At 51.2% G+C, this 141,796-nt stretch overlaps 2 protein-coding genes and 1 long non-coding RNA gene across 4 annotated transcripts; 2 read left to right on the top strand and 1 right to left on the bottom strand.

Moving 5' to 3' along the window:
* The first annotated feature begins 26,360 nt into the window (after window positions 1-26,360).
* On the top strand, window positions 26,361-29,937 carry LOC124522640 (uncharacterized). Its single transcript, XR_006964819.1, has 2 exons — window positions 26,361-26,446; window positions 27,421-29,937. It is a non-coding gene; the product is annotated as an uncharacterized LOC124522640 (long non-coding RNA).
* Window positions 29,938-33,749: 3,812 nt separating this feature from the next.
* SRD5A1 (steroid 5 alpha-reductase 1) lies at window positions 33,750-58,815 on the bottom strand. 2 transcript variants are annotated; one of them, XM_047094188.1, is made up of 5 exons: window positions 58,406-58,815; window positions 46,796-46,962; window positions 43,067-43,168; window positions 41,447-41,597; window positions 33,750-35,656 (listed from the first exon to the last, which is right to left on the bottom strand). In XM_047094188.1, exons 1-5 carry the CDS (start codon window positions 58,684-58,686, stop codon window positions 35,590-35,592), a joined length of 768 nt encoding a protein of 255 aa, XP_046950144.1. In that variant the 5' UTR covers window positions 58,687-58,815; the 3' UTR covers window positions 33,750-35,589. The 2 variants fall into 2 exon arrangements, with proteins under 2 accessions (XP_046950144.1, XP_046950153.1); XM_047094197.1 differs by lacking the exon at window positions 33,750-35,656 and adding an exon at window positions 38,011-38,170.
* Window positions 58,816-59,177: 362 nt separating this feature from the next.
* NSUN2 (NOP2/Sun RNA methyltransferase 2) lies at window positions 59,178-87,992 on the top strand. Its single transcript, XM_047094218.1, has 19 exons — window positions 59,178-59,294; window positions 59,412-59,569; window positions 60,173-60,277; window positions 65,612-65,717; window positions 68,262-68,333; window positions 69,074-69,158; window positions 70,264-70,456; window positions 72,555-72,629; window positions 73,700-73,830; window positions 75,907-75,980; window positions 76,561-76,691; window positions 77,327-77,423; window positions 80,373-80,524; window positions 80,777-80,869; window positions 81,621-81,756; window positions 82,436-82,516; window positions 82,779-82,917; window positions 84,015-84,054; window positions 87,225-87,992. Exons 1-19 carry the CDS (start codon window positions 59,205-59,207, stop codon window positions 87,514-87,516), a joined length of 2,250 nt encoding a protein of 749 aa, XP_046950174.1. The 5' UTR covers window positions 59,178-59,204; the 3' UTR covers window positions 87,517-87,992.
* Window positions 87,993-141,796: the final 53,804 nt, after the last annotated feature.

Here is a 141,796-nt window from a genome sequence, read left to right on the forward strand (position 1 = left end):
TAGGGGGCGCTGCTGTCCCAATCCGGAGCCACGTTGGACCTACCAGGAAAAGGGTCGAAGAAGAGGGAGATGGGCTCCTATGATCACTGGTCTGATAGAAGGAATGAAAAAAAAAAAAAAAAGGATTCTTCAAACCTGTGAAATTCAACAAAATTCAGAAAGTCCTTTAAATTGCTGATCAAAATCCAGCTCTATTTCAGGGTCGCTTAACAGAAGCTGTCTGTAAATACCCAAACCTGGACCCAACTACACCTGAGGGGGTAACCATTTTAAGCATGCACTTTATAAATCAGTAGGCACCTTACATCTGGTGAAAATGAACTGAAATGGCTTTGGGCCCTCAAACTCCCACTCAACACCTCCTGGAGGTGACTACAGGAGTTTTTAATAATAGATACGTGCTATTAAAACAGGAAAAGAATCAGAGGGCTAAGTTACAGGGTAAGATACACGTCCGAGTATTGGCTGCCGCTGTTGTGGACTCTGTTTAACACCAGGCTAGCCAGGGGCCAGAGAAAGGGCCGGCTCCGCATTAGAAGTCACGTGAGAGCCCATGTTTCAGATGTGACCAGACTGGCATTGGAGCAGAGGATGTCCCTGGGCTTTGGAAGAGAGACTGTCCTCGTCTCCAGAGAGAGGGGGGGGGGGGGTCAGGCAATCACTTCCCCGCCTGAAAGCAGGAACTGGGGGATCTGGCGTGACGCGGCCCTGAGGCTGGTCTGACTTCCTTTGACATCAAGATGTCTGAGCCCCGGGTTACGCTGGATGTGGGAGGTAAGTTCATCAATTTCCTCTTCTTTTTTTTTTAAATATGAAATTTATTGTCAAATTGGTTTCCATACAACACCCAGAGCTCATCCCAACAGGTGCCCTCCTCAATGCTCATCACCCACCCTCCCCTCCCTCCCACCTCCCATCAACCCTCAGTTTATTCTCAGTTTTTAAGAGTCTCTTATGGTTTGCCTTCTCCCTCTCTAACTTTTTTTCCCCCTTCCCCTCTCCCACAGTCTTCTGTTAAGTTTCTCAGGATCCACATAAGAGTGAAAACATATGGTACCTATCTTTCTCCGGATGACTTATTTCACTTAGCATAACACTCTCCAGTTCCAGCCACGTTGCCACAGAAGCCCATATTTCATTCTTTCTCATTGCCACGTAGTATTCCATTGTGTATGTCAACCACAATTTCTTTATCAATTTTCTTACTGATACAGGAACGGTTAGTCTTTTCTTATTCTGCACTCCGGCATTTGTCTTTCTCACCATAAGACTGTTGGCATGGCGGGGGTGGGGGTACTAAAACGTGCCCTCAGACAATGCCTTTGACTTGTAAATACAGAAGTCAGTTGCTTACTCATGTTTTTCGAGTCCTTCCGTCTTGTCCCACTCCATTACTCGGATAAGAGTTAATGTACGGTCTAGGAAGCAGGTTTGCTGTTACTAAAGAAGGGCATGGCTTATTCCCTTTAACACCTGGAGAATTAAAACCTTACCCTGATATCCCTTCTAATATCTGGAAGGAAGTAAATCTGCACGTCTGGGATTGCAGGGTCCCAGGACAGGCTCTAAAAGCCCAACCAGTTCAAGTGACCTTAAAGGCCCCAACCACTATACCTCATAAGAGACAGTATCCCTTAAAACCAGAGGCAAAAGCTGGGTTCCAATCACTTATTGACAGGTTTCTCCAACTTGGTATTTTGAGGCCTCGTCAGTCTTCTTAGAACCCTGCCATTTTACCATTCCCAAATGGGGACTATCGAATGGTCCCAGATTTAAGAACCGTAAATGAAGCACCAGGGTCTCCCCATCCCACAGTGCCAAATCCATGTACCATTCTTACCCAGGTCCGTGGGGAGGCTAACTGGTTCACAGTACTTGATTTAAAAGATGCCTTCTTTTGCAGCCCTCTAAGTGAGAGAAGGCAGCCACTATTTGCCTTTGAATGGACCTCACCTTCAAGTCCACGGGCTGCTCAATGAACTTGGACAGTCTCGTGGCAGGGATTTAGACACAGTCTTCACTTATTCGGGGCTGCACTTAGTGAAGACCTCCGTGATGTCGCCTTGCCTCGAGCGACTATATAATTCAATTTGTGGATGATATTTTAATGTGTAGTCCCACAAAGGAAGCGTCTGGTAACAATTCTCTAACCTTACTTAATTTCTTGGCAGACAGAAGGTATCATGTCCCCCCCCCCCAAAAAAAAGCTCAAATATCTAAACAGAAAGTACAATATTTGGGATATAAACTAACACCAGGTCACCATAGTCTATCGACTAATCGGAAAAAAGCTATATTAGATCTTGAGCTCCCAACTACAAAGACACAACTCCGCACTTTCCTGGGCATGGCAGGCTTTTGCCGCCTGTGGATTTTTGGATTTGGGCTCTTAGCCAAGCCATTGTATGATTCAGTGAAAGGCCCTGATAAAGAGCCTTTATTCTGGACTAACGCCCAGCAGACAGCCTTCAAAACATTAAAAGCTAAGCTTTTATCAGCGCCAGATGTGGCCCTACCAAACTTAGAAAAAACCTTTTACTTTATATGTAGCAGACAAACAGGGTCAAGCTTTGGGAGTTCTTACCCAAAAATTAGGAAATGAAAAAAGACCAGCGGACTATTTCTCAAAGTCCCTTGACAGTGTAGCACAAGGGTGGCGGGCTTGTCTTAGCGCGGTGGCTGCCACAGCCCTCCTGAAAGAGGAAGCCTCGAAAGTGACCATGGGACGGTCCCTGACCGTGATGACGTCACGTCTGGTCCAAAGTGTTTTAGAAACTCAAGCCCACCGATGGATGACCCACGTGCTAAATGACCCACTGCTTTGCAGCAAGACTGTAAAAGAAGGCTGTGCTTTCAGACACACCCGAAGTGGTCCTCAAGACCTGTCAGGCTTTAAACCCGGCTTCCCTTATGCTGGGACCTGACCACAGTACGTCTACAGAACATAACTGTCCAGACGGTTTTGATCTTGTTTTATTCCAGCAGATCAGACCTGAAAAGATCCTCCTGTTGATGATGCAGATGACAATTGCTTTACTGATGGCAGCAGTTTCACGGTGAAGGGTAGGCTGTAGTCAGTCTAACCCAGACTATTGAGGTCAAAGCCCTCCCAGCAAATACGTCGGCCCAGAAAGCGGAGCGAATAGCCCTCGTTCGTGCTTTACAACTGGCAAAGGGCCTCAGGATTAATATCTCTACTGACTCTAAATATGCCTTCCTAGTCCTACACACACACGGGGCAATGTGGAAAGAGAGAGGGTTATTATCACGTCATAACTCTCCCATTAAATACGGACCCGAACTAATAGCCCTTTTAGAGGCGGTACACATGCCTAAGAAGGTGGCTGTAATTCACCTCAGGGGACATCATAAGGAAATGTCTATGGAATCTGGAGGAAATAACCAAGTAGACCGTGCAGCCAGGCAAGCCACACGAAGCCTAGAAGACCTCGAACTTCTCTTCAAACGACAAGAAAGGTTGCACTGGTCTTTCTCATTCTTTCCCCCCGTTTATACTGACGATTCCCTCTTACCATGGACACAACATTATGCCGAACTTCAAAGTCGAACGGCTGGCTAGATATGTGGAATTCTGCCTGCATCGAGCACATTCGGTCAGCCTTGGTGGGTCTCCTCATTACCGCACACAGATTGGCGTTCCTTGTACGCCTGTGTCTCAGATGTGACACGTGACTCAAGGACCACTGTATTTCGTGATAGCTCTATCACAAAACAAAATGTTGCCCTCTGGCCTACCGTCAGTACCACCTGGAATCTGCCAGGCCACAATCAGATCTCTTCATACCCTCAAACCCTTAAGGTTCTGACTGGCTTCACTTGTCCACAAATGAATGGGCACAAGAGGGTGCCTAAATTACAGACCCCAACTAATCGGTATACACAGGAAGGCATGTATCAAATCTGGGACAAATGCATATGGCTCACCCCCACAATTGGACAGTTAAGTCAAAAAGCAATTCTATGCTGGGAACAGAGAAACCATACTTATGATACATGGGCAAACAGCACGCGACGGTTAAGAAATATGTTCATAAATTATTATTCTTCAGGCCACTGATGGGTTTGCTACTGACTGGAGAAGGAGGCCCAGAATTAGGTGGCTGGTTCCTAATAGAACCCAATGGCTGTGCAGCTCTAAGCTATGGGCATGGCTTCTTCCAGGCTGCAGAGGTCACTGCACTCTGGGTTTTGTCTGAAAAAAATGGACACGCTGTTAAAACCATCCCAACCCAGCCAACCTTCCAAGTTCAAAACAACCGTGGACATGTTCTACGTTTCATTGGTATGACCACCTAACATGCATCTTTGATCCCTATTTAGGACTAGAAGATGTCATTTGGCACATGGAAATCCTTAGTAAGTGCACAGTCAGAGCCCTACATGACTCCCAACATAGCATGACCCTATTAGATACTGAAGTCACACACCTGCATAAAGAACTTCTATAAAACAGAACGCCACTGGAGGTTCTGACAGGAGCACAAGGAGGTATTTGCACCATTTATTTAAATTTTTTTTAACGTTTTATTTATTTTTGAGACAGAGAGAGACAGAGCATGAACGGGGGAGGGGCAGAGAGAGAGGGAGACACAGAATCGGAAACAGGCTCCAGGCTCCGAGCCATCAGCCCAGAGCCCGACGCGGGGCTCGAACTCCCGGACCGCGAGATCGTGACCTGAGCTGAAGTCGGACGCCCAACCGACGGAGCCCCCCAGGCGCCCCTGCACCATTTATTAAAATGGAATGTTGTGTATATATTCCAGATGATCGCAAGAATGTAACAGCATGGCAAAAAAATATATGAATACTCAAATTGGTGCTTGAAATGATCCCTTCCTCTTCTTAAAAAATTAAACTCCTGGACTGGATGGGGATTGTGATCATCAAAGATTTCTTATTCGGGCTTCCTTTTCTCAAAATGATTTTAATCACGTTTTGATCTTTTTTTCCGATGTCTCTCTCACTGCCGTGACTTGAAGCCGACAGATGATCCTTTCTACTCAAGGAGACTCATACATGTGGTCCGCCTTGGATTCGGCAGCCCCTGCCTTTCGAAATTCCTACATACTGACCAGTGTTGGCCTCTAGGAAGGGATGTCTCTACACCCCTCGTTCAAGACAAAGAAGTTACAGAAGATGAGACCTACCGCCCTCGGCAACCTTAAAGATTGAAGAGTCAAAAATGTTCAGGAGGGGAATGAGGAGGAGAACAAAAGCAAGGGAAATGTAACCAAAAAAAAAAAAAATCATCTTACACGTGGCTCACTGATGCACGTCTGAGACAGATAGAACATGGCATCCGTAGGCGGTCTCATGAGTAACGTTTTACTAGATAATAAAGGGTAACCTTATCTTGATGATAGCCAGCCCTCTAAGGTCCTGTAAACCTCACTTTCAGCAGACACAAATTCCTTAGAGACATGCTACCCCTGACCCCCACCGACTAAAAAGCATAGAATCAGCCAGTCCCGTGATCCCAGAGCAGCTCTTCCTGCCCAGGGTCCCATCCCCGTGCCGTAATAAAGACAGCTTTTTTTTTGCACCAAAAACGTCTCAAGAATTCTTTCTGGACCGTTTGCTCACCGACCCCACATGGATTAACATCTCTGTGCCCTGTCTGTGTGGCGGCCACACAGGCATCCGTGCTGTTCCTCTTGCTGAGTCCCCGAGTTTCATTCACGTATAAATTAAACTTCTGAGCACACATTCGTTTCTGCGCCCACTTTCCCCTCCAAGAATGCCACTGAATAGGGGCCACTGCGGGGAAGAAGGCCTTCAATAAAGAACTGTGGTGTATTAATGACTCATTAACTCCCCCTCAAGCGGAAAGGCTCACACCGTAAATGTACACTGGGATGTCCCCGTGGGTTTGTCAGTTTGCTGGGTCCTAAACTTGCCTTGATGGATCTTTCAAAGGCACTTGGCTAATTTAGGTGGCCTCCAACCTGCCTCACGCCCGTACTGGATTTTCAACTTTTTTGGAAAGGCTCGAGTTGCTTGTTGGGTTTTTAGTCATTTCCCCCCCAGCTTGCTGGGTTTTGAGCTGCCTTATAGATGGCGTGTAAATGAGTCTAAGTTGTCTTGAAGAGACTTTTATGAAATTCCCAGAGATAACTTCTGAGAACCCCGATTCAGATGCACGGGAAATAGGAGAAGAGTAGGCAGATGGGAGTTTGTGACACTCAGCTCAGACCGTTTATATAATTCACGTCACAGAGAAAGTCTGAAGTCTTTCCTAACATGTTGTATTTCCCCACCATCATTTGGAACCTTAACAAACGGCCTCAGGTTATTTGTTTTTACAAAAGGGCTAAAGGATTTTCAAGACTGCTGGGGGTCACCTCTTCCAGGAAGCCTTCCCTGACCTTCTCAAAATGTAGGAATGTCCCTCCCCCTTCCTCCCCTCCCCCCTCACCCCAAGCTCCCATGACCACCCACAGCTAACCTATCCCTCCCACAGTCAGCCTAGAGGCCACCCCCTTCTGACTTCCGGGTTTCTGGCTTCCTGGTCTCACATTCCAGGGCCAGCAGATACTCAATGAATATGAAGGTGGGAATAAATCCACTGTGAAAGGAAGGGTAAACATAGGTGGGGGAGGGGGGTTGAGGGCAAGAACCTGCCAGCCTGGGACCTCCCCAGGGATCTGACCCCAAGCACACGGGCAGGCGGGAGCCCAGGAAGGCCTGTGTGACTTCATGGCAGCCCTGGGGGCTGTGGGGTGATCCCAGAGCAGCAGGCTGTGTGCCTTCTGTACTTCCCTCTGCTTGAGGAGGCGTGCCTGCCTCCCCAGACAGCTTCCAACAGCCGAGGCCTCGACCTGCCCTGCAGCGTTATAAACTCTTACAGTGGATCCCTCTTTTTTTTTTAAGTTTATTTATTTGGGAGAGTGAGAGAGAGCAAGGAAGGGACAAAGAGGGAGAGAGAGAGAAAGAGAGAGAGAGAGAGAGAGAGAGAGAGAGAGAGAGAGAGAACCCCAAGCAAGCTCTGTGCTGTCAGCATGGAGCCCAGCTCGGGGCTTGATCTCACGAACCACGAGATCATGACCTGAGCTGAAATCAAGAGTCGGACACTTACTGGACTGTGCCACCCAGGCGCCCCTAGTGGGATCCCTCTTGATTAAAATTTAGGAATAGGCTATGGGCTTGTAAATGTTACTGGGATGGTTAGCTTTATGTGTTAACCTGGCTAGGCCACGGTGCCCGGTTGTTTGGGCAAACACTAATGCGGGCGTTCTTGTAAAGATATTTTGTAGGTATTATTAACATTTATAATCAACCGACTTTAAGTCAGAGAGAGCAAGTAATACCATGGGTGGGCCTCATCTAATCAGATGGAGACCTTACAGCAAACACTGGAGTCTCTCAGAGAATAAGGAATTCTGCCTCAAGTTGCAAACATCAACCTGCCTGCCTGTTGATGCAAACATCAACATCATCTCTAGCCTGCCTTCCTGCTGGTCTGCCCTACAGATTTTAGACTTGCCAGCTCCACAAAAATGCGAGCTAATTACTTGAAATAGATCCCTCTATTTCTATCTATTGATTGATCAATTGATCATCCATCCATCCATCCATTCAATTGGTTCCATTTCTCTAGAAAACTCTGATTCATAAGATACATATTAAAAGTGTTTTTGTTTCTGTTTTTTTTTTTTTTTAGAGAGATTGAACGTGTGTGTGAGAGAGAGAAAGAATCCCGAGAGAGAGAGAGAGAATGAACTTTGAGATCGTGACCTGAGCCGAAGTCTGACGTTTAACCAACTGAACCACCCAGGCGCCCCTGAAAAGGTACATATTTAAACGTAATGTAGGTATTGAAACAAGCGTGCCTGTATGTGTGTGATGTTCTGTTAAAGAAGGCACGCAGACCAGAGCTCATGTTCACTGAAGGCTGAATGAATACAGGAAGCAGACCTTGAACTGGGCTAAGAGCCAGCCTCGCCTGGGGTCCCCGTCTTGGGAGCTCAAACGCTGTCTTATTTAATCAGAGGAACTCTGCCAGGGAAATTCGATTGTTCCCACTTTGCAGACGGGCAAACTGAGGCTTAGAGCAGTTAGGGACATGAAGAATCACACGGTTGGTGAGGGGGGTGCTGGGGGCCCGTCCAGAGCTCCAGCTCTTTCTGGAGCACGGCGCAGGCCCCCAGGGGGAGGACAGGAGAGTGAGACAGGGATTCTAAGCTGGCCTGGAGGAGAGACCCTATACCTGGTGGCCGCCCCTCCCGAAGGGTCTTTGTCTCAGCCATCCTTGCCCACCACGCGGCCTGCTCCAGGACAGGGGTGGCCTGTGGCCATTTGGAGGGTAGCTGTACATGCGCCAGAGGGAGAAAGACAGGACCTGCATGCAACCAGGCACACAAGCACACACAGCGACTCAAGGGCCACGCAAGCCCGTCCCACTGATCGGGCCTCTCACTATCTTGAAGTGAATTAGCTACAATACTTCATCAGGTTAGAAATTTCCCCCGCCCCCACTTACCCCCCAATTACCCATATTGAAAATCCCGGTTTCTAGATCCCATGCAGTAAATTCAACACGGGCTATACATATTCAAGAAATTCAAAAGCAACTTCTTTCGGAAAACACAGAATCACTTACTCCCTGAGAACAATCACTGTTTAATTTATTGTGAGTATCCGCCATGCCAGTTTATCTCGTAACAAAATACATCTTCCACGTACTTTAAAATCCTTCTAGAAATGAAAAGTAAATGTAAGCTTTCCCTGTAAGGGCAGGTATGAAATAATTCATAGCAGATGGATGCCCTGGGCATATTATCAAGTCCCGAGTGGTTTTTAATATTCTCTGTGTGGTTACGGAGGGTCTGTGATGGTCGCTGATTCATCTTACTCATCATTAATTTCGTAGTCTGTCTCCCATAGATCACGGGTCGAAAACTATGGCCCTTGCCCGCTCTAGCCTTCTGTCTTTATAAGTAAAGTTTTATTGGGACACAGTCATGTCCGTTTGGCCCATATTGTTTCTGGCTGCTTTTGTGTTTTCACATTAGAGTTGACTCACTGTGACTGAGACGCTATGGCCCGCAAAGCCAAAAATATTTTCTGTCTTGCCGTTCAGATAAAGCTTGCCCAACCCTGCCACGGGCGGTCAGAGGGTTTGCCTTTTCCCTCTACTTTATCTTCCTCTTCCATCGTAATGACTCCAAACATCTCTTTTTATTTAATTTTCATAGAAAGCCCTCACTATTATTATGAATGACTCATCCTAAGATAGTCTTAATATTATGCATCATATTTTAATATTTAATTATCACATCTAAAACACAGTGTTCTCAGTTATATAAATATTGCTGAGTTTTGACTAGAGAAGAAAATTTACTTAAGGTGTCCGTTCTGGTAGGTTTCTGTGTTCAAAATATAGAGGCACGATGTTCAAGAACAAGCTGGAGGCAGACTTCCAAGCATAGCACACACGCCAGAGAGCGTATAAAACGCGGGGCAAACAGGAGGGCAAAAGAAAACTGGAGTCCGGCTTCTTTCTGGTGACTTCTCAATTGGGCTTAAAGGAGGAACATTGGACTTAAAATGCACGGGCTGTTTTGTCAGTGGTCTTCTTATACTCACCGAACAGGCAATATAATGGCAAGAATCTGCATTTTATTCCCGGGGGACTTTCATTTTTGGTCATGATGAATAGAAATGTGTGCTGCATGAACATTTGTACTTTTTCTGAATGATTCCCCTCGGGTGGGAGTGGGGGTTGTTTTCCGCTGCTTTATATCAATTTAAGGTATCGATTTGTTCTTTTCAAAAAATTGAAACAAGATAAAAAAAACTTCCTTAGTTATTTTCTTTTATGCGTAAAAGCGTCTGTCTTAGTGACCACTGACAAATGAAAACACCATCTGACCTTTGAAATAAAATCCTCGCAGCCGGAGATCTGGTGGTAGGAACCCACCGGAATGTTGCAAAGGTGGTAGGACTGCCGAGCGGGAGCTGGCAGGGCTGTGCACCTGCTGCCCCCGCCCTCCAGCCCGAAGACTCTCCAGTCCCCCGGCACTGCTCCCCCGGGGCTGGGTGCTCCGGGAGGGCTCTACGCAGGACACGAAGCCCCTGAGGTCCGTCACCGGATGGAAGCTTCCGAGATTCGTTCTCCCGGACTTCTGCGACACCTTGTGCCCTCCCGGCCCTGTCCGCAGTCTACGCCCCAGTAATGGGTGTGCTGCAGCTGGCGTGGGGGCCCGGATGCTGTGGAGCTCTCCCCGCTGTCTCGGCACCTGTCTGTGCTGGCCTCCTGACCCCTCCCCATCACACACACACACACACACACACACACACACACACACGTCATGTTCACATATGTGGACACACACATATGGGGTCAACCCTCATTACTCATGGATTCCATATCCATGAATTCACCTACTTGCTAACATTGATAGTCCCTCCCCGCCAACCACCTGCAGCACTGCCGCGGCCATTCACGGACATGCATAGAGCGAGGATAAAAAGAATCACCCAACGTGCACGTTTCCTGCCGAGAGAGAACAGAGCAGCACTCTGCCTTCTTGGTCTCCCTGCCCCCAACTGCACACTGCAAACGAAAGTCCTTTAGGTGGCGTATGTAAGACCCCGTTTTCCTCACTTTGGGGCCTTTTGTGGATTTCCCCGTGTAAAGTGGCCCCGGCACATGCTGCCGCGCCGTCTAGTGACCCTAAGGGCAAGAGGGCTGTGATGCACCTCACGGAGGAGATCTGCGCGTCCGATAACCTGGGTTCATGCATATGCTGGTGTACTATTGACAGTGAATCCAATGTGAAATGATCAATTATATGTATCAGGTAAGGCATCTTCAATAATTCATTAATTAATCAATAATGAAACAAAATATTGTTTTGATGGTCGGTGAAAATGTCATGACGGGAGGCTCACGGGACGCTAACCCTGCACCTTCTCAAGGAGCGGTGGCTCAGGATTTGCCAACTTGACATGGGGGGCAGCTTCGCAGGCATAAGGAAAGGGGGTGGCGGGAACCGGCTGTATCTAATGTCGCAGAAATACGACGCGCAGCATGGCCTAGGTGTCGTCAGCTGTGGTAGCCGTTCTCCCACGATAACTGAGGCCACTGCACAGCACCCCTGCTCACCTGAATCCCCAACCTCAATCCTCAGAGCCCAAAATGAAGAAGCTTACACATGTCTCCTTTTGTCTCGATTTTTTGTTTGTCCCAATTTGTCCCCGAAGTGCAGGCACATGTCAGGTCTCCAGCGCTTGTTTAATTGTGTTTTTACAATTTACAAGTGTCTCAAGGACATGGATTTTTGGGTCTGTGCAGTGTTTTTGAAATGTTTGAATTAGTTACATCTAAAAACTCCAGAGATTTCACGTAAAATTCTGAGAGAATCATGCACATACCTGCTCCTCCCCGTCTCCTTGTTACCAGTCTCCCAATCCTTCGCCTTTTGAGTCTCCGAGCGACCACACAGATCAGTAGTCCCGCATAAACGAGTGTAGATCTGTCCCGGTCGTTCTCGGTCCAGGCAAAGTGGACGAGTGGATGAACTGCTTCACGCCCCACCTTTTGGGGAGCTCCCCCTCCAGCATGGTCTTCCTGGGACTTTCCTGACTGGAAAGTCAGTTGACATGCTTCAGTAGACCGCTTCCAGTCGGCTCCTCCGCGTCGTGCAGGACCATCCATAACGCACGCAGGACGGCCTCCCCCGGTCAACTGGAATACAGAGCTCCCCAAGAGGAAAAGGAGGCAGCATAGCAGGGACAGGTGTCAGACCCTGAACCTCGTGATCATGCAACTCGCTGGGGCCTTCTGTACCTGCTGGAGGCCAGTTACGTGGACGCCAACACCCGCCTGATGATGAATGTTGCCACACTCAGCCCAGCCGGCTGGGTCAGGTAGCACCTAGTCCGTAATGGAAAGTTCGGGTTTCGCCGGTAGGATACCGAATCTTGACCATCTCTCAACCGGAGATAGGCTCTTGTTTTGGCTGGAGACGGCCTCTTTTCCCAACTCACCTCGCCGCTCTCCACGTCCAGGCTTACCCATGTCTCAGCTCCAAGGATAAATCTTGGCTGAACACAAAAAGGACTGCAGAAGTGCCTTTCCAATCTCTGAGACTGAGTCACCCTTGACATCCATTTGAGTCAGGACTCATGCCCCATCCACGTTCACGGGCAGCTGGGGTCCAAGTCTGAGGCCTTGACTGAATAACCTGTACGTGGCTTTGATGGCCAGAGGGTTCCACCTGCCCCTCTGTCCACCTTTGCTATCCTATCGGCCTTCCCACCCGTCCCCCCACCCACCTCTTGCCAGAGGCCTTTTTGACAGAATTCCTGAATACTTGCTCCCTTGTTCAATCTGATACCATGTCCTGCAATGTGTTTTTTAATTCTTCCACTTTGTCATGGGGTTAGATGAACACAGAGAAGTTGCAAAATGGTAGAGAATACCTACTACACCCTTCATGCAGTCATCACACCAGGAAATCAACACTAAATTGCAGGTCTCGTGACTTTTTTTTTTAAGTTTATTTATTTATTTTTAAGAGAGAGAGAGAGAGGGAGAGCATAAGCAGGGGAGAGGTGGGGGGAGGGGAGGGAGAATCCCAAGCAGGCTCTGCACTGACAGCAATGCTCGATCCCATGACCTTGGGGTCATGACCTGAGCCAAAACCAAGAGCCAGACGCTTAACCAACTAAGCCACCCACGTGCCCGAGGATCTTGTGAAATTTTACCAGAGATGTCCTTTCATTGCCCAGGATTCCACATCAGGTCTAATTTGTTGTGTCCTTAGTCTCTTCCAGCCTGTGACAGATCCTCAGGCTGTCCTTGTCTTTGGTGACGTCCATCCTGGTCCCCTCCAGTGAACTCACTTCAGCATCTGTCCTCACTGCAGCAGAAAGATGTGCAGAAGCATTTGTTGTTTCTTTAATTTTTTTTCTTTTTTAATGTTTATTTATTTTTGAGAGAGAGAGAGAGAGACAGAGTGTGAGCCGGGGAGGGGCAGAGAGAGAGGGAGACACAGAACCCGAAGCAGGCTCCAGGCTCCGAGCTGTCAGCATGGAGCCCGATGTGGGACTCGAACCCACAAACCGCAAGATCACGACCTGAGCCAAAATGGGACGTGTGAGCGACTGGAGCCACCCAGGCGCCCCTGTTGGTTATTTAAATTGCACAAGCCGACACAGGCTCGCATCATTTCTGCTCATCAGTTCTGGTCAGAACGAATCCTAGGTCATGCCCACAGGCAGGAGAAAGGGCAATGTCATTTACTGGATTCCAGGAGGAAAATGAAGCAGCCTAGTCAAGTGTAGCTAGAATCGTCTCTGCCGCTGGACCCATCGAGTCACCAAATTGCTTTCTTCTTCTTCTCACATAATAATACAACTTGCCCCCCTCTGCCCAAGGTGGAGAACGCGGACACCCATTCAGGACCTCTGAATGGATTCGGCCTCTCGGTGAAAAGCAGGAACAGCCCTGAGGTCCGGTCGCCTGTGACCTGAGAGATCACTGATCTGTCCCTGGCTTCCCTGATTTCCAATCAGCAGTGATGGATCAGGGCAGGGGACCTGCATGGCGGCCTCCCCGCTTGGAGAGAGGAAGTAGGGGCGTCTCCCCCCAGCACTAGCCCAGAGACGTGCTTCAGTCCTGCAGGACGGGTGTGCCGAAGTTCCTCTGCTCAGGATGCCGGGCCCCCCATGGTCCCGGCGCCCGACTTCACCCTCTGGGGGGCTCCTCGATGCTCCTTAGTCTCTGCAGGGCCACATGGACTTCGGGTGGTGTCCTCCCCTTGTCCCCTTGTGGCAATACAGCTTTGGGAGCTCGCCTCCTGCTTAAGAGAGGCTGGGGACTCAAAGGTTGTTTTCGAGTCCCAAACAATTGAAGGATTTTTTTCTTTTTCTTTTGGTCCAGATACACGTGGTCTTCTTGGCAGTGTGATCATCTCAAAAACGTAGTGACTTCTGATCTGTTTGTATCAATACCACAACTCCACGTCCTTTCTTGGATGTCCTTCTGGAATCGATTCCACTCCTCTGAATCTGTCCCTCAACACGACGGCAGCCTCTCTGAGGCCCCAGGGCTGAGCGGGACGTCCACGCGCTTACCCACACCTCTGCTCCGCGTCACTTCATGTAGCTGAGACGGTTCACCGGCACTCAATCAGTTCAAACTATTCTTCCTTCCCATACTTACCATTTGGGGACTAGAAGCAGCTTACCTTTGGCAACCCTACACGGCCAAGGATTTCCGGACCCCATCTATTACCTGTCATTTTCTGCTTAAAAACAGCCAGTTACTTCCTGAGCTCATCTCTTTCTGGCATTGCCTCTCCAAACAGAGCCAACTTCCAGTTAAAAGAGATTTCCAATGTTCCATTTTCCAGTGACTCCTCCCAGGAGCCTACAGTGATGGGTCTGCCTTCCAAGTCCCTGCGGACAACCGTTTTGCCGTGTTTTGTCAATAGGTACCACAGATGTCCAGCCCTCCAGCTTGCCTAGGTCTTCCTCACCTCTTGCCCAATTGCTAAGAAAATGGCCACATCTTTTTGTTTTAGCAGCAACCCCCTGCAAGATACCAGTCTCCATGCTATTAAATAAATCGTGCTAGTTGCTGGAAACAGCCCCCAAATTGCAGAGGCACAGCAAAATAAATGTGCTTCCTGTCTTCCCCATGTCCTTTGAAGATTTTCCAGTGAGGGCACCTCCTTCAGACAACGTCTCAGTGATCCAGGCTCTTTCTATCCTGGGATGCTGCCATTTCCAAAAAGTGGCTCCAATTTTGCCACAGGAGAAGGAGGGAAAGGATCGGGTGTACGAGGCAGTTTATGGGGCCGGACGTATCAGACGTCACATCTACCTGCACTCCATCAGTCGGACTTAGTTTTACGGCCCCATCAGGTACACGGGGGCTGGTAAATGTCATCCTCTGGGGTGCCCAGGAAGGTAATTAAATGGTTGACAATAATTAGAATTCTTTCTGCTGCAAAGACCAATCTGAAGAGTCACCTGATTTCTCTGCAGAATCAGGCAGTTCCCCTCCACGTATGCTGTGTCTCGTACGTAACTTGCATCATGGCAACAAATTATTTTATTGTCTGTAGACCCGCCGGGCAATGAGGGCCTTGGGGTTAGGAACTGTCCCGGACACGTCTCCTAGCCCGTGAGCTGGTGCTCTGGCCGGGCCTGGCACACGCGGGTGCTGAGAGAGCGTTTGTCAAGAGAAGGTCGAGACGGGAGGGAGGCCAGGCTAGGAGTAAATATTGAGAGGCTATCCTCTGTGTAGAGCAGGATGGGTTTTCTCCATCAGGAAGGGGGAAATCAAGGGTCGTTATCAGACATATTTTCTAATAAAAATGAAAGTAACGTCCTTCTCTCTTTAATTTATTCAAGTGGGCAAACTGTTTCCCCTTCTCATTCTTGGCATTTACTTGGTAATTTTGCATTTCCCAATGGATTAGTCTCCATGCAATGAAAGCTCTCAGTACAGGCTATTATTTCTATTTCTTTTTTTTTTTACTTTTTTTTAACGTTTATTTATTTTTGAGACAGAGAGAGACAGAGCATGAATGGGGGAGGGTCAGGAGAGAGGGAGACACAGAATCGGAAACAGGCTCCAGGCTCCGAGCTGTCAGCACAGAGCCCGACGCGGGGCTCGAACTCACGGACCGCGAGATGGTGACCTGAGCCGAAGTCAGCTGCTTAACCGACTGAGCCACCCAGGCGCCCCTCTATTTCTTTGAATAGTATCTCTTCTATATTAAATTGTTACGTATAATAGGAAAAAAAAAAAAAAAGCCCAAAGATGTGGGCATCGGACATTCTCAGGACCCAAGTTGCCACTTAGTACCAGAGGGAGATGTGTGGGGAGTCTGTCCCCTGGAGATTTAGGACTGTGTCCCAAGACTTCTCTATCCAAAGGACTCAAGATAGAAACCCTTTCTGGTCAGGCAGAACTGAGTCCAATCAACTGATTGAAATACGTAGACATGTGGGACAATAGCCCGTTTGTTTCCTACTAATCTAACAAACAAAGGACTCCTGATGAGGTTGCACAAAGGGATTCTGACCATCATCTGAAATGTCTCTGGGTCCTAAGCTGGGCGTGCGAGTATGGAGAAGGAAGCTTCTCTGGGTCCTGGTCTGTCGTCCAGGGAGTCCATCACGAGCTGGGGATGTGCCAGGAGCTGATGGGTGGTGGCTGAATTGGGGTACCACATCTCGGGGACGCCCTCAGAGGTGTGAACGGCACAGGTTTATGTTTCTCTAAGCAGTAATATAGGAGGACGGAAGGGTCTGGTTCTGAAATAATCAGAACATTGCAACAATTTTCTGACAGATAGATGTGAAGTGTCTTGAGGAAGGGCACCTTTTTATTTTTTGTAACTTTCTTTTTTTTTAATTTTTTTAATGTTTATTTATTTTTGAGAGAGAGAGACAGAGACGGAGCATGAGCAGGGGAGGGGCAGAGAGAGAGGGAGACACAGAATTCCAAGCAGGCTCCAGGCACCGAGCTGTCAGCACAGAGCCCAACACGGCGCTCGAAGCTCACCGACCCAGAGATCATGACCTGAGCCGAAGTCAGATGCTTAATCGACTGAGCCAGCCCGGTGCCCCAAGAAGGGCATCTTTTTATAACGTGCCCCAGAGTGCCACCTGAGATACAACCACGTGGGGCAGGCCCGTCCCACTTTAGCTGTCCCTCCAGATGGTCTGGTTTGCAGAAGGGACCAGCTGTGCCAGTGGGTCCTGGGATCGACTCCTGGGAGGGCAGCCCCTGTTGGGAGTTCACACACCTGCCTGTGAGAAATCCGTCCAGCACAAGGGCTCTGTGAAGCGGCTCAGAGTCAAGTGTCCATTTTCCTGGCCGCCTTGAGCAGGAGGGCGCTGGAGCAGAGCCCCGTGAAAATCCGAGCCTCAGAAATTGGGCGGGAAGAGGCGTTCCCGTTTACCGTTCTTACTGTGCTCTCCCTGGACACAGATTCCCTTGTTAGTGACATCGTCCGTTAGCGTGGCACATTTGTAACAGCTGGAGATATTAATAGTGTAGTGATAATTCAAATGGAGGAAAACACAAATAGCATTTAAACTTAATAACTAAAATAGATTAAAATTTAAGCGATAAACCTAACTATAATGAAATAACATTATGATAACAATCCATTATTAGGAACCGAAGTCCGTGGTCTCCGTTAGCGTGCCTCCTTGGTGCTGTCCACCCTGTGGGTTTGGACAAATGCATAATGGAGTGTGTCCATTGTTACAGTATCATACAGAGTAGTTTCACTGTCCTAACAATCCTCTGGGCTCTGTCGCGTCATCCCTCTCCCCACCCCCAACCCCTGGCAACCACTGGTCTTTTTATCGTCTCCGTGGTTCCGCCTCCTCCAGGATGTCATGTAGTTGGAGTCATACAGCATAAACTCTTTCCATATTGGCTTCTTTGACGCGGCAAATGGGTCAAATTTCTTCCTTGTCTGTTTGTGGCTTCGTAGCTCATTTCTTTTGATCTCTGTAAATACCACACTGTCTGGATGGACCAGTGTCTTTATCCACTCACCTATTGGAAGGCATCTAAGCTTTGACAATTGTAAGTAAAGCTGCTAGAAGCGTTCGTGTGTGGGGTTTGGGGTGGATGTAAATGTTCAGCTCATTTCAACCAGGTGAGTTGACACGCTGGATCACTTGGTAAGAATGGGGTCAGTTCTGTCTTCCGAAGTGGGTGCCCCAAGTTGCATTCCCGTCAGTGATGTACGAGAGTTCCTTGTGCTCCACACCCCATCAGCATTTGGGGTTGTCAGGGTTTTGGGTGTGGACTATTCTAATAGGCACGTAGTGGTACCTTGGGGTGGTTTTAATTTGATATTGAATGTTTGTTCATATGCCTGTTACCCAGATATTTTTTCTTCTTCTTCTTCTTCTTCGTGGGCCCAATGTAGATATTTCTTCTTGTAAGCAGAATAAGTTGGCTTATCATTATGAGAGAAATATGTTTCTAGACTAATTGGGCCAAACCTTCTCTTAACGCATCTTTCGAAAGTAACGGAGAGGGGCCCCTGGGTGGCTCAGTCAGTTACTCTTCTGACTCTTGATTGTCAGCTCAGGTCATGATCTCATGGTCTTGAGATCGAGCCCAGTGTCAAGCTCTACTCTGAGGGCGGAGGCAGCTTGCGATTCTCCCTCTCTCTCTGCCCCTCCCCCGCTCATACTCTTGCTCTCGTTCTCTCTCTCTCTCAAAATAAATAAGACCCCCTCCTTAGGGGGTCCCAGCTGGGAATGAAGTTTTCCCAGCCACGTGGAGCCTTTGAGAACAGATTTTGCCGCTTTGCCATGGAGCGAAAGCAACCAATCCAGACTGCTGACTACTTTGCAAAGAGTAAGACACTAAGAGATGTGAGGTATTTCCACAATCCTGCCTCTCACGTGTGTGTGTTAGGCCAGGCCAGCTGGATTTGAAGAGAGAAAGAAAATCATCATCTCACTGACGGAACCAGCTTGCTTTTAATTCTGTCAAACTGAAGAAGTTCAGTGTCTGTGCTTGCTCCAGAAAATTCTCCCTAAGCCACTACTTACTAGGACGGTAACACTGAGGACCACCGCGTCAGGTTCAGCGAGAGATGCACAGAGCGGTGGCTCTATCCTCACCACCATGGGCTGACAGTATTAATATACAGACATCAGCAGGGATAGCAAACATCTACTCATAAGAATGTGACAGCCCAGGACACCAGGGGGGCTCAGTCGCTTAAGCGTCAGACTCTTGGTTTCGGCTCAGGTCATGATCTCACAGTTCGTGAGTTCAAGCTCCACGTTGGGCTCTGTGTGGTTGGGATTCTCTCTCCCTCTCTCCCTGCCCCTCCCCAACTCTCGTTCTCTGTCTCAGTCTAAATAAATAAATTTTAAAAAATTAAAAAAAAAAAGAATATGATGGCCAGGACTTTCAGTGTCCAGTTTGACCATGACCCTTGAGCTGTTGCAATCTCCAGTTGGACGCTGTCTGCTCTCGGGTGCACCTCTGGAGGTGGGGCTGCATGACAGCTGGGTGGCTGTGGGCCACGACACTTAACGGGACCCTGCAACTGTCAGCGGGCGCGCAGCACTGGTCCTAGAGGCTTCGATGCTTTTTCTCCCTAAGCATTGGGAATTGATGAACGTTTCGCTTTCTGAAATGTCTCTTTAATTCATTGTTCCCGGGTATCCAGGCCAAACTCTTCCTAATCTCACCCACACTTGTGCAGCCTGACCACGAGCTTCCTACTGCTCGTTCCCGTCCTGGCCGCGCTCCGAGGAGCGTCGCTCTGAGCAAGATGGGAAGTGACGTGTCTTGTAACATCATCTGGGGTTTGTGGTCTGGGCCAAGGCCCCTTCACTGACTGTGGTTTTCAGTCGGCTCTGAGCATCACACAAAGCCTTCCCACATATTCTCTCCAGCACACAGAGTTTTAACAATCTCGGTCATTCTTTCTTCTTTTTTTTTTTTTTTTTAAATTTTTTAATGTTATTTATTTTTGAGAGACAGAAAGAGAGAGAAAGAGATGGAGTGTGATTGGAGGAGGGGCAGAGAGAGAGAGGGGGAGACACAGAGTCCAAAGCAGGCTCCAGGCTCTGAGCTGTCAGCACAGAGCCTGATGTGGGGCTCAAACCCACAAACCGCGAGATCATGACCTGAGCTGAAGTCGGACGCTTAACCGACTGAGCCACCCAGGCGGCCCTTGGTCATTCTTTCTTAATCAGCTCTTCTGTAGATGCTGAAGAACCCATCCTTCCAGTGTAATCCATAAAGCCACCTGGTTTCCAGCATCTTCTTAAAGGAAGTGTAAAGTTGGAGAGGTCCCCTGGCAAAGGGCCACTGTGGACAAGGCTGTCCTCCTACCAGGAGGCCAGCATCTGCCTTCTGGGGACATAAGCCTGCATCTGCCTTCCAGGGACATAAATTCCATGTTCCCTTCCCATTCAAGGCAGAAACAACGCTCATCACAGGACTAGCCGCACGAAAGGTGAAGACACCCAGTCCCTCTGAGACCCTCCCTCAACCATCTATGCTCCAGCCCAGGTCTTGTTTCCTGCTTAGTGGGAGAAAGAGGCCATCATTCTTCCAGAATGCAGGTCTAACCCCTCATGCTCCGCCCCACAGACAGACAACTGTCCGTTTGCCAGCAGATATCTAGACAGACCACTAAATGCGGAAGGATTTTTATGTTGCCTATCAGATAGCTATTCATTTTAAGTAAAAACTGATTGCCTTAGTGGAACCAGGCATTGAAGAAATGACAACGTAATAGTTCATTTGTATCATCTTTGACAGAGATGTGGGGTTTTTTTATAAATGACAGGTGAGCATTCTGAAATATTATCGTTGGATTCCGTTAGTCAGCAGTGACAGAAATGTGACTTTCCGGCCCCATTGTCTTCAGGGAAAGGGGAGAATGTCATTTAAAAAATAAAGCCCGGGAAAGCCGTCTCCTTCCAACAGTTTCCAAACTGGTTTTCAGTCGATTGGTAGTGTTACTTAGACCCCATTCCTCCACGGTGAGGTCCTGAAAGTCCAGGGAAACCGGTTTGCTTACCTAGCAGTTCTGTTTTTCTCTTCCTACGCTTTGGGTGTTGAAATGACCCAAAGCAGCCAGAACAGTATGACCAGAGCGTTCTACTGCCAGCGGGGTTGGGACAGACAGACAGACCAAAGGCCATCAAGGTCTGTTCTTTGCCAGGGAGAACTGATATCTTGACACATGGATATTCGTCTCAGCCATTTTGAGTTTCCCGTCCCTGGACAATTGTGGTTTTCAAAAAAAGCAAACCCTTATGCTCGTGGGCGTTGTAATCGTATTAGTTGTCTATCGTGGCATAATGATGGCACCACAAACGTAGAGGGGTCAAACCACACACATTCATGACCTCAGAGTATCTGAGGCTTGGGAGTCCAGGCACAGCTTAGCCGGGTCCTCTGCCCAGGGCCTCTCCAGGCTGTAGACAAGGTGTCAGTGGGGCTGGGGTCTCATCAGAGACTTGTCTGGGAAAGGATCTACTTCCAGGCCGGTGGCTGTGGGACTGAGGGCTTCTGTTTCCTGCTGGGAGTCTACTGGCCGTGTGGCCTTCTCTGGGGGGCAGCTTCCAAAGTGATTTTGAAGAAGCCAGCTGAGGGGGGGGCATCTCCTCACAAGATGGGTGTTACAGTCTTGTGTATCATAATCACATATGTGTAATTATAATCCTCCTAGCACCGCTGCATGAGGGGACGTAACGGTTAGTTCCCTGTTACCTTGACGAGGAGGACAGGGGTACCCAGATATTTGGTTCAGCTTGATTCTGGGCATGTTTGTGAAGGTGTGTCTGGATGAGACAGTATTTGCTTTGATAGACTGAGCAAAGCAGGCGGTCCTCCCCAGTGGGGGGGGGGGGCCTCATCCAGTCCCACGGAGGCCTGTGCAGAACAAAAGACAGAGTGAGAATGTCTTTCTCTCTGCCTTTTTCGAGCTGGGACATTGGCCCTCATGCTGTTGGCATTCCTGGTTCTTAGGCCTTTGGATTCAAGCTACTTGGAACCACACCCACCGCTGACTTTCCTGAGTCCCGGTCTGCGAGTGGCTGGTTGTGGGACTTCTCGGCCTTCATAATTGCGTAAGCCAGTTCCATATACTAAGTTCTATACATATGATCCTAGTCATCTGTGAGCCTAGCCTGGTCATATGAGCCTAGCAGGAGGGAGGGACCGCGGGACCGCTGTAGGTGCATCCTACAACCACACATCTTACAGAGCTATTAAATACTGTACTTCTGCAGGGAGAAATGTCACTTTCAGAGCACGAGACAAGGAGGTGAAGGTGCTCACGGTCCTAAGAAGGAATCGAGCTGAGACCAAGAGGCAGACAGTATCCTTCTCCTGAATGGGTGATTTCAACAGCATATGGGTGCAGAGTCGGAGGCTCCATATTGGTATTCTCCAACAATGCAGACGTTATTTTTTTAGTATTTATTAAATACGTCCATGTGCCCAACAGTGTCTGAGAGCTTTCCAAATGTTATTTTTTTTAAGTTTTTAATGTTTATTTACTTTTGAGAGAGAGAGAGAGAGAGCGAGCAGGGGAGGGGCAGAGAGAGAGAGAGGGAGACAGAATCCGAAGCAGGCTCCAGGCTCCGAGCTGTCAGCACAGAGGCTGACGCAGAGCTCGAACTCACGAACTGCGAGATCATGACCTGAGCTGAAGTCAGACGCTCAACCGACTGAGCCCCCCAGGCGCCCCTTTCCAAGTGTTATTTTACATAATGCTCACGCCTGTGCCAGGTGGCCAATGCTATTACCCTTTTTTGCAAACGAGGAAACGGAGGCACAGGATTTGGATGATTTGTTCAAGGTCACATGGGCAGGAGACCGTGGAGCCAGGGTTCAGCCCGGTGTTTTCAACTGCTCTGCGTGTCCTAACTGGTCTACACTAAGGTGGAGGTAGCCTGTGGCCCGGGGACACGTGTCCTCTAGTGAACAGGTTATCCGTGCCCCCTAAAACTCACACTCACGGGGCAGGTTGGGACATGATGGAAGGAAGAGGGAGGGATCCGGGGGAGGAAGAGGCCTGGTGTCGGGGCCGGGAGAGAGTCAGCTGAGCCTGAGTGAGGTCCTACCAGTGCTAGAAGCTGGGACGCACAGTGCACCGGGTGGCCCGAGACACCTGGACACAGGGTGGTGCATTCAGCGTGCGGCCTCGTGCTGCCTGCCTGGCACAGCGGGGGCAGCGACTCGTGGCCGTGGTGGGCTGGCCTGGCACCATCCCTTGTGGCGAATTTGGTGACGGTCTCCAAGGGGTGAGGCCTCAGACGGCCAGCACAGCGGGGTCCTCAAAGCAGCCACCACACGTCTCCAGAAAAGAAGCAAGATGTGACTTTACCTCTTGTGAATTCTCCATCTATTGGCATCGTATCTCATGTCTTTTTTCCCCCAACTGTTCTAAACGGTTTCTGAACAATGGATTTCTGAACAAGGGATTCGAATCTAAGTTTTGTAAAATCTTGATTCAAAGGAGGTGGGGTTTTTTTATGTTTATTTTTGAGAGAGACAAAGACAGACACGGAGTACAAGTGGGGAGGGGCAGAGAGAGAGAGACAAAGAATCCAAAGTAGGCTCCAGGCTCCAAGCTGACAGCACAGAGCCCAATGTGGGGATCGAACCCACAAACTGTGAGATCATGACCTGAGCCGGAAGTCAGACGCTTAACCACCCAGGCACCTTGACTCAAATGAGTTTTTTAGAGCTAAAGTGCTTTCCCTGACTCCCAGCAGCGACTGCAAATCTCAGAGCACAGGGTGCAAGTGTGCCTCGGGGGGGGGGGGGGCTTGGTCCACAGGACCCCCTCCCGCTCCCCTCCAGGCTGGCTAGGGGAGGGCGAGGCTTCCCCTCAGGAGCTGGCCCCTGACGTGCGGCCCCTCCTGCACTTCCCTTCCTGTAATGTAGGGTCCTACCCACCAGGATCAGCGATTCTCGAGGTGGAATCGTGGGACAGCGTCCCAGAACCCAGAGCAGTAGATGCCCCTGGGTGCAGTCAGCATGGAAGGACCTGGAAGGGTTTGAGGAAGAATGCACCGCGATGAAGCCTGTGCTTGCTACAAGCAGGCCACAGGGAAGTGTGTCCTCAGGAGGGCGACAGTGGGAGAGGGCTGGAGTGCACCGATCAGGGTTTGGCCACCACAATGGCCTGGGATGGACCGTGAGCCCCTCACTCGGCCTCGTGTTTATTTCTGTCACTTTTTCCTACCGGTCATTATTTTAGCTACTCACTAGTTTCCTGCGTTTCACGGCGCCTGGGCGGGGACTGCTTCAGCTGCCCATCCGTCGGAGCATCTCCGACGGCGCTTGGCTCGTAGTCTGTGTTCAGTAAATAGTGCTGAGTGCAGTCCTGGCCCTGGGGAAGCGTCCCGTGAGGAGGACACGGGTCCAATGAGTCCCCTGCCTCGTTGCGGTTCAACTTTAACCAACATGGCCAGTGGGTGAAGTCCTCCCTAGGTGGCAGCCCACGGCACGTCCCCAGAGAGCAGGTGACCGTGCCCAGCGGCCTTGCTGAGCGAGGAGCGAGGACACGTGGTTTGGGTGAAAAGCAGGTAAAAGGTGGGAGGGCGGTCCCCGCCAGATGCCGCAAAGCCCAGTGGGGAGAAGCTTCGCAACGGAGCCCTCAGGGCACTGGAGGCAGATGCTGCTGGTGACCGGAAGATGGTGACAACCTTGGGATGTCCTCCAACTCCCACCCCTTCCTGCCAGGCCAGTCCCTCCCTCCGCCCTGCAGCGCGTGCAACATCCCAACCGCAAGGCTGATGAAAGAGCACACCTGGGCCGGCCGACTAGTGACTGTGTCCCCGACGTGGCCGCAGAAAGACGTTCCCGCTCAAACCTCAGAACACGCCTCCTCCCCTTGAGTAACTTATGTTTTCTAAGAAAGCAGGCTACCGATTGATGCATTCTTCCGAAGTCTGAGGGGGGAGGAAGGGGAGTGTGAGAGGCGTGGAAAGCGTGAGTAGAAGAGGGAGGGCTTCTCTCAGGTGGGGGCCGGAGGCAGGAGCCCTCAACCCTGTCCAGGCTTGGAATGACCTGGGAGCATTTTACCCCTCCCCAAACCAATTCATCAGAGTCTCTGGGGATGGCGTTTGGTGCTAGGTATTTATATAGCACAGCAAGGCTGACAGCCAATGGCTCATAGGTGACCAGTGAGAAACATTCTGTATACACTGAGGCCAAACATGTTAGAGACCCTCAGACACGGTGGTTCTTAAACTTCAGGTGCATCAGAATCTCCTGGAAGACTTGTTCAAACACAGATTGCTGAGCCCTACCCCCGGAGTTTCTGATTCAGTAGGTCTGTGACCACCAGGCCCAACATTTGGATTTTTAACAAGTTCCAGGTGATGCTGATAATTGCTGATCTGGGACCACACTTTGGCAGCCAATCGGCTGAGGCCACGACCCTTCCCCAGCCCATTGGCTAAGGCCATGATCCCTGTAAAACCTTTGTGCTTTTGAAACTCGCTCTCTCTCTCTCCGGTATCTCACCGCTGCTGCTTCGGTGCAGGTAGGGGATTGAGCTCGAGCTAGCTCGAATGAAGGCTCTCTGCTTTTGCATCGGACTCGGCTCCCTGGTGGTTTTTGGGATCACGAATTCTGGGCATAACAGCTGATGTCATGGAGACGCTGGGTTGCAGAGGACAAGCAGGGGAACCTGCCTCCTCCAACCCCGGGGACACCGAAGGGTGGAAGGAGGGGCTCTCCAGACCTCGGCCGGAAGCAGGGAGAGGGGCAGAACAGGAGGGAAAGGGCTTTTGCCTCCGCCCCAGCCCCAGGTGCCGCCACAGCAGAGTAATTTTGGCAGAGGAAGGCAGGTGTGGGGACACAGGAGCTCAGAGGGGCCTCCAGGCTCGGGGGGGGGGGGGGCGTCTCCAAAGGGAGCAGAGCAGTGGGCGGGGCTCTTGGATGCACCCACTTCCCAGAGGGAGGCCTGGGGGCCACCACCCTGACAAGTAAGGCTGGGACACAGGTCCCTGAGGAGAGGCTGCAGCGCCAGCAGCAGGGCCGTCTTCCTATGGAGCAGCCTCCTGCCCAGCCGGCCCTGGGGGACAGGGCGCGGGGCCCACGGTGGGGTGGCGGACCTGTGTTCCCACACGGGAACTGACAAGGCAGTGGGTCCTCCCCGGGGGGAGTGGAAGGCCGCAGGGCCAGGAACCACTGAATCATACTTAGTACAGCTTCTAAAGCCATTTCTTTGGTGATCTTGGACTTCATTGTAGCCCAAGGAAACTGCAAATATCAGTCATCCTTGGCAAAGCCAGTTGGGGCTGAGTGAGGGCTTTGAGAAGGAGGTCAAGTAACAGGAGAGAGGCAGACGTAGGGGCTCAAACTGGCCTAGGGAGAGGCTTTAGCTTCTAGAAGTTGCTTCTGCCCCACAGGGCCCCCTGACGGGACACTCCCACAGCCACCCCCATAGGCATCCACGACTGTCATAGGTCTGAAAATACACAGGCAGTTGCGTGTGGCAGCAGACGTGAATGGCCTTTAGCCAGAGGCAGAGACCGGTACAGTGTTGCAGACTGTCCTCCTGAAAGCCACCAGCTCCCCGCGGGACGCTTCGGGACCCAGAGTCTCAGGCTTTGTTGCCGTGTCCCCGCTCTCCCTGAAGCGTGGAGCTATTCGACCTTGGCCTTCTCGTCCAGCTGAGAGGCAAAGTGGAAGTCGTTCTCTTCGTTTAACAATTTTCTGAGCCCGGACCATCATTCCAGGTTCCCTACCGGGTCTTCTCGTGGTCGGTGGCGGACAGTGGGTGTAACCGCGGAGGAGGCCGTGCAGTGCTCGCCTCGGATCCTTGGCGGCCGGCCTCCGGATCCAAGTGTCCAAGGGAACACTCTGGGTGGTCTACTGCTTAGGATGGCCGCTGGCACGCTCTTCAGGCAATAACTTGGGAAAATGCCAACGTTCGAGGTAAGTAATTAGCGTAGAACCAACCACTCAATATCTGGACAATTTAGCATGTTGACAATCGACCTATTGGTTCTGCTGAATGTGTGTCTGGCGGTCCATACACTCTCGTTACCGTCACATCTTCTGCAGATGCTGTGCTGTGTGTCAGAGGGTGACGGAGTGAGGGATTCTAAGGCACAGAGTGGAAACTAAGATAGGAAATTATTCAGGTCTCTTTCACTGTGTTTGGGCAAAGGCCCATCTTTATGGGATGAGGCCACTTCTGGACTAGTTTTTTTTTTTTCAATTTAAAAAAAGGCTTAAATTTTTGTTAATTAAAATTGATATTTTTAGTTAATAATATTTCCCTTTTTTTCTGGTCCGACCAGTGAAGGTTCACTTTGAGCAAACCTGTAGTTTTTAAACTATGTGATGTACATGTAAAAATATTTAACGAAGTATTGTAACTTAGTATAGCATATATAACTATAGTAAACACACAGAGTATAGTAGTATGACTTATAGTATATACACAGCATACATATGCTATATCCATAGTATAGTTTCTTATAGTATATGCATAGCATATATATGCTATATTCATAGTATACTAGTGTCTTATGGTATATACATAGTATATCGATGCTATATCCATAGTACAGTAGTATAAATTAAGTTATGACTTTTGAGTGTTACTGGGAAAATGTTCATATTTTGGTAACTGGCATATTTAGAATAAACTTTTATAGATTTCAACTCTTAATATCTGAGAGCTCTATGTAAAGCCAGCTACTGTAAGAGCCTGTGAACTCTTGGGTTATGACTCATCAAACATCTTCCCTGCTTGACCAGCTGCAAGTTTCTCGAAAGAGTGAAGTGGGGCAAGGGTGTGGTAATGGTTCTTGTGTGCACATTGCATTCTTTACAATGTCAGGCCTTTGAAAGTGAAATTAGTTTTATTTATCCAAATTGAAATTTTACTCTCTTAAATACAGAACTCGATACAGAACTCTAAGTCTCGATGATGTTTTGCCTGTCGACTTGAGCTGGAATATCTGACCGTATTAGTCTACACTCAGCATGTGACAAACCATTTCCAAATCCTCTAACAACAGGCTTCTAATTCAGTATGCCACGGGATAAATACTCCAGATCTTTGACACTGAAGGAGAAAGCTTTCAGCAATTTTAAGTCCAGGGATGATGAATGTCAGAAATGTAATTTCTAAACTTGGTAGTGGTGCTTTTACTAAATTCGATTCACACCGTGAATGTCCTTCAAAGAACATGCAAAAAAAATGTTTTTTAATTCAATTGTTTATGACTAAAACCTAAGTTTCAACAGAAATTCAGCTAAACTTGGAAACTCAGAGTTAAAAGATTAAGAAAATGTTCTGCTCTTGTGTATGGATAGATGATGATGTTGTAGACCAATAGCGTTTGCCGTTTGTGACCAAATAGTGGTAAAAAGTAAGACCATGAATTACTGGGCTTTTGATTAGCATTAAAATTCTGAAAATTAAAAAAAAAGTGAGAGGGAGAGAGAATGAAAAAATGAAAGGAAGGGAAAGAGAAAGAGAGAAGAGGAAAGAAGGGAAGGAAATCGGAATTTGGAAGTTCCCTCGAGTGGCCTCACTCTCTCACGTCCCCCCGTGATGCAGGGTGACGGTTTGGGCGGCTGGGGCCCCTCGCCAGCACTTGGCCCCTTCATTTCAGCCCTTCTGCCACCTGTGTGGTACGTGGTAACGGTTTTAACTTGAGTTTTCCTAGTGAGTAAAGAGGTTAAACATCGTTTCCGGTACTTCTCAGTCGCAGGTGTATCTTCTTTAGTGAAACGTCTGTTCGAATGTTACGCTCGTTTAAAAATACAGCCTTCAACCGCCAGCTCCCAAATGGGGTTCATATTCACCCCCTCCCACACTCTCTAGTTCCGATCCTCATTTTCTCTTATGGAGACTCCCTGCCCGTCTCCCAGCCACGGCCCCGCCACCTGCACTGCGCCCCCGCCACGCTACCAGAAGAAGCGCGTCCACGCGTGGGGCTCACGTCCTCCCGTGCAGGCATCGCCAGAGGGTGCCGAGCGACAGGGTCTTTCCACCGTCCTTCAGCTGCCACGTGGGCACCTTCTCGATCTGCTGCTCCCCTGTCCGTTTCACCCTGGCGCCCATCCCCTACCCCCCTTCTCACTTTATTTTCACCAACATCAGCCTAAATGCAGCCCTGGGAAAGCCTCCTTGGAAGAGCAGGGGCTCTCCCACACTTTCGGCCCCTACAGGTATGACTTCTGCCAAGACTGTTTCTCCTCGAGTCATATTGGAGCCACACTCTCTGAGCAGACTGGAGGTCCCTCTGCCCTCGTAATTTTCCATAACGCAAACATCCCATTGTATTCTCATGGTACGTCTGTCTCCACACTAGACCGCAGGTCTCCTGAGGACAAAACTGTGTTCTGCCTTTGACCTCTGTCATCTGATGCGAGCCTGACCACAGTGGGCCACGTATCGGGTGACCTGCCCCTGTGCTACTCCCCTGGGTACCAGGGCTTGGGGGATATAGTGTTGATCCTGTTAAACTGCCCCACCCAGTCTGCAGGAACTGTCATTGAACTGAACTCCCTAGGTGACCCCCAGCCCCAGAATAACAACTGATGACAGGAAAGAACAGGGTAAGACTCTCGGTCCTAAGGACACAGTGGCAGCCACAGGTGCCTGCGTGGGGCTCTCCAGGGCCCCACCCTGAGACACGTTTTCTCCCTTCCCATTTACATACTTTCCTCACAGTCTAGGCTCCACGGCCTTCTCTGTATTCTTTTCATTTTGGTTAAGAAATAAACAATACATAAAACTACAAAGTATAACATAACCACCCAGTATAAATAGTAACATCCAAAAAACCAGATCTGATCTATTTGCTTCAGATTTCTCAAACAAGAAGAAATGCCCATCACAGAATGTGACAATCACCTAGATTCCCTCTTCAGTCCCCTCATCTTCAAGGACAACCACAGTCATGGGCCTAATGAGTCTCCAATCCATATTTTCATACTTTTACGACACTCGCTCTCTGCATGTGGTGTTGGTAGTGTTGCTTTGGGTTTCCTCACGACTGCAAACCCTGTATTATTCTCCAGTGAACTGTTCTCCCTCTTGCTTCCTTCCTTCACCAGAAAGGTCTTCGGTTCTGGTGAGCCCGCCCTGTCTTGAGGGTCACCTCGAAGCAAACCTCTGATGAGCTCTTGTGGAGAGAAGTGTCCGAAATCACCCAGGCCAAAGAAATGCTGGGAAGGGTGCTGTTCTGTGACACCCACCGGTCTCATGTCGGGCTCCCACACCATCTCGTGTTTCTTGCTTCTTGGCCTTTTGTGATTATTTTCTAGGATGGACTTGATTTCACCTTCTATCTCTTCTACCACATTTTTGTTCTCTCATTTCCGAGAGTCACTGTCCTCAGATAATTTTGCTTTCATGGCGTCCTGTTGTTAATGCGGGTATAATAAACTTATATTTTTAAAAACAGCTTCATTGAGGTGTAATGGACATTCAATGAACCACATGTATTTATAAAGTGTATAACATGATGCTTACAGATGTGAAACCATCGCACAAGAAGATAAGGAGCACCAACCCCGAATGTGTCCTCTGGTCCTTTTGTAAAGCCCCCAGCCGAGCCCCCACCCGCAGGCAAACGCTTCCCATACCTAATACAGCATGCGTTCTTTTTTGTCTTGCCCCTTTCCGTCAGCATGGTGACGCTGAGACGTTATTTTCCTGCTACTGTTCATAGTTTCTTCCTCTCTTCCTGCACAGTATTCCATCATATGGATATACCACAATACAGTTAGTCATTCACCTGCCTACGGACAATTGGGTTGTTTCCAGTTTGGGGCTGTTGCAAATAAAGCTGCTATGATCATTCACGTAAATGCCTCTGTATACATTCTACGCTTTCATTTCTCTTGGGCAATTACCTAGGAGTGAAATACTTGGGTCATATAGCAAGTGTATGTCTAACTTTTAAAGAAACTGCCAGAGTGTTTTCACCATCTCACATTCCCACCAGCGAGTGTGTATGAGTTTCAGAGTCTCTGCTTCCTCACCAAGCCTTCGTTGGTCGTTTTCTTCGATTTCAGTTATTCTAAGAGACGGGAGTGTGGTGTGATTGGCGTTTCCCTAATGACTAGAGGTGGTAAGCGTCTTTGCACCTACTTACTGGCCTGCCGCCTGTATGCATTCTTTGATGAAGAGTCTGTTCAAATCTTTTGCCCGTGGTAAAGATTGTTCTGAAGTTTTTATTGTTGAAATTTGAGAGTTCTGTGTGGATTTGGATGCAGAACTCTTATCGGACACGCGATTTGTCAGTCACACCAGCAGTCCATTCCTGAACATTGCTGGGTCACATTCCAGGGCACCACGTCCCTCTGGCCACTCACCTGCCGAGGCCCAGCATCCCCTGATGTTACAATTTGTTTCTAAAACATTTCCCTTTTGCTTCTGGAATGATGTTTTCTTCAGAGGCATTTGCTTTTCTTCCACGATGTAACCTTTTCTAACTATCTGGCGATCCCTGACCTCAGTGCACATTTCTGAAAAAGTTCCAGAAGAGCTGAGTGGGAGCCTGTGATTGCGGGGACCACGCCTCCTGGGGCTCTCCTGCAACACGAGGCAGAAGGCGGCCGGCCACTACACTGGTGGGTCCCTAAGAACCAAAATGTGGATTTATTTTTTTCTGGGATGCCAACATCTGCTAACTCTGGCTGTACCCAGATAGCTGGTTTTTACTTAGCTCCTTCCCCGACCCTGCTCCCACTGCATTTTCCCCAGAAATGGGTGCAGAGCTCCTGGGGCTTATGTGCTGTTTGTGGGGAGCAAGAATGGAGAGGGCACTGTTGTCAGCTCTGAGTCCAGAGCCCAGGTGCACAGGTGCACGGCCTCACTTCCAGGGGCACATCTCACCTCCCCCTCTGTCCTGCCGTCTCAGCAGGGCACACCGTGGGCTCTCCAGCGCCACGGCCCCCTGCCCTGCTTTATCAGTCCCAGCCGTGGGCCCTTAGATTCCTTCACAGCGATTGTAACGGCTCAGGACCGGGAGGGGGAGGAAAGGCACGTGTTCAGTTCATCATTTTGAATTGAGAGAGTTTAAATGTACTCCTGAAAATATAAAAACCATTCCTAATGTTGCCTTTTTTAAAGTTTATTTGAGAGACAGAGAGAGAGAGAGAGAGAGAATGCACGTGCACACACAAGCAGGGGGAGGGGCAGAGAGTGAGGGAGAGAGACAGAATCCCAAGCAGGCTCAGAACTGTCAGCGTGGAGCCCGATGCGAGACTGGAACTTGTTAACCGTGAGATGGTGACCTGAGCCGAAATCAAGAGTCAGACACGGGTGCCCCTTTAAAGGAAATATTTCCCTAAGTCACCATAGAAAATTTTTTAAAAAAGGAAGTTACAAACACTAAAAATAGAAAACACGATAAAAGGACATTTCAATATCGCAGTTAATGAGAGAATCTGAGCCAGCTTATTCCACGGCCAAGTCTGTTTCTCGTGTTGTTAAAGAAAACGAAACAAATCTGAGTGCTTGGAAGGGCCGGGAAACGCCGGGTGAAAGTGCCAACGAAAGCCGTAGCATGGCAGTATTCGGAGCAAAGCCGGATCCCAGGAGAGCAGCACTCAGTGGGAAGATTATCTCACATCGATTACAGGGTGGGTGAAAAGTTTTGCAGAATGCCAGCAGCAAAACACAAAGCAAAAACTATTAGACACACAAGGGAAATCTGACCTGGAAGAGAAATAAGGTTGCAGACAAGTTTAACAGTGGGGTCAATATCTCTGAATTAACACACGACAGAACAAACAGCATCAGCTTTCGAGAATGGCCTTGTTATTAAGAGCTTGAGGCCACAGAAGGAAAACTCAAAATCTGCGCGGGAGAGATTTCACAGAAAATGATCTCTATAGTATCCACATGTGTGAAAAAGAAGAAAAACGTTTCAATGAAATCTCTCAAACGGTTGAGAAGAAAAAAAGCACCCTTTCAAACCAAAATGAATTTCCTAGAAATAGTGAGATTGAGACAAACCTAACAAGTACAGCTGGAGACTATTTAGGGTCATAATTATAGGAAGGTCATTGAACTCTAGGAAGTGCAGGGGCGCCTGGGGGCCTCAGTGGGTTAAGCAAACGACTTTGGCTCAAGTCATGATCTCATGTTTGTGAGTTCGGGCCCCGTCTCGGGCTCTGTACTGACAGCTCGGAACTTGGAGCCAGCTTCAGATTCTGTGTCTCTCTCTCTCTCTCAAAAGTAATTTAATGTGTTAAAAAAAAAAAAAGCCTGCAAAACCTTAGGAAGTGTCATGGAGCAGAAACACACAGCCTTAAAAGCTACGAATACACCTGCTAGGCAAACAGATGACTGAGGTGGTCCTCCCGAGCAGTTACGAGCACGATGAAAAGATTTCCCCTAAATTAGAACAGTGAAGATAAGCAAATAGGAAGTCAGGAGACACAGAGGGAATCACCATCATAAAGGACACGCAGAGAACATTTAATGAAGAAACCCCACAAGATCAGCGTCCCGTGTGGGTGTGTTCTCAGTTCGCCTTCCCCCTCTGCACCTGACGGAAAGCCCTGTTTCTCATTTCTGATGTGTATGCGGTCCCCTTGAAAATCTCAAGAGAAATATTGCAGATTTTTTTTAAAGCAAAGAAACAATTCCATTGGCTCCAGTAGAAAACAGACCAATGACCAAGTAAGAAAATAAAAGAAACGTTCCAAACCGTAATCTCACAGAAAGGCACTGCTGTTAAAATCGCACAAGAATCCTGACAATCCCCTTTATTATTCAGCATTGTTCTCGAATTTCTTGTTACTATAGGAAGCAAGCGACAGCAGAAACAACAGCCTCAAGTACCGCTAAACAAGAACGTGACAGGTTTGCGGATGGTGGGACGGTGACGCTCCAGAACCGGAGCTCAACCGGAGAGAATGGCAGGGATGCACAAAATGCCCCCAGAGGCTGGGCTGGCAGGACAAACACGTGAACACCGATGGTGCTCATTTACCCTCGTTACAAAACGTGCTTGGGGACGCACTGTCATCCACAATGAGCAAACCGTCAGATACCGAAGAACTACCTGAACAGGCAGGCACGGCATTTACAGAGTGTCCCTCAGCTCCGCCGAGGACCAGAGACGCGTCATCGTGTCTGACATGATGGAATGGGGACATCGAGGAGAAGCAGGTGTCCGGGCTCAGCACAACGATACGGCGTGAGTTTGTGGAGTGAAGACGTGCCGAGACACTGGAGTAACCCTGAACACAAAACGACTGGGCATGAAGTAATTTTATTAATCTCCTTGTTATGATTAACACGGTAATTGATGACAATTTGCTAAGTGGCAGTTTTTAGGAAATGGAGGGAGGGCGGAGAGACAAGATGGAAGATTTGTTCCTATCAATCGTCCACCCAGTGCGGGCGGGTGAAAGCATGAACCACACATCAAAGCCTGGGTCAACCCAAGCATTCCTTCGCTCGGGCCGTTCACAAAAGGAGAAAAACATCACAGCGAGCTTCTCCGGCTCTCAGACTAGCGTCCTTCTCCCGGCCACGTGCGCCTTCCAGAGCACAGCAGCCCAAATCCATCGTGACTTGCTTGGACTTTGGAGTTTTCCCGAGGAGATCCAAAATATTTATTGCTTCGTGTTCTCAAGTAATTGGGAAAGGCTCAGAAAAAGGAACGAAGTGCATTGAATACCAAAATTTCTCTTCAAAAACGTTCTGTCCCCAGTTACAATGAAGCATAGTTCCATCGGAGACGTTGGCTGCGTAATTCTGAAATCAAACGAAGACTCCACACATCACTAACACCGAGAACATGGCTCCTACATAAAACCTCGAGAGGGGCGAGACCGTGGCTGGGAAGGTCAGCCAGGAGAGGGGTCGGGGAGCCCATGGGGGGCTCTGGGGCCGCGCATGCTCTGGACGCCCCCAGCCACCCACCTAGCAGGTCAGCGGATCAGCGTGAACAGTCTCCTCCTTCCTCCCCTGCTCCTGCAGCTTCTGGCTCCACAGACGCGGTGGCGGCCACTGAGGCACTGCTGCCACAGCCAGGAGGGGACCTCCGCCACGTGTCCCATCAGAGCTTCACAGAGCGGCCCAGAGATTTAGTAGCCTTCTGTTAGATTTCTTTTACAGATTCTCAGCCTTCTAAGATATCTTTTACATATCAGGCAGTATGTGGTCCATTTTATTCCTATGATTTACCTCCGCGGACCTCGCAAGGGCATCTAGAGTAAGACATTCTGTTTCAAGATACTGTTTTGGGATACTGAGGGTACTGAGAAAAAAGTGCTTTAAAACTTGCTAGTTCTACCTGGAAGGAAGAAAAATCATCTTAAACCAGAGACTGCTGGTGCCTGTGGTGATCAGCACAAGGGGGCTCCCTGCTCCCACCAGGGCCTCCAAGAAGTCCTCTCGGTGGGGGACAGAGCGCCTTACCCCTTACATGAGTGCACACAGCCCCCTGCCCTGTAGTCTAGTCGCCCGGGGAGCCAGGACGCCGCAGGTGCCAGAGGCCTCTTGTCCAGGCCTCAGCTGGCCCCGTGTCTCCTCTCTCTGCCCCCGAGTTCTCTGCTGCACAGCACCCCAGTGAGAGCCTGGACGTTTCCCTGGGGCTGGGACCACTCTGGGTGCCCCCTGGCCTCGCTGACCCAGCGGGGTGAGCGGGACCATGGAGACAGTTCTGCCTTTATCAGGGGAGGGGGTGACATCACCTCCGGCCTTGAACTGATGGTTGGAATGGGTAGTACAGGGGCAGTGACATGTTTCAGTCCACGGAGGCCGTCAGAAATGGCTCGTAATCCTGGTCTTGTGCTCACTTAGCTGTATGCAGCCAAAAGAGGAGACTCCAAAATCCGAGAAGTGGTCAGCGGGAATGACCCAGAGCTGCAGATTCTCGAGCCGGCGTGCAACCCGCTACTCCAGCCTGCATTTCAGTCTCATTAGCTTGGTGTTAGGCAGCTTACGCACTTACTAGGAACACATTCCTAGAGCAAATCTTGAAACAGATGAAGGAACAGGAAAATGACAGAAAGCAATTCATTTACACGATCCCTAGAGAAACATCACTGAAACGTGGCAAGTCGGAGACCATCCACTGACAACAAATTTACAACAAAAACGGGATTATAATTTTCCTGAACTTTGGATAATCTTCAAATTTCTCAAGGTACCACCTAAAATCAGACACAAAAAAAAAAACACACTAAGAAAAGGAAATGATTTTGTCACTTTTCATTATGCAGGAGTACAGAGATTTTTAAAAGTAGTAATAAAAAGTTCAGCATTTCAGGTGCACAGTTTGATTCTGCCTGTGTCGCGAAAGCAGGATTCATGCTGGCCATGAAGGTTACTGGCGTGTGAGGGTGCCGATCAATGTAGCGGGGGGGGGGGGGGGGGCAAGGTCTGCAGACCCCAGGAGCATGCAGACTGGGGCAGAGGACCGGCACTTGTGGTGACTCAGATTCCCGCAGGAAGTCTCCCCAGGAGAGGACCGTGCCTCCAGACCGGGGTGGGGGAGATGTGCGCCCAGCCACGCGCCCGGGGGCTCTCAGACAAAGCTGGGAGAACGCAACGGGACCCTGCACTCGGAACAAACAGGTATTTTCAGTTTTGATATGAATGACACCAGCCAGGCTGACGCCCGTTGGTTCCGAGGTACTGGCTGGCTGGGGAGGGTGGCGGCTAAGTGGATGGAGTGAAAACCTCAAGTAACTTGAGGAGATGGAGAAATGGGCAGAAGAGAAGGAGTTTCCATAAGCACAACAGATAAACTCATGGTGGAAAGCGACTATTTGTTTACAGGGCAGAAACAGGTGGCAACAGCCAGCGGCCAGGGAATCGGCAAAATCTGCCGGTTTCAGGTAAGTTTCACACTCAGTCTGCAAACGGGGAGCCCCAGCGTGTCTGCCTGCTGGGTGCGCTTTCAACGGCCGGAAAGCCACCGAGGGGGAAGCTGGTGGGTGGACTCTGGAGCAAGCGTCACTTCTGTCGCGAGGCCACGGTCACAGCCCTTCTCTTCCACATCAGTGACCTGCCTGGAGACAAGGGCGCCTGCCCCTCAGCGTGGGACGCTCACGACTGCAACGCCAAGTACGGGAAAAGGTGCCGCATGCTCTCTGGTTACAGAGGTTCTTGCGGGCCTGTGCCACCGTTTGCACATGTCCCCCGCCCCCTCAAATTCATATGTTAAACACCTAGTGCCTGTTGTGGCAGTATTAGGGGGTGGGGCCTTTGGGAGGTGGAGCCTTCAGGAATGGGATCCTGTCCTCCGGTCCCCCCCACCCCCCACCCCCATCACGTGAGGGCACAGAGAGACGGTACCCTCCGCAACCCAGAGTGGCCTTCACCAGAACTCCACCATCCTGGCCCCTGACCCCAGACCTCTGGCCTCTAGATCTGCGAGAAATCTACGTTATTTAGAAGCCGAACGGACCAGGCCTGCTAGGACCCGGGAACTTCAGCAGCGCCACGCACTGCGCACGGGAGCAAAGGGCAGCTCAAAATCCGCCAAACCAGGGCAGCGAGGCCCACGCACGCCCACGGGATTGTCGCATGAACGGCTGAGCTCCGTATGACGTCGGACTGCGTCAGACTTTTCTCCCCCGATGAGGACGGGTTTGTCAAATGTGTTAAATTCATCTCACAGAAACCATCATATAGAAATAAAATTTACTTTGTTAAAATGATTCAGCTTCTCTCATTCGCGTACATCCCTGGGATCTTAAATCCACCTCGAGAGACTGTATCTTAAGATACATAGACGTGCGTATGTATCAGTCTTTTTAAAGGGAGGGAAGCACCATTTCTACTCTTTTTCTCCCTTGTTGTTCTGTCCCTAGAATCGAAGGTGTCGCTTAGGTGACACCGACATGAATTTTTTGTCTTGATTTTATTCTCGCTGAGCCCGAACTAGGGTGGAAAGTGAGATGCCCCTGATGAACAGATGCCCACTGCATCACATTTGGCGTCTACTAAGTTATTCTTTAAAGCATCGACTGTTTTTCCGGCTCACAAACAGCCAAAGTGTCCCCAAGCTCCTCTCGAACAAGTCTTCCCCTGGTGGACATAGGCCACTGACAAGACAGGGAGCGTCCTCCAAGTGCTCACAAGTCATGTCTTCTGTTAAAGTCTGGTGATGGGAGCTGGGAGAGAGGAAGTCTTTCATAAACATATTCTGGTGTGTCCTTATATGTTTAGGTCATTATGCCATCTGTCATAGTGTCTTGAAGACATGCTGACTTCGTTTTTCTAAGTGACATTAAGTTTAATGGGATGAGGGCACCTGGGCGGCTCAAAGTCCAACTTCGACTCAGGTCATGATTTCACAGCTCGTGGGTTTGAGCCCTGAGTTGGGCTCTGTGCTGACAGCTCGGAGCCTGGAGCCTGCTTTGGATTCTGTGCCTCCCTCTCTCTCTGTCCCTCCCCTGTTTGCAGTCTGTCTCTCTCTCTCTCTCTCTCTCAAAAATAAATAAACATTAAAAAAAAAAACTTATTGGGGAAACACTGCATATTTATTTTATTTCAACAGAGTCCCTTCTCCAAGGCTGCCCTCGACGGCTGGCCTCCAACTTGCAGGACTTTGGTGTGAACAAGCAAACATCTGCACACAGGCTAGCACACTTGGCAGGACGCGGCAGAAGCTTGGGCACCAAGAACGTCGCTCCACTAATGAGCACGGCTGCTAGGGGCTGGCGGGGAAGAGAACGGTATGAAAACAGCCGTCTTTCTAATTCCTTGACATTTTGCCCTCAAAACAGTTTGCTAGCAACTCGGCACAGCTGACCCGATGTTTCCGACCTAGAGCTTAATTATCGGTAAATTATCTGTGAATTTAAATCCCTCACATCTAATTATAGAAATAAATTCGTTTAGTAAAATACTGCTTTGAGAACATTATAATAAATCAAATACAGTGCTCGGAAGGGCCCCATGGATTGTTTTCTTTTAGTTTAATTAGCTGGGTTCATTGGATTATTAAAGGAAAAAAAAGGATAGCTTTTATTTTGTCCTCAGCTTATAAATCCAACATTTCTGAACATACTGCCACTAAGCTGAATTCATTAGTTTTTCAGCAATTAAAATCGGGTTTGCACTGACATCAATGTAAGTAGCGAATGAATGAAAAAGAGCCCTTTCAACTCATGAAGCTTTCCGCCAAGAAGACATTTGGGTTTTTAGTACCCTAGACTTTCATTTGGAAAATGAAATGATTTATTTCTGTTTCTATATGTTTCCTATTCAAATGTTGAAGAGAGATTTTCCTGTTTTCATTTGAGAAAACATCTTTACAACTGACTTGGCATGCTCTTTGTTCAATCTTCCTCTGATCCAATTTCTTAAAATATCAGTATTATCTCATGTGCTTCTACTATTAGAAACTAGCCAATATTTGCTTCTTACTGTCTAATGTAACAAACATTCAAGAATAGCATCTTCCTCCAGAGGTGATGCTGCTCATGAGAAGGTGGTCTCGGGCCCCTGCCAGGGGAGAAGGAGGGAGGGGAGGAGGGGGAGAAGGGGGGGAGGAGGAGGAAGGGAGGAGGAGCGGGAGGAGGAGGAGTGGGAGGAGGAGGAGGGGAAGGAGTGGAGGAGAAGGGGGAGCAGAGTGGGGAGGAGGGATAGGAGGAGGGGGGAGGAGGGAGGAGGAAGAGAAGGAGGGAGAGGAGGAGGAAGGGAAGAGGAGGAGGAAGGAGGAGGGGAGGGGGGAAGAGGAGGAACAAGGAGGGGAGGAGGGGAGGAGGGGAGGAGAGGTCCCCAGCAACACAGGACCATCAGGCTGGGCCAAGATCCACCGACTGTTGTGGTCACTGTTATTTTTCTACGAAATGCTTTCTACGAAAGACGCATTCTGCATCAGCACGAGATCTGAAGGCATCCTGGTGTGGCATCATGGGCAGAGGAGGAAGGAGGGCTTGAGAACTCACACGTGTTGCCTTCAGTTCTGGCCCAATTGATTTTAAATGGCTGAAAGGCTGGTGTCCCATTTCCTGGGGCTTCTGTAACAAAGGACCACACCCTGGGGGGCTTCAAGCAACAGGAATGCATTCTCTCCCGGGTCCGGAGGCCAGAGGTCTGAGGTGGAGCGGTGGGCAGGACTGTCCTCCCTCCCAAGCTCTGCCTCTTCCAGCTTCCGGCTTCTGGCAGCCTCAGTTCGTGGTGTCAGCGCATCCCCTGCCTGCACCCCCCCACGGCCGTCCACATGTCTTCACGTGACCTGTGTGCGTGTCCTGACTTCCCTCCTGGTAAAGTCACCAGTCCTACTCCAGTGTGACCTCCCCTTAATGAAGTACATCTGTGACGACCCCTATTGCCAAATAAGGTCACTCTCATGGGTCAGGATGGCAACCTATTTCGGGGAGGGGGACACACAACTCAAGCCATCATAGCAAATCATCCTGTTTTCGGCCACTTTTCACAGTGCGTCCCCCTCCTGAGCCCTCCACGGTGGGGGCTCTTCTCTGCCCCCGTCCTTCTCAGCAGCTCTGGATGAAGACGGGTCCTGGGCCCAGGTCCCTGCTGTCGGTATGGGGCACAACGGAGCACCTGGCCACGTGGGGTAGTGCTCCTACGATCTCAACTCGCATGCTTCTGGGGTAATGTCCACAAATATTAGCTAAACCGACAGTCCGGTTCTGCCCGTTCTCGTCAGTGTCTCCGGTAATAATCCTCTGCATCTTTAAATACGTGGTGAGCCTGGAAAGAAACCTGGGAATTCTGGCTCTAAAAAGTCTGTGTGTTTTCCACTATGCCATGATACCAATCTATTCTTCTGTTGGCTTTTTCCTTCTTCCTCATTCCCAAGCGGTGACAAACGCCATGAAGGAAGACAACATTGCATCTCTACGGATGACTGCCAGCATCAAAGGCCTCCAGGAAATGTTTTTGGGTGAATGAAGCCAGGGAAGCAGGGCAGCGCCCTGTCTAGCTCGGAGGGCACGAGCGATCGACGTGGGCACCAGGGTGAGTGCCTGTGCCATATTTCCATCATAGCTGTGGCATCAGGGGAAGGCCTGAAATCTCTCCCTTCTAATCTTTTGTTTTGTTTTGTTGAGAGAGAGAGCATGAACAGAGAAGAGGGGCAAAGGGGGGGGAGAGAGAGAGAGAGAGATTGAGAGAGGGAGAGAGAGAGAGGGAGAGAGAGAGAGAGAGAGAGAGAGAGAGAGAGAGAGAACCTCAAGCAGGCTCCACACTCAGTGCAGAGCCGGACATGGGGCTCAATCCCATGACCCTGGGATCCTGACCTGAAATCAAGAGTCGGATGCTCAACCAACTGAGCCAACCAGGCGCCCCCCGAGATGTCTCCCTTCCAAGAAGCCTGGGGCTTCGTTCACGGAGCCTCATCTCTTCACGTGTTGGATGGGCAAGGCGCTCCCTAAGTTCACGTCAGCTTTAACAGCCTTGGACTGTTTTATATGCATTCCTGTTGGTCAAATGGTGACAGGCCCTTCTGGGGACTGGATAGAGGTTATGGCCCTGCACTTTGGAAAACAACGTGATTTCGAGGGTGCACAGAGCCCGGGAGCCTGACAGGGACCGGGGGCTGCAGGGCACAGGACGCTTGCATGAAGGAGCCGGGTGCATGGCCAAGTCAGGCTTCCTGAGCACGGCACTCCTCTGCGCCCTGTCCCTGGCGGTCAGCATTCTCCACCGTAAACCGCGGGTTCCCAGTCAGACCACCGGTCCCCTGCCTGACATTTCACTTGACTATGAGGCCCAGCGGCAAAAATTCGAGGAGGCTCAGAGTAGGGGCGGAGCAAATAATGATGCCGACGTGTACCTGTCGGTCCCTCGGAACAGGTTATTCTTGGGACGTGTGCGTGGTTTCGCGCTTGGTCGGCTAACCCACGGTATACACTAGGCTTTGGCAATTCAAATGCACGTTAACATTACAAAGATGGAACTGAAAATTGTTAGAATGAGGCCCGAGAACAGACGCAATGTGCCAAGAGTGTTTTAGAACTTACTGGTGGTGCTGCTGTGCTCGGGAGACTAAAATACAGAAGGTAAAGGCCGCGAAGGCCCCGCCTTGAACGGACCAGCTGGCCAGGGCGTAGCCACACCACTCGACCACCTCCCCAAAGTAGTTGGCTGCTGTTACGTATTCAAATAAGCCTCCTGCAAAGACACACAGGCAAGTGGGGCGTTTCCGACAACGTGATACGTTACTGACCTACGAGGCAGCAGTGGATACGTACCTGGAGAACATAAATCCAACTCCGGGAAAAACAACTCAGAGAATTTGAGTGAATGAAACACCCAACATTACTAGTTTTACTGTCTCATACCACACTTTCTGGTGGCATAAACCTGTATGAATAGCTATGCATTTATCTGAATATAAAAAACTACCCTTTTAAAATCCCTTCACTAGTTCATGAATCACACTGGTAACACCCAAGTAAACACAGAGAACACAGGATAACAATTAACGAACCCGCTTAGGAAGACGGACCTGTACAGGGCCCTGGACCCAAAGTGGGAGAAAATAATAATTTTCAAGGGCAGACTCCTTCCTTCCGTCCTTCGTTCATTCCCTCCTCAATGTTCACAGACCCTTCAGTCTACATCACAGACCAGGCCCTGCTCTAGGCGCTCGGGGTGAACCGGGACAAGACCCTGCCTCCCGTTCTAGAACATTAAACCCCAACGTGATGCACAAGGAAAGCGTGGCATACAGCAGGAGGTGGGCCGTGAGGAGGACCAGAGCAGGTGAGAGGGGCCAGAAGTCAGACTGGGGGTGGAGACAGTCCTGGTCATGGGCCCTTGGCATTTTAGTTTTACCTCCTGAGTATTTAACGTTTTTCAGTTTCAGAAGCTGTCTTGCTTTCTGTCTTGTATCTACTTAGTTCTTTCTATCGTATATTACTCCTTTTCTCATAAGTTCAATCCCTCTTAGTTATTAAACAATTAGGTAATCACTTTATGATCTGTTTCTATTAACTCTAAGATCTTGTGGTAGCACATGTTCTCGTGGGTTCTGCCACTTTTGAGTGTGGCCCTTACTGTGTGGCATGTGGTCCATCGGGCTCCCTGAGGCCTGGGTTAAAGGCAGGTCCCCTCAGGGATCTGGGCTTGTACAGGCTACGTGCATGAGGCACCACCTCCCTAGGGTCACGTGGGTCCTAATTCACGGCTTGAGGTGCACGTTTGGGCCACAAACCTACATGGGGGCCGCTGGTGGTTATGGACTCTCACGAGACGTGCCCTGGCCTCCGACATTCACCCAGGTTTTGCCCTCTCGATGATTATTACTTCCTTTCTACCATCCTACCACGTGGATGCATTTTAAAAGATGAAAAAAAAAACACCTTTACCCAATGATTTTAATTGTTTCCAGAGAGAGGACTAGTTGTCTAGTCTATGCTGTCGCACAGATAGGACTAGTTTCCTTTTTCCTTAATAACCATTCAGTTAGCCAGAATCTGATAAAACAACGGTCACAGCGATTGCCATCAATAATTGTGACTCATGTCAAAAACCTGCGGCCAATACTATGCTTTAGTTATTGGATCACGACAAAACTGCAACAGCGAGGCATCGTGTGAAATGACTTGAGAATCAGTTCTCCATTTTTCAGTACGTACCCCTTGGTATCTTATATCCAGTCTCCCCTGGTTTCCGGAGATTCCTCAGGATATGGTCGGAATGGATGTTTATGAGCATGCCTATTAACCATAAGCAGAAACCTAAAGATAAGAAAATACACAAGAGTATTATGATCAATAAACTACGAAACTCACAAACCCAAGCCTGAATGAACGGTGTTACTATAATCTGTTCTATTCATTATTAGCAAACCACGTTAGCCACAAATGACAGTAAAAATCATTATAATTAATAGGATGTTTCATTTAGAAAAATAATTTATACAGCACTGCTGTTAGGTCTGCTAAATAGAGTTCTGTTTTTCATTAAAAAAATTTTTTTAACATTTATTTATGAGAGACAGAGAGAGAGCAAGAGTTGGGAAGGGGCAGAGAGAGAGGGAGACACAGAATCCGAAGCAGGCTCCAGGCTCCGAGCTGCCAGCACAGAGCCCGACGCGGGGCTCGAACTCACGAACCGCGAGATCATGACCTGAGCCGAGGTCGGACCCTCAACCGACGGAGCCACCCAGGTGCCCCTAGAGCTCTGTTTTTCTAATACCACTACTGTGTAATCGAACCTGCCCTAAACACGCGGACCTCGTGGCCCACGTCTAAGGGCTGGCATGCTTGGACATGACCTAGGACCCCGGCACAGGGCTCCTTTCCAGGGAGAGGTAGCGTCACCATCCGTGGGGCGGCCCACAAGATTCACTCAGTCCTCGCGGAAAACACGCGCGGTGTGGCCGGCCTCCTCGTGTGGCACACGCTGCCCCCGCCCCCGACGGGCTAGCTGCACACGGGCTCCCGGGGTGGTGGTACCTGGTAGCTCATTTCCAGCACTCCGCTTTTCTTTCTCTATAGCCCTGTTGGAACAGGTTCCTGCACATCCACGGCCTCGCCCGCCACCCACCTGCCCACTCGCCAGTCACACCCCCAGCTCCCCATAGCATCTTCTGCTGCTGGCTCCACGGCTCTCCCTGGACATCCAGTAGCATCCTGGATGTTTCCTCGCTGGCTCTGAGAAGGCTTCAGAGGTTGTTCATCACTTAAAAAGGAGATTCATTGGGGCGCCTGGGTGGCTCAGTCGGTTAGGCATCTGAGTTCGGCTCAGGTCACGATCTCGCGGTCCGTGGGTTCGAGCCCCACGTCGGGCTCCGTGCTGACAGCTCGGAGCCTGGAGCCTGCTGCAGATTCTGCGTCTCCCTCTCTCTCTCTCTGCCCTTCCCCCACTCCTGCTCTGTCTCTCTCTGTCTCTCGAAAATAAAAACATTAAAAACAATTTAAAAAAAAGGAGATTTATTAGTATCACGCGTCTTCATTCCAACAAGAAGAGGTAAAATGCCCAACAGTGTTTTAGAAAAGGAATAACTTGACTTAGTTTGATCACCCTCTGACACTAGAGAAATGCGAAGGTGGGACGGTGCTTATCGGTGGAGTTCAAGTCATTGTCAAGGAAACATACAACTGGAGTAGCCTGGTCAGTAATGAGTCCCCAGTCATCCCAGTGGCATGGAATCATCTGTCAGTTACAACAGGGACACGTGACACATTCTGGTCCACAGCCAGGACCAGAACATTTCTGGAATTTTCTGGAAAATGTCTTCCTTCCGATTTCACCAATTGTAGGCAGGTTTTTCTACAGAGTTCATACCAAACTTTGCAATATGTATTATAAGTCACTTACTAGATCCATAAATTTGTAGTCGATTCGATACCTGTCTTGCATTTCAGTATGTCACCTCCAGGTGACCTGTCCCGCAGTTTGTGGTTCCAGAAAGAATTATGTTCTCACAATTCCATGTTTGACTTTATTTCTCTTCTCAGAGATAAGCTCCCTTTATCACCCAGGTTGGTAAAGAAAGCTAGTATTTGCGCTCATCTAAGCTACACATTGAACTGTTTTTAGGAATCGTAAAGTCTTGGTATGTAATCTTTTACGTTAACCACTTTCACTGCTCTGAAAAACTTTTTGTTAGGATATTACTATTATTGCTATTTTTATTAGTTCTTCATGGTAAGAATCATAAATGCTGCTAAATATTCACGTCATTTCATGTTTATCTCCTTACAAAAACTATAAACTCTATGAAATAAATATAACACCAAAAAAGTAGCCCTGTTTGTTTCCCAACCGGTATATATATTTTTTTCATTTCTGATTCCTTCTGTTCAACGGTAGAGAAGCTGAGAGGTTTGCAGACAATTTAGTGGAGTCTTTAATTTTAGACCAGCTTCGGCGACACCTGCAGGTGACGGGGTCTGTCTGCCCTGCTATTGCAAACGACACTGAAATTCACATACCAAGAGGATTCTTTGCTTTGCCGTGGTTCATCGAAAGTAGCCAAACAACTCATCACAGAAATGATTTGCGGGAGAAACTCAAATAAACGTTTGAGTATCCCTTCGTTAAAACCTCCCTTCCCTTGTCCCTCACCGCCTGCTCTGGGGGCATCAGGACAGTGAAATGGTTGAACCCCGGGCTCCGCTATTTACTCAGTTTAGATCTTGAGCACGTGTTTAGCCATTGGATCGTCCCTGCGCATGTGAAAGGACCCTAATCTCTGCCCTTTCAGGAACGTGGGGCGGCGGGAAGCATGTGTGTGGCTCCTGGCAGAGAACAGGATCTTCTCCACAGGGCGACCACAGCGACCACAGCCCATTCTTCCTCCTTCTCTTGCTGGTTGGGCAGAAGGAAATCAGGTAGTCAAACGGTGGGTGAGGAAAGCAAGCATCTGGGGGCACTGCACCCACAAAATAACCTGGGTCTGGCATTTCGTGGAGGCACAGGCTTGTGGAGCTGCCGAGCCCCTTGGGGACTCTCTTGCCCATCCTTCATCTGGCGGGGTTGGGGGGAGGGGCACACGCCCACGGCCACGATGCCCAGGCATGATGAGCAAGAATTTCAACTCACAGAAAAAAATACGATTGAGAAACATAAACACGCCTCGTCATCAACAAAGCAGCGCCCCAGCGTGAGGCTCTCCGTGATCAGACATTCACGCAGACAGAGGCCAGCGGACAGGGGAAGGCCGTGTCACGGGGCTGGAGCCGGGAGCCACGGGGCGCTCTGAAACTTAGAAGCAATCTCCTTATACACAAGAGCCTCGAGAGGACGTATTCTTTCACACGCTTGCCAATCTTTTTGACTGCTGCTGTTTTATTTTCCTTTTGGCTCAGAACTTACGAGGTTATAATTAGGACTTGAAAATGTACGGTAATTTACATTCACCGATGAGGACGGTAAAAAACTGAAAACTTCACAAACCTAAGAGTTTATTCAAGTTAGTATAATCAGAAAACTCTTCCTGCCTCGTTGGAAGGCGACCCGGTCTGACTTCTTCTCGTGTTCTGGAGGAAACCGTGGGAGGCTTGATTTGACGACTCTGTTGGGTGACATGGCCAGTTAGCGTCCACGCCCCACAGTCGTAGTCTGCTGTTCTTTCTGCTGGAGCCTGTTGCCCGCTGCTATTTTCAGGCTCGCTTTAGGGACAGGTATCTGTGCTTTTAGTGCCGAGAGGGCGATGGTACCAGGCATTTGTGTCACATGCTGCTGCTGGGACCGCCTGACTCTCCCTCCGGCGCTCGGCCTCCCTGCCGCCAGGTCATGGACCGTCACAGACTTTTCTCTCACTCCACAAGCGTGGGCTTTCTATCTAGGAGCCACCGGGACGTTACAATCCGAGTTATGACTCGAACGACAGAATGCGTCACCGGGGCGACACTCACCTACTAGAAATCGGGGATCAGTGACCCAGTCATCCGCATACACCGCATACTGACTCAAATATCTGCTCTGCAAGTAGCCGTTATAGACACAGAACATGAACGCCAACGTACACGTGTACAGGGGCATCGGCTTTCCTCCTCGGATGAGAAACGGGAAAATCAAGGACCTTAGGAAACATGAAACAGAAACAAATTTAAATAAAACACAGACCGATGGTCCAGAACATCATTTCCGCAATTCTCTTTAAAGTCTTGGGTTTTTCATCTTGCTTCCTTCCTTGTACACAAGTCATCGTCAGTACTACTGGTCCTCATTTACTATGTTCAAAGCAGAATTCCTCAATCAAGAATTCACCATGTTCCAGTAATGCTCATCACGGTGCGCAAACTCAGGATTCTAATGATACAGAATGGGAAACAGACACGCTGAGAGAGAACCAAAGGCTTCCAGAGGCTCTCGGAATGTGCACGATCCTCCCTTGCTCTAGTCTGAGCAGTGGGATGTGGGGACACCATCATGTCATCAGTCAGCACAGTGGCTGTATTCACTGAGCACTCACCACCTCACTCACAGCACTCAGAGACACCCGCACAGGAAACACCATTACACCTTCTTGGTGGGGGTGGGGGGAGGGTAGGGAGATAGAACGGACTCACAGCGGTTAAGCAATTGGTCCGAGGTCACAGAGCTCAAGTGTAAACCCAGGTAACTCAAAGGCCACATTCCTCTGTTCCAGCACACTACTGAAAGTTTAGGGAGAGAAAACGTAAGGACAAGAAAGTGACCCTTGTGAAGAAAAGAGGAGGCGATACTGGAGTGTGAATTCCTTCTGTAACATCAATACATAATACACCGAAAGGGGCCGTCACTACACATCCCATGGGCCTTAAGAGGATAGTAAAGAACTATCATCTACAACTTTATGCCAATAAATGTGACAATCTGGACAGCATACACAAAATGCTTAAAAGACACAGGCGACCAAAGCTGACCCAAGGAGAAATCGACAGGCTGAATAGCCATCTCTTAAGGAAAGAAATGGAAGCAGACTTAGGAAGTTCTAACAGGCACAACTGGAGTCAGGGGAGGGGGATGGCTTCGGAAAGGCACAGGGACGTTGACGGGAACGCAGCCGTTCTGTATCTTGAACGTGGTGATGATTACACGCGGTCTACAATCCTCAAAATTGACCAAACCACAACACGGCCACGGTCACTTGCTTGGGTCCTGCCTGGGGCTGCTCACCAGCTAGGCCTGCAGACCCGGGAACGGGGGGAGGGGGTGGGGGGCACGCGGTCTGTGGTGCGGCGTCTCAAGCCTCACCTGTCCGTGTCCCTGCTCGGAGCGCCGCAAACCACCGTGTGGCAGCATTCTGAGTGCCGCCTGTGTCCCTGTACCGCGCACCTTATTCTCTTACCGGCGCACACGTGTCCCGCACAGACAGGAAGCGGGCTCTTCGTGCTCGGGAGGTATGGTGGAGTGTGGCTAAGTTTATTACTGCTCCGGACAGCAAAGCGGGTGTGGTTCCCAATGACGCCTGGGCTCCTCCGGGAGACCACGCCAGAGGTTGGCACGACGGGACTAAGAGGTCACCGCCGCGTTGTCCCCGACACACGGGAAAGCGATGGTCAGAAAAAAACGGAGAACTGGAAACAGAAACGCGTGACACAATTTTACAGAAGAAATGCAAATGAGGCCGCAAGCACCAAAGCTGCCCGGTGCCCCTTCGGTTAGCCGAGGAAAGCCGCGTGCCAGCCCCGAGCTCGCCGCCTGCGGCCAAGAAGCACGTTCAGATGGCAGAACGGCGTGCAGCGTGGGATCGCCCTTCGGTGAGGACGGCTGCTCCAGGAGTCTGGACGCCAGGAGTGAAGTTCAGCAAACCGTCCAAAATCAAAGCCAACGTTTGGGCGAGCCGTCTTCCTGGTCCCGGGTGTCGCCCGTACCGCTGAGCGGTGGGGGCCGAGGCCGAGTTGGCTCTAAATGGTCCTCGAGCAGCAACTGATGGTGACAGTGTCTCCGCCATTGAGGAAACACTGACTCGGTACAACCCGTGGTGGAATCTGCTAGGGTGTTGTAGCTGCTGGGGGTGGAAACGAACTTGGCAGACTTACACAGCCCGTGCCAATGTCAGGTGTTGAAAGCCACCCTCTGGATCAGCAGGTACTTTGCCCCCCCCCCCCCCCCCCCCCCGCCTCCCGGCAAACTCTATTGCGTGTGACTGAATTAACAGTGTCAGCAGTGAATCTGATGGTCCCTCCCTGGACCTAACCACCATTTTCAGTTCAGAGCCAAGACTGAACGTTTTCTTTATGAGAAAAATGGCCCTCGACCACTATTACTGCGTTTCGAAGGGCTCTGGAAATTAGCCTTTTTTGCTGCAGAGTTGATAGTGTTCCTCAGGGAATTCGACCTAAAATTACAAGGCAAAATATCACTTTTGTGCAAAACCTATGCTATGTTAGTCACTTCAGCAAAAACGGACGTTGTCTGAACCACAGGTCATGCCAGACTACTTTCTGTGCCGTTGAAATCAAAACCGGCAGCGAGATCTCCATTCTCACAGAAACTTGAAATGGATGTGATTTCTCAGCTCAAACCAGAGCTTAGAAATCCAGTGTGTTTTGAACATTTCAAAACCTATTTCACTGTATAATTGAGGAGCTTCCACCAGCCAAGTGGAAGAGACTCATCTACGATGTAATGACGCATGGAAGGACAAACCTCAGCAGAAGAATCTAGAATTCGGAAGGACAACCCTCGGCAGAAGAGTCTAGAATTCCAGAGATGTCTTTCGAGCAATCTGAATACGTTAAATTAAAATCAGAAACTTGTCGGGGTGCCTGGGTGGCTCAGTCAGGTAAGTGTTATTTCGCCTCTTGATTTTGTCTCAGGTCAGGATCTCATGGTCATGGGATCGAGTCCCGTGTCGGGCTCCATGCTGAGCGTGGAACCTGCTTAAGATTCTCCCCCTCCCTCTCTCTATGCCCCTCTCCCCCCTGCTCGTGTGCACTCACTCTCTAAATAAATAAAGTGAGAAACTTGTGGACTGAAATTAATATTTGGTAGAACCCACACACGTGAAGACATTTTCAAAGCTAAAGTCTCATTGCCCATCAGCAGTAAGGGGTGAATGCTTACTGTGGGTATTGGGAAGCATGCACACTGACTCTGAGGCCAAAAAAGGGAATGTGACCCCTCCCCCCCCACCAAATAAAGAATTCCATGCTTCCCATCACACCTGTGTTACAAAAATTACACTAAGGTAACAGAGCGTGAATTTTACAAGTATACGTCTTGTGAAATATCTCTTTCTCAATATCCCTTACTTTGTCCCTTGGTCCATAAAGCTTAGAAAAAGCACTATCTGGCCCTTTCTGAAAAAGCAGTTTTGACCTCCAACTGAAATGAAAATAGGAGTTACACTCTGGAAACGTCACTTTGCCTTCCTCAGAAAGCTCGCTTCCTCCACACCCCAGGACTCAGGTTGCAGGCAGCCAGCCCCTTGGGTCTGGGGTCCGTCTGGGCCACGAGGTGGGGACAGCACGCCTGTGTCCTCAGCTACGCATTGGGAGAGAGAGTCGCACTGATCTGCTCCAGAGAGTGTCCTGGGGGAGCCCAGAAAGGACGTGCGTAAAGGACCCAGGGAGAGGATTCACTTCTCTCTAGTCTCAAAGAAGGTGAATTTCAGAAAAGTGGCAAGGACTGGAAATAGGGCCTCAGAAAGGTCGACACAGACCTCTCCTGTTTCTCTTATCTCTGCCCTTGAGGGGACAGCAGTGACCTGGACGTCCACAGGCCTGGCCATAAAACCACCGAGGTCAGGAGAACACGTTGGCTCAGGCGATGCGGCCTATGCCTTCAGACCTCAAGTGGGGAGATAACATCTTCCTCCCCCCGCCGCCTTCCGAAAGGCTCCGTGCACCAGCGTGGGTCAAGTGCTCCTGGCCCTGAGGTCTTCAGATGCAACACACCTTCCCAGGCAAACCACTCTGCTCGATCTTGGTAGTTTTTGGATTGTCTTTCTCCTTTTAGGCTATTCCTTTCAGCTTTACTTCTTTTGCCTTGGAAGTCCATGCAGCATGTCAGGAAGGGTTTCCTTTGTTTTTGTTTTAAATAAATGTTTATTCATTTTTGAAATGGGGAGCAAAGGATCTGAAGCAGGCTCTGCACTGTCAGCACAGGGTCCGATGTAGGACTCGAACTCATGAACCTCGAGATCATGACCTGAGCCAAAGTCAGACGCTTAGCCGACTGAGCCGCCCAGGGGCCCCTAAAGGGTTTCTTTGAATTGGGCCCACTAGGAACCAAAATGGTGGGAGGGCGCGGGGGCTTCTGGGCATGAATTTTATCCGAACCTTCATCTAGTCTCTAGACGGACAAGGGCAAACCAAGGGTTGCAGTGGACCCCAGGTGGCTTATCATGGCGTAGGATCTCTTTAAGATGCGGGGCCGGGCTCAGTGAGGAAGGTGGACACGTGTGGAGCCACACGGCACTTGTCGCGAGCCGGTGCTCTGGAGCCCAGGCCACCTCGGTGATGACAGGCCCGCGTGTCAACAGCCCTCACGTGGTGTCTCATCTGCGTGCCCAAGCACCCTTCCGCAGGAACCGTGGGGAATGAACACTACCCCTCTTCGAGAAGAGGTATGAAGTCAGAAATTGAAAATCCCTGAACACCGAAATCATCTGCAAGACAAACTGTGGCGTGCTCAGACTTAAAAATACTTTATTTCGGTGATGTGTTACACAAATCCACGTTCGGTTCTGACAATGAGCTAAAGGATATGAAACGGTAAGGTCCCAGGGAGCTACAAAGAGATTCTGTTTTCCAACTCGTCAGATGGAGTGTGGGACTGAATCTGATGCTTTGTTCTCCACCATGTAACAATATCCTATTTATTTTCTTTCTTTCTGTCCCGCGTAAAGAAACAGTACTTACTTTCCATCAACTTGTGTTTAGCCCCGGAAACGTGCACATCTCTGTGGCTGTCGGGCCACCAGGGCTGTGGGACACATCTGACGAGGGGGCTGGACAGGGAGCTTTCAGAATCTCTATGGGGCTCCTGACTGTCCCCCACTTGGGCGAGTTTACAGGCTTGGGCACAGAGCATGATGTACGTGTTTCTCACTGTTCCCGGTGAAATGTTGCTAATAACTCCTAATCCTATACAACATGCTTTTTTTTTTTTTTTTTTTAACACTTCAAACCTATTACTATTACCCTATTTAACAGATCGGGACCCCGGGGGCTCAGAGGAGCACGGTGACTTCGGTGACAGACCCACTCAGGCAATGTCACCTTCCCAGGTGTTCTATCTACTGCATCCACAGGACACACTGAGAAGCAGGACTGGGGTGCCAGGGCCGTCCTTGCCTGGCCACCCCGCGGCACATGACATGGTCGTTTTTGTTAAGTGTTTCTACTGAGCCAGAAGGACACTGCCGTTATTATAGTGATTGACAAAGGGAGGGGGTAACAAGATTGTGTGTTTATGCCTGTATACATCCTTACTGCTTTGAAAAGACAACCCCAAACCTCCTAAAGACAATGGCAGACGGGGGAAAAGGATACACTAGAATTCTGTCAGCGTTTTAAGTGATGCAATTTCAAGTGGTTTTTAATTGCTTCCTTCGATTCTAAGTCTTCTACAAGGAGCACATACTTCGACTGCAGGTTTATTTGCATGTGATACCAGCATGGATTGCAAGTCCTGGCCCCTCATACGTTTGGAACAGACCAGAGGAGTCAGAGGGAGAGAAATGAGGCTTCCCAGGCTGAAGGTCTGTGATCGCCATCGGAAGAGCTCAGGGAGGATCGGGCAAAATTAACTACAAGTAGACACGCAGAGTGTCTGTAGGTAAGTTCCCGGATGTTAAGGAAAACAGAAAGTATTCTGTAAACACCTGGGAAGGGAAATGGATTACCAACAAGAACAAAGGTCACCAAAGCTAGCCTGTGTCACTGTGCTTGGTGCACAGTGGTGACCAGAGCTCTGAGCCCTGTGCTGCATGGAGTGTTTTCTTGGGCTACAAGCCAGAGAGACTGATGCCGTACGAAACCCAACTCACTGGTCAGTAACTCCACGCCCGTGTGCTAGGCGTGGTCTGCTGGGAGGGAGAAATACCTGAGGGAAAGCATCCCCATCAGACGTCAACACTTGGGCAACAACTTGGAATCACGATCCTTTAAACTTTTAAGGTACGATTTTCAGGTTTCTAAAATGTTAAATGTTTCTTTTCAGACATAGTTATTTACTATTTTAATAGTTTTAAAGTTTTATTGATTTGTTCATTTGTAGAGAGAGAGAATCCCAAGCAGACTCCGTGCTGCCAGCCGGGAGCCCGACGGGGGTCTCGAACCCACAAAACTTGAGATCATGACCCGAGCCAAAATCAAGAGTCAGATGCTTAACCGATGGAGCCACCGGGGCGCCCCGATTTTCAGGTTTCCGAATCCAGATATGAGCTGTGGGACCACGTAATTCACAAACTGAACTATGAGAATTATCTCCTGAAATGTTTTCCCAGCAAACTAGAATAACAACATGTAGTTATTTTTGCAAAGAGAAACAGCATGTTCATCCAGCAAGTGATTTGACTCTCGAAATAAAAGCAATTGGACATCATGTCCCAGGTACAATAAAACACCCCTTTTGGTGATTTGGCAGCCATTTAGGTAACGGTCGACTTAATCATTTTAGATGTTTAAAACTGAGAATGGTTGTTAATTTTAATAACAGGCTGTCACCACTTTTTTTTCTCAACAATTCGACGTCACTGAATTCTACAGCACCTCCAAGATGTGGATCAGTTCCTGTTTGGGTTTTTCTTTTTTTTTCCCCTCTGTAACACTCTTTTGCAACGAACTGCACAGATCCCTATAAGGCCACATACTTAATTAAGCTCTGTGCACTTTTAAGGCAAGGTTACAGACACGATGAATATTTCACTACCTGTAATTCTATACTTTTGTATAAAAGGTTTTTTTCTCTCAAATTATTTGCGTCCACAAGGCAAGGGCCAGGGGTTCGGTGTATCCCCCACCTCCAGTGTTTCCTGACATCTTCTAACATCACACACGCCATATGCCACTTTTATTTACTTATTTTTTAAATGTGTATTTATTTTTGAGAAAGAAAGAGAGACAGAGTGCCAGCTGGGGAGGGCAGGGAGAGAGAGGGAGACACAGAATCTGAAGCAGGCTCCAGGCTCTGAGCTGTCAGCACAGAGCCCGATGCGGGGCTCGAACCCACAAACCATAAGATCATGACCTGAGCCAAAGCTGGATGCTTAACCGACTGAATCACCCAGGCGCCCCAGCATATGCCACATTTAAAAGTGAGGCTAGGGGCGCCTGGGTGGCGCAGTCGGTTAAGCGTCCGACTTCAGCCAGGTCACGATCTCGCGGTCCGTGAGTTCGAGCCCCGCGTCAGGCTCTGGGCTGATGGCTCGGAGCCTGGAGCCTGTTTCCGATTCTGTGTCTCCCTCTCTCTCTGCCCCTCCCCCGTTCATGCTCTGTCTCTCTCTGTCCCAAAAATAAATAAACGTTGAAAAAAAAAAAATTTAAAAGTGAGGCTAGGGCCTGGCTCTCCCCAGGGGGCCACCAGCAGAACAGAACAGGAGAAAGGATGAGTCGATGTAGGGGAGATTCTTTGGGGATCACAATCAGGGGTTAACAACAGAATCGAGGTCCTGCAAGGTCACAGATCTGGCTGGGCACAGACCTTGGGGGAGGGTGTTAGGATGACGAGGGCCTTGTGGGCATCTGAAAGTCTGCCCTCCGGGGTCCATCCAGCTCTCTCCCTCTGCCTCAGGGTAAAGGTGGTCACTGGGGCCTCGGCGGTAACCAGAGCCATGTGCTCAAGTGGGACTTCCTGACAACGGTTAAACGGGCAAGCGAATGAATAAATCCAGCAACTCCCTCATTCACTAACTCACTGCCTCGTGGGAAGCAGAAGTTCATGAGCAAGGGCAGCCTTGGCTCAGTGAATACTGAAAAAACCTGCTTGGCAGGAGAGAGAGCAGCAGAACAGGCCAGTCTAGGGAGCCGTACCGAGGGACTCTGCAGACGCACGGATGCTTGGTGAGTGCCCGCAGGGAACCACTGCCAATGGCCAGCGCGCGCTTGCCTGCAGGACCCCAGGCACCGCTCCACGCACAGCAAAACCAAGGGTGGTGTGAGAAGATACCACCCGAGCCCTCAAGGACCCAGAAGCCCTGTGATCAGCGTGGGAGCTCAGTGCAGACGGGATTCAGGTGCACACTGTAACCGCTGTCTGCCATGGATTAAAAATGCGCCTACAAATGTCCTTTCCTGCCCATGGGGGAAGTGCTCAGGGCCCCGGGACGTTGTTTCCCACACCTATCCCCTCTTCCCCTCCTTCTCTGACTCTTCTGCCAAGAAGATCCTGTAGATTCTTCTGTCTTGCGTTCCTGCACTCCTTAAGGAAGTCTCTCGTCTCTACATCCCCAGTAACGAGTATAGTGCCAGGTATGTTAATCAATCTTCAGAAACGTGTGCCGAATAAATGCATGAAGACACATGGGCTGCCCCTCTCCTGTAAGCAAACACCCCCTTTCCCATTGACGGTGGGAAGGCCTCTGCACCTGCCTTTGGTTCTCCCCACTCCTTCAGGTGGCTAAAACTTCCCTGGGGCAGGGCCCTGCCTCACTCCTGGGTGATCTCAGAGCTCAGCATAGGGCCTCCGCAGCTCACAGTGTCTGGTCTTCCTCAGTCCTGTGTCCTGGGCAGGGCCCCGTGCAAATGGCGGGGTTGCACAAATGCTGGCTGGGTTGGCCGGATGCTTTACAACAAGTGCTAAATGCTGTTTGCGTTTCTGTTCCGAGCTCTCGCTTAGGTCAAATGACCGCTTAATAAATTAGTTGCTTGAGTAGAATGGAAAATGTTGATCTTCCCTATTTGAAAACAAATGTCCCAAAACCCACAGGCTATAGATGTACTATAACATGTAGGACTTGAAAATATGGGCTCTGTGCTGACAGCTCAGAGCCTGGAGCCTGCTTCAGATTCTGTGTCTCCCTCTCTCTGCCCTTCCCTGGCTCGTGCTCGCTCCCTCTCTCTCTCTTTCTCTCTCTCAAATAAACATAAAAACAAAGTCGGGGGGTGGGGGGGGTCGGGGTGTGCCCAGGAGGCTCAGTCAGTTAAGCATCTGACTTCAGCTCAGGTCATGATCTCACTGCTCATGAGTTCGAGTCCCGCATCGGGCTCTGTACTGACAGCTCAGAGCCTGGAGCCTGCTTAGGATTCTGTGTTTCCTTCTCTCTCTGCCCCTCCCCTGTTCATGCTCTGTCTGTCTCTTTCTCTCAAAAATAAATGAACTTTAGAAAGAAAAGAAAAAAAGAAAAAGAAATAGCCCAGCCGGTTAAAAACCCATGCCTGACCTAGCAAATTCTCTGGAGTCGTTTTTAAAACCACTGTTTTTGGAATCAGGGCTTAGTCTCAACACCCTCTTGTCCAATAGCCTCTGGTAAAACACCCAAATTCTGAGTCTCAGTGGCCTCCCCTATGTGAATGGTCTAGTCAAGCTCTGTCATGCTCAAGGTGACTCTGGCCCCGGGGGGACGCTGCATTCAACCAGTTTCCCACTACAGTGAGTTCAGAAACAATTAAACATAATGTTTTAAGTTAAAAAGCTCAACACAGGCTTTCAAAGTTTTGTAAAGTGTTCCCTTTACACATTTTCAGTGTCACGTCTTCAGAAACTTCTTGTTGGTACTTGAGACTGGCCACAGGCATCCACGAACAATATCTGGAGTACATGTGCCCATCTGCACAGTCATATGGAATGGGGTTGCTAACTGTCTACTGAGCATTTAGATTTGCCAGCACTGTGCAGGCATTTTATGGAGTTGTCTTTATTTAAATGCATGCCGGTCCCGCGGGCTGGCACCATCACTGTGCCCATTTCATTGATGGGAAACCTGGTGCAGAACAGCTTTGTAACTTAACCCATGTCCCCCGGTGATGTGGTTGGGATCTGACCCGACCACATAGCAGTCTGACCCCAGAACTTGCTTTTGGCCATTAGAAAAATGGACGGACACGTGTTCCAGCATGTTTATGGAGAAACGTAGGCAGACATGAGAACTGTACCGACGTTCAAATTGCAATAATGCTCAAACATGTTACAAAAGAAAACTAGCAGTCGGACAACAATTCTGCTTATGGGAATAATCGTGGAGAGTCAGGAACACAGGACTCAGAAAGCCTCTGTTGAACATTTGACTCTGCCTGTTTAAAGCACCTGCATAAACGTAGATGGGGAACACACTGAACCAAGGACTCCTGAAGCGAGAACAGTCCGGAAGATGGGCACACATGGATGCTTCCTTTTTCCTATTTATCAAGTAGGTGTTGTGAGGTGGGACCCAAAATGAGAGAGGTCAAGTCAACTGCCCCCAGTTACAGAGTAAGTGAACCCAGCTCTCTCAGATGCCGAAAACGTCCTTTTAAACTATGCAGCTGTTTGAACTCTGAATGAAAATTAAAAAAAAAAAAATAATGTTTATTTTGGAGGGATATCGCGAGATCTTGAGTAGGGGACGGATAGGGAGAGGGGGAGACACGGAATCCGAAGCAGGCTCCAGGCTCTGAGCTGTCAGCACAGACACCAATGTGGGGCTCGAACTCATGGACCGTGATCATGACCTGAGCCGAAGTTGGACGCTCAACCGAGACACCCAGGTGCCCCTGAATGAAAAATTTTAAATTTTGAGTTGAAACTTTTGTTCAGCCATTTGTTTTAGCTGTGTAAAAGTCAACACTTAAGAGCTGGAGAGAGCCCCAACTTACTGGGAGACCTGAAGATTTCAGGCACAGCCATTTTAAATTACCAAAACATTTGGAAATCTCCTTACAGATTTTAATGTCTTTAAGGTCATTGGCTGGAAAGCTACTCCCACAGTCTTGGGACCCCTTGCACAATGTAGGGGTGAAGGTCTCTGCACATGATGCCTTTAAGTGCATGCAGTCCATGTATGGTAAAGGGGGTATCACCAAGCATGCAGTTCTAGAAAACTAGGCTTCCATCTTGCAGGTGATCACTTGGCTAGATAAAAACAGCTCCACCCACTACAATGAGACCAAAATGGAAAAAGCACAAAAAGGAGCCAAAAACCATTGCCTAAGATAATTTGAGGTCATCTGCATTCACCTTTGGGTCAGAGAATCTCGTCTTCACAGAAGAGAACACGGACCAGTCTTACCGTGTAACACACCCATTTCTCGACCAGTTTTGCAAAACCAAAAAAGCCCTTCTCTTCTTTCCAGTCCTCTTCCCTTTCCAGTCCTCTCTACCCGTCTCCCCCACTCTCCCAGACTAACAGCGCTAAAGGAACCGTCCGCACGCACCGGGGAAGGAGCTGCAAGATGCGGGGTAGAGGGCGAGGGCAGCAGGGACGGAGAGGGGGTCCAGGCGCCCGAGAGGACACCAGGGAGGGGACAGCAGGGAGACAGCACGGGAGGGCGAGCGGAGAGGTGCGGCAGGGAGGGTCGGGGAAGGAGGCACCGGGCGGAGGAAGGAAGGGACGGGGACCAGTGAGGAGGGGACCCCGGGAGAGGGCGCCGGGGCGCGGGCCGGCCCGCGGTTACCGTTGCGCGTAGTGGACGAGGAACATGGCCAGGAGGACGCGGTTGGGCGCGTGGCGGAGGCGCTCGGCAGCCGTGCGGGCGCACACCCAGAGCGGCACGGCCAGCGAGGGCAGCTCCTGCAGCGCCCAGGCGGCCCGCGCCGGCACGCGGCAGGCGGGGCGCGGAGACGCGTAGCGCCCGTAGGCCGAGCGCACCAGCTTCAGCAGCACGGAGCCCAGCAAGCCCATCGCGCACTCCAGGTAGGCGAGCGCGTCCAGGTGGGAGCCCTCGGCCGGCTCCATCGCGGGGGACAACGGGCGCGCCCCATGGCCCGGCGTCCGCGCCGGTCAACTTATAGGGCGGCGGCGAGGGGGCGGGAGGTGCGGCTACCTGAGGCCGGCGCGGGCCGCAGACGCCGGGCGCCGAGCCCCACCTCCGCCCCCCGCGGCCCCGAGGGCAGGCGCCCGGCTCGGGCGGGTGGGACTCGACGCGCCGCGCCGCGCCCGACGGGCCCCGCCCCCGCGGCCGGCTCCCCGCCCCTCGCCGCTCTGCGCACGCGCGACCGCGGGCTGTCCGCGGAGCTGCCGGAGCCGGGACTGGCACCCTGGGGACTGCGGTTCGGAGGCGCCTCCCCCTCCCCCTCGCTCGCGGCTCTCCGGGAACCCGGGGCCCGGCGCTTTGCGCTTCGGCCCCGCAGGCCCCCGCAGGCCCGGGGGCGGCGCAGGCGCGGAGCCGGGGTCCTCGCGCCCCAGCCCGGAAGTCCGCGCGGCCGACGGTGGCGGGGCGCTGTGTGCGGGCGGCGTGCGCGGCCGCGTGGGCCATGGGGCGGCGGGCGCGGGGCCGGCGGCTCCAGCAGCGGCCGCAGGGAGCGGAGGACGGCGCCGAGGGCGGCGGGAAGCGCCGTGAGGCGGTAGGAGTCGGGGCGAGGGCGGGCCGGGTCCCCCGTCCGCCGCCCGGCCCCCGAGGCCTGCGGGACGGCGCGGGGCGGCTCCTCCGGCCCTGGGTAGACCCCTCTTTCGTTCCTCAGGGCTGGGAAGGCGGGTACCCCGAGATCGTCAAGGAGAACAAGCTCTTCGAGCACTACTACCAGGAGCTCAAGATCGTGCCCGAGGGAGAGTGGGACCAGTTCATGGAAGCGCTCAGGGAGCCCCTCCCCGCCACCCTACGAATTACTGGCTACAAGAGGTAAGGGGCCGCGCCCAGCCTTCCTGTGCCGGGGGAGTTGGGGCTGGTTAGAGACGCGGGCGCCCCCGTCACCCCGATAAGTGCTGCGGTGCTGGAGAGCTGCTGCTCGTCGGCGCTGTGGACTCGAGGGTCTGCAAACATAGCACGGAGGAGGGAGCACGAGGGTCGGAGGGAGCAGGCCGAGGAGGTGTTGCAAGGTGGGAGGCTAGGATCAGACGTGAAAGTGCGGTCCGAGAGGGAATCGTGAGCTGAGGACGCCTCCCCCTTTGCAAGGCGTGAACGTTAGTGGCTTCCAGAGTTTCCTGTGAAACTCCGCGTCTCTGTCCGTTGCATCTTTCCGAGAGGAGTTGCAAGCAAATGAGAACCTGTGGGAATGTTTAGGAGGGAAGGAATGCAGGTAGTAGTCCCTTTAGCTTATCGGTTAGCCAAGGAGCAGCTCGGATTGTTTAAACTCTGAAGGAAGAGGAAAAGGCCAGGATGCAAGAATGTCTTCGTTCGGCGCTAAGATGGTTTTTGTTTTAAAACACTCGTCATCTTAGATTCATTCATAGTAGTCTTTCCGATGGGTTTGAAACTTACTTTTTTTTTTTTTTTTTTAAATAGCCATGCAAAAGAGATTCTCCATTGCTTAAAGAACAAGTATTTCAAGGAACTGGAGGACCTGGAGGTGGACGGTCAGAAAGTTGAAGTTCCCCAGCCCCTGAGTTGGTAGGTAAAACAAGTCTTCAGCCTGTCGGATGTTTCTTTGGGATTTTAGTCTTTGTCGTTTGGCAGCGTGTTTTCTGGGCAACGTGTTTGTTAGGAGCGTGCGAGAATCTGAATGTATTTTATAGACACCCTCGTGTTCTTTTTACGCGGTACTTTTTATCTGTGTTACTTTATACTGGAGTATATAGTTTTTCACGCGTGATTTGCAGCTGTCCCGGAGTCATTCAGTTCAGTTAATTTTTCCGAGTGCATCAGCCTCTGTCCTTCCATGATGGACACTTACTTCTACCTATTTTCACCTGCACCCCTTGTTTTCTCACGTCAGAACTGCTGCTGTGTGGTTTCTACCTTCAGCAGAAGGATACAGTCCACCTGACCAGGGTCGCCACGGACCAGTCCAGCTGATTGTGGATTTCCACTGTGTCCGGCGCTGGTGGGGACTCCTGCCCTCCGTGCTGACCCTTTCTTTACTTGCCCTGGAAGTATCCTGTGGATTATTTGCTCCTCATGGCCTAGTTCAGGTCTCAGTGAAGTGAAGGCAGTCCCAAAAGTCTTGGAAGGCGCCTGGAGTATTCATGCACAGACTCCAGAGGCGCCAAGCCCAGGGTAATCTGTAAACATAAAAGTCATTGAATTGTTAGAGTTCCACATTTCGGATTATCAACTTTGAGGCATTGTGAGTCCTCCCAAAGCGATGATTTTAAATGATTGCTGTAAAAAGCTGAATTTTCTCTTCCAGGGGTCATACGGGTTTTCCAGTGGCCATATCACAGATGTGTGCAGCACACACAGTTGGAGTGAATGCAGACTGGCCAAACGTTTAAGTCTGCATTCAGCCAAGCTCAAGAGCAGATACACCATTATAGAATGCACTTCTTGGATATGAAAATAAATCTACAGTTTTAAGCCAAAAAAATACCATGATGGATTTTGTACGAAGATTTTAAAAGCTCAAATGTTCTAATGCAGGAAATGACTTGAGTGGTTACTAGATGCATGGACCCCTGTACTGAGGTCATTAGAAAAGGAATGTTTTTCCAACTGCTGTACCTGTGACATTGCTAGGTCACCTTGCCTTCACATAATCCAGCTTCCTCTGCTGTCTTAGTAACCAGGTTACAGACTTAACTCCCCCCAGTGCCTTGGTTTGGAGGTTGGACTGATGTTACTGGTGTTTGTAGCAGGGGCCATCTGATATTTTCAGAAGTGGGTTTAAGGTTTTGTTTGTGTACGTTTCTAATAGTTTTGCATGTGTTGACTGCTTCACATAATCACCTGAAAACATTTGTTCCTTCAGCCTTATATTTAGAAATGAAGTTTTTTGGAAGAGCAAGTCTGGCCCATAGGAGGAGCTGAAAAGCGTGCATCCTGTAAGGGAAGAAGTGCTTCTGGGTGGGTCATTGTGGGACTTCTCTTCTGCAGGTTCCAAAAGATCTATGAGAATTAGTCTTGCTGTTTTTATTGTTCACTGGAAACTACAGTTAAAATTTTGTTTGATTAGCCCTTTTAACATTTTTTTTTTTTAACGCGTATTCATTTTTGAGAGACAGAGTGCAAACAGAAGTGGAGCAGAGAGAGAGGGAGACACAGAATCCAAAACAGGATCCCAGGTTCTGATTCTCTGAACACATGCGAGGCTCGAACTCAGACCATGAGATCGTGTCCTGAGCCACCCCAGTCGCCCTGCCCTTTTAACATTTGACAGACACTTTTCCATCTTGATTGTTGAAGAATGGCGATGGGTACCTGAAAAGGCAGTTCTCCAACATCTGAGAAAGGCCCTGTGGGTTGTTTGGTTGAAGGATGAATGGGAGTGATTCTAGTAACTACCAGTCATTCTCCACTTTCATCTGAGCACACAGCTAAAGGGTGTAAACAACTCAAATACTGCCCTATGTGGGTTCCTAATGGTCAGCTTTTCCATGATCTGTGACAGTTACATGACAAGTTGTACTGTACAAACGTTCAGTCACAGTCACTCGTCAGGTGTAGGCTACCCATAGATCTCTCAGCAAGCAAGCAAAGAAGACACTTCTGGTGGTTTTCTGTATGGTTCGAAAAACAAATAAGTCGTAAAATAGTCTAAATTTTTTGGTATATGGTAGAATTAAATTTAGGAAAGCATTTTGGGGAGTCATGATATTTTATTTTTTATTTTTTTTACTAAAAAAATTTTTTAATGTTTATTTTTGAGAGAAAGAGTGAGACAGAGTGAGCAGGGGAGGGTCAGAGAGAGGGAGACACAGAGTCGGAAGCAGGCTCCAGGCTCTGAGCTGTCAGCACAGAGCCCAATGCAGGGCTCGAAGTCATGGACCACGAGATCATGACCTGAGCTGAAGTTGGACGCCTGACCAACTGAGCCACCCAGGTGCCCCGGGGAGCCATGATATTTTAAATGATTTATTAACAAATTTATTTGAGAGAGAAAGAGACACAGGACGGTCAGAGAGAGGGAGGGAGAGAATCCCAAGCAGGCTCCACACGGTCAGCGCAGAGCCCAACTTAGGGTTTGGACTCACAAACCATGAGATCGTGACCTGAGCCGAAACCCAAGAGTCGGGACGCTTGACCAACTGAACCACCAGGCACCCCAAGGGAGCCATGTTTTTCTTGAAGGAATATTAAGTATAGGACGCATAGCTCGGACTGATTTCTTTTTTACCTTTTTGTAGACTCAGAACTGTAAGGAATTATCCCAAAGTATTTTTATAAAAGCCTCTTTTTGATGATCAGTTGTTGAGAATACACCTTATTGTCATTCTGTTTGTGTCCTTTTCAGTGTCTGGATTGAAAATGACTTTTCGTAAATGTTACTTTTCCCCTGTAAGAATTCACGAGGCATAAAGATGACAGTGGTGCTTTTACTTTATCCTCAGAAGACACAACAAATTTCCAAATAGGACTTTAAAGACTGAGGAGTTACAGTCAAATTGCGTTAACTAAAAACTAATTAGTTCTTTAGAGATATTTTATTTGATGTTAAAATCTACAGAGGTTTTTTTTTTTTTTTTTTTTTGATGGTTTTATTTGTTTTTGATAGCGTGCGGGAGAGGTTGCAGAGAGAGAGGGAGACAGAATCCGAAGCAGCTCCAGGGTCCAGACTGTCAGCACAGAGCCGGATGCAGGGCTTGGACCCATGAACTGTGAGATCATGACCTGAGCTGAAGTCAGACGCTTAACCGACTGAGCCACCCTGGTGCCCCTTATGTATTTTTTTTGTGACATTAGTAGCTTTCACGACCTTAACCACTTGGAGAAGAATTTTGACCTTAGTAAACTTAACGTTTTTTAACTATTGGAAATTCAGTCTAAAAGGCACGTAAGGAAATGTTTGCTCTGGCTATATCTGGACTGTTGACCTATATTTGAAAATGAAAATTCAGCTATTGACGAATAATTATGGCGTGTGGCATTCAAATTTATGATGTGTTGGTGATTTACTACGGCGGTCCCTTGCAAAATTCACTGTCTCTGATAGCAGGCAGTTCAGGGTTGCAAGAAATTATATAAAACGAAGTGTCTGGCTTTCCAGTCTTGGAAGGGTTGCGTTGAAACAGCAGATTTTGCAGACCCTGCAGGGGAAGGCACATTTGAATGTGTTCCGCGCTTCACCTCCAAGGAGGCCAAAGGGAAGAGTTCAGACTAAATGCTTTAATTGCCGAGTAAGTATGATTGTGTTTTGGTTTTAGATTTTTGAAGCAGGTTAAATACTGAAGAAGGAAGCAGGCATAGGAAATAGAGACAAGGTGCTGAGACATTTGGGGGGTGGCCACAGAGAGATTCAGCCAGTTTAATCTTTATTACCTGGTGGAAAGTACTTCTCAAGACACGTCCCGTAGTCTGACGGTTGGGTCGTGTCTTAAAATCTCAAGGCCTGAGTTTCTTTCAAGTAATCACTCTGCTTCATGGGAGTCAGATGTATTGTTTTGCCAGTGTTCTCATTTCAATTTCATGGCTGTCACCTTAGCTGCAACTGACATGTGGAAATATTGTCATCCTGCATTGTTAAATTGAGCTGGTTGTTCCCTTGAGACTGAGCTGTAAGTACTAAGACCGCAGTGAGACCACCGAGTACCATGTTGTGCATAGCTTGGGCCTGGGTCCTTGGAGCAAGGCTCTGTGTCACAGCAGTGTGCCTCCCAGAGCCGCTGGAGCTCAGTGATCAGGGCTGAGCCACGTTTGAAGAGGTCTGTGTCCTGGGGCGCCTGGATGGCCCAGTCGGTTAAGCGTCTGACTGCGGCTCAGGTCGTGATCTCGCAGTTCGTGGGTTCAAGCCCCGCGTTGGGCTCTGTGCTGACAGCTCAGAGCTTGGAGTCTGCTTTGGATTCTATATCTCCTTTTCTCTGTCCCTCCCTCGATTGCATGCATGCACACGGTGTCTCCCTCTCTCTCGCGCGCGCGCGCGCTAAAAAATAAACGTTAAAAAAGAGACCTAATGGGGCGCCTGGGTGGCGCAGTCGGTTAAGCGTCCGACTTCAGCCAGGTCACGATCTCACGGTCTGTGAGTTCGAGCCCCGCATCAGGCTCTGGGCTGATGGCTCGGAGCCTGGAGCCTGTTTCCGATTCTGTGTCTCCCTCTCTCTCTGCCCCTCCCCCGTTCATGCTCTGTCTCTGTCTGTCCCAAAAATTAAAAAAAAAAAAAAAAAAAAAAAAAAAAAAATTAAAAAAAAAAAAAGAGACCTATTAATCAGCGATGTCATCATCACAGAAAGTTTAAACGCGTGTACGGAAACAGCAGGAGAAGTTTCTTCATTCTCGGGTGTGTGTAAATAACAGCCTGGCCGTGCTAGTCAACACGGTGGTGCTAAGGTTTTCTGGCGTGTAAGACAGTTGAGTACGTTATCGGGCTGTTTTGTTTTAGACGTGGTGAGAGATACAGCGGGAAAGGTTGCAATTACATGTTCGCCAGGCCTTCTGATGGGTCCTCGACTGCATTCTTTGACGGTGTGATGTGCGTTTCTTCAATTCGTTACGTGTCTTCCGACGGCCTCTCTACTGTCGTTAACATCGGTGGTGGAGAGCAGAGCAGCTCTTTGTCATTTCCTCTTGCACGTTCTTCATCGTGGGTCCATGGTGATGTTGTACACATCTCTCTCAAAACCGTCAGCTCTGCTGTTCCTGCCTGGGCCATGATAAGGTTACAGCCGGGCTCCCTGTGGCCTAGGGGGCCCCGTGCCGTGCTCGCTGGCGGCCTGCGAAGACCACCGAAGCGAGGAACCGAGCAGAATTGGGTGTCTCTGGTTGCAGGATCTGTGTGAGCAAGGGGTTGTCAAGAGAGCACTTTGATAGATTTAAGCCGTAAACGCTTGCTTTTCCTTCTTTTTGTTTGGTCAGGTATCCAGAAGAACTGGCCTGGCACACAAACTTAAGTCGAAAAATCTTGAGAAAGTCTCCACAGTTGGAAAAGTTTCACCAGTTCCTGGTTAGCGAAACCGAATCTGTGAGTAGATTTCTTTACATCTGTTGGTTTCTTTAAAGCCTTAGCCGCACGTGACTGTCACGGGTATGTTTTCTCAGCACGCGTTCCTGGGAGCGATGAGGTAGATGGGGCACACGGAGAAGCGTGTGTGTTGCTGTTCGTTTCCAGTGATCCACACAGCTGCTCCCGGTGGAACGTAGGGAGGACGTTAGGGAGGACGTCAGGGACGCTTGTCCGCTGGGCGTCCTGTCTTCCTGCCTCTCTGGGGTTTTGGCTGCCACCCAAGCGGACGGAGCTCGGCCCTCCGCGCAGTAAGGTGTCCTTCTGGAGACAGCTGTCAGTCTGCTCTCGGTGTATCATCTCTGTTCCTTCCTTGCTCCTGTCTGTACCCCACCTTTGCCCAAAAAAACAGGACCTGAATTTGACGACTCAGGTTCTCCTCTGTGATACCGTGCCCTCGCCCGGTCTCTTTGCCATCCCGAGTCCCTCGATTGTGGGTCAGTGTGTGGACTCACCCTCAGCATCTAGCTGTGCCCCTCCTGCCCCACATGATTAAACAGACACCCCTGGGTTTGGCTGTTGTAAGACGAGCTGCTTCCATCTTGGTTTTTGGGAATCGTTACTCTCCTGTTTGAAACCAGGGTTCCCCCTTCCTGTCCTCTAGTCTGCTTTCTCTAGCCAAGGAACCCTCTGTGTTTCCCCACATGACGTTTAGTTTTGTTCACTCTGAGCTTCTGGGAACACTGGCAGGACCCCTGTGCTTCCCACGTGTCTCCCCTTGAAGCCGTGATCAGTCTAGAAGCTCTTCACCTTGCCCAGTCCTGACCTCTGCTCCACCTGCAGCTCTTAACTGCCACCCTGGCACTCTGTCCGAGGAGGAAACCCGCTGCCCAGGCTTGTGTTGGCCAGGCTTTCCCCCCACCCCCGTAAGGGAAGAAAACAGGTGCTGCCACATTCTTGGCACTTTCCTTGCGTGGGTACAAGCAGGGACCTTCTGGCTCTACTTTCGACCTAGGTGGAATGTCAGGTGAGCAGAAACTCAGAACAGTTCCAGTGTGAACGTCAGCAGAGCGGAGGGTTTGTGGGGAGGTGGGTGTCGAGCGTGGGTGGCGTATACGGACCGTAGGGACCCAGTATGGATTTTGGGCCGGGAGTCCGTAGGGTGAGATTGTGCTGGGGTATTCAGAGCTGCCCGCAAACCGCTTCCAAACGTGTATGGAAGAAGTGAGTGACTGCCAGGCTGTCTGGTCGGGGACTGCGTGTCCCCATACTACTCAGATGCTTTGAACGAAGACTTGGATGAGGACAGGGCAGGCTTATCAGTATCGTACATATAACCTGGAGCCGGGAGTCCGCGTGCCTTGCGAGTCAAAGGGGAGTCAGATCGTCTTCAGAGACCCCTTGCTGGCCAGAAGATCGGGTTTGGATGTGAGTCTGTATTTAGGTTCGGACAGATGCTAAGTGTGGGGTAAGTGAAGGCTGCCTGGATGGCTGTTCCGGTACAGAAGACCCAGGTTGTAATGGAGCCGAAGTCTCCCGGCAGCCGAAGTTTCACTGCTTCTTAAAGTACTGCTATCTGCGAGGCGTTCAGTCTTCAGGCTGTTAAAATAGAGTGGTGATTGGGGCGCCTGGGTGGCGCAGTCGGTTAAGCGTCCGACTTCAGCCAGGTCACGATCTCATGGTCCGTGAGTTCGAGCCCCGCGTCGGGCTCTGGGCTGATGGCTCAGAGCCTGGAGCCTGTTTCCGATTCTGTGTCTCCTTCTCTCTCTGCCCCTCCCCCGTTCATGCTCTGTCTCTCTCTGTCCCAAAAATAAATAAACGTTAAAAAAAAAAAAAAAAATTAAAAAAAAAAAAAAATAGAGTGGTGATTGAGGCGAGTGCTGGACTCCATCGTGAACGTTTGTCCGAACGTGGAGGGGTCGTCACAGGTCCCCTGAGCCACCAGCAAAGACCTAGAGGACCGTTGGCGTCGGGAGAATGGTAGATCCCGTGTATCTTCGAGGCGGGGAGATGGGAGCGCCGGTCGGTGTGTCCATCTTTTTGAGGGGCATTTCTCAGGAGTAGAAGGCAGACACGGGCTGTTCCTAAAACCAGATGAGGACTAAAATGGAAGGTACAGGTTTAGCTGAGAGGGAAGGCCCTGCTGGGTGGCTCTCTGTCCTGTGCTCGCAGGGATCGCTCTCTCTGTTGCTGCGGGCGCCTTAGGGCCATTGTCCACCTTTGAGAGTTGCTACCCCCAGCTTCCATTCTTGATGGCGCGTTGGGACCATGTCAGCTTAAATCCTCATTCTTTATAAAATTGAGTATTACACCTGCCTTTCTGATGTCCTAACGGTAAGTTTTGCCATAAACAGCCCTTCTTTGGCCTTGAAATAGCAACCATTTACCCACTAGTATGAAAATATGTCCTAATTATATCATGTGCTGTGTGATAGTATTAGCTGTTTTGTTTCACGTATGGTGAGTAAATGGTCTTATTCTGTTACGTATGAGATAATGCCCAATATTGAAATTTTTCTGCCTTTTTAAACATTCTGATTTTTGGCTTTTTTTTAATTTTCTAAGGGAAATATCAGTCGTCAAGAAGCCGTTAGCATGATTCCACCGTTGTTACTTAATGCTCACCCTCACCATAAGGTATTGTGGATTAGATAGAAAGCGCCTTTGTTTATTGACGCTTTTTTTTTCTTCATATAATCTTTGGATTTTTCCCGTTTACTTTTGATAGAGAATGCTGTGTATTTTGTTTCAGGTTCTGTTTTTGCATTTTTGTCATATTTAAAATTTACAACCCATAACTTTTCTTCTGTTTTAAGATTTGCTCCCTCATTTACTTACTGCACTGTTTATCTTCAGTGGCCTTGACTGAGTCCATCAGCTTGAAGATCGTGATGGGCACATACTGAGAACTTGTTACAGGCGAAGCGCTGCTCTGCGCTCTTCTTGTGGATTAATTCATTTTGTTATCTGCACGTCCCTGTGAGGGTAGATGCTGTCACTGTCCTGTTTTTCCAGATGAGGGGAAGGAGGCAAAGGAAAACCGAAGCAATTAGCTCAGGGTCCTGGGGCCAGAAGGGGCCAGGCAGAGATTTGAGGCCGGGTAGTTCTGTCCCTTAGCAGGCTGGCAACAGAAGTGCTGCTTGCACTTTGTGGCCTTGTCCGTTCACCCCTGAATTTGTTGCTCCCACTGGTTTCTAGTGCCGTTCTGTGCCTGTGATCCCCGGAGGTTCAGTATATCACATTGTAGATTCATTCTATAAAGAAACGTATTTAGATCTTAGAAATTAAAATACTAGAATGACTCATAAGATTGTTTTAAAATGAGTGTAGAGTATTTGATATCTTAAAGACATCAGCCATTTCTTGCTTTTTCATAGATCTTAGATATGTGTGCAGCGCCGGGATCAAAGACCACACAGCTCATTGAGATGTTACACGCCGACATGAACGTCCCTTTCCCAGGTACGCGCTGGGCTGCCCCAGAGGGTCATTGTGCTCCTGTGCTAGGGTAGGTGAGGTAGAGTGGTGACGTCACTTGTGGGTGGGGTCCTGAAGCCTCCTGTGACAAGCTGATGGCTTTCTGTCTCTGAAACTTTTTGCACGCCGCTGTGACCAGTTCCCAAGCCACCGTGCTCATATGTGGGGGTGGGACGGTGGCTTCACTTGAGAATTCTGTGTGTCCTCTGTGAAAGCAGGTGGCGTTTCTCCATTAACTCAGTAGTAGGTAGATTGCAGTTTGAGTTTCCGGTGGTAACATTATCACGTTGGGTTTTTGTTTCGGTGGGTTTTGTGATGACTCCCCGGCTGCACGAGAGGCTGTAGAGCGTAGTTAGGAGCTGCTATCAGCTGCCTGAGCCCCCCCCCCCCCCCCCCCCCGCGGCATAGGTGACAGTGTTAGCCCTCACGCGTCACGTGGGCGTCAGGCCCGGACTCGTGGCTGTTCTGAGCCCTCGGAGTGCTCAGGCCATTGTAGCGTTGCTGGGGCTCCTTCGCCGTGGCTGAAGAATGCTGTCGTTACTCTCGTGCCGTTTTACGTCCCTCCCTCCCAGCCTTCCCCCTTTCGTGCAAGCCCCCTGCTCCCGCTCTGTTCTCGTGGGCCTGCTTGCTTAGCTTTGTCCTAGGCGTTCTCTTCTCTGACTAATCGCTTTGCTAAAAGGGCTTCCGATTCACAGGGTCTGGAGTGGGGACCCAGCATACAGGTGCAGTATTTCGAACACTTGTCGGGTGATTCTTTTGTTTTCTACAGCTTTGTCTCTCCCCTCAGCCTCCATTTTAGTTGTTAGTGAAGATAATGGAAAAGATGCTTTTGGCATGATAACTGGTACAAAATGAATAGTTGTTGAATAATCGGAAAAATAAATCTTGCGGTTTGGGAATCCTAGGTGACTGTAAAAATCTACGCTGAGCCACCGTTTTGGACTGCTCAGATAATTCTGGCAAATCTTAAGCTTGGGTGTTACGTTTTGGTGGATTGCTGCTTCTCACCGGCCAACCAGGAGGTTGGTATTGTAGAAAATTATCCTGCGGGTGCTACGTTTCGCCTGACGCTATCATTTCATGTTCTCAGAGGGGTTTGTCATTGCGAATGATGTGGACAACAAGCGTTGCTATCTGCTCGTGCATCAGGCCAAAAGGCTGAGCAGCCCCTGCATCATGGTGGTGAACCACGACGCGTCCAGCATACCTCGGCTCACGATAGATGTGAACGGGAAGAAAGAGATTCTCTTCTATGATCGCATTCTGTGTGATGTCCCTTGCAGGTATTTGTGTTATTAAGAGGCCAGAAAGCCAGAAATCCGCTAAGGAGATCACATGAGGTGTGGCCTAGATTAACTTGGACACGCGTGCACACACACACACAATTGTAGGCGCCGTTCTCAGGGCAGCTGGGAGGAGGACAGAGACTCTGTGGCCCTGGACCGTATCCTCACGGTTTTAGTGATGGACAGCACAGCAGAGATAGGGTCCCAAACAAGGAGGTACAAGGCGGGACGGTTGTACAGTCTTCGCAAGAGTTAAACTCCCCAAGAGAATGACAGCAGTGACTCTCGCCGTGGTGGATGTCAGGAATGATTTGTTTGACCCCGTCACTCCTCTTCGCCCGAGCGGTGACTATGTAAAGCAGTTCGTTGAGGAGCCATACCTAATCAGGTTGGGTTTTTGTGGCAAGTCTTACGTCCTTCGGCACGCTGCAGTTCAGGAGTTGACGCCTTGGAGAAACTTACTGTAATTGCGTGTGTACAGTTGTGTTTGTGCACCGAAGCCATCTTTTAAGTTCCCAGAGGCAGTGACGTAGGTGTTTAAGACTCTGAACACGTGGATTTGTCTGTCGGAAAACCCCGTCGGCCCAGAACACAGTGTCTTGAGTACAATGGCCGATCTCAAACTCTCTCCTTTAAACCGCGGCAGACTGCCTGCCTGTGGCAGAGCTCGTTGTGAAAGCTGTGCTTGGGCATACTGAGTGTGAGTGCGCTTTCAAATCCCGGAAAGGATGCCCCTGTGAAGGGAAATTTAACATGGGTCACGAGCCACAGTTGTCTGATTTTCCTTTGGGTCCGTGTTTTCCCATCCCTGTGCTCTTCTGATCAGACACCTAGAATTCCTTGGGGCACCTGGGTGGCTCAGTCAGTTGAGCGTCTGACTTCGGCTCAGGTCATGATCTTGCGGTCTGTGAGTTCGAGCCCCGTGTCGGGCTCTGTGCTGACAGCATGGAGCCTGGAGCCTGCTTCGGATTCTTTGTCTCCCTCTCTCTCTGCCCCTCCCCTGTTCACTCTCTGTTTGTTAATAATAAATAAACATTAAAAAAAGAGAGAAAGAAAAGAAACCTAGAATTCCTGTCTCGTGTCATCTTAGGAGAATGTGGTAACCTGAGCACTGAGGCGTAAGTTGAAGAAATCTCTAAACATTACGGCAGAATTTGAAGCCACCACTGTGCAGGAGGGGATGTCATTTGAAAGCCATTAGATCTCTCGGGATGTTTTCTCCCCGCAGCCCCTTCCCCTCAAGTCAGATACCTAGATGTCCAAGGGAGATTCAACTTTACACAGAAAGCCAGCAGCTCCAGGAATTACCCTGGGAAAAAATGGGTAGATAAAGTTAGATGTGGACAGAAAGATTAATTCATCAGGTCTGTATTGTAAAGTTAACATAGAAGTAATTTCCATTAAATAAAAGTAGAAAATCAAAAATATTTAACTGCTACGCAGAAAGCTCTTGATAAAGAAGTTCCATTGGCATAATTGAATCCACTGTGGAAAATCCCTGTGAGTGTAAGTTTGTTGTTATTCATGTAAATCTGATTAAAATGCCACCGTTGATTCACCGAATTGTTAAGTAACAGGATCCACACGTCTTCTGTATATTCACGGTTCCATGTCCTGGTCTCAAAATTAGTTTTGCTAGTATTTCTGTCACATGGAAACGTATGTTTACCTCTTTAAGTTTTGAATGAGGTTTTCTGTTCAAATCTGTTATTTCCTTACTTAATTGCAAATTCAAGTATAACTTAAAAGTTTAATGTATTTCGAGTGGCCCTGAAAGCAGAAATAGAAAGTTGATTGTAGTCTGTGAGAGTTTAGCTGTTCTGTTGGTGTTTATAATAACTGTTTATTACTTAGCTATTATTTTATATATATATATACACACACACATATATATACGTGTACATATATATACACATATATACATATACATATATATACAGTTATATATATAATAACTGTATATTATTTAGCTGTTCTGTCGGTGTTTGTAATAACAATAACCTGTTTTGTAATTTAGCTGGAATAGGACATAATTGATAAATTCGAATCGTCTACCTGAACAGAGCTGTAAGTTCTTAAATACCTTCCTTTCCAGTGGGGATGGCACTATGAGAAAAAACATTGATGTTTGGAAAAAGTGGACGACCTTGAACAGCTTGCAGCTGCACGGGTGAGTCTGGCGTCCCACAGGCAGGGTCGGGAAGGGTTATCGCCCAGTTTCGTAACTCGGTGTGCGGATCTTGAGTTCACCGGACTCTAAGGGCCAATTAACGGTCGTCTTTGAGAGAGTTTGCTTACGTATCAGAAGCGGTTGTTTTTGGAACATTTTCGGAGTAGTAAACTGAAGATCATATGCATTTCAGGTACACATTTGTTTAAAATGCTTTTTGGGACCATTTCCTGTAACATTTCAAACCTCTGTTTTCCACAAAATAACCTTTTACCTTAGTGTCTCACTCATCTTCTCTCTGCTTTCTGTTCTTTTGTGTTGAATTATTTTGCTTAACATTTTGATCTCAGATGTTTATTGACTGTCTTTAAAGAAAATTTGGAAAATCCTTAAAAGTAGAAGGAAAAAGAACATCTCATAAGTCAAAGATAACTTCTGTAATGTCTAACGCCTTTCAGTGGTTTTTTTGTGCGTAGGGATGTTAGCCACACCAGTTTGGATTATATTGTCTACAGGACTATGTCTTTTTTTCCTTTTAACGTTAAAATTACACATTCGTAATTGTAGACTTGTGGGCGGTCTGCAGTGTCCTAATGAGTATTCACCATAAATGATGCCGGCGGGAGATGTTTTTCTCTGTTAAATACTTTATCGCTTTTGTGAAGTAGGTATTAGGATTAGAAAGTGCTAGGGGATATGAGTTGTTCATAGAAAGAAAAGTTGCATATCTGCACAGGTACGGAGGCCTCTTCATAGTGAAACACCCGTAATACGTTGCTTTCAGTCATTAGCTTCGTGCTTTGCTCGTTGGCGTGTTGGGAAAGGCTAACAGAATAGCAAACGTTTTGTTTATACGGACACATGCTGATTTGGTGAACATGAACCACCTCCTGTGGGTTTACTCTAACTTCATTTGCAGCCTTCAATAGTTCTTTTCCTGGGGGTTGTTTCGTAATTTGTCGTAAGTCTGTCATGACAACGTGTAACGAACACGTGGTATGACAGGTGCCTGTGCTCTGTGGGCCGCACGGACACGTTCGGTCCCAGGGTGACCTGGTGTCCACCCTTAGCTTACAGCTGCGGATCGCCACGCGCGGTGCTGAGCAGCTGGTGGAGGGCGGTCGCATGGTGTACTCCACGTGCTCGCTGAACCCCATCGAAGACGAGGCGGTCATAGCGTCTTTGCTGGAGAAAAGTGAAGGTAAGAGTCTATATTCTCGTGGACCTTTCCCTGGGCATTTGCTAAATTAGACTCTAAACCCTACGGTGAGGTGCCCTGACTTAAAAACACGCTTATGTGGCGGATGTGTCGTAGTTAATGAATTTCGAGGATTATCTGTTCCACATGTTTCGTTATCTCTCGAGTTTGAAAGACGATGTCCGTCCTTACCACGGTGGTTTTTTTGAAAGAATTGTAGTTGTGGTAAAACACTCGCAACTTGAAGTTTTACCACCTTAACTGTTTTAAAGCCTACGTTTCCGTCACGTTAGGAACACGTTGTCGCGTAGCCGGTCTCCAGAGCTCTTGGTCTTGCAAAACTGGAATTATGGACCCGTGAAACCAGTCCCCACTTTCCTGTTTGCTGTCTCGAGTCTGTCTAGGGATCGCTAGGGATCTCCCTGTGGGATCATGCTGTATCTGTGACGCGTATCTCACCCAGCACACTGTCCTCGGGGTTCATCCACGCTGTAGCAGGTGACAGAATTCCCTTCCTTCAGCCTTCAAGGCTGAACATCTCCCACGTCAGGCCTACACCACATTTTGTTGACCCCATTCATCTGTCCATGGACGCGAGTTGCTTCCTCGGTTTAGCTGTTGGGAATAGTGCGTCTGTGACCCCAGCTGTACATGCAGCTCAGGACCCTGCTTTCAGTTTTCTTGGTGAGTATCTTCTGGAATTGCTGCATGATGATGATTCACTGCTCACTTTGGAGGGCATTCCCGCCGACGGTGCACAGATCCTGACTTCCCCACGTCCTCACCAGCCCTTGTTATTTTCCATGTTCGTGGCGGCAGGCGTCCTAACGGGTGTGAGGTCTTACCACACTGCTGGATACGGACAAACTGGATGGGTGCCTAAAATGTTTTTAAACCAGTTTTCACAATGTTTTGTCGTAAAATATTTCTTCCTTTGTGTCAGCTTTTACTGAAATGTTAGCTTTTCCCGTCATCTTGTCCTTAAAGGAAATAACGAGGAGTTTCAAACTAACTACGATCCAGAATAAGACACTTCCAAACTTACCACATGCACGTGTATGAAGTAGCTTGAAACCTGACCGAAAGCCAACTGTCTAGGCTTCCAGTTACCTTGTTCTCAGTGCCTGGTTGACCCGTGCCGTGGGGTCTGCCCTTAGTTGTTCACCCCTTCGGAGTCCTCTCGATTGGAATTTTGTGTGTTATGTTTGGTCTCCTCAAACCTGCACTAGAATTTGGTGTTTGCTTTTAACAAAGTAAGAATATTCAGATAGCATAGTAGAAGTCAGGGCCGTGCTTTTGTGGGGGGTTTCGTACCGTTCCACCTCGGCCTTGAGGATTCTTTTGCTTCGTTTTTACGATCGTGTGCGTTTTCACAGCTCCCGTGGAGCTTTGTTGGACGTTCCCTTTCTGTGAGGCTGTCCAATCTGTATCCACGATCTGTGGATGGAGGTTTATTTGAAAGGATCCCCGGAATGGCCCCATCTTACAACCTCTTGTAATGTTACCGTAGACACGATGTCCTCAAAGCTGGGCCGATGCCCTGCTGGGCATTTTTAGGAAACTGGCTTGGGCCTGACACAGAACGTTTACAGATGTTCACAGTTCCCTTTATATGTTGCTTTCTGGTTCTGGGGTGTGTGTTAGACACGAGGGCACGAAGACCGTGTCCTCTAACTGGCGTGTGTGTGTCTAGAAGCCGGGGGTGGAGCGGGCACGGTTGCCGTGGGCTCCCCTGGGACACGGGCGGGACCTTGCCACCGCCTCGTTTCTGAAGCTCCGTTTTGCTGTGATGCACACGCCTCAGCGTCCCCCGTTGTAAGGGTACGACTAGTGACCTCACACGCGCATAGTCCTCCCTGCAGTCCGGTCCCCGGCCGTCTCGGTCCCCTGCCCCCCCCCCCACGGAGAGCTGCCCGCGTGTGGTCACTGCCTATGCGGCCTGCACCCCCGACCCACTGAGGTGCTGTGTGTATGGAATTGCCCTCCCTGGGCATTTTGTAGAAATAAATCACGGTGTGTGATCTCGTGCGTCCGGCTTCTTTGGGTATAAGGTGAAAAGGTTTTATTTTTGGTCCCCAGGTGCCTTGGAGCTCGCTGACGTGTCTTCCGAGCTGCCAGGACTGAAATGGATGCCTGGAATCACACAGTGGAAGGTGATGTTTCTGGGAGGAGCCTGGTTGTGGGAGCACGTACCGCTGAGCAAGCAGGCGCTTTGAGAGCGTCCGTATTTGGGTGACTTCCATAAACGCTGCTTTTAGTTACGCGGTCAGTTTTGATGTAGAATTAACTTCAAAACTAGATATAATGACAAATGGTACACGATTATACAAGTATTTTTCTTTGGCAGTGGAAAAGTTTCCCTGTCTTTATTCTGCAGTTAGAAATCAGCTATTTATTCTTATCCCTGTAAGTGTAGCTGTGCTTTATTTTTATTATTGGCTGGGGTTCAAGCTTCATTTCCAATATGAAACAATTCACTTTTCAGTTTTAAACCAGAAACACTCTGAGGCTTGTTAAAAAAAAAAAATCTACACGGAAAATGCTGTTTTATAAAATGATCATCGTGTTTTACGGAACACGAGATTATCGCATTTTTACGTGCACACACAGTCTCAGCTTCGGAGAGAAATGAGACTCGCCATTTATCGTGTGGACAGCATTTACATTAGCACCGTGTGATTTCTTACTGTTGGATAGTGCTGGTAATGCAGAATTCCGCCATCGTGTTCATAGGTGATGACAAAAGATGGACAGTGGTTTTCAGAGTGGGAGGCTGTTCCTCACGGCAGACACACGCAGATCCGGCCCACCATGTTCCCACCAAAGGACCCGGAGCGGTTACAGGCGATGCATCTGGAGCGGTGGTGGGTTTGTGGGGCTCTCAGAGGCTTGGGGAGGTGGGGACTTCGGGCCCCCGGCATTCCTGCGAGGCCTGGGCTATGCCCGTGGCTGACCCCAGGCATGTGAACTTCCCAGCAAGAAAGAAGTTCTCATTTCCTATTGGCTGCCGGCATTGAGCATTTATAAATAACGGAAGCGGAAAGAACTTACACGGCTGTGCTCCGCAAACCGCACGAACTTTCTACACGTTACACGCTGGCCGTTCCACATGTGAGGGGGGTGTGAATATTTGCAGGGAGACGTGACTTCTCTGTCACAGATCACCTTTGCAGCTTTTGTCTTAGTACTAGAAGAATGTATTTTCTTTTTTTAATTTTTTTTTTTTTAACATTTATTCATCTTTGAGAGACAGAGCGTGAGTGGGGGAGGAGCAGAGAGAGAGGGAGACAAAGAATCTGCAGCAGGCTTCAGGCTCCGAGCTGTCAGCACAGAGCCAGATGTGGGGCTCGAACTCACAAACTGTGAGATCGTGACTTGAGCCGAAGTCGGACGCTCAACCGACTGAGCCACCCAGGTGCCCCTAAGAGAATGTATTTTCAGTTAAAAAGTTTGCACTGTGTTTTTTGTTGTTTTTTTTTTTTTTTTTTTTTTTTTTTAGTCTTAGAATATTACCACATCATCAGAATACCGGCGGGTTCTTTGTGGCAGTATTGGTGAAAAAATCTTCAATGCCATGGAATAAGCGTCCACCAAAGGTAAGTGTCCTCTGAGGTGACACAGCATATTACGAGCTCTTTTCGTGTGTTCAAGGCAGACGCTGACCATGGTCACTGGGATAGTTTTTGGGTGTGGAGAGCAGCTGTCCATGAGCGTGTGTGTGGCAGGGGCAGGGATTCATCTAAGTTTTTACTTTGCAGAAAAGCGGCAGCGTCATAAAGGGATAGGTCCCTGGAGGAGGCAGAGTTGGGCGAATACGCTCCTTCTGCATCTCAAATGCAGATCGAAAAGACACCATGACTGCTCTGTGGTTCAGAGTGCGAGCCCCCCGAGCTGGCTGCGGTGCTGTGTCCCCCGAGGATCCGAGCCCCCCGAGCTGGCTGCGGTGCAGTGTCCCCCGAGAATCCGAGCCCCCCGAGCTGGCTGCGGTGCAGTGTCCCCCGAGAATCCGAGCCCCCCGAGCTGGCTGCGGTGCAGTGTCCCCCGAGAATCCGAGCCCCCCGAGCTGGCTGCGGTGCAGTGTCCCCCGAGAATCCGAGCCCCCCGAGCTGGCTGCGGTGCAGTGTCCCCCGAGAATCCGAGCCCCCCGAGCTGGCTGCGGTGCAGTGTCCCCCGAGAATCCGAGCCCCCCGAGCTGGCTGCGGTGCAGTGTCCCCCGAGGATCCGAGCCCCCCGAGCTGGCTGCGGTGCTGTGTCCCCCGAGGATCCGAGCCCCCCGAGCTGGCTGCGGTGCAGTGTCCCCCGAGAATCCGAGCCCCCCGAGCTGGCTGCGGTGCTGTGTCCCCCGAGAATCCGAGCCCCCCGAGCTGGCTGCGGTGCAGTGTCCCCCGAGAATCCGAGCCCCCCGAGCTGGCTGCGGTGCAGTGTCCCCAGAGGTTGCTTCCGTTCAGCCTGTTGCAGGTTGACAGAGCTCTGCCAGCCTCAAGCCGGCCTGTCTTCAACGGTGGCCGTGAGACTTTGTCCAGGCCTGGCTGAAAAGGAGATCGAGTAGGCCCGGCCTGTCTTCCTGAGTCCCCTGCCTCCTGGATGCTGTAGGAGGCCCCGAAGCAGGGAGGTCGGTGAGAGGGCGGCCTTTCGAGTCTTGCCGCGTGGTGTCCGCTCTTCTCTGTGTCGACATGACCTCTCTCCGTTAGTGCGTACCTCAGCCTGCGTCGTGTCAGAACGTGGCGGGAATCACAGTCCGAAGGTCAGCATTTCCTTCAGATCAGAGCTTACAGACGTGGACGAATGATGCTTAGCCTTCGGAGAAGCAGAGAGGAGACCGACCGTCCCTGGGTCGTGGCTGATCCAGATGACCGTGTGCACGTAGAGCCCGGCACGGGGGGGAGCCCGCACCTCTGGGCACCACTGTGCTGCCCGAGTTAGGGGCTCGAGGGCAATGCTCGTGGAGCTCGTCTTCTGGACTCCAGGCCCCCCGAGTCCCGGGGCGGGAGCTCTGAGCACTGCCCTCTCAGACCTGGAGCGCCAGCTACACGTGTAACTTCCACATTCCTGCAGCCGCTTTGAGACGTGCAAAAACCAAAGCGAAAGTAATTTTAGTAATATTTTATTTATCCCAGCATAAAGGTTTACTCTGTGGTAATCGTACAACAAACTATGAATGAGTTATTTTACATGCTTTTGTGCGGTTTTTAAAACCGTGTGAACTTACACTCTGAGATGCCTCTTCCCTGCCCTGGTCACCTCTGAAGTGGTGAGAAAGTGAGCGTGGCCCACGGCCGCGGCGCTGTGCAGGTGCAGGGCCTGTCGTGTGACACGGTACATCGCCTCACCACGTGCCGCATGGACACTCTTGTCCCGGCGCAGCCTACGTGGATGGGCGTCGAACTTGCCTCCAGTCCGCCTGCTCCGGCGTGGCGTCTTGTCGTTTAGAACAGCGTGGCGTCATTTGCTCATTTAGCGTTACTGCTGTTTTCCTTTTCTGTTGTTTTTTCAGTTCCTTTTTCCTTTTCATTGAGTCGCTGTGTTTCGGTCACCTGCCCTGCACACGAGCACAGCTCAGCGCTGCTGGGGCCGTGCTGAGGACTCCGGTGCCTCGTCCTCAGGACGCCCTGGTGTAGAAGTGAGGCCCGTAAACACGGCTGGAATCCCAGCCAGGGCAGGTGTGCTGGCCAAGTGAGGCTCGACTCGAGCGTTGACAGTATGCAGAGGTGGCCCGTGGGGAAGGGCACTTGAGACAGGCTGTGAAGGGCAGGGCCGCATTTCCAGGAGCCCAACAGGGGTGGGCAGGGCATAGGCAGCCTGGGCAGGGGGTTTCGGTGGCAGTTTTTTTACTTTTTTTATTTTTTATTTTTTTTAACGTTTATTTATTTTTGACAGAGCGAGACAGAGCATGAGTGGGGGAGGGGCAGAGAGAGAGGGAGACACAGAATCCGAAGCAGGCTCCAGGCTCCGAGCAGTCAGCACAGAGCCCGACGCGGGGTTTGAACCCACGAACTGTGAGATAATGACCTGAGCTGAAGTCAGATGCTTAACCGACTGAGCTATCTGGGCGCCCTTGTTTTTTACTTTTAAATTGAACATTTTCTGGGAGGCAGTGTTGCACAGCATGAGTCCCACCAGCTCGTCTGCTTTAGAGCTTCGTGAATTTGGGGGGCATGCTTTTTAAATTATTTTTTTTAATGTTTTTGTTTATTTTTGAGAGACAGCAAGAGAGAGTGCGAGCAGAGGAGGGACAGAGAGAGGGAGACACAATCCGAAGCAGGCTCCAGGCTCCCCACTGTCAGCATAGAGCCTGATGCAGGGTTTGAACCCACAAACCATGAGATCACAACCTGAGCCCAAGTCAGAACTTCGAAGGAAACCATGCCCGTGAATTCTGTTCATCATAGCAAATAGATTTCAGATAGTTGCAAACATTCTCTTGTCTTTTACATATAAAATGCTGTAGAAAAACAGGATGGACCTCGGGTGCCGAGTGTTAATTTTCCTGTGGCAGTGCAGAGTGGCTTGCTCTCGGAGCGTAAACACACTTGTTCCCGTTGCAGCTACAGGGCGAGCCCAGAGAGCCTGTGCGGTCGGGCCCCACGGACCCCGCCGAGCTGGAGAGTAAACCGGTTGGTGGAATTGACGACACAGAGATCACGGAAAGAGCTGAGAACGTAGAGAACAACGGAAGTAAGAAAGACGGAGTGTGTGGGTAAGAAGAGGGCATCCATCTGGTCCCTGACGTCCTCGTGTCTTCCCGGCCCCTTGGCTCACGTGGCCTCCTGGCGGTGGTGCAGTGTGGGCTCCGCTGTGCTGGACGGGGTGCGGTCCCTGCAGAGCCTGTGTGCGGGGGGCCCGTGCTGCGCAGGCCGAGGAGGAGGGCTGGGTGGGGGGTGGAGAGTGGGCTGCTGGCGTCCGAAGCTCCCCTCCGACCTGGCGGTGTTTCTCCTGCCTCTGTCTTCAGCCCTCCTCCATCCAAGAAGATGAAGTTGTTTGGGTTTAAAGAAGACCCGTTCGTGTTTATTCCTGAAGACGACCCGTTATTTCCACCGATCCAGTAAGAATTAATTCAGGCTTCTAAATTCTCATCATAAATGTGTAACTGATCGCATTTCATCGTGCCTTGTATTTAGTCGTGTGTAGTATCTCCTTCCACGTAACTGCACGCTAGAGCCGGGTGAAATCCTAGGGAGTGTTCACGCACTTCAGTGTAAGCGGCCAGCGACCGAGAAGTGCCTGGGGCCGGGCGGTGGGGGGCACTGTGGCCCCAAATGTCCGTGACCCAGCTGAGCTTCCAGATCGGGGGGCTGCCTGCCTGGGCCCCCGTGTGGGAAGGGGAGAAGAGTGGGTCTGGGTGGGAGGTTGGGGACCCTGATTGGAAACCTCCAAGTGGAACAGAGAGGAAAGGTTGAGGGTAAACAGCTCCCGCCGTTCATCTTCCCGTCAGTATACATTTCCCACGGTGGGCACTTGTGCTGCATGAGGGTGACTGGTCCTTCTCTCGGGTCTGCCCCTTAGGGCGTTTCTCAAGTAGCAGAGGTGTTCTCTCAGGTCCTGGTCACTGGAGCAGCAGGTGACGGAGAGGCCTCGCACTTGTCTGCCCACGTCCCTGGTCTAGTTGTGCCGCAAGTAAAACTTGCCTGGGGTTTTGGGTGAACTCGATCGAGCTTAGGAGACGGGACCGCACAGCAGAGCGAGTGCCGTAAGCCACAGTCTTGAAACCGGATTCTGTCGGGGAAGAGCGTCCTGCTTGGAGACCGTCTGTCACACTTGAACCGAGCTCGTCAGCAGCTCTGTCTTGTGCGTAGGAAGTTTTACGCATTGGATCCTTCGTTCCCAAAGATGAATTTGTTGACTCGAACCACAGAAGGGAAGAAAAGGCAACTCTACATGGTCTCCAAGGAGCTGAGGAACGTCCTGCTGAATAACAGCGAGAGGGTGAAGGTACGCCGTGCGTGGGACTGCCGGACGGCCCGGCTGGGTGCGCTTCCGGGGTGGCGCGCACAGGGGCCCTGAGCCCCGCCCAGCAGGTGCGGGCTGCGCTCGGCGGGCGTGTCCGGGAGGACGGAACGGGGCGTCCACAGCTCCGGCGGCTGCTCCTGGACGCTCTTGCTGTTTCGGGCCCTTCTGTTCCCCTTCGTGTCTCTGCCCCTAGGCCCTGCCTTCATTGCTCTGCTCTTTTCCCACCTCCTTCCTCCCTGGCAGATCTCCAGGTGTGGTCTGGAGGTGCACGACATCTAATTGTTTCCGAACCGATGCTGAGACCTCATTTCCGCCCCTTCTGCTCTGCTCGCTTGGGTGTCCCCTGGTGTTTTCCAGGGCGACGGCCTCCTTGCTCTTGACGGCCCATGGAATGTGCGTGTCGTGTCCCTGCGTTTTCAGAGCTTTCCTGGTTTTAACGTCTGTTGTGGTGATTGTTAGTCGATCTAAGCCACCTAAAACCAACGCCATTTGAGAGCGTCAGGCTAGGAGAACCTCTGCTCCGATCCCACGACTTCCACAGCTTTGCCGTCTCTTCTCTGTCAGCACGTCCTCGCGGCTCTGCCTTGTGGTGGAAGGGAGTATTTTAATCGACTGTTTGCCTTTTGGTCATACGTGTTTCGTCTTGTGTCTTCACCGACAGGTTATAAACACTGGGATAAAAGTCTGGTGTCGGAATAACAGTGGCGAAGAGTTTGATTGTGCTTTTCGGTTAGCGCAGGAGGTAATTTGGGAAAGAGACTTGGGGTAGCAGCAGCCGTGAGCTGACCTGCTGTGCTCTGCGGCAGACGGCTGTTGCTGAGCTAGTCCGATGGGTCCGGGCGAATAGAGCCCTGCCGGCTTCTTTGACTCCCCTGGGCGCGTTCGCTTACACATTCTCCAGGGGCTGTGGTGAGGGGAGGGTTGGGCGTGGCATGTGGAAAGGCCCTGGGGACAGTGGGTGATTGTTACCGTTCATAATGGTGGCGTCTCTTTATTCCCCGCAGGGAATATACACGTTGTATCCATTTATTAATTCAAGAATTATCACTGTGTCAATGGAAGATGTTAAAATTCTGTTAACCCAGGAAAACCCATTTTTTAGAAAACTTAGCAGTGAGACCTACAGCCAAGCCAAGGACTTGGGTAAGCAGTTTAACTTGCATAGAAGCATAATTTGCTCTTACAAAGACAGTGAGGATGTCGGTGTTCAGGCTGCTTAGATCTTCTTCCGTCTTACGTTTAATACAGTGTGGCTTTCTTTTTACTGTCATTTTCCAGAGGGCTTCGTGGAAATGGGATTGGTGTCTTAGCACGCTGAGGGTCAGAGGCATCCGTTACATTGCCCTGCTTCCCCAGGCCTTCGTGGGGGGAGGGGGGGTGCTCTGTGGGTGCTGGGGCCTGGCCGTCCTGTGCGGAGGCACAGGGCACTCACCAGCACAGGCCGTCAGGTTCGTTTGGCATTGAATCAGCCAGCTTGAAGCAGGCTGCTTTCCTAGCCCGCCAAAAAAGGTTGTTGGTCATGTTGTTTGGGTATTTCATAAACTTTCCACTTCAAGTTATTCTGGTGATGTTTTCACCTAAGAATAAAAATAATCCCACCAGAGGTGCTAAGTTTTCTTTTCATTCTTGTTGTTTATTACGTGTTCACTGTTTCTGGCTCAATTTGCACACACACACTGCACCCACGAAGTTACTGTGGTTCTGTGGTTCTGTGTTTTCTGTTCGGAACGGAAGGGCGTAAAACGTGCTGGGTGGACGCGGTGTCCCGTGGTCTCGGGTAGGAGCCGCACCTGAAGTAGACGCGATCGCAGGGACGAGGGCACCGTCTTGTTTTCTTCTTCGTCTTCATCCTGCAGGGGGGTGGTGGCAGTCTCGTTGTTGACGGTTTTCACGTGTGTGTCATGCTGTTTCTGGAAGTTGGAGCAGTTGCGTGTTTTGTCTCAAATTTTGAGGATTCACCCATAGTTTTCCCCATCCCCCTGCTGCTGAGAGTGACGGAGAGGCTTCCCAGAAATGCCTGAGGGTCCCACCCGTCCTCCGCCAGGCTGCGTGGACCCCCCACTCGGTGCCGGGCTTGCCAGAGGCTCTGCGTGTCCGGGTACAAAGAGTCCCCATCTCCGCACGGAGGTCCTCGAGGCCAGGAGTGCAGGCTGTGTGTTGCTGGCCGTCCACAGTGCCGGACACGCAGACGGCGTCCGTTGACCGGCAGCCTGGCCCACGCTTGTCTGTCTCTTTTCCAGCCAAGGGGAGCATCGTCCTGAAGTACGAGCCGGACCCCACGTAAGTGCGGGCGCTCCTGCCAGCGGAGGGTGGGGGGGTCTGTGGGTGGCCGTGGGGCCTGCCGGGAACGTGCTCCTGAAGACGGCCTTGTGGGAACTTGAGGACAAGCGTTCCGGTACGTCATCTTCTCCTAGAACGTTCAGCTTCTACCTAGAGAATTAAACGTATAGAACTTTCTCCCTGTGCCTGGGAAATCTAGCTCTGATTTCTGTCTCCCACAGAAGGAGCATACAGGTTGAACAGTCAGGAGACGTGGAGTCCTGTCTCTACCGAGGGGTCGGCCAGTGTCCGTGGGCTTCTTGTCATGCGTCAGGCAGCGTTGTTCGAAGGCAGGGTGTGGGGTTTCGCTGAAGCAGACAGCTCACTCACTGACCGCTGTTCCTTGGTGGCCCTCGCGTGCCCGTGGACACTAGGTCCCATGGGCAGCACTTGCTGGAAGTGGGGCGAGGAGCCCAGGGGGCGTGGCCAGTGCACCCCGCTAGGTAGAGGGGAGTGAGGATTTGCACCCAGGGCCGCTTTCTCAAGTAAAACCCCTCTTCCAGGAGGAGGAAGAACACGGGGCTGGAGAGGGGTTTGCAGGAGAGCTTAGGTGGGGCCGCGGGGCCGCGTTCGGGGAGGTGTGTTTGGCCTGACTCTGGGTGGTGACGAGGAAGCTGAGAAGCACCCGTCCGGGGGATGGAACGGGCTGGAAGGCAGCCTGGGTGGAGCTTGCGGAGGTGGGGCAGGCCCCAGCACCCTGCACGGTCTCCACGGCCTCCGGCTGCTGTGAAGACGGTGGCCCAAGCTGTGCGGCATCGGGCAGCAGGGGAGTGGGAGGCGGGAGACGGGGACCAAGGGTTGGTGCGTCTGGGGCTGGTGCAGATAAGGTGGGTTGTGGGGGCGAAGGCACGGGAGCTAATGGGTCGGCTTCTGGCTTTTGACTGGGCAGGTGTCGTCTGATGAAGGGGGAAGTGAGGGCAGAGCTCACCTGCTGGGTCGGAACGTGCTGGAGACGCTGGCAGGCCGCCGCTCACACGCTTTGGGAAGCGAGGGGACTCGGAGTCCCAGGTGTGGACCTTCGGGGCCCGAGCGTGTTGATGCCGCGTCCGCCACAAGCACGGTGCCGGAGCTCCGGAGGGCGGTGTAGACAGGAACCAGGGTTCGCGGGCTCTTGGGCCAGCATCCGAGGTCCGCATCTGTGAAACGGGCACAAAAGGGAGGGGCACAAAGCAGGACAGAGGAGACCCAGGCACATGCCGAGCCGCGGAGCGCCTGTGTCGACCTGACTTGCCAGGTGTCTTCTGTGTACGACGGAGACGGGCTTTCCTGGCGCAGCCGGGCCAGGAGGTGGTTTAGGTGGGAGACGCCTCGCCCGCTCCCAGACCCCCGGAAGGTCCACGGAAAGGAAAAAGGAAGGGCCAGTGGTGTCGGGAACAGGGGGCGGTTTCGCAGAACTGCTCAGACAAGGACCCGGATGTGGTCTTTAGCAATAGTGATGCCAGGTGCTTCTCCCGTGCTGACCTGTTATATGAGCGGAAAGACAGCTGCAGGGATTACTGGGGAGAAAGCGCAGAAGAAGCAAGTGGGAGTTTGGGAATTCCGGTCGATTCCTCTCATCCTTCTTACCAACGTGCTGTCCACGTTTCCCCACCCCCCACCCCCCCCCCCCCCCCCCCGCCACCCCCTGGAGAGACAGACACGGGTGTCCTTCCCTCTCTTGGTAGTGGCTTGTTTCTCGTGTTGGTTCAGCCCCTTTTTCTGTTTGTTTGTTTTTATTTATTTTTCATTGTTAATTTTTGAGAGAGCACGAGCAGGGGAGGGGCAGAGAGGGAGGGAGACACAGAATCCGAAGCAGGCTCCAGGCTCTGAGCTGTCAGCGCAGAGCCTGATGTGGGGCTCGAACCTACGAGCAGTGAGACCATGACCTGAGCTGAAGTCAGATGCTTAACTGGCTGAGCCACCCAGGCGCCCCTAAAATTTTTTTGTTTTAATGTTTATTTAGTCTTTGAGAGAGAAAGAGAGAGCACAAGCAGGGGAGGGGCAGAGAGAGAGGGAGACACAGAATCCGAAGCAGGCTCCAGGCCCCGAGCTGTCCGCACAGAGCCCGACGCGGGGCTCAAACTCACGGACCGTGAGATCATGACCTGAGCTGAAGTCGGATGCTTAATCGACTAAGCCACCCAGGCGCCCAATATTTATTTTTGAGAGAGAGAGAGAGTGAGCGAGCAGGGGAGGGGCAGAGAGGGAGGGAGACACAGAATCCGAAACAGGCTCCAGGCTCTGAGCTGTCAGCCCAGAACCCGACGCGGGGTTTGAACTCACGGACCGCGAGATCATGACCTGAGCCCAAGTTGGACGCTCAACGGATCGAGCCACCCGGGAGCCTCCCTGTTTGCTTTTTTAACCTAGAGTGTGTTCCTCTCTCCGCCCACATCACTGATGCCTGGCGTCGCACGGCGGTGGGACGTGGGGTTAATGGAGCGGGGCTTTAGGAGCCCCAAAACCAGACCAGAGTCTCGTTTGAAAGGCAGTGATGATTGTGTAGTGCTCGTCAGGGACACGGGGGCGGGACAGTCACTGCCACGTCAGCCGAGGAAAGGCCAGCGGGTGGGCAGGGGTCTGAGGCGGATCCCCGGACTGCGGGAGGCGGTGACCCAGCGGGCTGGAAAAAGTGAGCACGGTGCGTGGGGGCCCCGTGCTGCTCTGCGGGGTGGGGGGGGGCCAAGGAGACTCGGGGTCACCTGGACCGAGGTAGGGGAAGCACTGAGGGTGGCGAGGAAGGGCTGTGTGGCTCCAGGCCCGGCTCTGCAACCTGCAAGGAGCCTCGTCTCCGACGATGGGCGGGGAGGCCCCGGGCAGCCGCGCCTGTCGGTGGTGTGAGGTGTGACCCGTGTTCACATTTGAGCAGCTGGAAGAATCTAGATTCTGGCATCGGAAGTGTGTGTGAACTCTGGATTTGGGGCTTATTCCACTGGGAGCTTGCAGAAAGAAAAACCGGCCAACGCGAGGATGTCGAGGATATTTAGGACGTGAGGAAGTTGCTGATCGGCCTTTGAGAAAACCTTCCGTAGGATCACAGACTAAAATGCGCCCCCGGGGTTTGGGCATGTTGTTTCTGGAGAGGTTGCGTGTTCCCCTCTCTAGATGAAGGGAGGACGCTTAACGCTCACGCACAGCCATCTTGTTCGTAGGAAACCGGACACCCTCCAGTGTCCCATCGTGTTATGTGGATGGCGGGGAAAGGCCTCCATTCGGACTTTCGTGCCCAAGAACGAACGGCTTCATTATCTCAGGATGATGGGGCTGGAGGTGCTGGCGGAGAAGAAGAAGGAAGGGGCCGTCCTGGCGCCTGAGAGCGAGGGCGGCTCGGGGCCGCCGGAGGCCGAGGAGGCGGGGGCCGAACACGGCGTGGAGCCGGCCGCCAGCGCCAGCGTGGACGCGGCCCCGGGCCCCGACCCGGCCGAGGGCGCCCTGCCCCGGTGAGGAGGCCTCCACCTTGGTGCCCAGAGCCAAACCCGGAGCTTCTGACCCACAAAGTGCATATTTTTGAAAACTGGTGGAAATGATAGAACAGTCTGTAAATGACCTCAGTGCTGCTTTCACGATACTTTTTTAGCCCGTTTACGGTTTCTTTGGCAAAGCTGGTCCATGGTGCGTGTTTCAGGCAGTCGTAGACTCTCACCGTTAAGGTCTTAAACTTCCATCGAGAAACAAAACTGCCCTTGAAGGAATTTTCAGGTCCCTTTTGTTACGCCTCTGTTGGGCTTAATTATTGTTTTAACTATTATTTATAGAAAGAATCTAACTCCTGAATCGTCGGAAGACCGTTTTGTAAACCTTAATAGCTGTGAAGTTGCACGTTAACAGTGTGACGTTCACATGCGGTGGGCTAATATCTGAAGCCTCAGATGACTTGTGTGCCTTCGTAATAAAAGTCAAATAAACTTTTCTTAGAGGAAGAGCTGTCTCGTGGGCTGTGGTACTAACTCTGAGAGTTTTGTGTGCTTTTATTGAATGGGGGATGTTGTGGGTTTAGTCTTTAAATGGGGTTGGGATCCTTGGAACGTTTAAATAAATTGTTGATGACGATGTGTATGTGCGAATGACCCGTTTCGGTCTTCAGGAGGCGGAAGGACTAAACTTCCTTTTGGGCAAATGGAAATGGTAGAATTCACGCATTCTTAGCTGGTCAAAGGACTTTTAGTGTGAAGGTGTCACAAAGCGTTCCTGTGGGTCCAGTCGGTCGGCTCACAGGAGGTGTGGGCTTGGCTGGGGGCTCACCTGGGCCCCTGGGGCACCGTGGTTCCCAGCCTGCAGGTGATACACTTCAGGCAGGCGCTGCAGGGGGCCCTTTCCCTCAATTGCTTCCTGAGTTCCTGCCACGTGCCAGGCAAGGTCCTGGGGCTGGTGGCGAGGGTTTTCCAGAAGTGTGATGGTTGTGAGAAAGGAGAGTGCGGTGTGGAGAACCGTCAGGCCCCTGCCCCCTCGCTGGCCCAGTTGTTACCATCTTAGTATATCAGAGCGCCCGCTGATTCCCCTCCCCCACCCACCTCTTTGAATCACAACTCCAAGATGAGGACCTTTTTTCTCTGTGGCAAATGACCCCACATCCTCCTGCGGCACCTGGTAGGTGGTTGCAGCATAAATGTTAGCGTTGACGTTGACGTCAGATGACCCTCAGTCCTGGGCCCCCATCCCGCCTGTTGGCCCGGTCCAGCTGTCCCGCCTTTCGAGTCCCTTCCGATGCGGAGCGGCTGTCTGCCCTCCCTGATCGTGACATCTTCGGGGGTCACAGGTCAGTTGCCTTGTGGACTGCTTCGGTTTTGGTCTGTGTCCTGTGTTCAGCAAGAATACCGCAGAGGAGCTCTGCTCGCTCACTGGGACGTGGGACGAGGCCCTCGTGGACTTGTCCGCCTCCTGGTAGGTTGCCCGTGGTTTCCCGTGGTTCGCGTGGCGTGTGCTGGCCTCGTGTCCCCACGAGAAGGTCCCGCACTCTGCCGGGAGACGCCACAGGACTGCGTGCACCTGTTCCGTACCAGGCTTCCCACTGCAGCGTCTTCGGGCGGTCTGTCCCCCACCGCTCTGCCACGTTACTGGTTTGTCCTCAACGTTCCTTGTTCCTCCTCCTCCTCCTCCGGTCACTTCACGTTCATTTATGTATATCCCTGATGTTGTTGCCCACCTTGTCCCTGAAATGGCTGCTGGGAGCCGCTTCCACTTGGTCCCCCTGGCCTTGCACACGCACCCGTCATGCTGCTTTCTCATACGGTGAGATGCCAGGTCCTGGAGTCACCCCTGGGGAGCCCCCGCTTTCACGGAGCACGGTGGTTGGAAACCAAGATCTGGAGGTAGGTGTGCCCATAGCTACTGAGACGTCATTTCTTTTTTATTTAAAAAAAATTTTTTTTTTTTTAATGTTTACTTGTTTTTGAGAGAGAGACAGAGAGCGAGGGGGAGAGGAGCAGAGAGAGGGGAAGACGGAATCCGAAGCAGCCTCCAGGTTCTGAGCCGTCAGCACCGAGCCTGATGTGGGGCTTGAACTCACAGACTGTGACCTGAGCCGGAGTCAGATGCTCAACTGATGGAGAGCCTCCCAGGCGCCCCACGAGGGGTCGTTTCTCACGAACCACACAGAACTAGGAATTAAATGTGTCTGTGGACACACGCCCTGCACGCATACAAACGCACACACGTCACACCAGTACAGCAGATGTCAGCCCCACCCCCCGGGCTTCTGTCTGAGTGCCTCGCTCCCAGTGGAGTAGCCCGGGGACCCAGGGCACCACAGCCCAGAGACACAAGGCCAGCTTCCTGCGGTGTCTCTCTGGTGCCCCCTACAGACCCAGTGCAGCGCGGGGCCAGCATTTCAAGGGCACAGACCTTTGGATGGAGGGCAGTGACTGGCGTAGAGCCCGGAGACCCAAAGTGATTACTAATTCGTGCCTCATTTAATCCAACAACCTAACAGAGGTGGAGGGGTGTGACTAACCTTACTTACAGGTAAGAAAACTGAAGCAGTAATGTCACAGGAGAAGTGACAAAAGACAGGAGTGCAGTTTTTAAAGAAGTCTTGACCAGCAGAAGTAGAGCCAGTTGGGTCTGTACGTGGGGGCCTCTGCCTTGAATTACATCCCTTTTAACGGGCTGTCCGCAGTGCAGCAGCCACGCTGTCGTGACTTTCAAGATTTTAGCCTCTTTTTGAAATTGCCAGAAATGAAGGAATCTGCAGAGGGACAGGTGTCGTATTTATATACGTATGGTTTTGTTTTGTTTTTTAATTAAGGCTATTTAAAATCTAAGTTTTTTTTGGTCGCATGTAAACTTCACTTTCATCAAAGCACAGAATAATTAGGGTCTGTCTGGGTTGAGATGTGAATTGAATCCACACGTATAATTTTGCTGCTTCCCAAACCTGAGGACAACTACACGAACAGAATTAAACGCAGGGAAGGGGAGTGCGGCACGGTGTGGTTCGGGAAGCTGGCAAGCAGATGGGCAGGCGGTTCCGCAGAAGCAAGGGCAGAGCCCCAGAGAGGCGGTCCTGCATCCCACAGAGTTCTAAGTGTCAGACCCGGCCGGGTTTGCGAGCGGCCGGTTCCGGGGGGTCCCTCCTCCGCACTGCTGGCCAGGGGGCGAGCGGCTGTCTGCACGCCCCTCTTCCCTCGACTCCCGGCATGCTTCGGGCAGCCAGAACCTCGCTTTCCCAGCTGACATCATTGGAAGACGCTGTTCTGGAACCTGTCCAGCTCCAGAGAAAAGACCTAAAGATAGTGGCCTCCCTGCCGCATCTCTCAAGGTACAGCCTGTCACGTCCCCGCAGAGAGGACGGGTTGTTCCAACTCAGTGCTGCTCATCCCGGATGGCACGGAGCCCCCCTCTTCATCAGGGGCAGACGGCTGGGATCGGGGACACCTGGCAGCAGCTGCTGGCACCGAATATGGGGATCAGAGCAAACAGGGAAAAGCAGCTAGGAAGAGGCACAGACGTGCAGGGAGCAGGAACGTTTTTAAAAATCCCTGTTACTTAGGGGCGCCTGGGTGGCTCAGTCGGTTAAGCATCCGTCTTCAGCTCAGGTTACGATCTCGTGGTTCATGAGTTCAAGCCCTGCATCAGGCTCTGTGCTGACAGCTCGGAGCGTGGAGCCTGCAGCTTGCTCTGAATTCTGTGTCTCCCTCTCTCTCTGCCCCTCCCCTGCTCATTCTCTCTCTCTCTCTCTCTCTCTCTCTCTCTTTCTCTCTCTCTAAAATAAATAAACATTAAAAACATTTTTTTTTTAATTTAAAATCCCCGTTACTGAAAAATAAGCTGGACGAAGCCTGATGAGACCCTTTAAAAAAAAAGGTGTTGCTGACATGAACAATTACACTGAAGGTTTTTCCTGCAATTTTAATTGACAGCGTGGCAGCACGGCTTCTCCCGAAGAAGGCATTGCAGGTGGCAGATGGGGCTGAAGAAGGGCTCCCATCCCTGGACCGCCAGGTTGCGCAGGCCTGGGACGCCTCTGGATGGACCCACGGGCCAGGGGATCGCTTTTCTTGCAGGTGGGCTGGAGGGCAGATTTTTCTCTGAAGACCTTCTGTGCCCTTTGAACTTTGGAATCCCTATTGAGACGAATAAAAGAAATTTCCTAAAAAAGGACGGCAAATGTGCAACATGCGACCCCAGTGCCATTTGCTGCGACATCGTTTATGGTAGCAGAAAACCAGGAAGACCCTGGATTCCACGAGGGGCTCTGGTGAAATGAGCATGGCGTCGCCACCACTGGGCACGTGCTAGAAATGAAGGGGTCGCCAAGAAACGGAAGAGACGAAGGCAGGGTGCGCGAAGTGTGTTTACTCCGCCGCCCTTTGTGTGAGCAGGAAGAAACACACGCTTACACACGCTCGAACTTCGGAAAGTGCGTCAGCGGACTCAGGAAGGGTACAGAAGAAGTTGACCATTCTGGTTGCCTTGTGGGAGGGGATCTAGGTGGGCCGAGGCCCAAGGTCAGGATGGGGATTTTGAACACTGAACCATGGGAGTGTTGGACACATTCAGAAAATGAATTTAAGGGGGTGAGTGGGTGGCTCAGTTAAGTGAGCGTCTGACTTCGGCTCAGGTCATGAGCTCACAGTTTGTCGGTTCGAGCCCCATGTCGGGCTCTGTGCTGACAGCTCAGAGCCTGAAGCCTGCTTCGGATTCTGTGTCCCCCTCTCTCGCTGCCCCTTCCCTGCTCTCTCGCTCTTTCAAGAATAAACACTTAAAAATGTTTTTTTGTCAATAAATTTAAGTGACGCAGAAAGGGTGCCGTGCCTATGAGTCCAGAGGGCGCCTGTGACCCATGGGTCGTGTTTCACACCAGAAAATCCAATTCCGTCCTCAGCACTTCTCAGGAAACAGATCTCCAGCTGCCCTTCTGGGTATCTGTGGTACGTGGTGAGTGGTGTGGCGTGGAGGGTGGGCCCCTAGAGGCAGTCGTTCACGTTGAATCCTGTCTCCGCTGCCCACCCCCGGGGGTAACTGCTTCCCAGACTGCCTCCCGTGATCCCGCCCCCAGCACCCCCTCTGTGTGCTCAGGCTGGACCTGATGAGTGGCTTCCAAGTCAGGACGGATGGCACACGGACTTCTAACATAAGGTTTTAGAGGTGGTGGCTTCTGTCCTCCTAGAACTCTCCCTGGCGGAGTCCAGAGTCCCAAGACCATTCTTAGGTTCCATGGTTCCCCAGGACTCAGACTGTGGTTGGGCTCCCAGCCCCGATTCGTACCGGGAAGGAGTGCAGACTCAGAGGGAAGGGGGTGCGGGGTGACCTCCAGGAGAAACCAGGCCCCACGGTGCAAGAGCCCCGGCCCAGGGGAGTCGCGCAGCACACGCTTGGCTCACCCAGCAGGACGGGACGGCGTGTGTGAAATGTCTACCGGGGAAGCTCACGAGAGACTCCACACTGGGGCCGCACAGGCACGTGGAAAGCTCCAGAGCTCCACCAGGAAAGCAGGTGCCCTGTGTATCTTTAGCATGAGCGGTTTGGGCACAGCGAACCCTCCTTATCCGTTAGGGTGGGGAGACACTCCCCAAATCCACATTTCCAGATGCTGACCAACGGCCGGCCTCGTACCGGCGCCTTCCGAGGATGGCGGTTTCGGCCCTGCTGTGCCGACCCTTCCCCGCACTGGCTCAGTCACCGATGGAGTGAGTGCCACGTGGAGAACAGGAACCGATGAAGGCCCTTCCGTCCCTCAAGCCCTGTGCGCCTGAATCCTGCCAACAGCCGTGTACGTGAGCTTGGAAGTGGGTCCTTCCCGAGCAGAGTCTTTGTTTTTTGTAGTTTTTAAAAAAACGTGAGTACAGTTGACACGCAATTCTCCATTAGTTTCAGGTGTATGACGTAGTGACGTGACAAGTTTATTTGTCATGCGATGCTCCCCGCAAGCGTGGCCGCCGTCTGTGCCCCTCCTTGAGAGGACCGCAGCCTCGGGAGAGGCCTTGAAGTTGAAGACCCACCCACCCACCCACCCACCCCCCCCCCCGCGAGCCACACCCAGATTCCTGACCCACAGAATCTGAGACGAGATGGTCCAAGCCCCCAGATTCTGGGGTGACCATCGTGCGGCCGTACATGACAGACACAGTAGGTTACTGACTGTGTGACCCTGGGCAAGTTTCTTAATGTCACCAGACCTCCATTTCCTCATCTGTGAAATGAGCATAGCGATGGCACCCTCCCGATCGGGGGTGCTGAGCGCTGACTTTGTGACCGTGTGAGACATGCTGAGTGTAAACAGCCCTGGACCAGCAAGCCTTTCAAGGTGGAGGCTGGGCTTTTGGGCTCAGGCCTTGGTTCCTTTTGGGATTGAGTAAAACCTTTTGATCAAGGGAGACCGGTCATGCGGGTGAAGTGTGCAGCGGCTGAAATTGTGGGTTTTGCCCCCTCGGTCTGCTCCTGGGACGGTGCTGAATCTCGGTGGTGTGATCGGTCCCGACGGTGGGGCCCTTAAAACCGAGCGTCCGTGCGTGGTTCCTGTGCTCTCGTTCTCCTTCCTTCGGTTTGGGGATGGGGCGTTCAGGATGCATCTCCTAAGCGGCCAGGGGCGCACAGCCCAGGAGCTGGCCGCAGCAGCAAATACGGCCCCAGTCCCTGTCCCTCCCGCCCTCAGAGCCAAACTGCAGTAGTGAAGATTGCTTTAAACTCGTGGTGGATGAAAAACTAACAGAAACTGGTAAACGTTGGCCTCGCATTAAAAGTATCCAACCACCTGGGAAATAACGCAAATTTGTGTCCCGATTGGATTTTTTGTAAGATTGTTGTTGGCGTCTGGAGAAAGATTGCACTTAAAAAAAAAACCTTTTTATGTTTATGTTTGAAGGGGGTGGGCAGACAGCGCATGAGCAGGGGAGGGGCAGAGAGAGAGGGAGACACAGAATCTGAAGCAGGCTCCAGGCTCTGAGCTGTCGGCAATGAGCCCGACACGGGGCTCGAACTCACGGACCGCGAGGTCATGACCTGAGCCGAAATCAGACGCTCAACCGACTGAGCCACCCAGGCGCCCCTGGACTGCACTTTTTAAAGTAAAATGGTGATAAAGGTTCTAAGTAGTTCCACCGGTTTTAAACAATGACAACCACAAGAGTCCAGAGCGCACAGCAAAGGGGTCTGTTTAGTACCCGTGGACGGCTACGCTTTTTAATAATCAGTCATCTCTCACTGATAGCATTGGATCCATTTACGTTTTGGGGCGGGGGGCTCTTCGAACTGTTAGACAAGCCACCCGTGCAGAAGAGTCACACAGTACCTACAATGCGTAACCGTGCAGGCTTTTGCTCCCAGTGCTTTTGCTCCGGGACATCAAGTCTGGGTGGGTGAGGGAAGGCCAAGGTGAGCCAGACCGGCCTGCCTGGGAGGGAGGCCGGAGTTTGCATTAAGGCTGATTCAGCAGCGTTTTTGTTTCCGCAGGTTCCCCGGGAGACTGACCGTGGGCTGGAGAGTTGCATGCGGGAGGTTTGGCTCCGTCCCCTGGGGTTGGGTCACACACACGCAGGTGCAGGCTCACATCTGCTCCGCCAGTGAGACCCGCTTGCCAACGTGGCAGGAAGACCGAGAGAGGCACTGTGCCTTCCCAAGGGCGGGAGGAAAGAGTCACAAAATTGTATCAGTCCAACCAAGGACGGGGGGGGAGGGGAAGAAGTTAGAGATGAGGAAACATAATAAACAGAAAACGCAAATAGCTCAAAATAACGGAAACAGGACTGACTATACTAATGGGAGGTGCGGGTGGGTTTTTTTGTTTTTTTGTGTGTGTGTTTTGAAGAGGTCGACGTGCAGAGGGCTCAGTATTTGAGGGGTTCCAGTCAATGGGCCGCCTCCAGCCCTATCCTCCTCCCCGAGGCCACCAGCGGGAAGACTGTCCTCCCAGGGAGGTGTCCCACACAGCAGACACGGGTCGATGTTCCCCCATTAGATGCTGACATCTGTACAGAACGTTCAGCTGCCAGCTGTTTTCATTTGATAATAGAGCTCGGAGATTACTTCCTATCAGTACATCAGGAGCTCCAATCATTGTTTAAAACTTATTTTTCTATTTTCTAAAGTTTATTTTGAGAGAGAGAGAAAGAGAGTGGGGGAGGAGAAGAGAGAGAGACCGAAAGAATACTCAGCAGGCTCCACGGTCAGCACAGAGTTCGCCACGGGGCTTGAACCCAGGACCCGGGGATCATGACCTGAGCCAAAATGAAGAGTTGGACGCTCTACCTGCTGAGCCATTCAGATGCCCCAGGAGCTCCAATTCCTTCACCAGGTGCAGAGGGTCCTTTTAACCAGACCCTGTGAACAGACACTTGGGGTGGCTCCAGTGTTTTGCTACTACCCAAAAATCTGTAGTGAATAACCGTACGTCTCATTTCAAATGTTGCACATGCGTGTGGATTAGGATAATTCCTGGAAGTACTACTTGTTGGTCAAGGAGGATGTGCGTTTTTAATTATAATAGGTATTACGTGTATCAATATTAATATCAAATAAAATGGAGTTTGTAGCAAGACACATTAAATGGGAAAAACACGAATGTAGGTTTTATACCAATGAATTGTAGAACATATTTTGTAAGAACATACAGCAGACTTTAACCTTAAAGCAAAATACTGAAAACAAAGAAATGTTACCAACAGAAGAAATTGGCAAGTCTACATTTATATTAAGAAATTTTGGAGAAAAAAATTTGGGGGGCGACTGGGTGGTTCATTCGGTTAAGCATCCGACTTTGGCTCAGGTCATGATCTCACGGTTGGTGGGTTCGAGCCCCGTGTCAGGCTCTGTGCTGACAGCTCAGAGCCTGGAGCCTGCTTCCGATTCTGTCTCCCTCTCTCTGCCCCTCCCCTGCTCACTCTCTGTCTCTCTCTTTCTCAAAAATAAACATTAACAAATTTTTTTTAAAAAGAAATTTTAACAGCATCAATCGGAAATTGACAGAGTAGGATAAAGGGACGTGGGTATCAGTTAACAAATGCGAGTGAACACAAAGCAATGAAATAGAAAATATATTTAGGGTGCTCAATAACTCGGAAGCTTTTGAAAAGACCAATAAAATAGACAAATCTCAGGTACCTACTCAAGAAAGAAAAAGACCATTACACCTCTGGAGAGACTCTCAAGCTTCCAAGAACACCATGTTGCCTTTCGTGCCAACAGTTTGAAAACAGCTGAAATAAAAACACCCAGGAAAGCATAAGTTACCAGCATTATTTCAAGAAGAGGAGAAAAATGTCGGCAGGAATAACAACCATAGAAAGAAGAAACAGTCAGCTGGAGATGTGCCCACATCCACATCACCCCCAACGTGGACACCGGGCCCAGGGAGATTTTTGAGGTCAGCTTTGCCACATTTCCAGGAAAACACCTCTTTCCTATGTTAAATTCATTTTATAGAGAAAGTCAGAACGTTTCCCCCATTATTCCATGCTGGCATACCCGGGAAGCCCCCATGCACAAGGGTCCATACAGAAAAGGAAACGTTGTTGCGAAACCGCTCATGTAAGACTATCTAAGTGAATAATACGACGCCCTTATTCCATATATCGTAGATAGTATTTATTATATATCCATATTGTAAAATGCATCAGCTATGAACTTACATGGTTTAACACAACTATATAGGAATTGTAAATATTAAGAGGATAAAGGAGAACAATTAAAACCTCGGTTTGATAAAATTCAAGACTCATCCCTTATTTTGAAAAACAACAGCTAAGAATGGAAGGGAAACCTGTTTAACTCGACGAAGGATATTTGTCAGAAATCCTGTGTCACACAACCTACTGAATAGTAAAATATTAGCGACAGACAGGAACCGGGTAACGCATACTGCTCACTTCACCTCAGCTAGTCCACACTGAAATCCCCGTCATTGCAAGAGGACCACAAGAAGAGATCAGGTGTAGCAGGGAGAGAGTGGAGACTAATGCTGCCCTTCTGTCCATGGGGGGAAACCCCAGAGAATAAACAGGAAAGGTATACAAGCTCATACTAGTTTAGCAATTGTATAAAGATGAAAGACCAAGGTTTTTAACAAATTGACACATGGGGAGAAAATATTCACCACCTAGGTATATACATGTAGTAGATGACACATTGTGTCCATATGTAAATAGCCTCCACAAATCAATAAGATGAGCAGTTTGCAAGCAAAGGATATGAAGAGGTAATTTGCAGAAGACCTACAGTAGACAGCCCTGCGCGTAGATTCCACTTTTCACTCATCAGAGTGACAAAAGTTTAAGGAGTAGTAATATCCGGTGATGATGATGGTGTGAGAAAGTGGGCGGCTTCATTCATCGCCATCTGTTTGGAAGGTGGGCTTTCCCCGTGCTCCTGGCTTCACTTCAGGGGAGGTGCCGTTTCTGATGCTACCGTCGTGCCGTCGGGTTAAGTGAACGTCTGAGCACGTGGGTCACTGTTGCTGTCTCTGGGGTTTGGGTCCCAGCAGCTGCCGAAAGCCAGGAGTCGGATGGATGGGGAGCCTCCTCCCCGCAGCTCGTCCCTCTCACGGTGCCCAACGGCGGCCGAGCTCGTCTGTGGGCATTTAGTTTCCGTCCTGCTGGCTGTGACACCTCTGAAGGTGACAGTCCCAGTGGAGTCCTTCACTAGCGTGAGACACACAAAGGGTCAAAGCAGAAGCCGTATGGCTGTTCTTCAGTGTCGCCCGAAAGTCGGAGAGCGGAGAGGTCCCCACGCTCTTTGACCAGCTGAACTCCTGAGGCCGCACCCGCTCACTGCAGACCCACACGAGCAGCATTGCACCTGTTCGTCGACATGCTGTCCATCGGCTAGTTCGTTTTGCTTCCCGTCAGCCCCCCTCCCTCCAGACAGCCAGCCCCACGAAGACAGTGCCTGGTGCCAGTGCCTGGTGCCCAGGGCGCAGTCTGTGAGCCTCTGTTGAGCGAACGTTGGTGAATGAATACCCAGCGGCAGGTGCCCTGTGCGACGGCGGCCTCTCGTGGGGGACACTGAGTTCTCTGTCCTGGTGACAGGTGAGGTGTCTCAGCCTCAGGGGTACAGTTTGGAAGGGAGGAAGTGGGGGGAGTCTCTGCTTCGCCTGCCTCCTGTCACGAGACTCAGGGAGGGGGCGGAGCTTGTCTCAGGCCACCAGGCCACCTGCCCCGGGCCACCAGGTCCTCCTCCACTGCAGGAGCTGGCCCTGAATCAGGCAGTGCTTTGTGAACCTTGTACCTGGCCAGTGATTCCCCACCTGGATCCCCTGCTCGTCTCCTTAGCCAGCAAGTGCCGAGTGCCCATCACCTCATTTCAACAGAGAAACGTGCTCGGAGGTGGGCCCCGTTACTTGGCACGGTTCAGGATGAGGAAGCTCCCCGGGGGCGTGGTCTCCTGCCTCCCGAGGGCAGCAGTGGGAACAGACACTCCTTTTGGAGACCTTTGGGCATGTAGTTGAAAAAAACCTATTTATTCAGCTTACGAATATGAATTGTACATTTGGAAGATGACACCCAAATGTTAAAAAAAACCAAACATTAGTTGCAGGAAATGAAGCTCATTACAATCCTCTTGGCTTGTGTACAAGACTTCCCCTTGCACCGAAAACCGTAAAATACCTAGGAATAAATCTCACCAAAGAGGTGAAAAATCTATACACTGAAAACTAGAGAAAGCTGATGAAAGAAACTGAAGAAGACACAAAAAAAATGGAAAAAGATTCCATGCTCCTGGATAGGAAGAACAAATATTGTTAGAATGTCGATACTACCCAAAGCAATCTACATATTCTAATGCAATCCCTATCAAAGTAACACCAGCATTCTTCACAGAGCTAGAACCATCCAAAAATTTGTGTGGAACCAGAAAAGACTCCGAATAGCCAAAGCAATCTTGGAAAAGAAAACCAAAGCTGGAGGCATCACAATCCCGGGCTTTAAGCTATACTACAAAGCTGTAATCATCAAGACAGTATGATAGTGGCACAAGAACAGACACTCAGATCAATGGAACAGAGTAGAGAACCCAGAAATGGACCCACAAACATATGGCCAACTCATCTTTGACAAAGCAGGAAAGAATCTCCAATGGAATAAAGACAGTCTCTTCAGCAAGTGGTGCTGGGAAAACTGGACAGCGACATGCAGAAGAATGAACCTGGACCACTTTCTTACACCATCCACAAAAAGAAACTGAAAATGGATGACAGACCTAAATGTGAGACAGGAAATCATCAAAATCTTCAAGGAGAAAGCAGGCAAAAACCTTTTTGATCTTGGCTGCAGCAACTTCTTACTCAACATGTCTCCGGAGGCAAGGGAAACAAAAGCAAAAATGAACTACTGGGACCTCATCAAAATAAAAATCTGCACAGCGAAGGAAACAATCAGCAAAACTAAAAGGCAACCGACAGAATGGGAGAAGATATCTGCAAATGACATATCAGATAAAGGCTTAGTATCCAAAACCTATAAAGAACTTATCAAACTCAACACCCCAAAAACAAACAATCCAGTGAAGAAATGGGCAAAAGACACGAATAGACACTTCTCCAAAGAAGACATCCAGATGGCCAACTGACACATGAAAAACTGCTCAACATCACTCATCATCAGGCAAATACAAATCAAAACCACACTGAGACTCCACCTCACACCTGTCAGAACGTCTAACACTAACAACTCAGGCAACAACAGATGTTGGCGAGGATGCGGAGAAAGAGGATCTCTTTTGCGTTGTTGGTGGCAATGCAAGCTGGTGCAGCCACTCTGGAAAACAGGATGGAGGGTCCTCAAAGAACTAAAAATAGAACTACCCTACAACCCAGCAATTGCACTACTAGGCATTTATCCACAGGATACAGGTGTGCTGTTTCGAAGGGACACATGCACCCCCATGTTTATAGCAGCACTATCGACAGTAGCCCAAGTATGGAAAGAGCCCAAATGTCCATCGATGGATGAATGGATAAAGATGTGGCATATATATTCAATGGAGTATTGCTCAGCAATCAAAAAGAATGAAATCTTGCCATTTGCAACTACCTATGTGGATGGAACTGGAGGGTATTATGCTAGGTGAAATTAGAGAAAGACAAAAATCATATGACTTCACTCATATGAGGACTTTAAGAGACAAAACAGATGAACATAAGGGAAGGGAAACAAAAATAATATAAAAACAGGGAGGGGGACAAAACAGAAGAGACTCATAAACATGGAGAACAAACTGAGGGTTACTGGAAGGGGTGTGGGAGGGGGGAGGGGCTAAAAGGGTAAGGGGCTTTAAGGAATCTACTCCTGAATCATTGTTGCACTATATACTAACTTGGATGTAAATTAAAAAATAAATTATTAAAAGAAAACCGCTGCAAATCTAGCAGACAGGGAGCACCCTGAGAGAGTTCCCGGTAATGCCACAAAGAAGAAGGAGGGGGAGGGGGAGGAGGAGGAGATGGAGATGATTCCCCTTCCACCCCCGGGCGGCTCCCCTCCAAACCTCAGGGGCCAAACCTCCAGGGCTGGGGCAGGGGACACAGGCCAGGCCTCCTCTGAAAGGGACAGTAGGGGTTCCCGGAGCCAGACGGCGGGGCCGGGCTGGGCCTGGGGTGGGGGGCTCCTGCACCCACGCCTGTCTCACGCTTTGTCATCTGGAGGGGGCACTGCGGCCACCGGCGTCTGAGTCCCGTGGAGCGGTCTGGGGTGTGGCTGGGGCTGCCACCTTCACTGGCCTACCCTCAGTCGGGGTGCGTGTGCAGCGGGACCAGAGACCCCCAATATCAGGAAGAAACGCACCGATACCAGCGGCTGCGGAAGGAAGTGTAGACTGCAGACCATCTGCGCCCCTGGACCCCGTGCCGGGACTTCAGGCTGGCTCTGGTCCCCATGTGTGCGGCCCTTAGGCTGTCAGCTGAGGGACGGCAGGGTGGCTGGGTGGGCTGCGGCAGAGGAAGGACTCACCTTCCAGGTGACCCTCGGCTGGCCCAGGACAGAGGGGGTGGTGGGAGCCGGCCGGGTCCCTGTGCCGTGGGATCGTGGTGCATTCCGTGGCTTCTTCCCGATGACCGGGCGGGATGAGTCTCCGGAGCCTGGAGCGTGGGCTCCGCTCACAGGGACACCCCGGGGAAGGCCTGGGCGCTGGGGATGGGGGGCTGGTAGGGGCCAGCTCGGCCCTAGGAGGCCACACGGGTACGTGGCCTTTCCACATGTTCTTGTGCGGGGCCTGCACCGCAGGCCATGTGGCCCCTGATCAACGTGAATACGAAGATCAGACCAACGGGGGGTGACGATGCCCCTGACCGTCCGCCTTCCCCGCGTGCCCCCCACCCCCTCACCTCCAGCCTTCCTTCCCATTTTCAACTCTGCCTGGTGGGAACAGCACCAGGGATGCGCTGAGCAGGCTTCCCTCCGTCGCCTGACGTCCCCTGACCTGGCTCATAGCAACCAGCTCCGCGTGTGTGGGGTGGTTTGCTGCCTTAACCAGAGGGGGGCCCTGGGCCCACCCTCTAGTCCTGGCCCCAGTGAGTTACAGGGTGGAGCAGAAGGTCACACGGATCTATTTGAGGGCAGGTAGCAGAGGCTTCGACAGCATTGCTGTGATGTAGGGGCACTGGGAAGAGAATGGTCGCCATGGGATGCACAACGAATGACTCCGTCTTACAGACAAAGGCAGGTCGCACATCAGCCACCCGCCTCCCCCGGGGGTTTCTCATGGACCAAATTAGGTGGCCGGTGGTCTGGATTCCACTCAGCTGCAAACGAGCACCAGTTAATCCTCACGAGCCAAAAAGAGCTGCGGTGCCTCCATTCTGCGCACCCCCTCTCCCCCCGAGGGCTGCGGGTGGGGGTGCAAGGTGTGCCCCCTCCTTCCCGAGCTCTCCGTCCTGTACCATTACGTGTCTCACTCTTCCAGGGAGAGCCACGGCCAGAACCAGCTTTCGGGAATGTGTTTTTCTAGTCCCCTGGAGTCACCGATGGCAGAGAGCTCCCAGGCTGACCCCGTTGGCCGCGGTGGCCGCTCTAGCACCCAGGTGGCCAGGAGAGACGAGGCACAACCACCACACGCATTTTGCTGCAGCGTCTTTCTAGAAACTGCTTTGGAAGGCAGGCAGCATTTTCCCAAAGGAATAACATACGGCAGGAAATGGTTGGGGGCTGCCTGTTGTACCGAAGACCCGGCACCAAATCAGCCATAGCTGAAACCAAAACACGTGTCATGAACACAGAAGCGAGGCGACAGTAAACGTCAGTGATGAAGGGAATGAACATCCGTATCCACGAAGACCCAGAATTTCGGAGCTCCGCTTCACCCTCCGTCCCTGCCTGTAGGTAAGGAAACGGTGTTCCCGATAGACAAGGGCTCTCATCCAAAGTCACAGAGCCGGACGCAGCAGGGCAGGGGCCCGGGGACATGCGGGCGTCCTCCCCCAGAAACGGCACTTTCCACGCAGCACTGCCTTCCGAGTGAGGGGGTGCTGCGCCCAAGGTCAGGGGGCCCACAGGCGACCAGCCGGTGCACCCCACACATGGAAACGTCGCCCCTAGGATCACACATCCCCACCTGCCTGAGACCTATATCCCGGCTCCGCGAAACGAGGAACCCTTCGCTGATCGTATTTCTTACACTTGGGTGTGGACGGGATTTGCGGTGGGGGAGGCGGGGAATTGCCTGGGCAGCCCTGTCTCCTCCGCATCATCCAGAATGAGGAGGAACTGACGGCGTGTGAGGTCCCCGTTACTCCTTCGCTAGGATCGCGTCCAGTCCTGTATCCGTGCGCCCCGGACAGTCATACAGGCTGGCTCTCGGCCTCAGTTTCTCACCTGTAACAGCAGGGCTCGCACGGCGCTACGGGGGCTGAGAGCTGAAAGCTTCCGGTGACTTCTCGCCCAGTGGTCTCGCACTTAGGGCGGGAGGCTGGAAGACGGGGCTCTTGCCCCCACACGTTCAGAGGGTGACTGAGGGCCCGCTGTGTGTGTCTGCGGTGCAGGGGGCAGCTTGCACCCCAGCTCTCCTGATGCTAGGCAGCTCGCGAAGGCGGGAATGATGTCTGCTCTGCTGGGAACGTCAATTTGTGTTTGCGATGGGCAGTTTCACGTGACACCCTGGCCAAGGGACCACACCAAATCTAGGTATTGCCATGGCGCTGTTTTGTAATCCAGGAGGTTACCCTCCATGGTGTGGGTGGGTCTCATCCAATCAGTTGAAGGCCTTACGAGCAGAACTGAGGTCTCCCTGAGAAAGAAGAGAGTCTATCTCAAGACTGCTGCATCTGCCCCTGCCGAGGGTCTCCAGCCCGCCCTTCCTGCCGGCCTGCCCCACGGCTTCCACACGTGTCAGCCCCACGACCGACCGCAGGAGCCGTTCCTTTAAATTTCTCTCCCGGCCCCTCCCCTCCCTCTGCCCCTCTGTCGATGTTCTGCTGGTTTTCTTCCCCTGTCTGTCTGCAGGAAGCCTGGGTGACAGGCTGCCCTCCCAAACCCTGACCATTCAATTTTCATTTGTAATGCAGCGTCCATCCTGTTTATTTCTGATGGGTTTTCCCCTCCAGATTGCTTTTGGAATCCCTTCAGAGGTGAGAAGTAGGGGGAAGGGGAATGTTTTTCCTTTTCACGGTTCTGTGAATCTGAAGCAGATTGAGGAGCAACTGAATGGAGAGAAAGAAACCGACAGGAGACCCTTGAAGGCCAAGGGGGCGAAAGAGATTAGTTTGAGAAGACGCTTTCTTTTCTAACGTCCGATGGCTGAGATCTATGAAAAAACAGTGCCTTTTGGGGTTGGCACTGGGCTCTTCATTTTGACTAATGCTTGTGAGGAACAACATAACTCTGCTTTGGGGAGGTTTGAAACAGCCTCTCCCCGTAGCTGAGGCTTAGGGCCCCCGGTCCACCTGCCTCGTTGTTCGGGGAGGGAGTGGGGGATGGCTTGTCCCCAGGGAGACATAATACTGATCCCAGGAGAGCCCTGGCCCCTCTGCTTTCCAGACCAGGAGGCAGCACCACACCGGGAGCACAGGTCAGGAAGCACAGGTTCCTAATCAGCCTGCGGGGGGTGGGGGGGGGCACTCAGTCTGGAAACCACGGTGGACAAGCTTCTGGTTAGGTGCCAGCTTGCAGGCTCCGTCGGCCACCACTTGCCCGTGCCCCTGCCCCAGCACGCTTTTTCTGTTGTTTTTTTTAATGTTTATTTTTTGAGAGGGAGAGAGAGAGAGAGAGCGAGCACGAGCAGGGGAGAGGCAGAGAGAGAGAGAGAGAGAGGGAGAGAGGATCCGAAGCAGGCTCCGTGCTGACAGCAGAGAGCACATTCGGCTTTCTCTGGCTGGTCCTAAGTAGGAAACAGCAAAAAGAAAAAGAAAAAGAAAAAAAGAAAAAGAAAAAGAAAAAGAAAAAGAAAAAGAAAAAGAAAAAGAAAAAGAAAGAAAAAGAGAGAAAAAGAAAGAAGGAAAAAAGAAAAAAAAAGAAAAAGCCAAACCTAATGGAAGCTGTCAGTTATTACCCAAGTGCTGTCCATTAGCTTCCTGGGTTGTCACTAGGGACACAGGCTGGCTCCCCGAAGGTCTGACCTAGAGAGCCGGGAGGGGCAGGGCTCCCAGCCCCGCGTGGCGACTGCACATTTGCATCAAGTAATGATGCGCGTGGTTTAAAAATCCCATGTTGCCGAGGGCCTTGTCCCCAGCACTCATCGTCTGCCCCCCTCTGAACTCAGCTTTTGCTTTTTCATTTACCTGGAAATTTTAATTGATACGTTGGTCTTTTGTCTCTTGATTCACCAATTTTTGTTGACTTTTTGTGATGGAAAATTTCGAGCATACATACGCGGGGAGGACGGTACCGTGAACCCCACCCCCACCCCCCCACGCAACAATCCAACAAGCGACATTTCGTCTCATCGTGTTATGTCCGCACACAGACCCTCCTTCCTGAGACGAACACACACCTGCCCCAGGTGATTTTGAAGCAAACCGAAGACGGTCTATCGTTTCATTCACAAATTTCCAGGAGAAACAGACGCATTTTTTTTCTTGCCACACCCTGATACGGTTTGCTCACCTAAAAAGTGCAAGGTGGGTAGAGTCGAATCCTGTCGTGCCCCAGTTAAAAAAAGCCAGCCAGGATCGCGGCTGAGCCTTCCGGGTGAGCCTTCCGGGCTCACCGTGTTGTCACTGCACGTTCCCAGGAGACCGTCAGCTCCGTGAGGGGCCGTGTCGATCTCATGCACAATCGTCTGTATCTCCGGCACCTGCACTTGGGAGAGCTCCGGAAACCCTCATCGGATGACTGTGGATGTCCCGAAATAAGCCGTTTCCTCCCCGATTTCTCCCCAGACCGCGTTACCGCTCCCTGCAGGACTTGGCTCCCTGCTCTAATAAGCTGAGCACCTTTCAGTGGAATCAGCTGGCATTCCAATTTTTATCTTATTAGGACTCGTTCCCCAAATGATTATCCAACCTACTGGTTCTCCACCCTGGCCGCCCATTAGAATCACCTGAGTGGCCGCGAGATCGCCCTAGAGAATCGGATACTGTGGGTCTGGGCACGCGGAGCAGAGGCCGGGGTGGCCTGGGTGGGGACCGCTGTCCCCGCATTCTCCAAGCAGTGACAGCGTCCGGGCCGCAGACCCGCCGACCAGCAGAAATATTGCTCGGGATGCCTGAAATCATCTGTTTGGCTCGGATTTTATTTTCAAGCCCAGGCAACAGCTGGAGCCAGGCTGTGAAGCCAGCCGGCACAGCTAATTGAAAACCACGAGGGGCTCTTTCCCAGAGAGATGAGCAGCTCCGACGGGCCCTCCCCACCGTCTGAGTCTTGTATTTGCTGCTCCTGATGACTTCAAAGCAGGCTGGGCCCTTCAGAAAGGTAAAGACTCTTTTTTATGCCTTCTGCGTCCCTCGGTAGAGGTGCTACAGGCCATGCAGAGAACTTCAGCAGGCACCTGTCATCATCTGGTAATTGTAGGTTAAATCAGATTTAGTGGGATTTCCAGGACACAATTCTAGGATGACCCCATGATCCCTGTCCCCTGGGGGGTATGCCCTTTAAGCCTCCCCCCTCCCTGGATTGCAGGCAGAACTGACAACTATGATGGGATATATCATGCCTGTGAGTAGGTTACTAGTCCGTTGACTTTGAATGAATCAAAAGGGAGCCAGTCCTGGTGGGCGGGCCTGGCCTAATCAGGTGAGCCTCACCAGGGACTGGGCCCTTCCTGGAGGGAGAGCTTGGAAGTTTGAAAGGCTTATGGAGGGGGGACCACGTGGCAAGAACCTGAGGGTGACCTAGAGACAGCTCGCAAGACAACGGGGACCTCAGTACTATGACCACAAGGAAATCCGTCCTACCAACAACCTGAGGGACGGACGCTGGCAGTGGGTCCTTTCCCAGCTGAGCTTCCAGATAAGGACGTCGTTGGCTGAGACCCTGAGCAGGGGACCCAGCTAATGCATGTCAGTCTCCATGGAAACCAGTGAGATAATACATTTGTGGGTTTTTGTTTGTTGGTTTAGGTTTATTTGTGTTATATATATATATATATATATATATATATATATATATATACATACACACACACATACATATATATATGTATATGTATATATGTGTATACGTATATATATGTATATATGTATGTATATAATGTATCGCTTAAATCAATTTTAAGCGTACGATTCAGTGGCATTCAATTCATTCACAGTTCTGTGCGGCTATCACCACTATTTCCAGAAGTGTTTCACCTTCCCAAACTGAAACACTGTTCCCAGTAAACCCAAACGTCCTGTTTTCCCAGCAACCTCCTTTCTACTTTCGGCCTCTAGGAAATTGACTATTCTAGGTCCCTCCTCTAACTGGAATCTATGGAGTATTTGCCTCTTTTGGCTCATCTCAGCAGAATGTCTTCAAGGTTCTCCCCATGTTGGAGCACGTGTCAGATTTTTCTTCCTTTTTATGGTTGGACGATATTGCATTTTACAGACAGACCCCCCTGGTGTTTACCCACTTTCTGGCCATCGTGAATAACACCGCTGTGAACGAGGGTGACAAGAATGTGCTCTAGTTCCCAGGTTGCGGAATGTGTTGTCGTCTGTTACGCAGCCACAGAAAACCGACACAGAAGGGAAAGTCGGTTCTAGAAGGAACTCTTCATGTCGTGTGTTGTGTTCGTAGACCGGAAGCTTTGTAAATGTCCCAGGGCTTGTCTACAGTTGTCCCGCTGACCTTGCCAGCAGCCGCGGGTGGGGAGCATGAGCAGAAGTGGCCCCGTCCACCTCTGGCACGCTGGGTCGCGCGGTGTAAGTCTCGTGCAAACAGTCCTTCTGCAGCTAGCTCCCCTTCCTCGAGCCTCCCCCCGCCTCGTCCGGACCGGCATGTCCCTGTGACTCAGTGCCTTGTGCTGGGGACACCGTGACACGCGTCTCCCCTTCGTCCTTGGTCAGTCCGGGCTCACGGCCCAGTGGGCTCCCGCCTGAGCCAGGACCGGCAGGAAAAGAAAGGGCAGCACGTGTGTCCCCGGGGCCGGAGCGCAGGAAGGCTGTGAGGCCACTGGCGGGCAGCTCTTTCTCTGGGGTGGCCCTAAAATCCCAGCCCTTCACCTCAGGGCATTATGATGATATGTTTTTGAAAATAGTTCCTTTGAAACCCTTGGAAACAGCCAAGGGATAAACAGCATGTATTTTTGAATTTTCTTTAATGTTTATTTGTATTTGAGAGACAGAGAGAGACAGAGCATGAGCAGGGGAGGGGCAGAGAGAGAGAGAGAGAGGGAGAGACAGATTCCGAAGCAGGCTCCGGGCTCCCAGCTGTCAGCCCAGAGCCCGACGCGGGGCTCAAACACACGGACCGCGAGATCATGACCTGAGCCGAAGTCGGACGCTCAACCGACTGAGCCACCCAGGCGCCCCACGTATTTTTAAATCAAATGGAGAGCTTGTTTCTTGAAAGTGTTTCTACAGAACATATCACACTTGCAGGCTGATGGCTGTGACAGTTGGTGATGCTTCTAGAATGAGTTTGGAGGGTGTCCATGCATTTTAACTTAGACTGAAGGTCAGTCTACGGAGGTCATACCCATGAGAAGGGAGACACTTTTAGGGTGACAGTTTTGTTTTCAGCTGCCGCCTGGCTGAAAAGGAGAAACGGGATGAAGGGCATGAACGTTGGTTTTGCATCAAAGTCTCTCTCCCGTCCGGTTGGATGGGAGTACGTGATAAGCTGTTGAGCGTTCCCCCCGGGCCAAGCGCTGGGCTCAGTCGGCAGGATCGGAGGAAGATCTCGTGGAGTTAGGGGGTGTGAGGGGTTGCTTGGAGGGGTTGTATGGACACAGAAGGGGAAGAAGGTGAGGGGGGAGGAGCGGGCCGCTTCAGAGCCTTGAACGCGCTCACCTGCTCCGCGGGTCCCAGGAGGAGCAGGCGGTGTGCTGCCCTCGCCAGATGTATTTGAGCCGCAGTACTTTTGCTCGAAAGAACTTTTGCAGAGAGCATCTTCCAGGAATAAAGTTCTAAGGTCTTGCCTTAGGAAGCGTGGCTGCGGGTAATGGGGAACCGGGGGGCTGGCGTGGCCAGGCAGGCGGTTTAAATGGTCACCGTGGCTGATTTGAACATGGAGGTTGATATGTGCCCCGAACCTCTGTGCCTCACACCCCTCCTGTACAAGGAGGACGACGGTGGCCTCTGCGGGTCAGAGAACTCAGTAGGTCAGCAGGTGCAAAGGCCCCGCCTGACACAGCCCGACTCAGAGCGAGCGCTCCATAAACCTGCCGGCCAGGGGTACATTCTGCAGAGAGCTGGAGAAAGGGGCTTCGTTTCGTCTCTGCAGTGAGCATTCGCTCCTGTTTCTGTCCGTGCGCCCAGACTGTCTCCGTGTGCTGGCCAGGACTGTCACATCCAGGCTCGTGGTGATGGCTCGGTGACACTGACGGTGGAGGGCCCACCACTGCCCGCCGAGCCTCATGCTCGGAAGAGCCCTGGGTCCTGGTCCTCCCACATCCAGCTCCTCTCTCTGACTTCCGAGGAGCCCCTCGATCCCGCTGCCATCAGCCTGCCTCCCTGCTGGCCCCCTGGACAGCCAAGGTCGGTCCACGCAGTCGCGCCCACCCAGAATGTCCTTGTTCCCCTCTGCCCCCAGAGCAATGCTGAGGTCTAATTGCACATCTTCAGGGACGCCTGGGTGGCTCAGTCGGTTGAGTGTCCAGCTCTTGGTTTTGGCTCAGGTCAGGATCTCATGGTTCGTGGGATTGACCCCCATGGTGGGCTCTTCTTTGCTGACAGCATGGAGCCTGCTTGGAATCCTCTCTCTCTCTCTCTCTCTCTCTAAGTAAATGAATAAAGTTGAAAAATTGCACATCTTCAGCAAGTCATAACACTTACTGGTTTATAGGGAACATTTGCTGAAAGTTTGTAATACAACAGGTACCTTGCTAAAAATTTAACTCTCAAATATTCGTGGTGGTTCAATTACGTCCCTGTTTACACATGACAGACTAAGGTTTGTGGAAGTTAGCAGTTTGCCTAAAGGGATGACACTGGATTCAAAAGATCACGTGGTCCTGACCGGTGTCCGAGTCCCTCCACGGAGACCAGGCACCCGGGCAAACGGGACTTCTGGGGAGGCGGAGGCAGGAGCAGGTTCCTGGGGACAGCGAGGCAGGACCCCAGACAAGGGACAGCACCTGAATTTCCAGGTCCTACGTCCACACCGGCTTGACTTCGTTCACTCTCCATGTCTGTGAAAGTCCCACACAAAATCCCCGCACCCCAGACACTAGAGCTAACAGGAGTGAACTTTTCCTTGTAACAGAAAGGCCTTAAATAAAATCGGTGATTACGTAACGATCTCTTATTATATTTTGTATTTATTCTTTTCTTTTTGCATAAGAAATTTTTATGCATTTCAAACAAGCTAGGGGGCAAAACCCATAGAAGCAAACTAAAAACAATTCCTGCTTTCAACATAAATCAGCGGACATGTGTATTTGTTGCTTTTTCTATGCAACTTTTTTCTGTACCTAAATATTTTCTGAAAATGTTATAGCACCTACTGTTTTGTCGTGTGCGTGAACTGTAGATCACTAGCAACTTTAAGAACTTTCTTTGGGGGGCTGCAGAGATTTCATCAGATAAACGAGCCACAGTTTATCTGACTATGTGTTGTTGAGTGTCTGTTGTGATCAGCACCCTCGTTAGCATGCAAAATATGCCAGCATTTGGCCGATACTGGGTGGTACATTGATTGACCCATTAATAGGATGGACATCTGTGGGACCGCTTCATGGAAAGAAAATTCAGATTCTGACGTGCCACTATTTCAAATCCTGGCTGCAGATTAGACTCACTTGTGGGGCTTTTAATAACTACTGGTCCCAACCCAGGAGATTGGAATTTAATTGGCCCGAGTGTGCCCCTCATAGGTCTTTCTCTCTCTCTCTTTCTTTTCTTTTCTTTTCTTTTCTTTTCTTTTCTTTTCTTTTCTTTTCTTTCTTTCTTTCTTTCTTCCTCCTTTCTCTTTCTTTCTTCTTTCTTTCTTTCTTTCTTTCTTTCTTTCTTTCTTTCTCCTTTCTTTTTCTTTCTTCCTTTCTTTCTTCCTCCTTTCTTTTTCTTTCTTCTTTCTTTCTTTCTTTCTTCCTCCTTTCTTTTTCTTTCTTCTTTCTTTCTTTCTTTCTTTCTTCCTCCTTTCTCTTTCTTTCTTTCTTTCTTTCTTTCTTTCTTTCCTCCCTCTCTCTCTCTCTCCCTCCCTCCCTCCCTCCCTTCCTTCCTCCCTCCCTCCCTCCCTCCCTCCCTCCCTTCCTTCCTCCCTCCTTTCTTCCTTCCTCCCTCCCTCCCTTCCTTCCTTCCCTTCCTTCCTTCCTCCCTCCCACCCCCTCCCTCCTTTCTTTCTTTTCTTTCTTTCTTTCTTTCTTTCTTTCTCTTTCTTCCTTCCTTCCACCTTTCCTTTCCTTTCCTTTCCTTTCCTTCCTTTTGTTGTTTGTTTTATAAAGCTCTTTCTAATTTGCAGCCAGGGTAGAGACACTGGAATAGGCAGCTGTTTTTCGTTTGTTTGTTTGTTTGTTTTGCTTTAATTAAAAATTTTAAAAATATTTTTGTCATCAGCAACTCAATGAGCACATAGGCAGTTTCTATAAAACAGTTGCATGTTCATATCTTAATAACTTGAGGAATGCTTCTCTTCTTTTTATCTTTTTTTTTAATGTCTATTTATTTTTGAGAAAGAGAGACAGTGTGAACAGGGGAGGGACAGAGACAGAGGGAGACAGAATCCAAAGCAGGCTCCAGGCTCTGAGCTGTCAGCACAGAGCCCGACACGGGCCTCGAACTCATGAACTGTGAGATCATGACCTGAGCTGAAGTCTGACATTCAACCGACTGAGCCACCCAGGCGCCCCAGCTCCTCTTCTTTTCAAACTCCTTCCCATCTTACTTACTGAGATGGCCAGGTTAACTTGAGGAGGTCAATCAGTGGAGACAAAATTTATTTGAGAGGGGTCCCTGGGTGGCTCAAGGGGTTAAGCGTCCTACTCTTGACTTTAGCTCAGGTTTTGATCTCATGGTTCATGAGTCTGAGCCCCACATCAGGCTCTGCACTGTCAGAGAGTACAGGGGAGGGGCAGAGAGAGAGAGAGAGAGGGAGAGAGAGAACCGCACAACAGGCTTCTTGCTGTCAATGCAGAACGTGATGTGGGGCTTGATCTCATGAACCATGAGATTATGACTTGAGCCCAAATCGAGAGTCTGATGCTTATCGGGCTGAGCCACCCAGGCACCCCCAAGCCATGACTATTCTAAAGAAGAAGGGGAGGAGGATTTGCCTAGCAGACACCTCGTCTTATCATACATAGCAGTAAGTAATAATAAGGCAGTGTGCTTTTGGACTAAGCATAACAAATCAACCAATGGGATGTAATGAAGAACCACAGGTGCACGACCAGTTGGTACATGACAGAAATGAGATGGAACATCATTGGTTGAAGGGGAGACTGCTCAGTAAATGGAGCAGAAGAATTTGGTTTTCCTTTGTTCATACAGAAGATGGTAAAATGGGATTCCCCACCTCACATCATACCAAAAATTTAACAGTTCTTTGAGCTTCCACAAGTTAATAAGAAAAGACAACTGAATTTTTAAGAATGAGCGAAAGACAGGAACAGGCATTTCAAAGATGAGGAAATATGTGGAACCAATAGGCGAAGAGGAGATGATAAACTTCACTAGAAATCAGAGGCATATGAGTCACGCAATGATCTGCGATTATACACCCTTGTTTGGTTAGCAAGATAATTAAGTCTGATTCTTGAAGTCCAAGTGTTGGAGAGGAAGTGAACTGAGACGATATTTGTTCCCGTGGTGACTCTGTTTTACACCTGAAACAAATGTAACATTGTGTGTCAACTATACTCAAATAAAAAAGGTTTTAAACATTATATTTTTGTGGGAGTGCAAGTTGTTACAACCACTTTGGAAATCACTCTTGTAAATTGGAACATTAGCACACCTAATGGAATCTGGCAATTCCATTTCTAGGTATCTAGCTAAGACAAACACAGATGCATGTAAGAAGTTATGAACGAGAACATGCATAGCAGGGCTATTTGTAAAACAGAACTGGGAACATCCCAATGCCTATAAAAATTGGGGTCTATCCCCACAAGACAGTCCTCTATAGCAGTGAAAAGGAATGAACTGCAGTCATTGCCTCATTAAGAACACGGATAAGAGGGGCGCCTGGGTGGCTCAGTTGGTTGAGCATCCAACTCTTGATTTGGGTTTAGTACATGATCTCACCGTTCGTGGGATTGAGCCCCACGTTGGGCTCTGTGCTGACAGTGTGGAGCCTGCTTGGGATTCTCTCTCTCCCCCTCTCTCACCTCTTTCTCTCAAAATAAATTTAAAAAATAAAAAAAAAAAAGAACATGAATGAGAAAGCAAATCCTGAAAGGCTTTCTATAGTATGAGATCTTTTTTATACAGTATTTTTTGAGATTCTTTTTATATTATATGGTCTTAAAAATGTACAGCTGAATAAAATATGTTTAGGCCTCCATATGTATGTTATAACAGATTTTTCTTAAAGAAATGGTGAACCCCAAGTTCAAGGTGGGGGCTGCCTCTGGGGAGAGGCAGAGTGGTAATGAGAAGCATGCACGTGGAGGTATTTGTTATCTGCGGTGTCCTCTGCCTTGGGTTGGATGCTGAGTACAGAGGAGGGATGGTGGGACACAACAATCCAGGCCATGCGTGGACCAGTGCTGATATTGGAACCCAAATCTAGTTTCATGCACAGAACCCAATTCTGTGCCTCTGAGGTCCAGTTTTTTTTTTTGAAAAGGAGAAAATGAATCTTACTTGAATTGAGCTACTACACTTGTCAGGAAGCGCAGGAACAAATGCACTGTTTACAAATCTGGTGGGTTGGTCTGTTTCCAGATCTACCTTCTAAGATGGACAGATGTGGTTGGTCAAAGGGTGTGTCGTGAACGATGGACAGGTCTGGAGACAGGATGCGATAAACACCTCCCAGACAATGTTGGTCATCCCCACCCCGTAAACGCTCACTGTGTTCTGGGCTGCTCGAGGATCCAGGTACAGAGTCTGCACGGAGCCGGAAATGTTTGGATTTTGTCTTTCTGGCACCGGGAAGTGGCATCGTGTTCCTGGGGGCTCGTGTGCGCGTGGTCCAGAGCCTGTGCTCTGTAAACACTCACTGTTGGGAGAAGTCCCGGCTGACATGCAATGAGCTTCCTTCCAGCCACCGAACTGCCCCTTGCCAAGTTCTCTCCTCTTGGCCAACACACTCTGACCCTCTTTAAGTAGTGCGGGGTGGCCGACTTTTTGTGGAGAAGCACTGACCTGCTTGGCGTCGGGGGGTCTTGTCCGCAGCGATTCTGCCCATCTCCTTCATTCGTGTTGCTGCTTTTCTCCCATGCCTCGGTCTAACTTCTGTCCTTGACTGAAGTTATTCAGTGATCAATTATTAAAGCAACCTGTCCGTGCTCAAACACCGGGTGTGTGAGCAAACAGTTTTATGTTGCTCAAAGAGAGAGCCTGGCAGAAAATACTGTATTAATGAGCAAGCTGAACAGATTCACGGAGGTATTTAGTATGTGTAGCCTTGAGGGCATGCATGGCAAGTGGACTTTTTAAAATTTAAAGACCTCTTAAATGATCCAGCTGCCTTCTGCCCAGGCACTCGAGGTGGGTGATGCCTACTGGTATCTCTCAAAAGAGATTCAAAGGGACAAAAGAGAGGACTGAGGTTTTGCTAACAAGTACGACTTGTTTGTATTTAAGTGGGGTAGCTCAGCGCGTCTAAGACGGCCAGGGGATGAGCTGTTACTACAGTTCCAGAATCCCTTCCTGGCTGGCTATTTGTCGCACTTACTATCGCTGAATGTCTCATCCTCCTAAAGTGAAAACAGCGGTTTTATTTATTCACGCTATTGCCCCTCTCTTCCCCTTCCTTCAGGGGCTTGGCTGGGCTCTGCAGTGTGGTTTTTGGGGGGTGTTGCGTGACTGCACTCGGGGGGCGATTGGGGCGGGTGTCTATCTCAGGGGGTGGGGGGCGGGCTGTCGGCCAGAACACTTCCCTGCGGCCTCTCCAGGTGGCCCGGGCTTCCCCCCAGCATGGTGGCTAGGTAGGACTAAGTCCCAAGACACGGAATTGAGAAGCTTCTCTTCTCGGGCCCTGGGCTGGACAGAAGCGGCACCAGGGGTCGTGCTCGGCTCCAGGGTGTGAACACACAGAGGAGGACCCATTTGCACAGGGGCTTGAGTTGGGGAAGGGTTTCAGAGGGAGGTGGCAGACGGGGGGGACGGGGGGACGCCTTCCATCGGCTGAGTGCCCTGAATGCTGGCGCTGGGGTCGGGGAGCACGAGCAAAGCCGGAAATGGGGCTGGCTTCTGTCCCCCATCCTCTCCCTCCCCGCATCTGGGGACGTTGCCTCCCGGCCGGGCTAGCCGTGATGCAACAGAGCTGGTCCGTGTGGCTGGCAGCTGGCAGCAGGGGCTGACCTTTGCAGAGAGATCCCATGGCAGGGGTGTCCGGGGGGGCTGCCATGGCTCAGCCTGGGCGGGGGTCAGCTGCAGCCCCAACTCTCCCTCTCGAGGCTGGCTCGCAGGTGCCTTCCTCCCGGCATCTGCACCCCACACAGGGAGTCTGCAGGCCCCCAGATCAACATTGAAAATGGTCGATTAGATCCAGGAGCCAAAGGGAAGGTAACAGACATTGGTGTTGGTGGCAGCGCAAGGACAGGAGGGCGGGCTCCCAAGGCTCCCTTCCTCCTCAGGCTCAGGAGCTCAGGGGCTCAGGGGCTCACTGGCTGCCATGGCTCTTGGGGGCTCCAGGCAGGGGGAGGGGGAGAGACTGGGGGAGAGGGAAGCAGGGCGGAGAAGTACAGGGGCGGGGTGCTGGGCGGAGTGGAGAGCAGGGCGCCAGCGAGGAGGTGAGTGCAGGCGCCTGAGCTGGGGATTCAGACACCTGTGAGCACATCTGCCCCGGGGCTTCATCCAGACTGCAGTTCCCTCTGGGAAACCAATGCACCTGCTGCCCACCTGGGCAGGTTAGGGGGCAGCTCTCCGCAGGAGGCCCACCAGGCAAAGCCTCTGCCCCCCTGAGGCCTGGCCTGAGAGCTCACGGGTAGGATTTAGCCTGGGGCTGGATCCTCGGAGACTAAGCTCGCCCCACGAGGGGCCGAGGGGCCGAGGGGCCATAGCAGGTGGGAGGGGACCCCACGACGGGCCGAGGGGCCAAGGGGCCGTAGAAGGTGGGAGGGGACCCCATGAGGGGCTGTAGCAGGTGGGAGGGGAGGGACGGCAGCTGGGAGGAAGGAGGAGGGAGTGAGCAAGACCCCTGGGTCCCACCCTCCTCTGGGATGGGGTCCACAGCCCCTCTGTCCCTGGGATGTTATTCACCCCGTCCCCCCCACAAGCCTCCCCCCTACCAGAGTATGCCGCCTTGCTCCTGCTGTCCTAAGTAGGCAAACAGCCTTCTTTCCCCACTTTGCAACCTGAGAACGTCGCCTGCACCCGCCGCCTGTCCTTCCCAGGCACGCCTTCTCCCTAACTGCTGCAGGGTCCCCGGGGCCCCCGTTTCCTTCCAAGAGACCTTCTCCACGTTTGGGTCAGCGTTCATTCCCCACTTTCTTCCCAATGGAAACCCAGATCCAGGTGAGGCAACGCTGTGTCTGGAAAAACACGAAGGATCCCAGAGCCGCTTGCCGCTGAGTCGGGAGGGATGCTCGCACCCCTGCCCAGCCCTGCGGAGAAGAGGCGGAGCCTGCTGGGTGCCACCACCACTGCCACCGGCTCCGAGCGCCGTGGGGTCAGCGGGGGCAGAACACTCAGCTGGCAGGGGCCCCTCCCTCCCTGCGGACAGCCCCGTCCATCAAGCGGGGCACCCATCTTGGAGGTGGGGGGGTGATGGGGTCCCCGTAGCTGCTTGGTGGCGTGTCGGGTGGACCGGCCGAGCCAAGGCACAATCCCCTGGGAACCCGGGCTTCCGGAGGCTTTGCTGGAGGGAAACCCTTACAGGTGAGCTCCTGCGTCAGGTGCTCTGCGGAGTCAAGGGCAGTGCCCATGTCTTCTCTCCCAGGGACCCGGCACCCTCCGTCCACGTGAGCACAGACCGGAGAGGTCAGACTCTAGACCCTGGACAGGTTTCGCGTTGGCCAGAGCCCCTGGGGCCGGGAGGCAGGCTCCCCAAGGCTGAAGGTGAGAAACCATCATCCTGTGGCTTCGGGGGATTCAGACAGCTGGCGAGGCAAGCGTGGGGCCTTGTCCCCTCCCCGGTGCCCCTGGCTGCCCCCTTCTGCACTTGGTGGCATTGGCACTGTGGCCCCACGGGGACGGGCCTCTTCCATCTCAGGACAGCCCCAGCGGGAAGCCGGATGCGGCTTCCCTGGGGCCTGCAGGGCAGGGGAGGGCAGAGAGGGCTCTGGCCAGAAGCCCCCATCCCCCTTCTGGGGCTGACCCACAATGTCCCAAGAAGGCAAGGCACGGAGAGCTACTCGATGAGCCCGGTTGCAGGCTGGCTTCTCAACTCGCTAAGCTGGTGAGGGGCACTGTTACCCGGGGCGGCCGATCGGTGAGTCAGGGGAGTAAGTCACAGCCGGGACAGCTGTCCCTGCGGTCGGGGCTGCCTGCTGCGGCTCAGGGGGGCACACGGGGGTCCCGCAGGCCCCTGGCAGCGTCCTCCCAGCTCCGTGTCCTCTCTCCTGCTTCCCGCCAGGATGAACAGCCGCTGGACCAGCTCTGGAAAGATCCACAGTGTTTTTGTTGGTTGGCAATCCGGTTTTCATTTCTCTTCTCCAATCTCCACACGAAAGAATTATTTTTGTTGGTTTCCAGTTTTATTGAAATATAATTGGCATCTAACGTTGTATGAGCCCAAGCTGTACAATATAATGATTTGCTGTTTGTGTATATGGTCACGTGATCTCCCCCAAAAGTTGAGTTAACATCCGTCAGTGCACACAGTTATGCAATTTTTTTTACCGATTTACAAATAGCTAACTAGTCACCAGGCTGAACATTATATCCCCAGGACTTATTTATCTTATAACTGGAAGTTTGTGCTTTGACCCGCCCCTCCTCCCTCCTTCCCCCAACCCCAACTCTGGCAACCACCAACCTGTTCCCTGGATCTATGAGCTCATTTTTTTTTGTTGTTGTTTATTTGTTTTGTTTTGTTAGATTCCACATATAAGTAAGATCACAGTATTTGTCTTTCTCTGTCTACTTATGTCACTTTGCATAATGCCCTCAGGGTCCATCCATGTTGTCACCAGTGGCAAGATTCCCTTTCTTCCTTCCTTCCTTCCTTCCTTCCTTCCTTCCTTCCTTTTCTTTTCTCATCTTTTCTTTCCTTTCTTTCTTTCTTACGTTTATTTATTTTTGAGGGAGAGACAGAGTGTGAGCGAGGGAGGAGCAGAGCAGAGAGAGAGGGAGACACAGAATGCGAAGCAGGCTCCAGGCTCTGAGCTGTCAGCACAGAGCCTGATGTGGGGCTCGAACTCATGAACTGGGAGATTATGATCTGAGCTGAAGTCAGATGCTTGAGCTGAACTACCCAGGCCCCAGATTTCTTTCTTTCTTATGGCTGAATGGCTTTATCCATCCGTCCATCCAGCCAGCCAGCCAGCCACCCATCTGTCCATACATCCACCTGTCCATCCATCCATGGGACTTAGGTTGTTCTGTGTCTTGGCTATTGTGAATAGCGCTGTGGCCATGGGGGTCTCAGATATCTTTTCAAATTAGTGTTTCCTGTGCACAACTACCCGGAAGTGGGAGGGAGTGCCAGATCAAGGGCCATTTCTGTTTGTGATGTTTTCAGGACCCCCCACGCCCCGCGCTGTTCCCCGGGGTGGCCGCACCAGTTTGCAAGCCCACCAACAGTTCAGGTCCCTTTCCTCCACATCCTTGCTTCCATCCTTTCCTGTGTCTGCTTCTTTCTTTGTTTCCGTTCGTCACGCTGGGAACGGATGGGCGGCTGGCCTGCAGGCGAGGCCTCGAGTAGACGCCGTCTGCATGCCCCGCCTGAGATGCGATGCGTGAGGAGAAAACAAGGCGAGGACAAGGGTGCCCGCTTCTCTGGTTCCTGCAGTGTTGCTGTCCACAGCGAGGCGCCCCGGAGGTCGTGCTTACTGCCTGGTTCTTCCACTCCCGTAGTGTCAAAGGGGGCGGTACAGAAATGACGAGGTAACAGCTGGAGAAAGCCACATGTGGACCTACTGTGATAAGAAAGGAAAAAGTGTGATTTTGGGGAAATGTTGGGGAAAAATCCCCTGCCTGTTCCAAGTGTCCAGTTTTGAGTACAACTTTTCTGGGCTTTCCTCTGCTGCTCTTCTGCAAAATGGATCATCAGAGGTGGCCGGCCGTAGCCTCGACAGAGGCATTTTATCAGCCCTCAGCACATTTCAGACACTCGGCAGGTAGAAATGCTTCACGGTAACTTTTTTTTAATTGCATTCACAGCACAAACGAGTCCCTGAAAGATCTGTTCTGGGACCTCCGCTGGCGGCGAGGAGGACGGGCCGGAAGACGGGATGGCTTGTTCCAGGCTGGGGAGCGAGCGGTGGCCGCGGTGACGGTGACGAGGGCTTCGCTACCCTCAGGCGTCTAAATCTCCCTGTCACTTTCAAAACACTTTCCTGCCCAAGCCTTGAGAACATCTCGGGCTAACGGGGAGCCGGTGAGATTCGTGCACTGGGTGAGGATGGATGTCTTCTCTCATCTAGCTCTCGAAATGCCGAAATTCTGTGGCGGAAGGCTCAGCCTCACCTCTGCCTTCCCGCGGATTCGTGATTGTGTGTATCCGGGCCGTGGGCTGACGAGCTCCCCGTTTCCCGCCCTGGCTCCTCCACTTTCTCCTCCGACTGTCGCTGAACGCAGAGGGCTCGCAGCTTGGGGTGCCTCGGCCAGAAGATCAGCCCGCGTCTTCTTGCTTCGAGCAAATGGTTTTTATTATGTGCGACAACCGAGGAGCCAGCGAGGAGGTGGCTCCCAAAGCACTGCCTCCCCTTGGGGTTGGTGCCGGAAGCCTGTTCAGGACCCCTGGAAGCATGCGTGTGCCTTGGGGAATTACACATCTTTTTAAAACTTCGTTTATGTAACTTCGAGTTAGTTTCAGGGGGAGATCCCAGTGATTCATCTCTTACATACAGCACCCAGTGCCCATTCCAGCAAGTGCCCTCCTCAACGCCCAGCCCCCATCTAGCCCAGCCCCCTCACCCGCCTCCCCTCCAGGAACGCTCAGATTGTATTCTGTATTTGAGAGCCTCTTACGGTCTGCCTCCCTCTCTGTTTTTATCTTATTTTTCCTCCCCTTCCCCTACATTCACCTGCTGTGTTTCTTAAATTCTACACGTGAATGAAATTATATTTGTCTTTCTCTGCCTGATTTATTTCGCTTAACCTAATACCCTCTATTCCATCCACGTCGTTGCAAATGGCAAGATTTCATTCCTTTGGATCACCGAGTAGTATTCCATTGTGGATATAAACCACATCTTCTTTATCCATTCCTCCATCGATGGACATTTGGGCTCTTTCCATACTTTGGCTATTGTCGATAGTGCTGCCATAAACATTGGGGTGCCTGTGTCCCTTTGGAACAGCACACCTGTATCCCTTGGATAAATACCTAGTAGTGCCATTGCTGGGTCGTAGGGTAGTTCTGTTTTTAACTTCCTGAGGAACCTCCATCCTGTTTTCCAGAGCGGCTGCCCCAGTTTGCATTCCCACAACAGGAAAAAGCGTTCCCCTTTCTCCGTATCCTCACATCTTCTATTTGTGTCCTAGTACTTAGGCACCTGCGTTAAATGTCCGCATGTGGTGCCTGCGTCCTGTGTTCAAACACTGGCAGGAAACTGTGTCCACAGGAGGAGACCTGGGTATTATCATGAGCTAAAGGTAAGTTCAGGACAACTCGGGGGGCTTCTGCACAGGTGCCCAGCTCCAAACCTGCTCAGACTGGCTCACGAAAGGGGCCACCAGGGGAAACACCTAGCTGGGGAGGAGGGGTGTCTCCCGGGCTGGAACTAGTGTTCCTGCAAAACAGAATGCATCCCTTCCCTGCTTTGGGGCCCTCCCCCCTCCTCCTCCCTCCGTGGGTAGCTTCCTGCCTCTGGTTTGAGCAACTCCCTGTTGTAACATTACCCCCCGCGCCTTATTTACTTTGGAGCCCAGCAGGCTACAGGCCCAAAGGGAGCTGGAGGAGACTGGAGACAAGAACAGGGCAGAGTCCTGTGACCCCAAGGCTGTGCCTACAGCCCGTGGGATCCCCTTCCACCCTCGTCACCTCCCGTGTCCAGTTTTTCACAGGGTTCTGCCAATGCTTCCACTGAAATGACTTTTTTTTAAAATTTTTTTTAAACGTTTATTTATTTTTGAGACAGAGAGAGACAGAGCACGAACGGGGGAGAGTCAGAGAGAGAGAGGGGGACACAGAATCGGAAACAGGCTCCAGGCTCCGAGCTGTCAGCACAGAGCCCGACGCGGGGCTCGAACTCATGAACCACGAGATCATGACCTGAGCCGAAGTCGGACGCTTAACCGACCGAGCCACCCAGGCGCCCCATGACTTTTTTTTTTTTTTTTTACAACAGCCTCTTTCAGATATAATTCACATACCAGACGTCCACCATTTAACGTGTAAAGCTCACTAGTTTTAGTGTATTCAGGTATGTGCCCCCACAATCAATTCTAGACGATTTCATCACCTCCCAGAGAAACCCTAAAGCTTTTAGCTCTCACCTTCCTGCCCCCACATTCCTCTGCCCGGAGCAACTGCTAATCCCTTTTGTCCCCGTGGATTCCCCTGTTCTGGACATTTCACATAAAGGGAATCACATAATGTTTGTCTAAGCGCTTAGCGTAAAGTTTTCAAGGTTCCCCCACGTAGTAGCAGGTATCGGACTTCATTCCTTCTTATGGACAGATGCTGTCTCATCGTGTGGAGAGACCACATTCTGTGTGCGTGGGTTTTGGTGGGGACATAGTTTCTCAGTCCTCCGGGCACACACCCAGCTGTGGAGTTGCAGGGTCATAAAGCAACAGCGGGTTTGACGGTCCCAAGAGCTACCAGTCGGTTTCCCAAAGTGGCTGCTCCATTTTCCACCCCCACCAGCAGCGTGTGAGGGTTCCAGTTTCGGGAGGAAGTGACTTTTATTCGCATCCGGGACTCATTCCCAGTGCCCATGTCTGTGTCAAGGTCTTCCAGCCTCATATGCAGATGATTGCTGGAGCCACCTTGCTGTCCTGGACTCCGCATGGTTCCCCCCCCCCCCGGCCATGACACCTGCTGGCCCGCCGTCCTGCCGCCCCACATTCCATCATTGGACCCCACGGGGTAAGACGGTGACCTACCAATCGTAGCCTCCATAATCTAGACCAGCTTGGCCAAGGTCCCTCCAGACCTTCCCCTCCCAGCCTGCCTCTTCCCCGGCATGAACCTTCACTTCTAGCCCCCTCCCCTTCACACCCACAGTGTCATACCTGTTGGGGGATCCCACCCCTGGGACTAGAAATTCCCAGCATCTGGGAAGCTCCTTTGTTTCTTCTCCCGATCTCAACACCTGCCCCGCCCCAAAGCAATCATTCTCTTTGCCTCTAACGGCGTGAAGTACGCTGTCTTTACACTGTGTCTTCTGCTGTCCTCTGTCCTTGGCCACTAACCTGACTGATGGACGTGTCACCCACTTCTCTATCAAAGGCCAGTTCCCTCTCTGTTCCAGCCCACACCGCCCTCGTCCGCGAGACTTCACGAAACTGCCCACCGTGATCCTGCTCTCCCTCGAAATTTCTACCCCACCATCGCACCCTTAATTACGTGCCTCTAATACGCACAAAATCTTACGGTGCTAAAATAGTTTTTGGTCTCCTGCATACGATGGAGAGGGACCCCCTTGCAGGTAGAGACTGCATCTTATAGAAACCTTTCTCCTGTCACGGTGGCAAAAAGCGAATGTAGTAAGTCTGCAATGAATATTTATTGAGTTGAATTTCACTGAAATGACTAAATGTCCTACGTAAGAGCCCCAGAGAGAGGGCACCGGAAGCTAATAAAATGGCTGGTAACTGATTTGGAAGAAATTCTAGGATGGGAATGACTGCATATTGGTGTGGGAAGGGGCTCAGATCTGAGTTTAACCCTCTTGTGTTCCGGGTAGGCTGAGCCCCGGCTTGGCGTCAGGCTTAGCCCAGGTTGCACAGCTGGGAATCGCAGCTCACTCACTGCCTTCTCCCCGGCAGGCACTCTGGAAGCCGTGCTGACCCTCGGCCTGGGAGCCAGGACCCTCTCCATCCGTGTGTCCTGCTCGCCTTTGTACCCACGGCCCATCCAGCAGCGGCAGGGCCAAATACACATTTGTGGGCTACCGTGCAAGCTCAAGAAGTTAATCCAGGGGAAGAGCTTCAGCAGTACTTGGCACCTGGTGTGCACCTGTTGAATGTGAGCTCGGACGGTGGGAGCCCCTGGTCCCTTCTCTGCACTCTCTGCTTCCCTTCCTCTTCCTACCAAGGAGCCAAATCCATGTGGTGGGTACAGCGTTGCGGTTGGCTTTCTTCACCGTCTACCTGATGCTCCGTGCTGCTGAGATCCACGAGGTTTTGGAGCATTCATCGCTCCGCTGTGGAGGGGGACTTTTTGCAGAGGCTCCATGGCCCATGGGGACAAGATTTCAGTTGCCTTGGTGCCTCTTAGGGCGTGGTCACACGCTGAGAGCAGAGGCCATGGGGGTTAATGAGGAAGGAAGCTGGTGGGCCACTGCCCAATGGGGTGGCTTTTATAAAGTCCCCTCGTCCCTGCGACAGCAGGATGTACAAATTGTGTGGAGGAGCGCAGGGCCAGGAGTCAGGGCCAGAGACCCCAGTCCAGCTGCCCGCTGGCAAGTCCTTGCCCTGCCCGAGCCCTGCTTTCTCCATCTGCACAATGGCCGGTGTTGGAGGCACATGTTAGAGCCCCTTTGGGAGCCTTTCAAACATACCTCACCCCAGAGAGCCTTCCCTGGTGGGCCTGGACAATGTCTGGAAATAAAGGCTCCCCTGTGCAGCCAGAGTCAAGAACCACAGGCCAGATGAGTCCGAGGGCTTTTCCAACTCCACAGCTAGACACTGTTTTATCTGGAAAAATAAACAGGTTCCCCAAAGAGCTGATCTTGTCTGGAGAGGGAGAAACATCAACAAACTTATTTATTCAACAAATATTTGTCAGCCGTGTCCTGTGTGCAGAGCCCTGGGCTGGGTGCTGGTGGTGGGAAGCCGGAGGTGACAGCTCGTGTTTATCCAGGGCTTTCTGAGTGCTGAGGGTTCTGCTAAGCACATCAGGGTATCGGTTCGTCTCTCCTCCGCAGTGCTGGCAGAGGAGCACTGGTCCCTCCCCATCACCACCTCCCCGAGGGAGCATGTCCCTGCCGGAGAGTGGGAATCGCACAGAGTTATAGGCCAGTTCTGCGTGGGCATATGGGTGTAACCACCACATCAGCAGCCTCGGGTTACCTGAGCATCCATCTCCTCTTTCCCTGACAAACATTTACAGTTTAGTATAAAGAAAAATATGATTCCAGAAGAGTTACGCAAATCTGCAGGGTGTGGAGCTTTCATTTTCCTAACCTGAACACTCCAATTTCCCTTATCATCCTGCAAGGACAGTGTGATGGAGCTTAAGCAGTCTGGCAGAGAGCCATTGAACCCTCCCTTCTTCCACCTTTTTGTTTTATTCAGGCCCTCAAAGAATGGGATGATGCCCATCCACTTTGGGAAGGGCAAATTCTACAGATTCAAGTACTTTTTTCTTCTGGAAAGGCAGAAATAGGCACATCTAGAAATAAGACTCAAGCAGGTATCTGGGTATCCCATAATGTAGTCAAGTTGACCACAAAATTAACTATCACACCAACCATCCAATTACCATCCATCCACCCATCTCTCCATCCATCCATCCATCCATCCATCCATCCATCCGTATATCCATCCATCCATCCATCCACCCATCTCTTCATCCATCCATCCATCCATCCATCCGTATATCCATTCACCCACCCACCCATCTCTTCATCCATCCATCCATCCATCTGTATATCCATCCATCCATCCATCCTTTCCATCCATCCACCCACCCATCTCTTCATCCATCCATCCACTCATCTCTTCATCCATCTATCCACCCATCTCTTCATCCATCCATCCATCCACCCACCCACCCATCTCTTCATCCATCCATCCATCCGTATATCCATCCATCCATCCATCCATCCACCCATCTCTTCATCCATCCATCCATCCACCCATCTCTTCATCCATCCATCCATCCATCCATCCATCCGTATATCCATTCACCCACCCACCCATCTCTTCATCCATCCATCCATCCATCTGTATATCCATCCATCTGTATATCCATCCATCCACCCACCCATCTCTTCATCCATCCATCCACTCATCTCTTCATCCATCTATCCACCCATCTCTTCATCCATCCATCCATCCATCCATCCATCCATTCACCCACCCACCCATCTCTTCATCCATCCATCCATCCATCCGTATATCCATCCATCCATCTATCCATCCATCCATCTATCCATCCACCCATCTCTTCATCCATCCATCCACCCATCCATCCATCCACCCACCCATCTCTTTATCCATCCATCCACTCATCTCTTCATCCATCCATCCATCCATCCATCCATCTCTTCATCCATCCATCCATCCATCCATCCACTCATCCATCCATCCATCCATCCATCCATCCATCCATCTCTTCATCCATCCATCTATCCATCCATCCACTCATCTCTTCATCTATCCAGCCACCCATCTCTTCATCCATCCATCCATCCATCCATCCATCTATCCATCCATCCACCCATCTCTTCATCCATCCATCCATCCATCCATCCACCCATCTCTCCATCCATCCATCCATCCATCCATCCATCTATCCATCCATCCATCCACTCATCTCTTCATCCACCCACCCCACCCATCTCTTCATCCATCCATCCATCTGTCCGTCCATCCATCCATCCATCCACTCATCTCTTCATCCACCCACCCATCTCTTCATCCATCCATCCATCCATCCACCCACCCATCTCTTCATCCATCCATCCACTCATCTCTCCATCTACCCACCCACCCATCTCTTCATCCATCCATTCATCCATCCGTCCATCCATCCATCCATCCACTCATCTCTTCATCCATCCACCCACCCATCTCTTCATCCATCCATCCATCCATGCACCCACCCACCCATCTCTTCATCCACCCATCCACCCATCCATCCCATCCCATCCAACAACTTTGTACTGGACACCTGATATGTGCCAGACATTATGCCAGGTACTTGATAATAAACAGTGGTCATGACAGACCAAGTTACAACCTTCATGACACTTAGAGAAAATGGTAGAAATGAACATAGGTGAAGGATTATTATTCTTACTCCTTCCTGTTCAAGTGGTGTGTAGAATGAAGCCCAGAAAAAGTGTGTGACTTTCAAGAAGTAGGAGATGATAAAGCTGGAGAGAATGTACATGTCCTGACTCCATGCCTGGTGCCCTCAGAAGTCAGTGTGAACTCACTCTGCAGGTCCTAACTCAACCAAATTTCTTCTGAAGCCATGAAACAAAGAAATTGCTGATGCTCCGTATTAGTCAGAGTTCTCCAGAGAAATAGATCCAATAGGGTGTGGATAGATAGATAGATAGATAGATGGATTTATCATAAGTAATTGACTCACATGATTACAGAGGCAGGCAAGCCCCAACATCTGCAGGGTGAGTCATCAAGCTGGAGACTCAGGAAGAACTAATGTTTCAGTTTGAGTGAAAGCCAGAGAAAGCTGATGTCCCAGTCCTAAGGCCCTCAAGCAGGAAAAATTCTCTCTTACTCAGGGGACGGTCGACCCTTGTGTTCTAGTCAGGCCTTCAACTGATTGAATGAGGCCCACCCACCATAGGCATGGTGATCTGCTTTACTCAGCGTACTGTCTCAAATGTCAGTCCCAAGCACATGCCCTCATAGACACAGCCAGAGTAATGTCTGATGAGATGTTTGAGCACCCCATCGCCCAGCCAAGTTGACAGGTAAAATTAGCTATCATCTGCTCCTGTCCCACAAGAGCAAGTCATAGGCCTAAGAGACATTGTCGAAGATGGGAAAGTATTGGGAGCAGAGCTCGAGAGAAGAAGGTAAGTGGGTGCCACGAAAGGCTGAACACATCCTGCTTCCCTTTCTGGCGGATGCTGCTGCGAGAGTCTGGGGTGGGGAGGAACCTGGTTTTCTTTTACATACGGAAGGGAGAAAAGTTTCACGTCTCCCTCAAGTACCCACGGGCTATTTTGTGTTGTTCGTAAGTGAATTTCTGTGAGGACCTGTGTATTTCTCTCCAGAGGAAGATAAATGATACACATTACATAGGGGAGAAAACAGCTCACATTTGCAGATTTCTTTTATTTATAAAATGTTTATTTATTTTGAGAGAGAGAGAGAGAAAGAATGCATGTGAGAGCAGGGGAGGGGCAGAGAGAGAGAGGGAGAGAGAGAGAATTCCAAGCAGGCTCTGTGATGTCAGCATCCCAGAGAGGGGCTTGATCCCACGAACGGCGACCTCATGACCTGAGCCGAAATCGAGAGCCAGATGCTTAACCGACTGAGCCACCCAGGCGCCCCCACATTCACAGACTTCTAACAAGTATCTGTTCTTTCAAGAGATTTGACCTGTTAGCATTTTTTTTTTTTTTTTTTAAAGAACAGGTGAAAACTTTGCCCCCTGGTGACCCCAGTGGTGATTGCATCATCATTAAGCCAGCCCTAAATAAGAAGGTTGAAGATCGGTGAGCAGAGCAGAATGCCCGTGCCGTAGGACTGCCACTCGATGGTGCCACCGGAGGCTCCGTGACACCTGGGGCGCTCACTTCTCATTTGCACCCCCAGACTGAGAGACGGAGCTGGACAGAGGCCCTGGGCAGCACGAGGACCGTGGGTCGGGTCTGCAGGCTTGGGCACAGAGCCTGCTTGAGCTTCTCTCTCTCCCTGCCCCTCCCCTGCTCACTCTCTCAAAATAAATAAACCTTAAAAAATAATAAAAATAATGTGTTTTATTTAGTCAGATGTATCTAAAATATAATTTCAACACACAATCAATATCAAATTATTAAAGAAATACATCACGTTCCTCTTGGCTGCCCATGCTCAGTCTTGACATGTGGTGGGTCTTATGGACTCTAACCACGTCTCAGTTTGGAAAGGCTGCATGTGGCTAACAGCCACCATATTGGCCGGTGCAGCTTAGACCAAGGTTGCAGGTGTTAAGTGGGCCAGTGGTGGATGAGGTGGACGCAGGAGGTTGCCCAGGTCCTCAGAGCCCGAGGCGATCCCTCCCTGGGAGAGGCCCCCTGCTGTCCCTCCTCAGCCCTCCTGGTCTGGTGGCCCTTACCACGCTGGGCACGGAAGCGTGGCCGAAAGGTCAGCTTATACTTATTTTGCTACAATCAAATCGAAATTGAAATAAAAGGGAGAAAAATCGGAAGTGAAAAGGCAAAGCAGACGAAGCCACCCGGACGGCACTTCCAAAGCAGGGTAGGAATGCTCTGTCTGGGTCCCGCGGGAGGTGGGGGAAGGCGTTGAGGACACACGGAATGGACTTCCCCTGGGCAGTGCTGGGACCAGGGCACGGGGGTAAGGACGTGTGGGGCGTCCATCCCGCTGGCCAGCGTGAGGGTCAGAGCGTCTGGCTCAGGACAGGCCGTGGAGCGTGGGGCACTCAGGGAGCGGGCCTTGTCAGTGCACTCATAGTGTCCACAGGGTGCCGTGCCCGGACGCAATGCCGGAGGGCCATTCTTTGCTGTGCTTTATTTCCCTTGGCACCAAACGTTCCCAGGGCTCACCCTGACCTCGTGGCCTCGGCCTCAGCCTGTGTGCCGACTGAGTGGTTTGCCCCCAAATTCCTACATTGAAGTCCTGACGCCAGTGGGCCTGTAATTGGATGTGGGGCCTGGTAGGAGGTAATAAGGCTAAAGTGGGCTCTGAGGCCGGGGCCCTAATCCCGGGCCGCTAATCCCGTGTCCTCGTAAGAAGAGGAAGAGTCGGCAGGGACGTGTGCAGGGGAAAGGCCAGGTGAGGACACAGGGAGAAGACGGTCAGTTGCGGGCCAAAGAAAGAGGCTGGACCTTGATCCCAGACGTCCGGCCTCCAGTGAGAAAATGAAAGTGCTCTTTAAGCCGCCTGGTCTGTGGTCGTCTGTTGCGGCGGCCAGCGAGGCCCCCGAAGACAGCCGTCCCAACACAGCGTCTTCTGGCTGGAAGCTCGCTCCCAGCCCTGGGCCGGTCCGGGGTGAAGCACGCGCCGTGTCTAAGACCTCAGGCTCCCTCCTGGGTTCCAGACCGTCACGTGACGCTCTCGGCTGTTTCTGGGTCCCACTGGGACCATGCAGGCGTCCGTACACCCCACCCCCCATGCCCCATCTCCTGCGTCAGCTGAGTCCTGGGACTTAGCTCCTGCTCCAAACGCCCACCGGGGTCTGCTCACGTGCCACCCGGGCCTCCTGCCTGAGCACCGGGCGCGTGGCGAGCCCCACCGTCTCTCGGAAGGAGGTGGCATCGTACTCGGCCATCACCTCTGTCCTCCCGCGTCCCTACGCCCTGCTGTGCTGGTGAGCCCCGGCCCCACCGACAGCCTGCTTCCCCGCCCGTGGGTGACAGAGCCCTCGCATCCTGCAATCCCGGGATCCCTCCCTGCGGTGGCCCCGGGGTTCCCGGCCTCCTCTGCTGGCGGCCCCGCCGCCATTCCCCAGTAGTCCTCCTGTAGCCCCATCCTGCTGGAGCCTGCCGTCTGTCCTCCTTGTCTACCCCGTGTGCCCCCACGTGCCTCTCGCCGTGTCCAGTAGATTTCCCTGCTTCACCTTTCGTGCGGGTGAGTCCCCGGGCGTCCCGGCTGCGTGCGACGAGGCTCATCAAGGGCTTGTGTCCAAACGGACACCTCTGCGGACGGGAACCACCGGGTGTTCTGGCTCCGGGCGTCCTGACTTCTCTGGACTTGGGGTCCAGCCTTATTCGTTTCTTCTGAGATTTTCCTCATTGTCTTATGAGCGCAAACATGCACTGAAAAACACGCAAACAAACACGTATTACAAACATGGCTTTTTAGGTGCGTTGGAGCGGGGCAGTTTTCAGGGTCTGACCTCTCCCGGACGGTGCGATCAGAGAAGCATGGGGTCTGGAATTACAATCAAGTCGCTTCGTGTGGTCGTGGCCACGCAGACGTGGTGACAGCCCCTCCCGGACACACGTGGACCCATCTGCATGACAGCTGTCTGCGTCGGCCCCCGGCAGCGAGGCTATCTTCCCGCTGGATGCGGTCTTTTTTCTCAGGGGGTCACAGAGGAGGCCTGTCACCCGGGTCCTTGTCCTCCTAACGCAGGAGCTCCGCTGGCGTCTGCTGGGCCCGCCGTCCGAGCTTGCTGTGCCCTGAGAATCTGTGCCCTGCCTTTTGTGGAGCCAGCTCTCCGTCCAAACACCTGCAAGCCCCTCGCATTCCACACGTAGTTCACGGCAGCCACGAGCCGACGTGTTTGGGGCGGCCACACTCAGGGCACGATTCCCCCCCACCCCCCACTTCCGGAGGAAGAAACACGGTGAATGGCTAGGGAGCACTCGGGGACCCCGGAGGACGCTTCGGGCTGACATCCAACCAGTAATCGACCCTCGCGGGGACATCGTGAGAGACTCAGGAAGTATGCCGCGGGACGAGACATGCCATGCCGGCTCAGACTACTTCTAGACACATCGCCAGAGAGAGGCACGGAGGGCACGTGCTGACGGGTGGCTGAATGACCACGTGGGCCTTTGGTAAATCATTAGAAACGGTCACAGGCCAGCCTGGGGTCCAGAGCTGTGCTCTGGGATTCCAGGGCGCCAGTTCCCCATGGAAAGTGAGTCAGTATTTACTTACGCACTTCTGATGTTCCCAGATATCCTCTCCCACAGCTCCTGATTCTGGAAACTTCCCAGCATGACTCTGAGCAGACACATAGGTTCTTTAGGAGAGCTTTACTCCATCACCGTCCTTGTGAAATGGGTCCCGTTGAGAGGTCTGCAGGACAGAGGGACACAGGTGTAGGCATCCACAGGTGTGGACATGGGCGTAGACGCCCAGGTGTGGGGGGCTGCACTGGGCAGGGGAGGCCCGTGGTGGGGTGCCCGAGCTCAGGGACTGTAGGGCCACCATGCTGTCCCTGAGCAGGAAGGGACCCAGCCTCAGGCTCCTGACTCCGCTGCTCTGCTCTCGGATGTGCCAGAGGAGTTGGGGTCCCGTCTCCCGCCAACTTCCAGCGCCAGGTCTCAGGATCCTCTGCGTGGGGAGCACCAAGGTGACCAGAAAGCAGGGCTTGTGCTGACTCTGGCTCGCTCTGCTGGGCGCTGTGCTCCTAGTTTCCTCAGGGGTCACCTGCCGCCCTGAGTCACCCCAACCACCTGCTGGGGGCACTTGTGTTGGCTCCCAGCCCCCATTCCTGCACAGGGAGCGGGATTGCGGCTGGGCTCCAGGCCTGGAGGTGGGGAGAAGGGGCCGCCGGCCTGGAGGCTCCCTCAGACTGAGCACTGGGACCTTTCCCAGGGAGGGGAGCCCCCTCCTTCCTGCGGTGCCAGGGAGCCAGGGCTCCGCTGTCAGCCCGGCAGAGGCCTGAGCAGGGGATGGGGGCAGAACCAGGCCTCCTGTCCCTCCGGGGCCCGTGCTGAGCCACTGTCAGGAGACCGACACGGTCACAGCGCCTCCTGAGAGCATCTGGTTTTTGCACATCATCCAGGATGCCCTGGGGGGGCAGGTGAAACAAACTGCCAGATAAAACACGGGCCACTCAGGTAAATTCAAACTTCACATTAAAAAAAGTTTTGGGGGCACCTGGCTGGTCATTAGAGCATGGGACTCTTGATCTCCGGGTCGTGAGTTCAAGCCCCACATTGGGCACAAAGCCTAGTTAAACACAATTTTAATAAGTTCTCGGTATCAGTATTTCCTATGCAGTACTGGGACACATTTACACTAAAAAATTATCCATTGCTATCTGAAATTAAACTTTAACTGGGCTTCCAGTGTTTTTATTTGCTGGATCTGCAACACTCCGGGGCTGGGAAACGTGTCCCTGTAGGAAGGGATGCGGTTCAGTAATCCAGGGATCCTTTTCTCTTCCGACCTTCCGTGGGGCCAGCCCTCTCTGCGGCCCCATCAGAACCTGTGGGGATTCCCTTCCCCAGCCTCCGTTCATTCTCAGAACGGACACTGATTGAACACCTGCTGTGTGTTGGCAGGTGGGAACCCCCACAGTCCCTGCCAGGGTGGACACGGTAGCCTCCAGGTCAGGTCCGATGGGGGGAGGGCAGGTGCCGAATAGGCTGGGGCAGGAGAGCCTGGGCGTGGGGACGACAAGGGAAAGAAGGGCAGGACCAGCCGAACACCTGGAAGGTGTTAGGGACAGGAACAGCCTGTGTTAGGGACAGAGGGAAGCCCTCACTAGGGACAGAAGGAAGCCTGTGCTAAGGACAGAAGGAAGTCCACATTACGGACAGAAGGAAACCCACATTGGGGACAGAAGGAAGTCCATGTTGGGGACAGAAGGAAGCCCACGTTAGGGACAGAAGGAAACCTACACTGGGGACAGAAGGAAACCCACATTGGGGACAGAAGGAAGTCCACATTAGGGACAGGAGGAAACCCACACTGGGGACAGAAGGAAGTCCATGTTGGGGACAGAAGGAAGCCCACGTTAGGGACAGAAGGAAACCTACATTGGGGACAGAAGGAAGTCCACATTAGGGACAGAAGGAAGCCCACGCAGGTAAAGAGGCAGTCAGAGAAGAGGTGAAGCTTAGGGAGGTATTCCTCCACGCTGGGCCCTGCTCTGGGCACTTGGAGTGCACTGGGGGCACACCCCCATTCTAGAACCCCAGTGCATGTGGTGAGGAGCACAGCAGCTGAGAGGGGGCCAGGGTGAGGCTGGGGTGGAGGTGGGTTGTGGCTACAGACAAGGGCTGAGAAGGGCCTCCCTGGGCAGATGAGGTTTGATCCAAGGTTTTGCAGGGCGTGTCCTGGGGGCGTGGGCACCTCACAAGGAGGTCATGCCGTCCACGGCGACCCCTGTATCCAACCTGCTCCCCCACGCTTGGGCCTGCGCACTAACAGCTCAGGTGTCCCTCGACCCAGGTCCCGGAACTGTCCTTGGGCTCTCCTACCCCTTACCCTGAATCTCTCCTGGGATCAGTCTCCCCTGCACATCCCTGTTTCCTGGGAGCCCGGCTGGAGGACAAGATTATCCCAACACGCCTGGCCTGGGGACCACTCCATGCCTGGGCCGGGCTTGCAAACGTCTGGGCCCTTCCTTGAGCTGTCAACACTGCCCGGGACACCTGCGGGCACCTGCCGCTTACCCCCTCGCTCTGGTGGACCCGGGGGGGGGGGGGCGCGGCGTGTGGTTTTCTGCTGGAACAATACCACAACCAGCGGATACAAACAACACCCCCTTGTTCTGGGAATCAGCAGTCCTGAAGTCTGGCCGTGGCAGGACTGTTACTTCTAGAGGCTCTAGGGGGAGCCCACTTCTTGCCTTTCCCGGGTTCTGGAGGTCACCCGCCCTTCTCCACCCGTGGCCCTTTCCTGTGTCACTCCTGCTTACGACCCTGTCATCACATCTCCTCTGTGACACTCCCGCCCCTCTCATAAAACCACACTTTGATCACACTGGATCCACCCGGAGAATCCGGGAGAATCTATCTTCACCGGATCACACCTGAAAAGTTGCTTTCGCCATGAAAATTCTCAGGGTAACGGATTTGAGGGGTTAGGACGGCCCCGTAGTATGGGTGTGCCCCCATCCCCCGCCCCGTCCCAGCGCTGACCACAGGCTGTAACCGTGTCCTTACACGCTTCCTCATCGCTTAGGATGCGTCTCTTGGGCCAGCTGACACATGGCTGGCCTGGGCCTTCAGGTGGCTAACCCCACACCTGTGTGAGGCAGGGGCTCTCCTGGATGAGTCTCGGGGGGCTGGGGGTCTCCCATCCTTGCTCCCCTTTATTTGCGTGGTTCAGCCACAGCGCCTTAAATACACGGAAGGTCTTCCTTACCCTCCTTGCTCACCCAGACGCCCTCATGGTGTCCCGGCCACATAGTTTCCTGTGTCTCCTCTCTCACCATTTTTTTTTTTTTTTTTGCCTTTAGTGACAATTTACAGGAAATCTATGGCTTTTCCCCTTACTGAAATGGGGAAAAAAAAAATAAAAAGAACCCACACGAATAGAACATTAGGAAACTCAGGTGGGCAGTGGGGGCCCGTCCCGCAGGAACCTACGGCTTCCAGGCCCACGCAGCCTCGCTCCCCGCCAGGGCCCGGGTTCCGACGGCCCCTCTGGACCAGTGCCAGGCACCCCCGGCAAGGGCGGGAAGCTTTTCCCGGTGCACCTCCTGCTTCTGTCCAGCACTTAGAGTCACGGGGAAGGAAAGGAAGCTTTCGAGAGAAAGAAAATACAGTTCTCCACACGAGAGAGCAAGTAATTGCGGGGGGACTCTGGACGGCTATTTCCGCACGGGCCCTGCTTCCGTGGTTGCTTCGTGTCCAGTCTGTGGTCGGGAAAGGCCAGCCTTCTGCGTCAGGCTTGCAGTCGAGAGGCGGTGGCCTCCCGTGGGCCGGTGTCCCCAGCAGACACCACTGGGTCACGAGGCCTTTGTGCCAAGTGCACCCCTGCCCCGCCCCCCCCCCCCCCCCGCCGAGGGGCATGGCCCCTGAGACCATGGCCCCTGAGACCCTGAGACCAGGGCCCCTGAGACCCTGAGACCAGGGCATGGCCCCTGAGACCACTAGCTCCAGGGGAACCTGTCAGAACCTGCCTCTAACTTGGGAGGCGCTGTTGTTCCCTCCTTATCTCAGTGAGAGAACGCGATCCGACCACGGTCTCAGTGTTTCATTTAAGCCCCGGCTGGATCAGCTTTGGGAAGACAAGTCATTAACATCGCCTAGAACCACCCACACGTTCACACATGCCGTTCAGAAACTGCCAGCCACAGGGGAGGGGGTTTCTGAGCCTCTCTCTTCCCCTAGTCTCTATTCCTGACCTCCCTCTAATTATAAAATGTTCTGTCTCTCTCATTACCCCTTCGCCAGGCCTCACAGCCCCGACCGTGCACGAGGCAGGCAGGGGACGCCGGATGACGGCCATCAGGATAATGAACATGAGGCTATTCAGTGTTGGGGCGCATCCGTGTGGGTTCATCCTGGGACAAGTGAGAGTTTTCTGCTGGCGGAGAGAAGGTGACCAGGAGAATGCGAGGGAAAGGAGGGGACTTTCTCTCTGGGCTTCGGGCAGTGCCGCCTTTGGGGGTCCCAATGCGTTGAGGCCCGAGCGGTGGGTGGGCTTGCAGGGAGCTCAAGGGGCTTTCGGGCAAATTTGCTTCTCAGAGCGCAGCAGCGTTTCCCAGCAGGTGTTGGTGATGAATTTATAGAGTCGGCCGTTTTTCTTCCTGGAGGAGATTTACCTTTTTATAGCAAAATGAATCTCCCGTTTCTCTTTCTCCCGATGCTGTAATGTCCCCATGTTGTCGTCTGTTCACAGCCAGGTGGGTGGTGAGCAGCGGAGGCGACCGGCCGGGACTGTGGGGAGGCATCCGCAGGACCGCATGGCGGAACGGGTGCCATAGGCTGGTGACTCAGTGAACACCTCCCTACGGGTCTGCATGACTCAGAGCACTTTGATTTGGTGGAGGAAAAGCCAGTTAAAGGAAAGGCACACTGAGACAGCTGGTGATTCACTCCCCCGAAGGAGTCGATGTGGGGCTTTCTAGTGAGATGAGCTGACCTCGAATCGCCTTCGGCGGATGCTTAGAGCGAGCGGAACAACATTGGTCTTTCCTCCCCCTTTCTCCCCAGAGTCTCCATTCCAGGAGCTGCGGGCCCACGTGTCCTTCCTATGGCAGGGCCGTGGGTGAACTGACGTGCTAAACGGGGTAGGTCACGGCCAGGTCTGCTCCTCAGCTCCCAGCAGCGCCCGGATGCCCTGAGGTGGACACGAGCCTGACCTTCCACTGCGGAGGCGTGATGCATATGGGGACAAGGCACGGACAGCAGTCTCTGGGGAAGGTGATCTGCAGGTCACAGAGTGGGGCGGGCTTGGCCCCAGAGCCAAAGGCCAGCAGAGCCAGCATATCGGCGTGAGTGCAAATTTCCACGTTGACAGTGACATCTGGAGTGGGTTGAATGGTGGCCCCCCAAAAAGACATGTGCATGGCCTACCCCCTCATACCTGGGAACGTGACCTTATGTGGAAGCGTAGTTTGCAGGCGTAATTAAGAATCTTGGGCTGAGGACATCATCTTGGATTATCAAGGTGAGCCCTACGTGCAATGCCCAGTGGTCTAAGGAAAGGCAGGGGAAGACTTGACACAGAAGGAGGCAGGGATTCGAGGTCGCAGCTACAAGCCAAGGCACGCCAGGAGCTCCCGGAAGGTGGAAGAGGCAAGAGAGATCTCCCCTAGGGCCCTCAGAGGGAGCGTGGCCCTGGCAGCATCATGACCTTGGACTTGCGGCCTTGAGAACACGAAGGGTTAAATTTCTGCGGTTTTAGTCCACCCAGTTTGTGGTGATCCTTTGGGGCAGCCCCAGGAAACAAATGCAATGGCCAAGTGCCCAAAAGGACCCACAACTCCACATCAGGGCAAGGCCCACCCTCCTCTACCGGAACCTTCTCTTCACCACAGAGTTCCACGTCTCCGGGTGGGGGCAAAGCATCTGACTGGCATATTCGTTTTTTATTGCTGTGTGACTTTCAGCAGTTAAAATAGCAACACACGTGTTGTCTCTCAACTCCCGTGGGTCAGGAGTCCAGGCTCCGGGCAGCGGGGTCCCCTGCTCAGGGTCTCACCAGTTTGTTGTCAACATGCCAGCTCTCTGGTGGGAGAGCATCAAATCACCTGCCAACTCACAAGTCCCAGATCAGGCAAACTTCCATCTGGAGGCTCTGAGGGACAATCCATCATATGCCTCCCTCCCAGGGTCTGGTGTTTCTGTCTATCCTTGGTGCTCCCTGGCGTAGACTCATCCCTCCAATCTCTGCCTCCCTATTCACATCACTTTCCCTGTATCTCTGTGTTTCAATCTCCCTGTGCCTTTCTCCTGTAAGGATACCTGTCATTGGATTTGGGGACCAGCCTAAATCCAGGACGATCTCGTCTTAGGATCCTGGCCTAAATTACATCTGCAAAGACTTTTTGTTTTTCAAATAAGGTCGAGTTCACAGTTTCTGGGCTTAGGACTTGGACAGATTTTGGGGGGGGGCCACTATTCAACCCACTACTATATATATATATATATATAATTTTTTCCTTCACATTCTAAGGTGGTCCTAGTTATTGGATGCATTACGTACCATGTGCATATGTAGACACATTTTACACTCATAAGGCAACATGACTAGAGGTAACAAGGCCCCCATTTCTGGTCCCAGATTTACAAGATACTGGATGAGGACCCTGGAGTCTGGATGTAACTTCCTGAGCTTTAAAACACCTCCTGAAAAAGGAGATCTCTGGGTTATAAAGAATCCTTTCACCATTTGAAGTCTTCTGAGTCACCTTGTTTGAAACCGTCTGTGTGCTGGGAAATGTTTGAACAAGCTCTGAGCTGAGGACCCAGCCTGGGACAGACGCAACCAAAGTAAATGACAGAGTTCTTTCCAGGGAGGCCCTTTCCAGTTCATTTATTAAATAAACCTTTGGCATGAAAATTGGGAGTGGGGCCTTTGGTTTTATTGCCAACACTTTCTCCAGTCAACTTAGCCAACTCCAAGCTGTCATTTACTAGAAACAGCCTTTATTCCCACCGTTTGAACGTGGTGGGAAGGTCTGACCCTGGATGCCGTGGAGTCCAGGGGTCTGGGGACCAGGGACCAAGGACACAAGCTCAGTAGGTGACAGTAGGGACCCCCAGGGAGACTCTATTCACGGAAGAGGAAGGGAGGCAGCTTTGCCTGGAACTGTATCTTGTTTCGGAAGTTAATATGTTTTATGGGAAAGTAATAGCATAAAATGTAGAAACTACAGTAAAGTGGAAAGAAAACCCTCGAAACAATGAGAATAAGGCTGCATGAATCAGGCGTGTGTGTGTGTGTGTGTGTGTGTGTGTATGCATGCACGTGAATTTGGTAGTAGTTAAGAACGACTGTCTAGTTAAGAGTGTTAAAAGGGGTAAACTTTGGAAAGTTGTAGCTAGAAATATTCCCTGGAGGTAGAGATCTAAAAGTTGGTTTAGGATTGACTTCATGTAATGTTTTAGTGACACAGGAAACTAATTGACCATGTTTAAGTGAAATCAGATTAGAAAAATCAATTACACTTTTCACGCCTGTTTCCTGTCTCCAAGCCTGGTGCAGAAAGGCTGTTAAATCTATCTCACAGCGTTCCCTATGGAGAGGATGTGAGAACATAGTTCTAAAAGGTCTTTGAGAAATTAAAAGCTTTGCAAATGTAGACATAGAAAAAAAAGGAATAGTTTCCTACGGAGAAGTTTATTATTGTTTAGAATTATTTAATTGGATTTAAGCTTCAAAATTATTTATTAGAAAACCTTTCATGACCCTCCCCAAAATCTTTAAAAAATGCTCTGGGATAGGGGTGCCTGGGTGGCTCAGTCAGTTAAGCGTCCGACTTCAGCTCAGGTCACGATCTCACAGTTCATGGGTTCAAGCCCCTCAGCGGGCTCTGTGCTGATGGCTCAGAGCCTGGAGCCTGCTTTGGATTCTGTGTCTCCCTCTCTCTCTGCCCCTCCCCTACTTGCACTTTCTCTCTCTCTCTCTCTCTCTCTCTCAAAAATGAATAAACATTTTAAAAAATGCTCTGGGATACATTTAAACAAAAAAAAAAAATTGTAGCTTCAAAATGCACTGTATCCTGACCCTGTTGCCTCTCCGCTGGCCAGTGCCTGCATGGCTGTCCCTACACCTGTAGGCTGAACAGACCAAGCTCCAGCCGTTTGACAAACAGACTGTGTGCACATCCACCTCATGGTCTCCTTCATGTCCCCGTGTCTAAGGCAAAATAACTTGTTTCCATTAACATGTCGCGTTCATTCTGGCAGGAACAGAGAGCTCTTTAAGACAAACAACAGACGAACAAAGCGGAGGTCCAGTGCACGCATCTTGTGCCTTTTGGCCACGCCCCTACCTACTGACTCAGAGCCCACACCTTAAATTCTTAGCGTCAAGGTCCAGGTGCAATCCTGTCGGGTCTTCAACTTGTGCCTTAAGAAAACTATGTCCCGGAACACAGACCACCCAATCTGCTGCAGTCAACTCTCCTACCCAGCTGGGCCCGAGTACGGTGCAGGGACAGTGTGTAATCTGTCCGACACTCACCTCCCTTGCCCCGGAGATATTCAGAGCCATTGCCCTGTGGAGGATGGATCTTCCACGCCTTCGCCCAAAAGGATGAAACTTCCAGGCCAGCCATGGACTTCATGCTTCCCATGTTATCACCTGCCTTGTCATAGCCACCCTCAACGGGACATAGTAACGTCCCAGGCTTAGTTAAGAAAGTGGAGACTGAGGGGCGCCTGGGTGGCTCAGTCGGTTGAGCGTCCGACTTCGGCTCAGGTCATGATCTCACAGTCTGTGGGTTCGAGCCCCGCGTCGGGCTCTGTGCTGACAGCTCAGAGCCTGGAGCCTGTTTCCAATCCTGTGTCTCCCTCTCTCTCTGCCCCCCCCTCCACTCTCACTTTGTCTCACTCTGTCTCTCAAAAATAAATAAATATAAATAAAAAAAAGAAAGAAAGCGGAGACTAAGTGTCCAGGAGGCTACGATGCTCATCCGTACGGAAGAACATGGGGAGGATTCAGGGCCGTCTGATTCCACAGCCCTCGCCTACTACCTACCCAACACTAAAACGATAACATTTTCAGGTTTTAATAGAAATACGTGCTCTCGGTTGAAAAATGATTTCAAATATTGACACAAGTTCTGGGAAATTCCTCTGATAAATAGCTTAAAATAAAAACCGAAAGCCAATTTACATACTAGTGTGAAACATTATCTATAGTCCCTTTTAAATAGATTGAACTTAGGGTGTGTGAAAATCGTCACTTTCTAGAATTGCTACTCTATAACAGTTTTCCAGAGACGTAGCTCTGCAATTCAGTATTAGTTTAGGCCACAGTATTGTGCTAAGTACACAATTTCAACTTTAATGGGACTCTTTGGCAAACATGTTCAACAATCTTCATAATGCAAATGGAAGCTGAAGGAGAAATTTAAACCACAGTGAGGCTTAATTAGATTTGGTTCAGTTACATTTCATTGATTTTTATAGAGAATGCTCGTGACATGTTTCAGAGTTTTGATTTAGCAAAGCACAAAAGATCAGAGGCCACCACGTGACAGGAAGCCATCTGCAATGGGCCACATTGGACAATGCATACGGAATCCCAGAGAAACCGCAAGAAATACTGAACACAGGTAGACCACGCAAGGACTCAACCAACATTCCATGCAAAGACATTTATTGGTTTTAGGGTCTTGCTTTCCTGAGTCATTGTTTTTCCCATTAGACCAGTGCCTCTAGATTATTTGACTCATACCTTCACCCTTTTCCAAAAGCCAACATTTCTTTCCTACTTCCTGTTTCCTCCCCCTCCTTTTGAGGACCACAGAATTGGACAACTTTTTTAGAAAGAGTATTCACCAATGGCTCAGTGTGAAGCGTGAGGACAGTCTGAAAGTTTGCAGGAGCCCAAGATGTGTAGATCAGAATCCTACCATGGTCAAAACGGAGACAATGTGCAGGAAACAAAGTCAGTTTGGTGGAACAGTCAAGCAGGAGTAAACCAAGCACATCCAGCTACAGTGGTTCTATTTTTGCTCATTTACTGACATCACCAGCGATTGCCCAAGATCTAGAGATACAAAGTGATTATATGTCTACAAACCAGACAGCCACTTAACTTACCTCCAGTAGGAGAAATGAGGAAGCACTCTCCTTTACTGTTGTTATTGTTAGTAGTAGTAGTATTTTTTTTTAACTCTGTAGGAGAAACAGGCTTAGTATGCAGTGGGAAGCAGTGCAAGTATTTATTCTCTTAACACATAACTGCCTTACTGACCCAAGAGGATGACCTTGGAACCTGACTCTTCCCAGTGAATTCTGCCTTGAAATCAAACCTTCCTTCCCTTCATATCTACACTCTATTCAAGTACTCTGCCTTGATTTTGTCTCTTTGGGCAGCACACTTTGCTCCTGTGTTTTTTCTGGAACCAAGGTAACATTGCTTATTGCCTTCCTGGATGTCAACAATGTTTGATTGGCTTTTCCAGCTTGTTGGCCACATCCTGTAGGTCAGATGGGCCCTGGGGTTGAGTAATCCTCAATAGTATGTAAACTGGAGGCTGTAAAAATCAGAAAGATAAGGTGGAACTTGACATAAAGCTAAGGAGTGGAGCTGTATATTACACTAATGTCTCTGGAGAGAAAAAGTATTGATTATGATCACACCGGCTGAGTGCCAAGCCAGAGCTCCCCAGAGCACTCATGAGGGCAAACTGCCTTCTCACCAACTTGCTTTAATCGTGTAATGGATCATTCTGGGTGTTTCCCAGCCAACCTGGAAGGCCTGTGGCTCTGCTGAGCCAACAGCAAGCTAAAAAGTGTGGCTTGAATGTGGGCCATGCGAATTGCCTCGTGGTCCACGGGAGGCATCATGGAGAATCAGAAAGCACCAGAAATATGGCGGCCTTGGCTTCAGTCCTCCAGCTGACTTTGGAAGAGCCACACAACCTCTCTGGGCCTGTTTCCT

Source organism: Lynx rufus, unplaced genomic scaffold, assembly GCF_022079265.1.
Source record: "Lynx rufus isolate CCGP_SWC_20201006 ecotype Redwood Valley unplaced genomic scaffold, mLynRuf1.p SCAF_1, whole genome shotgun sequence".
NCBI lineage: Eukaryota > Metazoa > Chordata > Mammalia > Carnivora > Felidae > Lynx > Lynx rufus.

What these genes read in the sequence shown, in the direction of transcription:
- SRD5A1 (XM_047094188.1), bottom strand. Translation starts at nt 58,686, where the DNA reads ATGGAGCCGGCCGAGGGCTCCCACCTGGACGCGCTCGCCTACCTGGAG. An exon ending in TGGATATAAGATACCAAGGG is followed by an intron (nt 41,598 to 43,066) that starts GTACGTACTGAA and finishes GTGTCTTTGCAG; the next exon opens with GAGGCTTATTTGAATACGTA. An exon ending in CGAGCACAGCAGCACCACCA is followed by an intron (nt 35,657 to 41,446) that starts GTAAGTTCTAAA and finishes GTCTGATTTTAG; the next exon opens with GTGGTACCTTGAGAAATTTG.
- NSUN2 (XM_047094218.1), top strand. Translation starts at nt 59,205, where the DNA reads ATGGGGCGGCGGGCGCGGGGCCGGCGGCTCCAGCAGCGGCCGCAGGGA. An exon ending in GTTCCCCAGCCCCTGAGTTG is followed by an intron (nt 60,278 to 65,611) that starts GTAGGTAAAACA and finishes TTGTTTGGTCAG; the next exon opens with GTATCCAGAAGAACTGGCCT. An exon ending in GGAATAAGCGTCCACCAAAG is followed by an intron (nt 77,424 to 80,372) that starts GTAAGTGTCCTC and finishes TTCCCGTTGCAG; the next exon opens with CTACAGGGCGAGCCCAGAGA.